Source organism: Jatropha curcas, chromosome 1 (assembly GCF_041381405.1).
Source record: "Jatropha curcas cultivar XTBG-Jc1 chromosome 1, XTBG_Jcur_1.0, whole genome shotgun sequence".
NCBI lineage: Eukaryota > Viridiplantae > Streptophyta > Magnoliopsida > Malpighiales > Euphorbiaceae > Jatropha > Jatropha curcas.
The window spans coordinates 6,141,424-6,269,204 of record NC_143151.1 but is presented as its reverse complement, the minus strand read 5'-3'; the positions used below and the strand labels follow the sequence as shown (position 1 = coordinate 6,269,204).

The 127,781-nt window shown below is 32.6% G+C and overlaps 10 protein-coding genes, 3 long non-coding RNA genes and 1 other non-coding gene across 30 annotated transcripts in view; 4 read left to right on the top strand and 10 right to left on the bottom strand.

Moving 5' to 3' along the window:
* Nucleotides 1-14,838: 14,838 nt before the first annotated feature.
* On the bottom strand, nt 14,839-21,109 carry LOC105637352 (uncharacterized). 4 transcript variants are annotated; one of them, XM_012220794.4, is made up of 6 exons: nt 20,952-21,109; nt 20,176-20,419; nt 18,118-18,175; nt 17,234-17,348; nt 16,898-17,016; nt 14,839-15,173 (listed from the first exon to the last, which is right to left on the bottom strand). In XM_012220794.4, the coding sequence occupies exons 4-6, from the start codon at nt 17,316-17,318 to the stop codon at nt 15,060-15,062; spliced, it is 318 nt and encodes a 105-aa protein (XP_012076184.1). In that variant the 5' UTR covers nt 17,319-17,348; nt 18,118-18,175; nt 20,176-20,419; nt 20,952-21,109; the 3' UTR covers nt 14,839-15,059. The 4 variants fall into 4 exon arrangements, with proteins under 4 accessions (XP_012076184.1, XP_012076187.1, XP_012076186.1 ...); XM_012220797.4 differs by having other exon boundaries at nt 20,176-20,281; nt 20,952-21,100; XM_012220796.4 differs by having other exon boundaries at nt 20,176-20,424; nt 20,952-21,099.
* Nucleotides 21,110-24,525: 3,416 nt separating this feature from the next.
* LOC149498889 (uncharacterized) lies at nt 24,526-25,392 on the top strand. The gene is made up of 2 exons (XM_089718909.1): nt 24,526-25,006; nt 25,088-25,392. The coding sequence occupies exons 1-2, from the start codon at nt 24,526-24,528 to the stop codon at nt 25,390-25,392; spliced, it is 786 nt and encodes a 261-aa protein (XP_089575035.1).
* A 3,803-nt stretch (nt 25,393-29,195) lies between these two features.
* LOC149498888 (uncharacterized) lies at nt 29,196-30,840 on the top strand. The gene is made up of 2 exons (XR_016318799.1): nt 29,196-29,296; nt 30,651-30,840. It is a non-coding gene; the product is annotated as an uncharacterized LOC149498888 (long non-coding RNA).
* A 7,040-nt stretch (nt 30,841-37,880) lies between these two features.
* LOC105637350 (DNA repair protein RAD5A) lies at nt 37,881-41,504 on the bottom strand. Of its 2 annotated transcripts, none has more exons than XM_089724438.1 (8): nt 41,365-41,504; nt 40,958-41,265; nt 40,748-40,859; nt 39,948-40,117; nt 39,599-39,797; nt 38,772-38,843; nt 38,637-38,689; nt 37,881-38,414 (listed from the first exon to the last, which is right to left on the bottom strand). In XM_089724438.1, exons 4-7 carry the CDS (start codon nt 40,010-40,012, stop codon nt 38,660-38,662), a joined length of 366 nt encoding a protein of 121 aa, XP_089580564.1. In that variant the 5' UTR covers nt 40,013-40,117; nt 40,748-40,859; nt 40,958-41,265; nt 41,365-41,504; the 3' UTR covers nt 37,881-38,414; nt 38,637-38,659. The 2 variants fall into 2 exon arrangements, with proteins under 2 accessions (XP_089580564.1, XP_089580567.1); XM_089724441.1 differs by having other exon boundaries at nt 39,952-40,117.
* Nucleotides 41,505-45,520: 4,016 nt separating this feature from the next.
* On the bottom strand, nt 45,521-50,394 carry LOC105637348 (protein TRIGALACTOSYLDIACYLGLYCEROL 2, chloroplastic). 3 transcript variants are annotated; one of them, XM_020680598.3, is made up of 6 exons: nt 50,176-50,393; nt 49,357-50,011; nt 48,948-49,277; nt 48,301-48,416; nt 46,092-46,182; nt 45,521-45,944 (listed from the first exon to the last, which is right to left on the bottom strand). In XM_020680598.3, the coding sequence occupies exons 2-6, from the start codon at nt 49,867-49,869 to the stop codon at nt 45,927-45,929; spliced, it is 1,068 nt and encodes a 355-aa protein (XP_020536257.2). In that variant the 5' UTR covers nt 49,870-50,011; nt 50,176-50,393; the 3' UTR covers nt 45,521-45,926. The 3 variants fall into 3 exon arrangements, with proteins under 3 accessions (XP_020536257.2, XP_012076181.2, XP_020536258.2); XM_012220791.4 differs by having other exon boundaries at nt 45,521-45,984; nt 50,176-50,391; XM_020680599.3 differs by lacking the exon at nt 46,092-46,182 and having other exon boundaries at nt 50,176-50,394.
* A 1,838-nt stretch (nt 50,395-52,232) lies between these two features.
* RAD5 (DNA/RNA helicase protein) lies at nt 52,233-60,484 on the bottom strand. Of its 4 annotated transcripts, XM_012220789.3 has the most exons (21): nt 59,720-60,476; nt 59,353-59,486; nt 58,978-59,113; nt 58,796-58,849; nt 58,571-58,717; nt 58,335-58,486; nt 58,171-58,255; nt 57,798-58,070; nt 57,459-57,605; nt 57,205-57,360; nt 56,347-56,414; nt 55,849-55,971; nt 55,664-55,763; nt 55,453-55,565; nt 54,831-55,109; nt 54,483-54,683; nt 54,107-54,200; nt 53,920-53,991; nt 53,665-53,763; nt 53,292-53,455; nt 52,233-52,387 (listed from the first exon to the last, which is right to left on the bottom strand). In XM_012220789.3, the coding sequence occupies exons 1-20, from the start codon at nt 60,272-60,274 to the stop codon at nt 53,333-53,335; spliced, it is 3,111 nt and encodes a 1,036-aa protein (XP_012076179.1). In that variant the 5' UTR covers nt 60,275-60,476; the 3' UTR covers nt 52,233-52,387; nt 53,292-53,332. The 4 variants fall into 4 exon arrangements, with proteins under 4 accessions (XP_012076179.1, XP_020536255.1, XP_012076178.1 ...); XM_020680596.3 differs by lacking the exon at nt 52,233-52,387 and having other exon boundaries at nt 52,934-53,455; nt 58,978-59,098; nt 59,720-60,477; XM_012220788.4 differs by lacking the exon at nt 52,233-52,387 and having other exon boundaries at nt 52,934-53,455.
* Nucleotides 60,485-60,840: 356 nt separating this feature from the next.
* Nucleotides 60,841-62,759, top strand: LOC110009901 (uncharacterized). The gene is made up of 2 exons (XR_002284771.3): nt 60,841-61,279; nt 61,448-62,759. It is a non-coding gene; the product is annotated as an uncharacterized LOC110009901 (long non-coding RNA).
* Nucleotides 62,760-68,254: 5,495 nt separating this feature from the next.
* LOC105637346 (DDT domain-containing protein PTM) lies at nt 68,255-77,684 on the top strand. Of its 2 annotated transcripts, none has more exons than XM_012220787.4 (10): nt 68,255-68,411; nt 68,680-69,668; nt 69,819-70,526; nt 70,705-71,938; nt 73,496-73,784; nt 73,960-74,084; nt 74,202-74,668; nt 74,753-74,781; nt 75,610-76,140; nt 76,241-77,684. In XM_012220787.4, the coding sequence occupies exons 2-10, from the start codon at nt 68,839-68,841 to the stop codon at nt 77,167-77,169; spliced, it is 5,142 nt and encodes a 1,713-aa protein (XP_012076177.1). In that variant the 5' UTR covers nt 68,255-68,411; nt 68,680-68,838; the 3' UTR covers nt 77,170-77,684. The 2 variants fall into 2 exon arrangements, with proteins under 2 accessions (XP_012076177.1, XP_089571653.1); XM_089715527.1 differs by having other exon boundaries at nt 68,282-68,441.
* Nucleotides 77,685-78,030: 346 nt separating this feature from the next.
* Nucleotides 78,031-90,352, bottom strand: LOC105637345 (AP-2 complex subunit alpha-1). Its single transcript, XM_012220786.4, has 27 exons — nt 89,890-90,352; nt 87,109-87,240; nt 86,662-86,787; nt 85,843-85,905; nt 85,654-85,751; nt 85,357-85,564; nt 85,089-85,160; nt 84,920-85,012; nt 84,177-84,278; nt 83,949-84,046; nt 83,555-83,636; nt 83,350-83,438; nt 82,745-82,850; nt 82,604-82,669; nt 82,395-82,501; nt 82,204-82,308; nt 81,995-82,115; nt 81,665-81,850; nt 81,306-81,542; nt 80,734-80,814; nt 80,432-80,596; nt 80,252-80,338; nt 80,024-80,149; nt 79,361-79,441; nt 79,210-79,281; nt 78,710-78,789; nt 78,031-78,624 (listed from the first exon to the last, which is right to left on the bottom strand). The coding sequence occupies exons 1-27, from the start codon at nt 90,019-90,021 to the stop codon at nt 78,474-78,476; spliced, it is 3,066 nt and encodes a 1,021-aa protein (XP_012076176.1). The 5' UTR covers nt 90,022-90,352; the 3' UTR covers nt 78,031-78,473.
* Nucleotides 90,353-91,766: 1,414 nt separating this feature from the next.
* RER1 (reticulata-related 1) lies at nt 91,767-96,258 on the bottom strand. The gene is made up of 7 exons (XM_012220785.4): nt 95,523-96,258; nt 95,273-95,371; nt 94,844-95,064; nt 93,716-93,785; nt 93,426-93,505; nt 92,723-92,787; nt 91,767-92,367 (listed from the first exon to the last, which is right to left on the bottom strand). Exons 1-7 carry the CDS (start codon nt 96,048-96,050, stop codon nt 92,174-92,176), a joined length of 1,257 nt encoding a protein of 418 aa, XP_012076175.1. The 5' UTR covers nt 96,051-96,258; the 3' UTR covers nt 91,767-92,173.
* An 8,116-nt stretch (nt 96,259-104,374) lies between these two features.
* Nucleotides 104,375-104,456, bottom strand: TRNAS-GCU (transfer RNA serine (anticodon GCU)). Its single transcript has one exon. It is a non-coding gene; the product is annotated as a tRNA-Ser (tRNA).
* A 1,012-nt stretch (nt 104,457-105,468) lies between these two features.
* On the bottom strand, nt 105,469-110,832 carry LOC105637343 (Phototropic-responsive NPH3 family protein). Of its 5 annotated transcripts, none has more exons than XM_020680594.3 (5): nt 110,269-110,820; nt 109,893-109,962; nt 108,475-108,621; nt 106,648-107,847; nt 105,469-106,560 (listed from the first exon to the last, which is right to left on the bottom strand). In XM_020680594.3, the coding sequence occupies exons 4-5, from the start codon at nt 107,710-107,712 to the stop codon at nt 105,991-105,993; spliced, it is 1,635 nt and encodes a 544-aa protein (XP_020536253.2). In that variant the 5' UTR covers nt 107,713-107,847; nt 108,475-108,621; nt 109,893-109,962; nt 110,269-110,820; the 3' UTR covers nt 105,469-105,990. The 5 variants fall into 5 exon arrangements, with proteins under 5 accessions (XP_020536253.2, XP_012076173.2, XP_012076172.2 ...); XM_012220783.4 differs by having other exon boundaries at nt 108,531-108,621; XM_012220782.4 differs by lacking the exon at nt 108,475-108,621 and having other exon boundaries at nt 110,269-110,832.
* Nucleotides 110,833-116,966: 6,134 nt separating this feature from the next.
* On the bottom strand, nt 116,967-121,234 carry LOC105637341 (UDP-D-apiose/UDP-D-xylose synthase 2). 2 transcript variants are annotated; one of them, XM_020680601.3, is made up of 9 exons: nt 120,782-121,234; nt 120,550-120,642; nt 120,247-120,354; nt 118,453-118,567; nt 118,243-118,376; nt 118,042-118,143; nt 117,813-117,905; nt 117,584-117,719; nt 117,042-117,487 (listed from the first exon to the last, which is right to left on the bottom strand). In XM_020680601.3, exons 1-9 carry the CDS (start codon nt 121,052-121,054, stop codon nt 117,375-117,377), a joined length of 1,167 nt encoding a protein of 388 aa, XP_020536260.1. In that variant the 5' UTR covers nt 121,055-121,234; the 3' UTR covers nt 117,042-117,374. The 2 variants fall into 2 exon arrangements, with proteins under 2 accessions (XP_089580422.1, XP_020536260.1); XM_089724296.1 differs by lacking the exons at nt 118,453-118,567; nt 120,247-120,354; nt 120,550-120,642; nt 120,782-121,234 and having other exon boundaries at nt 116,967-117,251; nt 117,356-117,487; nt 118,243-118,395.
* A 4,792-nt stretch (nt 121,235-126,026) lies between these two features.
* The window catches only part of LOC110009897 (uncharacterized), a 2,816-nt gene continuing 1,061 nt past the window's right edge, over nt 126,027-127,781 (bottom strand). Inside the window, exons 1-2 of one of the 2 annotated variants that reach the window (XR_016322468.1) lie at nt 126,808-127,781; nt 126,027-126,702 (exon numbers count right to left, since the gene is read on the bottom strand). The exon at nt 126,808-127,781 is cut by the window's right edge and continues 1,061 nt beyond it. This is a non-coding gene — a long non-coding RNA (uncharacterized LOC110009897). The remainder of the gene's footprint in view (nt 126,703-126,807) is intronic. The other variant, XR_002284759.3, reaches the window with a different exon arrangement.

Genomic DNA, 127,781 nt, shown 5'->3' with positions numbered 1-127,781 from the left:
AACAACAAAATAACTGAAAAATGATATTTCATTTAACAATTCATAATATAAAAATCTACAAGAGTAGTTTTGAAACTCGCAATATAAAATTTAATTTGAGCGATTGAGAATTGATTTATCACTGAGTAATTTAAAATAGAGATAATAAATTTTGAATTGATTTATAAGGGTTGAACAAGAGACATAGCATGTGGGATTAAAACGATTAATTAAAATCTCAAAACCTATTAATACTAACTCAAAACCTAAATATTAATAGTTAAAGCATTTCTCTTTTCAATTTCTCAACGGTTAATTTTTCTACCATTAATACCAACGCTAACGGATTAAATTAAAATCTCTAATTAAAAATTAAAAAATAGAAAAATATATAGTACCAAATCAACACTTTGAAGCTCTAATTTTGTCCCATATCAGCTTCTAATTATTATTATTTTTTTTTTTACAATAAAAGGGAAAGAAAAAGCTAGCTAGTAGCAAGACGGGCATGCCCACCTTCTACAACATCATGGGATAACCAAAATGAAATGATTAGCATATCATTTTCAATGAACGTAACAGTGTTTGTACTGACTTACCAATTTCGCGATTTGGTATTGACATTTTTAAAAGCCTCATTCACGTTTTTCTGGTGGCACTAAAATCTTTTCCATTCATAGCAAACTGTCCAGCAAATCTACAACCCTTATACAATTTATCTTTGACAAATTATTGCCTAAAATGAAATGACAACAAACATGATATAAAAATTAATTTCACTTAAACGACAGAATAACTGAAAAAAGCAATTTCATTTAACAATTCACAATATAAAAATGTAGTAGTTTAGAAACTAGCAATAAAAAGACCTAATTTGAGCGATCGAGAATTAATTTATTATTGAATAATCTAAAATAGAGATAATAACTTTTGAATTGATTTATGTGGGTTGAACAAGAAACATAAGATGCGGGATTAAAATGATTAATTAATCCAAATCAACACAATTTCAATATTGATACCAACTTAACACCTAAATATTAATAGTTAAAGTATTTGTCTTTTCAATTTCTCAACGATTAATTTTCCTACCATTAATACCAATGTTAACTGATTAAATTAAAATCTCTAAATTAAAAATGAAAAAAATAGGAAAAATATAGTACTAAATCAACACTTTAAAGCTTTAACTTTGTATCATGTCAGCTTCTATGTATGTGTGTATATATATATATATATATATATATATTGTATAATAAAGGGAAAGACGAAGTTAGCTAGTAGCAAGGTGGGCATGTCCACCTCCTATAATATCATGAAATAACTAAAATGAAATTCCTGGAGGAGGATCTTGGAGAATCTGGAAGCCAGAAGGGATGACCGATGCAGACTTAGATAACCAATCCGTAGCAAAATTTGCCTCCCTGAGAATATAGGATACTTGAATATGAGGATGAGAGCGCACAAGTAAGCGGATACGAATAACAAGCGACCTAAGCATAGCCAGAGGATCAATACTACCATAAACCATTTGCACAGGTATAAGGTTGTCACATTCGAGATGGAGATTATGAAGGGATTGAGATTAATGCCAGTGTAATACCATGCAAAAGAGCCCACAACTCAATACCTAAAACTGATGTCCTTCCAATGTTAGCCATAAATCTCACCTGCCAAGTGCCAGCTGAGTCACGGATGAGACCTCCCCCGAACCCAAGACCATCAAGGGTTGGCGAAGATCTATTTGTATTTAGCTTATATGTCCCAGGTGCTGGAGGCTGCCAAGCCACCCACCGCTCTACCCATGTGATAGGTAAGCGAGTATGAGTGTTAATTCTATCAAAAGTTTGCAGACACTGCTTTGCGAAGAGTAGTATTGCTAGCCTAGAAACTGAGTTGAAATATTTTGCTCATTAACCACATAGTTATTTTGATGTTTCCAAATCATCCAGCAAGTAGTACCAAAATATGTAGTCCATTGAATATCTTTAAATTGTAGCTTATCTAGAGACAAACTAAAAGAAATTCAATGTTTCACTGATATTACAGGATGAAAAAAGGACACTCGCAAATCACTTGGGACCTATTAGAATAAAATCTGATTGTGATCCTGGTATCTGAATCCGATCCTAATATCTAAATATAATCTTAGTATATCTAAATCTAATTGCAGTGTATCGAATTATGTATCTTATTATATCCTAGCACATCTCATATTCCTTGTACACCTATGTAAAGGGTGTTGTATAATGTAAATCACACATCAATTCAATACACAATTCTCTCTCATTCAACTGGACCGACTGAAGCCAAATGCCAATTGTGAGCTGATAGTCGCGTATAGCATGCAAACTAGTTTCAGCTACAACATTGCATAAAGGGTAGCAAACCTGATAGGATAAGTGGTGACTTCATTTTCCAACGTTAGTCAACAACCTATTATGGTGGAGCAGCCATACAAAACTACAGATGCGCTGACATCCTTGCCATTTTCAAATCTTCCCCCATGTAGGATTTTCCACATACACCTCCCTCTCATCAAAATATCTATCGGCTGAACTTACAGAAAAATTACCCAAAGCAAAAGGCCCCCAATACACCGTATCTTTTCCAAGCTCAGGAGATGGGACTGGGATAGCTAAAATCAACTGTAGAATTTCCATTGGTAAGTAATATCGGAGAACCTCACAATCTCATTGACCATCCGGATTCACATCATGAGTCATCATAATCCTTTATGTATTTAGGAATTAGATTCATTGCAACGTCAATGAGCTTCTATCCAACTTCTACCCAAGGTTCAATCCAAAAATGAGTAGAAAGACCATCTCTAATAGCCCAAGTCTGCCCCGAGCACATCTGTTGATAAATCTTCTTCATACCCCTAGCCACAACCGATAAATTACTGCCTTGGAAGGAAGTAGGGATAAACTCGTTACCAAGATTGTATTTTGAGCGAATCACTTGGACTTAAAGAGCATGATTATCATGAATTAAACCCCACCATAATTTCTTCAGAAATACTCCATTTAAATCAGCCGTTTTTGGAAAACCAAGACCACTCCTCGTCTTAGGCGCTTGGACGTGTTCCATGGAACTAAGGGCAGTTTACGTTGCATGTTTGAAGAACCCATACAAATTGGTGGCAAGCCTTTTCCACCTCAGAATAAACCTTTAGAGGGATTTTTGTAGTCTGCATTGAGTATATTGGCATGGCTGCCAACACAGATTGTGCTAATGAGCTGAGCCGAATTACAATTCGCAAGACAGGTCACAACAGCATCAAGAAAATGCTGATATGTGTGCTTTGTTACTCTCCTTTGAACCATCGGCATTCCCAGATACTTGCCCATATTCTCAATCTCCTTAAAGCCCAGCTTAGCTGTCAAAAGTGTTTGCATAGTCGTAGCTACAAATATGTGCCATCTCATTTCACCCTTCGAAATATATTAATTATATTATTAATATAATTAGTTATTAAAAGAATGAAGAATATATTTGTTCATGTTATTAATAATATTAATCTTAGCTCTAGTAATAATAAAAGAAAGTGAACTTAGAAAATAACAAAAAATAATTAGAACATGTAGAAATTCATATCATAGCTACTTACATGCTGATCATCTACAAAAGAGACTATGTCACTTGGCAAAATAATCCATCGTATGAATGAGAAAATAACCATAAAAGTTTATGAGAACACAAGAAAGTAACTAACATCAAAACATATAATATACTACACGTAAGTTGCAAATTTGTGAAATGATTAACATATTATTTTCCATTAACATAACAGTGTTTGTAGTGACTTACCGATTTAACAATTTGATATCGATATTTTTTAAAGCCTCATTCACGTTTTGCTGGTGGTACTGAAATCTTTTCCATTAGTAGCAAACTGTCCAGCAAATCTGCAACACTTATACAATATATCCCTGAACAAATTATTGTAAAAAATGAAATGGCAACAAACATGATATAACAATCAATTTCACTCAAATGACAGAACAATCGGAAAAGGCAATTTCATTTGACAATTCGCAATATAAAAGTCTACATGAGTAGTTTTGAAATTCACATATAAAAACCTAATTTCAGCGACCGAAAATTGATTTATTATTGAGTAATCTGAAATAGGGATAATAAGTTTTGAATTGATTTATGGGAGTTGAACAGGAGACTTAACATGTGGGATTAAAATGATTAATTTATTCAAATTAGGACAATATCTCAATATTAATACCAACTCAGCACCTAAATATTAAAAGTTAAAGCATTTGTCTTTTTTAATTTCTCAAAGGTTAAATTTCCTACCATTAATACCAACACTAACTGATTAAATTAAAATCTCTAAATTAAAAATAAAAAAATAAAAAAAAATATAATACCAAATCAACGCTTTAAAGCTCTAATGTTGTGTCATGTCAGCTTCTAAGTTTATTTTTTAATATAGACTTTAAATTCACTCTCACCTTCATCCAGTTAAAGAGTTATTGTTTTAAAAAATAAAATTTCTCGTACTATTCTAATTATCATTTTGTTCTAAATCGAAATTAAGTTAAAATTGATTCCGTTGAAGCTAAAATTAAACCATTATTAGGTTTTCTACTCCAAACTATAGGATAAAATTACAGTACATAAACTTAAAATTCTGTTTCTATAAAGAAACATCCATTTCCATTAGATTTAAGCAACTTTACCGTGACTAGATGGATTTAAAAAACCTTTAGTAACATGTTACCTACAAAACAGGTCATTGATTATTAGTCATATATCTTATCAGTTATTATTTTATTTATTATTAAACACCAATATAAATTACTCAATAATAATAAAAATATTAATTATCTTTTTAATAAATAATTAAAATAGAAAAACTTATTCAATTTTCCTCTAAAATAAAATTTAAAAAAATATTCTTCTAAAAAGGTTCATTATATAAACAACATTTTAACATTTTAAAATTATTGTGATACTCATAATTTAATTTTTGTGGTTATCTATTAATTAACTTATAGTTTCAAAGCAATATCAAAAATTTAAAATTTTGTAACTTTTATAAAATTTTGTTATTTAATTTGTAAAAGTTATCTCGAGAAAAGACATCAATCTCATGTATAATTTACCAATTTTTTTCACTTAGCTTTTTCAAGCTAAGTTTGATGTATTGAGGAGGCCTGATAGCCCCGGTTTAGATGTTTAGTTATGTTAAATTTTTTTTTTGGATTATAATAATAAAAGAAAATTTTTGTTGATAAAAAATTCGTAAAAGTTATAATCAATTACCTTCGTAAATATAACTTGAATTCTTAATTTTATATCAAAACGAATCATAAAAATTCTATAACTTAAATTGATACGTTTTTTGATATATTTTTATTAGTATATTATTTATAACCTTTAATATATTTAAGTTTTGAACCATTTAAAAAATTATTAGTAAATTATTTTATGATATTCAAAATTTTTTCCTTTAGTGAATTTAGGTTTCAATTAGTGTTAATTAGCTTTCAATTCTAGTTCATGTTTAGAACAAATTAGTTATACATTTTCATATTTTTGTATATTATAAAAATAATATAAAAATATTTTTTATATTAAATTAAGATAAAAACCCCTTAAATCTAGTAGGAACAAAAAAAGATTGCAAAAAAATAAAAAGAAAAACTAGTTTATAAATTGAAAAATTGAAAAATTGAAAAATAGTATTATTTAAATAATAAATTTGTAACTTGTTAACATATTATAACAAGTTTATTAGCCATGTGTCAATAGATTAAGAATTCTATATGAGTACAGAATTTACTTACTTCTTTATCTATCTATACTATATATAAAAGTGGAAATGAGGGAGGAATAATGTGAGTCTGAATAATGCCTTTAATAAAATTTAAAATGTTTTAAAATAACTTTATTGATTACCAATTAAATTCTATTTTAAATATTATGCCTAATAGATAATTAATGTTAACTATATATTAATACATATATTTTATTTTAATTATTTTAATGTTATATGATAAGGTTATACATGAAAATTAAAAATTCTTTCGTTTACTTTATATGTTTTTAATTTTATTCAATTTAGGATTTAAATTAAATGTTAGAGCTAAATACATATTACATATTTCATGTATTTATTATATACATTATTTTGCTCTCTTTGACGTAATAGATTATAAAATAAATTTATAATCTATAATCTACATACATGTAGGAATAGAGGAGAGAATTATGGGATCTTCTAAAGTAGCCTTAGTTTAATTTGAAATTCCTAATATATCATTTTAATTAATTTTTATGCATTTTAATCAGAAAAATAAGTATATTTATCTTTTTGAAGATCCTTTTTAGTTCTGTTGTTAATGTCTTTTAATCAAAAAAAGTAGATTCCATTTATATTATTTAATATCATTTTAGTTAGATTTTTTGTGCACTTTAATTCGAGAAAATATATATATATACATATATTCTATTTGATCTTGTAATATTATTGTCTAATGATTTTTATAATTAGTAGTTTTTATGTTTTTAATCATATATTCTCATATTATATTGCTTTTTAGGAGGTAAATTGAAAACTTTAATTTAACTATTGAAAATGAAACTTAAATTCTATTAATTTATTATGTTCTAAATTTTTTAAAATATGATTAAACACTTTATTATTACACTATATAATTAATAATTATAATGAAATTAAAATAATTTTTTTTTAAATATATATTTTTTATTTTTTTGGAGAGGATGATGTACACTTATTTGAATCATTACATATTATTATATTTTAAAATTTTTTAAATTTAACAAAAGCAATGGAAGTATGAAATTATACTATTTGACTAATATAAAAAAACAGAATTTTTCTTTTCTAGTCTAATAAAATATTTCTAAAAAACTAGGTTATAAATGTTTGAATTTGCTATCATTTTTATTTTTAATTTTTCTATATTAAAAATAAAATAAAAAGAAAATTCAAGGGCTCTATTTTTATTCTTTTATTTTTTGAAATTTATAGAATTTTATTTAATTTTTCTATCATTTAATTGGATATATTTTTAAATTTTTTTTAAATAGATATAAAGACAGTTAGACATTTAAAATTCTAATGTTTTTCAAACATTTTTATATATGACTTTGTAATTTTTAAATTTAATCTTATTTACATCTTCCCTAAACTTAATAGAGTACATAGTTGTTTATAACTTTATATATTGATTTTCATGTGGAGTTAAGAACTTTAAGCAATTTATTTTTGGTTTCTATGTAAAGACATGGTCCAAAATATTACATGCTATTGATAAAATTTCAGTTTAACTTCATCCAATAAAAATAATTGATGTGGAGATCAAAGCCATATGTTATATCCTCGCTACGCAAAGAAGTCTTAATTTATTAGATTAATGTTATATATCGCCAAATTATAGAATATTTTGCAATATGGTTTGTAGTGATTTTCTATAATTAATAAAATTATATTTTTTTTATTAAATAGAGAACATAAATATCATTTTCTTTTCAATTAGATAACACAATATAAGACACAAAATTGCATTCTATATATAAAGTGCAACATTAGTTAATCATTATATTTATTTTAATATGAATAAAAATTGATACTTTAATATTATATAAATAATAAAATTAAATGAGCATATAACGAGTAAAATCAATATGCGACGCATATCATAAAAGAACTAGTCATAGTAAAAGCATAAACCATAATTAAGATTTTTCAATTTCTAAAAGCCAAACCAATAGTCTCAATTTAAAACCATAAAAAAGTAAAAATAAAAGCTAGCAAAGAAACTTCCACTTTTTTTTTTTTTTTTTTTTTGTGATCCTTTTAAATAGGATTTTAAGATTTTTTATTGCACTCTTACAATTTTTTTCAACAGTACTTTTTTTTACTATTAGCCTTTTTTAAGACGCGTATTGTACGTTGACAATACTCATTATATTTTTATTTTTTATACTCTTTTAATTTTTTATTTATATAATATTAAAACATAAATTTTTATTTATATTAAAGTAAATACAATTGGTTAATTTGTATTAAACTTTGTCGTATAAGCTACTTGAAATGCTATTTTTTATGTACTTGATTCTATTTTTATATAATAAAGTGGTCTCAAAATAAAGTTCAATCCAATTCCTATACATAATCTTTCAGTCTCTAATTTATAAATACAGATTCTTAAAATCCTGATAGGTGCTCAAAAAGAAAATCTAAGTCGTCATTCAATCCATGACCCTTGCTTTCAATCCCAAATCAATATCTATATACAACTATAATGAAAAATAATAATAAAATTTTTTTTACTGGTAGTAAAAGAAAAAAAAAATGAGAAGATGATTTAAATTAGTAATAGTAATCATTTTGACTACAGTGATAGTATTACTTACTCACTACATTAGAGAAAGAAATATATGAACATATATATAAACTCTTGAAACCCAAAAAAGATCCAAAACAAAAATATATAGTTCTTGTTTTTTCAATTTCATAAATATTTTTTTTTTCAAGTCAAATATATTTAGGATATAAAAGAAAAAATACCAAGAAAATTAAAAATACTTAATCAGGAGGCCATCTATTTATTACAAAGAGATATAAATCTCTTACAAAATTAAAATGATAGTAGTTACAAATTAATTCAATAACGAAAAAGAAAATAAAAAATGACAAATTTTTATTAAGAATAAAACTCTTTTAAGAACTCAACATATAACAAAAAATAAATTATATTAAAAAAATCACCAATTTGAATTTCAAAAATTACTTTAGAAATGCTATAACTTAATTAAATTTGATTAAGATGGACAAAAATAAAAAATAAAAAACCAAGTCAATAAATAAAAATTACAAAGCAAATCATATAAGATCCAATATTGGTCAGTTAATGAGTTTATTTAAGTATTTTGTTTCTCCATTGTTCTAAGTTGCAAATTTAAAATAAATAAATAAGTTAATTAAGTAATAAAAAAAAAAGATTACATAAAACAAACGTTATATTCTCTCCAAATAAACTTATAATTTTTCCTACAATCATAGGGAAAAAAAAAAAGAAGAGTATATATTTTTTTATTATATATATTTATTTTATTTAAAAAACAAAATTTAGAAATTATCTCCAATCAAATAATAAAATTTAATTTTTCTTTCCGTCTTAACCATAGATATCCCAAACCCACTGGGCTAGAGAGCTAAATTCTGCTCACATCAACTCGGCCTAAGAAGGGATAAAGTGTTCCAGCAAGTATTTGCTTCATCCATTGGGATCAAACCCTCAACATCACCTAAGGGAGAAGAGTGCCGAATCACTCATCCAAACACTCGTTGATATAAAATGTAATTTTTGAATTTACTACAACTAAGGGTATTTTAAAATATTCTAAATTTCATTGAAGGCGATATCAAAAATCCTATTATTCTCCTCTATTGCCACATTTATATATAGTACTTTTGTATGACGTGCGTTTACTATATATATATATATATATATATATATATATATATATATATATATATATATATATATATATATATATATATATATATATATCATAAGTTTTGTTTAGATTAAAATAAGTACAAGTAGTTAATTTGTATTGTACTTTGTCGTATAAATTACTTGCAATGTTACTTATTATGTACTTAACTCTTATAATGAAATGATCTTAGAATAAAGTTCAACACAATTCTTAAACCTAATCCTTTAATCCATAGTTTATAAATGCAAGTTTTTAAAACCCTAATATTGATGCTCAAAAAGAAAATTAAGTCATCACTCAATCTCCGACCCTCTGCTCTCAACTCCAAATCAATATCTATATATAACTATAATGAAAAATAATAATAAATTATTTTTACTATTAGGTCAAAGAAAAGAAACGAGAAGATGTGTAACATCCCTTCCCGGTCCACCCGTAAACCCGAATAAACCGAGTCGAGACGTTACAAACTGGTTGACTGTATGGCCTGACATGCTGATATCATAATGTATATTGACTAGAATATCATGTTGATGCTGGTTACATTAATAATGTAATTTATATTTACAAAACATGATACTAGTGTCAAAATGAAATGGCTCAACTGAGTGCCCTGTACATGCCATAAAAAGGGTAGACAAAGATACATATTAAAATGAGTAGCTACCCTGAAGACTGAGTCTTCTACAGATGAACTGTAGCAGTTGTAAGCCGACTCTCTATGGTCCAAACTCAAAACCTGCGAGTTAAACAGGTAACTCGCTGAGCAAATAAAGCTCAGTGGATATCTCAACAGATAAAGAAACAATTAAACACATACATGTATAGAAAGAACCATGTAAACACATATGGCACATATAAGCACACACATCATGATACTTTCATGATACCTTAATTATCTTTTGTACTGTTTGTAATAATGTATGATTCATGGAATGTTATGTCAAGATATCTGTATGGCTCCATAAGGTTATAGTGAAACCGAAGTGATAAGAAAAACTGTATGAAACTGGATGAATACTGTATGCTTGGCTGCTATGGCCCATATAATCATATCCACTCAACGGCCTGTAGCCGGAGTATCAAACTGTATGAGGTGCAGATCTGCTATCCTATGTCGCGACATAGCCTTATCTACATGATTTCTACCTAACCTTAATGGAGCATAATGTTGGTATGTCAATAATATAACACAACATCATATTCATAGTTCATAACTCATAATGTTTATAATGTTTATTTGATTTCACATCATTTGCATGCTTGCATGTTGTTTTGATCCATGTTCTCATGTTGTATTTGATGTTAAAATGATTGGAGGCATATAAGTAAAGCAAAGGAATACAATTGCATTGAAAAAGAAGTCCAAAAATGCATGAAAACACAAGTCGCGAGCGCGTAAAGCACCAAATGAGAGACAGTGAGTTATCGGGCACAAGTCGCGAGCACGTACTTCAAAGTCGCGAGTGCGTAGAGTGCAAAATGAGAGACAGTGAGTTCCCAGGCCAAATTCGCGAGCGCGCGATGAAGGTCGCGAGCGCTTACAGGCCAAGGGCCAAGTACGCGAGCGCGCACTTGAAAGTCGCGAGCGCGAGAAGTGCCAAATGAGAGTCAGAGAGTTTGCGAGCACAAGTCGCTAGCGCGAGATGTGCCAAATAAGAGTCAGAGAGTTTTAGGTGAAAGTCGCGAGCGCACATTTGAAAATCGCGAGCGCGAGAAGGCAACGCGAGCTCGTCATGCGATTCTCGTGCGCGCTTCGCGTTTTCCAGCCTGCACAGTCTGTACTCTTTTGGTCATATCTCTCAATATACAACTCCGATTTGGATGATTCAAAAACCCATATAAAGATAACACATAGAGGAACAAATAACTCTTCTATGACACTTCCTAATTCCATCATTAAATGGGGTCAAAATCAAGATGAAGTTACTGGTAAAATTTCCAGCAAGCCCTGTTTCAACATAAACTCAATATGTACTTCATTTATTCAATACCTCCCCTGTTCTCCCCTGTTTCTCACCATTACCAGTCCTCCCACTCAACATGAAGCAATATTGTCTCATTAACAACACACCACACAAATTCTCATGCAAAGAAAATGGTAAAGGAAAAGAGATATCAAACCTTTACTCCAAAAAGCTTGAGCTCTTCTTTAACTTCTTTTTTCTACAATCTTTGAACTCCTTTCACCTATAAATAAGAATTCTTATGAATTCTAAAATAATAGCACCAAATGATTCAATTATGAACTTCAAGAAGGTTTACTTACTTGGATAGAAGAAAAATTGAAGTTAAGGCTTAACTACCATTAAAATTGAAAGGAAGGTGGAAGAGGAAAGGAAGAAAATAAAGAAGATGAAGATAAAGATGAAAAATGGGAAAGTGAAGTGATAATCACGGGTAGGCCATCAAAAATCAAGGGATTTTATGTAAAACTTCCTAAATGGTACCTCAATTAGCAAAAGGCTATCACTTAATACCCAAGCTTGATCTTTTAATGCAAATAAATCCTCACCCATATGCTTTGATCTTTTTCTCTCACTCAAGTAACTCCACTTATAAACCTATTCTACCCCAACCGGGTTTGGTTTGGCCCGACTCAACTCGACTCCATGAAATGACTCGACTCAGTGCTAAGACTCGACTCGGTAGGATGTCACAAGATGAATTGAATTTGTAATGGAAATTACTTTGACCATAGTGACAGTATTATTTATCCAGTGTATCAGACGAAGGAATATATGCACATAATTTTAAGTCAAATAGATGTACGATATAAGAGAAAAAATATCAAGAAAATTAAAAATACTTAACCATCAATAGACAATTTATTTATCGTAACGAAGATATAAATCTCTTACAAAATTAAAATGATAGTAGTTACAAATTATTCAGTAACGAAAAAAAAAATAAAAAATTATTATTAGAATACAATTTATCGTAACGAAGATATAAATCTCTTACTAAATTAAAATGATAGTAGTTACAAATTATTCAGTAACGAAAAAAAAAATAAAAAATTATTATTAGAATACAACTCTTTCAAAACTCACCTAGTAAGAAAATGTTTCAATGTATATAGATATATAAATATGTCAATAAAATATTATATAGATTTTTTAAAATTAAAATTTCAATTGTTTACCATCACATGTTTAATTATGTAAATTCTATTTGAAAACTTACTTGTTAAAAGAATATGTCCAATCAAATATGGCAAACATAAAGAACAAAAATATAATAAAAATAATATATTTTTTTCTTCTTTTTTAATCTCTTCTAAATAAAATATTATATTATATATATTCTATTTAAAAATTTTATTTTTTAAAAATATATCCAATCATATCATACAAACATAAAGAAAAAATAATATTAATAAAAAAGTATATTTTCTTTTTTTATCTATATCTTACAAGAATTAAATATTTAATAAATGAAATATAAAAAGTTTTCAAATGTCTCATTATCATATATATTCATTAAAAATAATTTAGTAAATATAAAAATTAAAATTTTGAAATGCTTATATATATATATATATATATATATATATATATATATATATATATATATATATATATATAAAATTATTTTTTCGATTAATTAGGAGGCTTGATGGCCGAAATAATACTGCGGGCTACACAACAATCAAATTGGTAACTCAACTAACAAAATAAAAACATTTCAATGTGTATAGATATATAAATATATCAATAAAATATTTTTTTTAAATTAAAATTTTCAATTATTTACAATTCAGGTTTAATTATGTAAACTCTATTTAAAAATTTATTTTTTAAAAAATTTGTCCAATCACATCTTACAAACATAAAAAAAAAAGACATTAATAAAAATAATATACTTTTTCTTTTTTTATCTCTCTCCTAAATAAAATATCATATATATTCTATTTGAAAATTTTTTTTAAAAAAAAATCCAATCATATCATACAAACATAAAGAAAAACAAATTACTTTCTTTCTTTTTATATATATTTTCTAAAAGAATTAAATATTTAATAAATAAAATATAAAAAGTTTTCAAATATCTCATTATCATATATATTCATTAAAAAATAAATTTAATAAAGATAAAACTTAAAATTTTGAAATGCTTAATTACTTATCTATAAAATAATTTTTTTATTCATTAGGAGGTCTGATGGGTCGAAATACCACTGTGAGTTACACAATAATCAAATTAGTGAAAACACTTGTGGTCGAGATGATTCAAATTCGAGACCTCTCACTCCTCACATAAGTGAGAAGATAATCAAGTCACATATAATTGGCTGAAAAAATAATTTTTATAAATTATATCCAATCAACTAATAAATTATAATTTTTTAATTGCCCGTCGCTAAGGGTACTTTAGAACGATTTAAATTTCATTAAGGATGATATAGAAAATCTCATCATTCCCCCTATTTTCACTTTTATACTATATATAGTATAGATAGATAGATTATTTATTCATCCTACAAGCTAAAAAAGATTATAAAAAATAACTTAGAAAAAAATTATGTAAATTCGGTTCTAAACCAAAATGAAACCAGAATCCGCAATTTTAACACTTTTCAAAAATTGCTCAAGAGCAGTTCGATTCCACCTTTGTCTGAAAACGGATGATTCGGAAATCATGGCCATGCTTCAACTATTATTTAAACTATATTTGAGTTTTCTTTTTTCCTCTTTTTTTTTTTTTTTTTTTTTTTTTTTTTGGAATCCTTTTAGTCAAAATGGTTAATCTAATTAAATTAAATTAGATAAGGATTAAGATGCGATACGGAGCACAAATGTGCAGTGATAAACTCCAACAACAAACACTGTAGCTGCTCAATATTCAATTTCAATTTCATCGAAAGCTTCTTTACTTTTCAAAGCCCTCGCTTACATTCCCAGCACATTCATTCTTTACAATTTCTCGTTATTCAAATTTTACAGTAAAAATTCTTTACAATTTCTAGTTACTAAAAACTCTCATTTACATTTCTATCAAATTCTTTACAATTTTCAGTTCCTCAAATTTAGAACTAGAGAAAGTTGGTAAACTGTTCTATTTACTATTAAAAGTCTATTCTGCAAAATTAACTCCTTTGATAATTGTTAGATGTTTGAATAACTTTTCATAAAACATTAAAAGGAAAACATTACAGGAGATAAACTTTTATAAAAAGCTACCTTTAACCTCTGATAGCTAATTCAAACGTTGTCACTAAACACCGTAAAAAATAGCATTTAGCATTTGGAATAGTGTTTAACGTTTTAACTAAATCTACCAAAAAAGCTGTTGCTAAAAAAACTGTTGCTGAATACCGACTTAATTAATTCCAACAAGCATTTTGATTCATAAGTCAATATATGAGAACGTAATCACCGACGTCCATGGAACAATATGATAAATAACCATTGCTTTGATCATTTTTACAAATCACTCTGTTGAATCAATAATATCTATTGGCCGGAAAAGAACGAGAATCCATGTTAAAAAAAAATAAATCTATTATGTTTCTTCCCTCTCTAGTTTTGGTATAGCAAATAAGGGGAAAAAAATGGAGAGACCTGCAGACTGACTTTGGATCCTCATTCCATTCCATCTAATTGTCCATACAGCTCTTTCCAATGAGATGATGCTTCTTCTGGTGTCCGGAAAGTCCAAATGTGGTCCTTGGCCTTCTCACGAGAGGCCAGTATTTCCTGTATTAAGAAATCATGCAGTCACTATCATTCACTGATCATTTAACATCAACATACACAAAAAAAAAAGCACCTACTTGAAGCAAATGGATTTCTAACATTTTTTGGGTTTCAAACCTAGTCCGTCGTAATAACAATATATTCTGATTCTGTTTGAAATTACTTCAAGAAAAACATTTTGTTTAATCTATAGATTCTAACTTACTGAAGTTTACTTTTAAGATGAATTTAATACGTTTAATCATACAAACTTTAAAATGGCTGCACAAAAATCGTAATTTCTTTTTGCTTTTTTCAAAACATAAATCGACGTTTTTTCCAAAACTAGTTTCAACCTTAATGTCAAACAAACTCTTTAAAAGTGAGATTCCCTATTGCCAAATAACTGGTTAAAAGAACAATGGGCTACCAGTTAGACCATAAAAGATTTAAAATACTGATGATGTTACCAAATACAGTCTAATAAAAGTAAAAAAATCTGAAAGAGGACACTGAAGATACAGAACCTTACATCCCTCTCTCTCTCTCTCTCTCTCTCTCTTATATACATATATATATATAACACTAAAAAACATGCAAGCAGGCGGACACAATGAAATGAGGAAAACTAGCTTTAAATAAATGCAAGGCATTATTACTGTACAGGCTACTTTATATAAGCTTGTAATATATGATATAATCACAGTGATCCAATAAGGACTGTTAACAGAAAGAATGATACAAGAAGCTGAAGCTAAAGCTAAACAAAAAGTTAAACTCATAATTTAAAGAGCATGAAATGAAAAGGTTTTACGGAACCAAATAATTGCTACTGAAAATGAAAAACTAATTAGATTCATAATTCAATCAGTTGACATCTCATGAGGCATGATATGATACCATAAAGCAAATGAACAAAAATTAAGATTCACGAATTTCCAATATACCAAAACAAAAAACAAGGATTAAGTTCGAGTAGTGATTCAGGTAACTCCAGTCAGAAAACTATGACCGAATGATGACAGGGTCTATCTCTGCGTAAAATGCAATCAGAATTCAGGATCACCAACCAACTGACATACATCTACAATGAGGAATCTCAATCAATCTAGCATTACAATGACCATACATTTATAGCGCCATAACCTTCCCCTGAGAATTATCATAAACACTTTGTTGAAAAGTAGTGCCTACACCCCCTTTTTATCCCATCTAACATGGAAAAATGTTACTGTTGCAACCACCTGAATCAATTGACAGGTAGCAAGGGTGGCAACTAGCAAGATGACTGAGGAGTAAGGAAGTAAATACAACTGATGCAAAATAGCCTATGTGTGTGTATACATGCAACTTCACTACAAAATTGAATTACTAATCTGTCTCCTGCAGCCATATAGATTAATGTCCCCGGAATAATAACTTGTCAAAATATTGAATGTGATAAACCTCTGGCCTAGAATTGGAGATAAAGCTTACATATTTTTCTTGAGAAAAGACAGACGAAATATTTTTCGTGAAACAATACAAATCACATACATAATTCATGAATTTAAAGATAAAAGCCATCCTACTATTTCCTTTATATTCCACAACCCAATTTGCATATTCCTTTCTGTCTACTCAAAAACCTTTCAACAAGAAATGTGGTCCAGCAGCCCCAAGAAAGAAATCAGCAGAACAAAAATCTTCTAGTGATTAAAAGATAATAGAAAATTCAAATTAGGTTAATAAGTGTAAAAGGTTACCTGCACTTCAGAAGATTTTTTGGTCTTCAGAAGTAAACAATCAACCAAAGCATTCCATTTCTCCGAACAGTTATCAAAAACTCCTAGCCGATAATACTGCTGCATCTGATGCACTGGAGCTGAACAAACAACAACAATGCCCCATGTAATAAATTCGAATGTAGGTTTTAAAGGAAACAAAACAAAATTGAAAACCAAGAAGAAAAGAATAAGTAAACACAAATGGAATTTTCTGTGTTTCAAGTGCGCATTTGTATGTGCATACTTAGTGTATTATAATAATTGAAAAAAGAAAAAGAAAATGATTTTGAAAGATATAAAAAGGAGAGAGAGTACAATAGCAGAACCAAAGAGCGTCAAAGCTGGTGGTGCAAGATAACTGCCTCCGGGCAAATGATGTTGATTCCTTCTCTGAATCCATAGTCTCCTTTTGAGTTTGACCCGCCCAATTCTGTATGTTTGGAGAAAAATGTAGAGTCAGGTTTGATAGAACAAATAGAAACTTCAATCGGGTTTTGACGTTTTGGATGTCTTGTTTTAAGTTAAACTAGCCATATATCCGTGCCATGCGTAAATTGTGCAATTTTGTGTTATTTTCTTATTGTCTTGGATGAAAAATTTTTCAGAAACTTCTTGTGATATACTCACCAGTCACCCCTTATAAATGACAAAACTAAAAAAAATGAAAATCACATAAATTATGAATCATGAATAGGTTGGAGCAATAATATAATAATATTCTTAATCAATTTCAGAAAAGAAGATGATACAAAGAATCATGGTTAGTATCACGACCTAAAACCATGAGTCAGACTGGCACAAGAATTTGAATACGCATAAGACCTAAAGCGCCTAAAGCCCATAGTAAGCCTAAATACTAGTTATCTTAAGACAAGCCCAATTAATGATCATAAACTGTAAGCCCATATTATAAAGTAAAGTTTATTTCCAATCAAAACGCACACCAAGTAATTATATCAAAACCCTATTAACTCATGGCCCATTTAACATATAACAAACATCATATAGACCAATTGCTTCATTAATACCTTGTATCTAGAATTCAAACGGATAAAAGAGTTCACATATTTAAATGCCTTCTAACAACAAATGACTTAATAACTGATAAGCCTACTACTGAGGAATCCAGATAAATATAAGATGTAATTCTTAACAACAATAACCATAATTAAAAACAGATACTGAAACGAAATTATTACATTTTTAGCTTTGTGGTGAAACAGAACTACTGCAAGAGAGTGGAGGAGAATTTGCTTCCTGAAAAAATTTGATTGAAGCAGAGGTGAGCATTTCAACTCAATAAATAATAATAATAAATAATACATGACCCAAGCATTCACGCGAAATAGTCCTAGAAATGTGAAAATGATCATTCTGTCATTCACAAAAATATCATATCAAAAGCAATCACAAAGACAGACACCTTCACATAATCACATCAAGTAAAGATTGGTCTTTTCATCATCAAAATCCCTAGCTAGTTGTCCTCGCACATTATATGTCTTCTCATAACTTGTGCACCAGGGAACCGATTCCGCATATATTGCGGACTAGTTTCAACCTCACTTGACCAACCTTCTCATTGTTTTTCCATACTCCTTTTTTTTTTTTTTTATCACCAATAGGAGGCTACCCTAATGGTATTTTCCATATAATCCATATCACATATCATAAGATGCACATGAGTAATAGCACATCACAACTAATTAAACAATTCATTGATGATATAAGTATGAATAAATACTTAAATAATGAATAAGCATAAATTTTTAAGTAGTAAATGGGTTTATGCACAATAATATTGGCATGTATTATTTACTACTACTACTCACTATTATTTTTAAGCATAAATTATCACAACTCTAGTCGTAATTCTGATTAATAGGAGCACAAGACGAACTTGAATGACCTATAAGGAATCAAATAAAAAGGAAAGAAAGATTAAATAAAGGATTTTCTTAAATATCTAATTATCCTATAGATTAAATTAAGGATTTTCTTAAGTATCTAATAATCCTATCTACTAGATATAAGTATAACTAGTTAAGATTCTGTTGAAAATTCAGCATGAACTCCCCTAAGACTATCTGCTTGTAAAACAGGTGACAATATCCAATATTTATCAGTCAGAGTCCACACAACCTATCCATCGGGCAATCAAGTCATTCAATTTCCCATCCACCCTTCACATCATCATCAACATCCCAAAGTTTTACTACCATTAATAATTATAAGGTTTTACTTCAACTCATGCTTCAATCATTAAATACAAGCTTAATATGAATTTCAAACCCAATCTATAGTTTACGTATATAACATTTAGGATATATATATAGTCTCCATCATTATGGTTACTTCACATACATGTACATACACATATTTATATGTCTATTTCAAATTTTCCTACTTAAACATAGCTTATGAAAGACAAACTAGCTTTCCTAGTATACTTGTTAAAATCTCATGCTTAATTAGGACTCAATACACACATACAAGACCACATTCAGTCAATCTATATCTTAACCTCTATACCCACTTCAGTAAAAGGTGTATAGATTTTTAACTCATTTCAATTTAGCAAGCCAATTTCCAAGACTTAGCTTAGAGATTCCAAGATTAGGTCTCTCATCAAGCAAGAATAACATCAACAACTTGCATTCAATATGAAAAAAACAAGAAATTCGTTCTTTCCTAACTTTTTTCATCCAGGACCCATGAAAAATGATCTATCAGTAAATGCAGCCATTATATTAATCTACCAATTGCCTTACAAAATATGAGTTTGAAGCTTCAATGTCGATTAATTCTCATAATTCCTCTGCTGGTACACGTATAAACCAAAGTAAAGGCAAAGGAAACAACAAAAATCTGGAGTGTTCCAACTTAATTCATAGTCAAATCCCAGCATGATAACTGTTTACCATGAGAATTCCTTAGTTCTTCATTAAAATCCATAATCTAACTGCTAACATGTTCACGGTCAAGCAGAGAACAAATGAAAATATTGATTCAAGCTTGTTTTCTACCAAATCTCATGAAAATGTGTTAAATGGCTGTTGCCATTGCTAAGGAATTTCAAATTTTTCTCAAAATATGTTTTATTCATAACAATCTGTTCATTATCTTGTAAAAGATATATACACGGTATTAATTGCACAACCAATAGAATTTCTTTCTCAATTTTATGCACACATTGCCCAGGAACCCTAACCTTCTAAATTTATGAAGAACTGAGGAGAAGGTCGAAGATGGCTCACCTGAGGCCTAGGGTAGCCGGAATGAGGCAGAAATGCAGCTCCAGGCATTAGATTTTGTGAACCACGAGTATGGATGGCAGCGGGGTGGGTACCCGCTAGAAATCAACTACCCGAATCCAAATCCAAACCCGACTATCAATTTAAGAACCCGAATCCATCAAGGAATAAACCAACTATACGCAAATTCATCCCAAATCCATTTAGAATTACCCGCATACTACCCGATCACTCTTAAAACCCGAAACTGAACTTGAAAATGCAACAAAAAATATATATAAAAATACATTAAAATTCAACCTGAAATAATAAAAACAATTTAACATGCAATGTTCTAGAACAACAGTACCAGTAATCTTAGAATAGAACAAAAGAATTAAAATTCAACAGAAATAAATAATACATAGAATAAAAGACCAAAGAGAAAATTATAATTAGCTACATCAATTTTTACAATATTGGGAGAAAGAAAGAAGATAAATTCAACAAACACAACTCCTCTTTCATCTAGGATAGAAATATAATAATTTCATTTAAAAAGTAAACCATTTTAGATGGAGAATAACAAATAAAACATGCACAAAACCCACAAATGAAAATAATAAAACAATAAACATATATCTCCAGGCTAAAGCCACAACAATACATTTAACAATTCCTCATCTTTGTCTGTTTATATGTATTTATATAAAAAAAAAAAAAAAGGGAAAAGGGACGAAGGAGAAAGGAAAAAAAATAAATCGAGAACGAAATAAAAATCAAGAATACAAATGGAGGACCTGGCACTGATACTACGGTTGAAGAGCAGAGGACTGCTGCGCAGGCGACGGCGACGGCCACGCACAGAAGCAACGGGAAGGGGTAGAAAAAGCAATAAGACTGTAAATGGGTAGAACAATAGAAGAAGAGAACGACCGGTGCATGATTTTTAGTTGGGAGAACTTTTGTTTTATTTGCATCATTAAAATGCAACCCGACGCTAAAACGACGTAGTTTTCTGTGTGGATTCATTTAAACCTCCTGCATCAAAACTACGTTGTTTTGACAATAAAATAGGTTATTGTTTTTTTTTTTTTAAGAAATAAAATAGTTTATTATTATTATTATTATTATTATTATTATACTAACTATTAATCAAAAGGCTATAAGCCTATAATTGTATTTGGATATTATAGTAATTGTAATAATAATAATACTAGGTAAAGTATTAAGTTTAATACCTTTTTATTAGAGAATATGTCTAGTAGGTTATAATTAATTGTAGATGTTGTTATTCTTAATATATATACAATGGACTTCTAAGTATGATTATACTAATATATATGATGATACTAATAAAAAAAAAAGAGGACATTTAATTAATATCAAATTATTATTATGATTACAAGTTCACTAATGATATTTTATATAGTTATATTCTAAATTGCTATAATTATATTTAGATTTCATATTTCAAACCAGTCATATTTTAAATTAAGATCTAATTATAATTATCTTTAAAAGTTTACTAGTGATATTTATAAGTAGTTTTTAAAATTTTTAATTATAACATTATTAGTATTCTATTTAATTAATAATTTTTTTTAATGTTTAATAAATAATTATCAAACTACAAAAGTTCAAATAAATAACTAATACACAAATACAATATATATTATTTTGTTTAGTATATTTTATGTAAAAAAACTAAATTTAAATTATTAAGATACTATAATTCAATGTATGTAATTTTATTAAATTTTACTTATGAATAAAATTATATTACTATGCATATTTATTAGTAAAAATTTAAAATGTAAAGTAACTATAAGTCATGGATAGTCTTTTATATATATATATTATTTGTACCATTTACATATAAAGTTATTAAGTAGTTTGGTGGCAAGCTAGTTTAATTGTAATATGGAGGTCATGTTTCAATTTCAACATCTATTGTTTTACTTTCAATCAAACAAATTCGGGTAGTCGGTATGCGGCCTCCTAAATCCGGACACAATGCAGCAACCCATTCCAATTATATACTTTCCAAACCCACAAAAAAATTGGGTCGGATCGAGTCGGGTTAAATTTTCATCCCTAACCACAAAAGATGAAATTAAGATAGATGGTGAAAGATGAAAAAGCAACAATTAGCGGTAAGCATGTCAAATAGACGGTGGAAGATGAAAGAGCAACAAGCTCCTCTTCTCCGGCCTTGATATTGTTGGAAGCATGTATGTCAGAGCTCCTCTTCTTTGGCCTTGATATTGTTGGAATCGACAGGACAGGGAAAAGGGAGAGAGAGGGGGGAGGGGACGGCGAAGGAGATGGGGAAGATTTATGTTTTGACTCCTCTACTCCTCTTTTTTTACTGGCTGACCCCTCGATTTGATCCGTTTGCATTTAGTTCACGTTCAAACCACATGTTTAGCTTGATTTTTAACTAATCAAACGCTTTCAATTGGACTAGATTTGATTTCCTTCGGGTTTGTTTTATTTTTTTTTTTAAACTATTTAACATACAATAACTAACTTAAATGGGTTGTTTAATTAATTTCATTATTAATTAAACTTAAACAAAAATATTAATTTAACATTTTGGTTTGGAATTTAATAATAAAATTTTAAAATTAAAAGTATAGGTTGTTTCATAAATAAATTAATAGCTAAAAAATAGCTAAAATTATCACGAAAATTAAGAATGCATAAATAACCGAGCATCATTCGAAATTATCTACAAAAAGATAAAGGAAAAAAGGAAAAACCAAATATTGTATTATTAATTCATAATAAATTCACTTTAATTCAAACAATAATAGTATATCCACAATAACCTTTTCAATAACATTATCATCTTCCTTCGGGTTTTTTTTTTCTTTGGAATTATCAAAAATCAAATATACTTAGACTATCTTTTTTTTGGACAACATTTGTGCAAGAATGCATCAATCTTTATTATTAAAATCTATTGTAGTTTAATTGTAAAATTTAACACCTTTTGAATTCTCAAGTTATAAAATGAATCCCTGATTAAATGAAATATTCAAAGATTTAATTGTAAAGTTTCACTTTTAGAAGTCCCAAGTTATAAATTGAGATTTAATTAGCACAACAACTTATCATAATTAAATGAGGTATTTAAACATTTAATTATAAAGTTTAGCATCTATCTTAGAAAAATATTTTCATTGCCAAATCTGCATTTCAAAATTCTAAAATGAAAACATGTCAATAAATTGCTTATTTTCACCCGTCATACCTAAAGTGTAGGATGTATCTCATTGTCGTCCCGAGAATCCCTTTGCCCGTTAAATTGATTTTCCAGGCAAAAGGAATTCCATGTGGAAAACACGTGGCATTATTTCATCATTTAATTTTTTTTTTCAAGTCATGCTGCGTCAATTTTTTCTCTTACCCTTTTTGATTTCTCTCTCTTGCTCATTATCTCACCCAATGGCGTAGTTTAAAGACATGGCCAAACTCAAAACTCCTAGCAAAAAGTTATTCTCTGCACCTTTAATCCACCATCACCACTGTCATCAACGACCTCTTATTTATGCCATCTCTTCACTTTGCAAGGTAAGACTCTTAGATCTGGAAAAGCCACCACCACTCCTCCTTTCCCTAACCCAACGACCGGCTCCCATCTTGGTAACACCACCCACCTCTCCCAGCCTTTCTTCGCTACCACATCCAAACTTCCCCCCATCCTACATTCCTACAGAGCTTCCAAAATCTCTTTTTCTATCTAATCTGCTCTACAAACAGGTAAAACCGCTACATTACTTGCCTCTGCAACCTCACCAATTTTCAATCTCACAACTAGAACCCTAACGCCATCTACCATTTCCCCTTCTTTACCATCCTTATCCTCACCATCCCCTTGTAATTCATTTAAAATTGATAGTTTTTTTCCTTTTTTAGACACTGCAACATCCAATGTCGTTTATGAACAAACAAAGATTGACTTGGTTAGATGAAGGTGGTGGACTGTTAGCTAAGTTAGTAGTTTACTAGTTCTACTAGGTTGTTAGAATAAGACATATTCTTTAGTGTGGATAGTGTTTGTTTTTATATCCACTACACTATAGGCTTGTAAAGCGTAGACTTTGTTCTGTTTCTCTTTGTGTAAAAGGCTATAAATAGCCAGTAAGTTATTGAATAATATACAGCTTTTCTCCAATCAGTACCTAAGCTTTCTAAGATCTGATATTTAACAATTGGCATCAAATCCGTGAAAGGGCCTGACTAAAATAGGAGAGTAAGTGAGAGTGAGTGAAGCATGGCAACCTCAGAGAGCTTCATAGTTCCAAAATTTGACGGTCATTATGACCATTGGTCAATTTTGATGGAAAATTTCTTGAGGACAAAGAGATGTGGAATCTGGTGGATGAAGGGATTCCGTTACCAGCAATTGGGAATTCATCAACGAGTGAGACGCAGAGGAAGAGCGTCGAAGAAGCTAAGCTCAAGGATCTAAAGGTAAAGAATTATCTTTTTCAAGCTATTAAAAGAGAAATCATTGAAACCATCCTTGACAAAAGGACGTCCAAGGCAATTTGGGATTCGATGAAGCAAAAGTACCGAGGATCCACCAAAGTGAAGAGAGCACAGCTGCAGGCATGGAGGAAGGATTTTGAACTACTGAATATGAAGGAAGGAGAAAAGATCGATAGCTTTTTTGCACAAACTCTAGTAGTTGTGAACAAGATGAAGATGAATGGCGAAGATATGAATCCAAGCACGGTGGTGCGTAAGGTTTTGAGATCTTTGACCCCAAAATTCAATTACGCTGTTTGTTCAATTGAGGAGCCAAATGATTTAAATACCATGAACATTGATGAGCTCCATGGAAGTCTGCTTGTTCAAGAACGAAGAATGTAAGGGAATCAGGAGGAAGATCAAGTCTTACGAATCTCTTATGATGATAAGCCAGGGAGAGGAAGGGGCAAAGGCTCATTCCGAGGACATCAAGTTAGAGGAAGAGGGAGAATGTCTTCGAATAAAGCCACTATAGAATGTTTCAAATGCCATCACCTGGGACACTATCAATATGAGTGTCCTGATTGGGAGAAAAAGGCTAACTATGCTGAACTCAGAGAAGAAGAAGAGATTCTATTGATGTCCTATGTTGAGTCTCATCAAACTGAAAGAGAAGAAGTCTGGTTTCTTGACTCCGGCTGCTCCAATCATATGACTGGAAACAAAGAATGGTTCTCAGAGCTGGAGGAAGGATTTTGACAAATGGTGAAGCTTGGTAATGACACCAGAATGGCAGTTGTAGCTAAAGGAAGTGTACGGCTTCGAATAAATAACTCTCTTCAGGTAATCTCAAATGTCTTTTACATACCTAAATTGAAGAGCAATTTGTTGAGCATAGGACAACTTCAGGAGAAAGGTTTAGCTATTTTAATTCAGCAAGGGACTTGTAAAGTTTATCATCCTAGAAGGGGGTTAATTATTCAAACTAATATGAGTGGAAATAGAATGTTCTATTTGTCAGCATCTATGGCACAAAAAAAAATCTGTGTGCTTTCAAGCTAAAGTTTTTCCTGAAAAAGAATCGCACTTGTGGCATCGTCGCTTTGGTCATTTGAATTATCAAGGGTTGGGAACACTTGCATACAGAAAAATGGTGGATGGTATGCCTTTGCTCAAAGTTCTGAAGAAATTATGCGAAGCTTGCCTGATTGGCAAACAACACAGAGAATCAATACCAAAGCAAAGTTCCTGGAGAGCTTCGAAGCAGCTTCAACTGGTGCATTCTGATCTATGTGGACCTATCAATCCGGCTTCTAACAGTGATAAAAGGTATTTTATAAGTTTTATCGATGATTACTCGCGGAAAACTTGGATTTATTTTTTACATGAGAAGACAGAAGCTTTTGTTGTATTTAAGAATTTTAAAGCATGTGTGGAAAAGGAGGCTGGTGCACATATTACTTGCTTAAGAATAGATAGAGGAGGCGAGTTCAACTCTAATGAATTTGAAGAGTTCTGCAAAGCTCAGGGTATACGCAAGCAGTTGACAGCAGCATACACTCCACAGTAGAACGGAGTCACTGAAAGGAAGAACAGAACAATCATGAACACGGTGCATTCAATGCTAGCTGAGAAGAAAGTTCCAAAAATGTTCTGGCCGGAAGTTATAAAGTGGCGTGTGCATATCCAAAACAGGAGTCTAACTGCAGCAGTGAAAGACAAAACCCTGGAGGAAGCATGGAGTGGGATGAAGCCAACGGTGGATTATTTTCGAATCTTTGGATGTATAGCTCATGCCCACATCCCTGACCAAAAGAGAAGTAAGTTGGATTCCAAAAGTAAGAAGTGTATATTCTTGGGTGTTACTGATGAATCCAAGGCTTATAGATTGTATGATCCAGCCATTAAGAAAATTATCATCAGCAAAGATGTTGTATTTGAAGAAGAAGCTAGTTGGGACTGGTACAGAACTGAAGAAGAATTGAAGCTGGATGTGCTAGTCGACAACGATAAAGAAAGTAATGAAAAGCATATTGATGAGGACATTACCAATGTCTCAGGAAGCAGCAAGTCAAGTAATCCCTCTCCAAATGAACTAAACACACAAGAAGTTGCAGTTGAAGAGGGGGATGAGAGAATCAGAAGAGAAACGGTCTGGATGGCGGATTACGAAACAGGAGAAGGACTTTTAGAAGAGGAAGATATGCATGCAATGATGATGGTAACAGATGATGATCCGTCTTTTTATGAAGAAGCAATCAAGAGCAAGAAGTGGAGAGAGGCAATGGCAGCGGAAATTCAAGCCATAGAGAAAAACCAGACTTGAGAGTTGACGAACCTACCTAAGGGTGGAAAATCTATTGGAGTTAAGTGGGTTTATAAGACCAAACTTAATGAGAATGGGGACATCGAAAAATACAAGGCAAGATTGGTAGCTAAGGGTTATGCACAATGCTATGGTGTAGATTATACTGAAGTATTTGCACCAGTTGCTAGGCTTGACACAATTCGAGTAATTCTTGCAGTAGAAGCACAACATGGATGGGAAGTTTTTCAACTTGATGTAAAAAGTGCTTTTCTTCATGGTGAGCTCAAGGAGGAAGTATTTGTACAACAATCAGATGGGTTTATTAGGAAGGGGGAAGAAGGAAAGGTTTACAAATTAAAAAAGGCTCTATATGGCCTAAAGCAAGCACCAAGGTCATGTTATAGCAAAATTGAGACTTATTTTCTGCATGAAGGCTTTGAGAAGTGTTCTAGTGAGCATAATTTGTTCACCAAGTCAGTTGGAAGTAAAATTTTGATAGTAAGTCTTTATGTAGATGATTTAATTTTCACTGGAAATGATATAACCATGTGTAATGAGTTTAAAAACTCAATGATATTAGAATTTGACATGTCTGATCTGGGAAGAATGAAGCATTTTCTTGGAGTAGAAGTGTTGCAGAATTCGAAGGGTATTTTTATTTGTCAGAGGAGATATGCACAAGTGGTATTAACAAAGTTTGAAATGGCAAGTAGCAATGCAGTGAAAAATCCTATTGTTCCTGGTACAAGGCTGTCAAAGGATGAAGGAGGAACTCAAGTTGATACAACTTTGTTCAAACAAGTAGTTGGGAGTCTCATGTATTTAACAGTGACTCGTCCTGATTTAATGTATGCTGTAAGTCTCATTAGCAGGTACATGTCTAGGCCAACCATGTCACATTGGCAGACAGCCAAGAGAATTTTAAGGTATTTGAAGGGGACAATTGAGTTAGGCATCTTCTACAAAAAGGGAGAAGGCAGTTCAAAACTCTTGGCATTTACGGATAGTGGGTATGCTGATGATCTTGATGATAGGAGAAGTACTTTTGGATATGTGTTCATGATAGGGTCTGGAGCTGTGTCATGGTCCTCAAAGAAACAACCAGTGGTGACTTTATGTAACGCCCCATTTTTCCTGTGTTTCAATAGTAGTTTACCGGTCTGTGAATAGTACCACCGGTCCGGAAGTTGGTATTATTTTTTGTCCGAAAAAATTACTATTTATGTTTTATTTTTTATTTAACATTTTTGGAGCATGTATACATGGTTTTTATGGGTAGAAAGTAAGTAAGGAATATTTTTGGAGAATTTAGATAATTAGTGAATAGTGAATTATGGTGTTATATTAAGTAAGCAAATTTGAACAATTATTTTTATGAAGGAAATTTGAGGAATTATTTTTATGGAATAAATTAGAGAGTTTTGTGGAGATAAATAATATTTTGAAGGAATTTAATTGGAGAATATTTGGAGAAAAGACCAAAACACCCTCCAATTTGGAGAAAAGACCAAAATACCCCTTAGTTGCTTTATTAAAGGCAACCATCAATTATTGAGCAACACTTTGTCCTTCTTCTCCTTTTCCTACACGTCTTCTTCTTCTTCATTTTCTTCAATTCTTACTAAGTAAACACATCAAATTCACCCATCCAACTTGATTTAAGTACTAAATCTTAGAGAGTGAAGCTAGAGAAGTCATTTTTTGTGACTAATTTCAAGAAATTTGGTGATTTTCCTACTTGGGTCAAGTAAGTGATTTTATGATAATCTCATTATTTTTGGGTTTAGAGTTGTCTTTTAGCATATACATGCTTAATCATGCTGCAATTACTTCTTTTATTTGTTTTCTTTGTTTGATTTTGAGTTTCTTACATGTAGAGGGTGGAGAGCCTTCTTGTAACATCCTCTTGAGTTGAGTCGGGTTGAACCAAACCTGGTTGGGGTAGAATGGATGATAAGTGGACTTATTTGCATGGAAAGTTTAGGACTTGTTTGCCTCCAAACATATAGCTTGGGTAGTAAGTTGTAGCCTTTGTATACTTGAGGTACCAATTAGAGAGTTTACACAGCCAAATCACTTCTTCTAGAGTCTACCCGTTCCTATCATTTTCACTTTCCTATTTTCACGTTTTTCATTTTCTTCTTAAGTTTCCCTTCCATTTCCTTGCACTTTTCATGCAAGTTACGCAGTAAGTCCACTCCAAGTAAGTAGAATTCCTTGAAGTGTGATGTTATTTCCTATTTAATTTAGTTGTATTGGAGATGAGTTATGAGAATTCTTGTGTATAGGAGAAGAAAGTTCAAAGGTAGCAGAAAAGAGAAGTTAAAACAGAGCCCCAGCTTTGTGGCAAGACAGGTTTGATATCTCTTGTTATTTCCCATGTTCTTTGCATGAAAAATTGTGTGGTGTGTTGCCAATGAGATGATATGTTGCTTGTTGTTGGGTGGAAGTACTGGAAATGATGTGAAAACAGGGGATGAATATATGAAGCGGAAACAGAGTTTGCTGGAAATGTTACCAGCAACTTCATCTTGATTTTGAACCCATATAATGATGGAATTAGGAATTGTCATAGAAGAGTTATTTGTTCCTTTCTGTGTTAGCTTTACATGGGCTTTTGAATCATTCAATTTGGAGTTAACTATTGAGAGTTATGGCCAAAAGAACACAGACTGCACAGAATCACGTCGCGCGCTCGCGCATACTGGAAAGCAAGTCGCGCTCGCGATTTCCTATTGCGCGCTCGCGACTTGAGTCAGGTAGCTCTCTGACTCTCAAATGGCACAACTCGCGCTCGCGACTTTCACATGCGCGGTCGCGACTTTGGCCAGAAGCTCTCTGACTCTCAGTGTGCGCATCTCGCGCTCGCGAATCACACAAGCGCGCTCGCGACTTCATCTCGCGCTCGCGACTTGTGCTGCGCGGTCGCGACTTCAGCCAGAAACACACTGACTCTCAGGATGCACAAGTCGCGCTCGCGACTTTCACATACGCGGTCGCGACTTGTGCTGTGACACTCTTTTGCCTTTCATTTGCTATGTAATCACATTCCTTTGCTCAACATGCATGCATCCAATCATTTTACAACAAAAATACAACATAAGAACATGGATTAAAACAACATACAAGCATTCATATGATGTGAAATCAAATCAATATGATGAACGATGACGTTGTGAAACCATTTATGTGCTATTGTGTTACATTGTTGACATGCTAATCTTAAGCTCCATTGAGGTTAGGTAGAAACCATGTAGATAAGGCTATGTCGCGACATAGAATAGCAGATCTGCGCCCCATACAGTTTGGAACTCCGGCTACAGGCCGTTGAGTGGATATGATTAAACCGTGCGGTGCGAATCCGGTTAGGGGCACCAAAACGGACAATATTGGCATAGGCGAATCCGGTTCGGGGCCTATAGCATACAGTTTCACCCAGTTTCATACAGTTTATCTTATCACTTCGGTTTCACTATAACCTTATGGAGCCATTCAGATATCTTGACATAACATTTCATGAATTATACAGGATTATAAACAGTACAAAAGATAATCAAGATATCATGAAAGTATCATAATGTGTGCGCTTATATGTGCCATATATGTTTCCATGGTTCTTTCTATATATGTATGTGTTTAATTGTTTCTTTATTTGTTGAGATATCCACTGAGCATTATTTGCTCAGCGAGTTACCTGTTTAACTCGCAGGTTTTGAGACTGGTCCATAGAGAGTCCGCGTACAACTGCTGCAGTTCATCTGTAGAAGACTCGGTCTTCAGGGTAGAAACTCATTTTGTTTTTCTTTTTATGGCATGTACAGGGCACACAGTTGGGCCCATTTCATTTTGTAAACTTGTATCATGTTTTGTAAATATAAATTACATTATTTTTGGAAACAGTACCAACATGTTATTATATTCAATATACAGTATGTTTTCAGCATGTCAGACCATACAGTCAACCAGTTTGTAGCATCTCGACTCGGTTCATTCGGGTTTACGGGTGGACCGGGAAGGGGTGTTACACTTCTAACAAAGATAAGGGCAAGACCAAAGCTTGAGAAGCTTTGATTAAAGCTTGTTAAAGCTTGTTTTGAAGGTTAGTATTCATAAACACACTTACCTTACTCAAAATTTTGATTTTGTGCCTTTATGCTATTATGTGTATATTTTGAGATTTTGTATGAAATGATTGATTTGTTGAATATTGGTTGCCATTACATGCTCTTGGATGATGTTTGATGAGTATTTATGTTGTGGTAGACATTTCTACCTTGTATCTTTGTGGTTCATGTTCCTTTCATGGCTAAAGTAAACTGAATTTGGGAAAAACGTGATTTTGAGTGAGATTTAGGATGGTGCCTCCGGCACCGAATGTGGCATCCACCGTTGGGTCTTTCGGGATCGGGCGGCGGGTGTTACACTTTATCTACTACGAAGGTTGAATATATCGCAGCAGCTCTTTGCGCATGTCAATGTATATGGCTCAAGAAAATTATGGGGAACATTGGAGTAGTAGAGAATGAAAGAACCGTAATTCAGTGTGATAATAGTTCTACCATTAAGCTGTCAAAGAACCCAGTCTTTCATGGAAAAAGTAAGCATATTGATGTGCGATTTCATTTCTTGAGAGATTTGGTGAATGATGGTGTTGTGGAGTTGAGATATTGCAAATCTCAGGAACAAGTTGCAGACATGATGACAAAACCACTTAAGCTGGAGCAATTTGAGAAGATTCGTCGTATGCTGGGAATATTCAAGGCATCAGAAGTAAGCTAAATGCATATGATTTTAGCTTAAGGGAGGGAATGTTAGCTAAGTTAATAATTTACTGGTTCAACTAGGTTGTTAGAATAATACCTATTCTTTAGGATGGATAGTGTTTGTTTTTATATCCACTACACTATAGGCTTGTAAAGCGTAGACTTTGTTCTGTTTCTCTTTGTGTAAAAGGCTATAAGTAGCCAGTGAGTTATTGAATAATATACAGCTTTTCTCCAGTTAGTACCTAAGCTTTCTAAGATCTAATATTTAACATGGACGACAGAGAGAGGGAGCTTGTATGTGAAGGATGCAAACATAAAAGAGGAAGGCACAGGTGAATTTGAGTGAGAAGAGATAAATATTAAAGTAAAAAAAAAAAAAAAAAAAGAATACCACCGCCATCCATAAGGACAGGTGGTTTTTGCATTAGGATAGAGTGGTTTTATGAATTCTTATGCTACAGAAGTAAAATCAACTTCTTGTTGGTTTTTGAGCTTGACCTTATCTTCAAACTCAAACAGAGAGATAATGAGCAAGAGAATCACATAGGGAGAGAAACATGCATAATGTGGCAAAAAATTTTAATTAAATGGTTAATAATGCCACGTCTTGTACACGTGGAATAACGACCGCCGGAAAATCAATTTAACGGGCAATGGGATTTTTTTTGTTACACTAATTGTTTAGGAACTTTTATGCGACGAATTGAACTTTTAATTATTAATGAAATTAATTTCATCATTAATTTGTAATCTAAATAATCATTAAAGACATTTATATTTATAATTAATTAAAAAATAAAAAGATGAAATATTATAGATAATAAGGAACTTTATTTTTTTTCACATGTATCTAAGTGATATCTACATCTAACTATATAATAAAGATTAAAATCAGTGCAGCATCAATTATCTTTAAGTAACTTACTCGTTATATGGTTCATTATTTTGAGCAAAAATTAATGTTTTATCAATTTAATATTTCAATTAAAGTCTTTTAATATGAATACACATAAAAAAAAGTTTTTCACGTGAATCTATTAATTCACGTAATATTTCTCCAATGGGAATGGACAATTTATTAATTTTTTTATCTTTAAAATTTTAATTTGAGTCAATTTAGACAAAATAAATTTTAATTTATATAGATATTATTATTTTGAATTTAAATAATGTGTCAAATATTATCATTTTATTAATTAAACTATTAAGCTTTACATAAGTTCAAAATATTAGTCTTTAATTTGTTTGAAAAAAACTATTATCAACATTTAATATTTAGTATTTGATGGATAATTATTTATTATAAATGTACATATTCTGAATGAATGTAAATAGTAATATTTATGTATGTACTACCAAAAATTTCAAATTTCAACGATGTCCATATTAAATCAATCAATCGTACATCAATTATATATATTACAAAATTAACTATTCAATACATTATAATTATGTATTTAAAAAATGTAATTTTTACTTATATAAATTAAAAAAATTAATTTGATAAATTTTAACAAAATTTAAGCTACGGCAAAAATATCACTAAAGAATAATAAAAGAGTTAAGGGGGAAAATAATGTTGGACAGAAATGTGATTAGAGAACGATATAAGGGTTAAATGAGGAAAATATTGTTGTGGTAAGAAAATAATTTTAAAAAATAATAAAGAATTAAAAGGAAAAATATCTTTGGGTAGAAATATAATTAATAGCAAATAAAATGGTTAGGTTGTAAAATGGCAACAGTAGTATATTGTGGCAGTGATTAACTAATAGATAAAAGGGCAGAGTGAGAAAAACACTATTAATGCAACAGTAATTGCCCACGCCCTTCAGATATATACGGGCACACTGTGCCGTTTTACAGTTATTTTGCTCAAATTCTGCAGTAGAAAACAAAGAATCACTTCATATTCAAAACTATAAGACATAAACAATAACCTCTATCCATTTTGAAAAATGAATCTCATATGTTGCTAAAGACGGTATAAGTATATTTACATCCTGATTATTATAAGTTAAATTTTATAATTAAGACAAATAACTCAAAAATAAAAAAAAAAGAGGGAAACTAACTCACTAAGCTAACTAATTATAAATAGATCAAAAGTGTTAATTTAATTTCTATGATACATCAAATTAAAGTAAGAAAGAAGAAATGAGAGGTTGGTTGGATAAAACAGACTACAGCGATAACGTTTTTAATTTAAGAGGCAATAATGGAAAGATATTGTTCCGGTGATAGTATTTTTCCACGCAATAATAGTAATATTAGGAGATAAAATATTCTCTTTGTCAATTCGGTAATTTCAGCAAATTTCTAAGCAATTCATTTAACTTAACTAATTGACATTTAACATTTCTAACTTAACCTTGGATTCCATTTAATCTAATTATTTTTTAACCTGAATAACTAACTTATGAAGCTGATTTTCTGCTCGCTATGCTAATTTTGGCTTTGGAGCCTAAGTTTTATAACTACATTTAGTTATTTTAAGTCCTAAAGGGTGCTGATTTGTGAAACTAATTACAAATTCGTAATCCTCAATGAAAATGCAGTAACTTTAATTTGGGGGTTCTCTTTGTCGGAAAACACCGATGGCTGGCAGCACTACCGCCGGCTGCCATGTCTGAAACTACTGACTTTAACCATTCCATTAAAACTATCAACATGCTCCAAATTCAATAAGGTTCGTAAATTTAACTTCAATTTCTAAAATTTGTAACTAATTCAATCAATGCCCAAATTCAACATAGGATTTCAATATCCTAGAATCTATACAAACTGAAGAAATTAATCGAAAATATAGACATACAAGCTTTAATAACTGGTTTAAAACTAACCTGATGACTGTAATCGCCTGAAACGACGTGCGTTATTCAAAATAAGTTCGGTCAATCTCTCCCTCTCTCTCCCGTGAAGCAGCCAAAGAATGACGAAAATCATGCTAGAACGTCGAGAGGATGCCGAGACTATGACTGGGTTGCGGGAAGAGGGGGTGGCCAAGGTTTCGGAACCGCCGGTTTCGGTTCTAAAAAATTTAGAATTTGGAATGGAACCGAAAACTGACGGTTCTGGTTACGATTTGGAATTAAATGATTATGATTCCAATTCCGATTCCAATTCCGGTTCCTTAATGGTTCGAAGTCAACGGTTCCGACCGGTTCTCTGGTTGATTTTTCGGCGAATCTCATAATTATAAAATCGAAAATTAGGGAATATTTTTTTTGCTGAAAATTTGAAAAATTTAAATATTTATGAAATAATTTTTAGAAAAAACTTTAAGAAAAAATTAATAAAAAGTTGTTAGAAGGATTCATTTGAAGATTTCACAAAAATATTTAAAAAGTAAAAAAAAAAAAAAAATAGTTGTTGGAACTAGGTGGAACCGCCGGTTCTAACTGGTTGAAAAAATAATTAGTTCCAACCGATTCTTGAAACTGTCGATTTGCTATTCCTCAAAAGTTGAAACCGGAACCGAACCGCAAACCCCAGTTCCAAAAACCGTGAAATGGCCATCCCTAACTCGAATTTGCAGTCCTTGGTAAATTGTACGTTTCATTAGGCTTTTTGATTATTTATTGCAAGCTCAAGAGGAAAATTATATTAAAAAAATAATTTTTGAGCAAACTATATATTGTTTTTAAGTCCGGGAGAAATGAATATTATTTTTCAATTTATTTGTTTATTTCTGGTAATAATCTAGGGAAATTAATTAATAAAGAAAATGAATTTTCCTATTCTTTGCTAAAAATGAACATAAATAACTGTACTATAATAAAGAAAAAAAAATTATAAACACATTATAATCCACATATTATCAAGAAATATTATTCATGTGCAACGCCCAGCTACCATGATGAAGACTCTCATAATTTATAGTTTTGTTTTATTTTTTTCGTATTTAACAATAAATATTTATAATTTTATAAATTAAATTTTGATTTTTAACTCATTTTTGATATTTTAATCAAAATAATAAAAATAAATTATAAACATTGATATGATTGAGGCTCTTTTTTTTTTTTTTTTTTTTTTGAACCGTGGTTGAGGCTCCTTGGCCTTGTAGTGTTGTTTCTTTTCTATAGTTGTAAAGTCTAAATTTGATTTCACATTAACTATATACATATTAATTATATTAAATGAAGAGTGAATTAGTATTATATTAAATAAAGATTTGTTTTCGTCATTTTATGTTAGATATCAATATGTATTATTTTATCTTTATTAAAATTTAAGGCATTATCTTTAAAAAAAAAAAAAACTCAGATTTCCAAATACCCGTCTTTAATTAATTATATATATCTTTTAATATGAACTCAATTAATTATAATGAATTAATTAATTTTTAAACGTAGCAAATTACCAAAATAAAACCAAATTGACGAGCATTATTATTTTTAAGATGAAGATAATGGAAATAAAAAAGAATGGGCAAATATATAAATAAATGACTAAAAACTAATATCCCTTGTACAGAAAAAATAATAATGCAAACATAGCTTCTATACTAAGTATGGTATATTGAATTAAGACTCTATTAGATTTTAAAAGATTTTAGAGTTTTAATAGTATTCAATCTAGAGTTTTTTTGAGGTCTATTAAAACTTTGTGGCTATCAAATTCAAACTTTTATAAAATCCATAAAAATCTGATGATATTCAGTTATGATTTTTTAAAAGTCCATACAAATTTGATGATATTCAAAATTTATTGATTTAAAAGGATTTTATAAAATTATTAATTTCATTGGATTTTAAGGTGCTAGGTATGAATAAAAGAGTCTCACAAATCTATCCTCTAATCCAAAAATTTAAACAATCTTTTGAAATCTAACAGAATCTTTATTCAATACACCTCTTAATAAGAATGGAAGTGGAGTGGAAATTCGCGAATTTTAAACGTATTGGTTCTAAACCCATTTAAATACTCTTTCAAGTATCCATATTCGAACCCGTTTAAATTTTATTACCCGTGTGTGTCCAAAACTTGTTTAAAGTACCTCTTAAACGGGTAGGGTGTCCGTGAATCTTAAACTAATTCAAATTCGAATTTATTTAAAATCTAATTTTTACTAAATATGGATAGGGTACTACTCATGGATAGGGCGCGGGTACCTACAACTGAACCTGTTTAATATAGCGATTACTGAGTAACGGGTATCCAAATATCTATATACGTACCTTACTTGTATCCATTACAAGTGGTACACATATCCTATATATAGTAATTTCACTATCCATATCCATTACGAGTAGTAATTTCACTATCTATATTCGTTCCAAACTCTTTTATAATTATTTGGATCCTCTTTGAATGGTCGGAGCGGAGCGGGTACTCTAAAATAACTGTACTACTTCCATTCTTACTCTTTAAGATAATAACTGTACTACTTCCATCTTTACTCTTTAAGATGTAAAACAACGTATTATTTATTGGATTAGTTTCGAATTAATTTATGTACTAAGAATTTGATATTTTCACAAAAATTAATATTAATGGTGCTGCAAATTTTCAGAATTGATTTTATTATTTTTTTTGAATTTGTATGCGTTGATTTCATTTAAATAATGATTTAATCAAATAAAAAAATTTAAAAAAGTTTTAAAATAATCAAAAAAACTAAAGAATACAATCTGCCATTGTTGTGACCGAACCACTATGCTCCTTGAGTCGCAAGCGACGGGTGGTGCATCGATTTTAAATTAATATAAAACCACCTAATTGTCGCGAGTCCTGGCTAATGGTGGTTGTTGTTTTTCGATTTTAAATTAATATATGTATTTATTTATTTATTTAAACTTACGATTTTTTGACGAGACAATCGCTGTTCTTGATCACATCGTGACTGTTCTAAGAGCACAAGATGATCACCGTTCTTGACCACATCGTGAATGTTTTGGAATTACGTAATGGCCGATAACACTGGCCATTGCTAGCCTTCACTGCCCGCGGCGGTAAGTTTTTGAGATGATAATACATTTACTTTTTGATCCCTCGTTGTTTTTCAATTTTTCAATTGGACCCCAAAACCTTTTAATTTGTCAATTAGGTCCTAAAATTAATTTTTATTAGATATAAAAAAATTATTGTAATTCCATCAAAGTCAATCAAAATCTATAAAAAAAATCTTACCAATTCCATAAAACTCTATGTAAAATTCTAATGGAATATGTGAAATCATAAGAAATCCTTCAATTTTATCAAACACAACAATTCTTTGAAAATCTTACACAATCATAATCCAATACACTCCTAATACTGTAATCCTAAATTGATATGCTTAACTACTACAAAATCTTCTTCATATATATTATATACACAGCTGGTTCTATTCAAGAGTCTGCCCTGATTTTTGATAGGTACATGAATAATCAGAGGAGATTCAACACTAGTTATCATCCTTCAACATGCAGAAGCTCAACTTCACAAGGAGAATGTGCATTGTGAATCGACAAAAAAACCTCCATTCACAGCAGTCATCTATTTGAAAAAGCATTTTCAGTTCTTCAGTCCGTGCTGTTCCAACTTCTTGGTGGGTCAAGGCACCGGCTATCATCTGTTGCTTGCGTGCTTGCACTGCCTCCATTTGAAAAAGCATTTTCAGTTCTTCAGTTCGTGCTGTTCCAACTTACTGGTGGGTCAAGGCACCGGCTATCATCTGTTGCTTGCGTGCTTGCACTGCCTCTTCTTTCCTCAACCGTTCCCTTTTATCCAAAGTACATATTTATGCAATGTAGAGAAATATTAGCAAAACTTAGGAACAGATAATGGACTGCAAGTATGTCAAAGCAAGTAAATTGAAAGTCAGTTATAGCACAAGAAAGGAGGGCCATAACTCTGTTTTACTCCGTACTTCTAAACAGAACAAGAAGAGATCAAACAAACAAGATTGAACCACATAAGCCAAGTCAAGGATGAAAATTTACCTTTACAATGAAAATTTATGTTCTCAAGTCAAGGCTGGTGTCTGCTTATGTACCTGCAAATGTAGAAGGAAAATTCATCCTCTCGAGGCATCATCTTGCAATACAAACAAAAAAAAAGTTTGATAGTGTCCCTACCATGACAAAGGCATTGGAAGCTCCTGTTAGATTTATTTCAACACCTCCAGCCTTCAACCGCGTCAGTAATACCTGATTCAAAACAATCACTCAGATGATCAATACCCAAGCTTCTCTGCTTGACAAGCACATCCAATCTATCACAAAGATGGGAAAAATAAATAAATAAATAAAATAAAAAAGATTGACAGACCGAGATGTTCTCATCTTCTGAAAACTGTTTTATATCACTGCTGCTGGTTTAAAGTCCCATACAGACCAAGAAATAAAATGCTACTTCTGGTCTGCATGGGAATTTTAATAGAAAGTAAATGCGGTGGCTAGCCAAAACAGGCATCATTCCACATGAAGCATGCAACTATAGAACAGAATCTGATTGGAACTTTCATGAGAAAGCATTATCTGAGATACCATAACAAAATACAAAAATGAAAAAAATATATATATAGTTCAGAAATCTCAAACCGTACTTCAGTCCAAATAAACCACCTTGCTACCAAGATCAATTTGAATAAATCATATTTGTGCACATCATATTTCAAAATTAAGCAGGTCAGGTCGTTTATTTTGAAATCTTCAAACAGGCTAAACAGTCCGTAAAGTCGAAGCAGCTCTCACAAGACCTCACTCTCTTTGTTATCCTTGCCAAAGCATACCACTGAAAAGTATATCAATGGAGCGCCCTTAAAGTTGAATCACCCTGACAAGACCTCACTCTCTTTGTCAGTCCACTTGCCAAAAGCATACAACTGAAACATATATCATCGGGGTGCCCTTATACAACCAAGCACACCATTTCAAATCTTTAAGCAGGTAGGATTTCATACCCAGAAAGGGAATTTGTAAGAGATCCAGAAAGGAAGTCCATTGGCTGAAGAGAATGCTCTTAGAGCCTGATGAATGAAGGTTTCAAGCTCTTTCAAGAGAGCAACAACTTTAGATGATTCCACCCAATTTTTTTCACTATCAATCTGAAACCTACTGTCAGTTGGAGCTGAAATGAGCTCTTGTCTAGTGATGGTTTTCCTGAGGAGAAGAAAACGAGAACACTCTCAGCTTGTAGGAAAGAAGAGTTTGTAATAGAAAGATTGAATAAAGAATAATGTTTAAACCTAAAATGAAATATGAAAAAACGAAAATCATAGAGAGGAACTCATAACAGTAGCTTGAAGGTACCTACAAACAGGACATATAAACCAGAACTCAAATTTCGCCAGCTTGCCAAGAGACATTCTCGGCATTTGCGGTGAGAACAAGGTGTCAATACTGCATCTTCAAATGCTTCAAGACAACTCTTGAATATATTCCCATGAAGGAACATCTCTGGCTTCTCCTTCCAGGGCATTCTGGCCACATTTAAGGAAGCGTTTAGCTAGCTTGTTTAGATCAGAATATTCTAGTGTATCACCTCGACTGGAGATGTCAAAGTCACTAAATCAATAACAACACAATGGTACATTCCTTTGAACAAAGATCTGGCCCAGTTTGTGTCCATCTATGCTGCTGTTTTAGTTGTGACCAATTTATGAAGATGCATGATATTGATAATTGAACCATAAAATTACCAATCTCAAAGAAGTGCTATTATATGGTGATTTTGATGGCAATATTTACCAATTTAAGTTTACGTCGGCAAACATTTAAAAGTTTAAAAGTGGCATTCAATAGGTAGGAATTGCAAAAGGAACTTTCATATTTCAGAAGTTTCTGGCTCATTAAAGTGAAAAAGCAAAGTGACTGTTTACAAGAAACTAGCTCAGAAACTGTGTTCCTTTCCACCATCCAAATCAAAATTTGAGCACAAGGGTTCTTTTCCAGATGAAATAACCATGTAACACAACACTATTGAAGGATAACAAAAATCTAGCATGGTACATCATAATTCCTTTCAAAACCATCATACCATCATTCCCTATGAAAATCATCACCATTCTAAGGTATACAAACAGGAAACAGTTATGAAGGGGAATTCAGACCTCATGACAGGAAATGGGTGATCACAGCATTGTCGAAGACGTAAAAGTAAGTCCAATATAGAGGCATAATTATGAAGAACCGCCCTTGCTCTACAAACTGATAAAACTTCACCTGAGGGGATTCCCATCAAAAGGTTATACAAAACCACGACAGAAAAGCTAGACCAAATAATATCACGTGAAAAGTAATCATACAAAAGAATTTCAAACCTTGGATCTTTTAAACAATGCAGGCAATCTCTTTCACCTTCTGTCAGTTCACAGTAAATCACTTGAGCATCTGCAGGAGGAAGAACTAGAGTTGGCCTGCAATAAGCTAAAACTTTTGGAGATTCATTTAAAACAAAGCTGAGACCTGAGAGGTTATGTTGCATTACAACGTTATACAGTACACTAAGCTGCTTCTTGATCTGTACTAGATTTGTTCTGCTTAACATGATTGGCTTGAAAATGGTCTGAACCAACTTCAGTCCTCCCTCATCACCCTCCTTAAATGGTTTCCGGACAGGTTTATTCACCTAGGTCATAAAAGAAACAAATTAACCACACAGCCTGCATCCCACAAATTACACATCTACTCTTAGAGACATAGAATTTAGTGGATATTAGGGGGTTACCTAATCAATCCAGGAAAACGAGATCTCCATAGCCAAGACAAGAGCTTCATCTTCCAGTAGACTAGTATTTAAAGAATGCAGCATAACAAACTCCATCAATTTATCTACTTCTATAAACATTTAAAATCTTTTTTGGTGTGTCTTTCTCTCTTACACACTGTGAATTGCAGTAAACTACAATCAAGTTGTAAAACTCATATGCCCAAATGAAACAAAAAGGTATTACTGCCAGAGAGATTAACCATAATAACTGAAGCAAAACTTGCAATGCCCAATCTTCTTAAACGATTTTAGGAATTACCAATAGCTTAAAAATTATTTGACATTAAAATTTCAAACACCAAATAAAAGCTGTGCAATTTGGTCTCTCAACTCATGTCCTAAAACATATTTTATCTAATCTCTGCACTTAACTTCAAAAACCAGATATAAATAAACCCACTCACTACATTTACAAAAAAACAAAGACAAATTACAGCAGACCATGCTCCAGTAATTCTCAGCCTTATTTTGCCCATTTTAAAAAAAGAAAAAGAAAAAGAAAAAGAAAATTATTCGCTCCAGTACTTCTCATCAGCATCGTTACCATGCTCCTCATCATCAGAACCTTGAACCAAGAACGTCTTAAACCTCTTCACATCCTCTACAGCAGCACTCCTAAACATGCCCAAATCAACGGCACCTGATACCATGTGATATCCACGTGATTTCAAATTTGTGGGCCCATCGTGCGGCATCGCAAACCCAGCCAAGTAAGCCCCACCACCACTACCGGGGTTGGACCCGAACACTGCCTTCTCAGCCTTTCTCAACATTTCTCTCACCTTCTTGTGCCCTGGGTCCCACAGGTACCCCAGGCTCGCACTCAGATCCAACGGCCCCATTTGTATACAGTCAACGCCCTCAACGGCTGCAATCTCTTCCGCTTTCTTCACCCCTTCTTCGCTCTCTACCTGGCACATGATGAGCAACTCGTTTTCGTAATTACTCAAATAGCCTTCATCAATTCCATAATTCGATGCCCTAACCACCGTATGCGCCGATCCACGAATACCGTCCGGTGGAAACCGGCAATACGACACAGCTTTCTTTGCCATTTTAGCGCTTTCAATCATCGGAAACATTATTCCTTGTGGACCGAGATCCAGTGCCTTCTTAGCCCAAGTAGGGCAACTCTCCGGTAAGCGGATGATCGCTGGAGTCTGAGTGGCGGCTAACGCATGGAGACAGCTTAGAGCTTCAGTAATGCCGCCGGGTCCGTGCTCCATGTCAAGGACAACGAAATCGTAGCCGGAAAAGCCAGCAATTTCAGCGAGAGTCGGGGAAAAGCTGAGGAGAAAGAGGCCATAAAGAGTTTCGCCATTTCGGAGGCGAGATTTTAAGGATTTGAAAGAGGAAGTTTCGGCGGAGATGGAATCATCGGCGGATGCAGAACTGAGAGCAGATAGATCGGAGGCGGCGGAGTATTTGGGAGGAACAAGGGTTCGAGATGTAGTAAAAGAAGTATTGATAGGGTTTAGCACTTTGGAAAAGGAGGGCAGTTTAGAGAATGAAATGAGGGATTTTTGAGGTTTCTCAAGCTTTAATGCGAGGGAAAAATTGGTGGCGTAGGCCGCGACGGTGGTGGGGCAGAAAGAGATAGCCGGCATGGCGAAGGGACTTTGAGACAATGGAAGGACTGGTAGTAGTCGCTGTTAAGTGTTTTCGGGAGTTGGGACTTGGAGCGGGAGAGAGGGTACTCTTTACTTCAATTTTTGTAAATAGTGGTTTTTGAAGGGTTAATTAGAAAATTAACCATGATTTATATCCGGCTTATATAATTTAATTTCAAATCCACGTGCACATGGCATTTACACTGTTTTTTTTTTTTTTTTTGGGATTGAAGAGAAAAATAATAAATGATTGTATTATTTTCTTTTTTTTTATTTTATGTTTGGATTGGAGGAAAATAAAGAAGAGAAAGAAAGAACGATTATTATAAAAGTTAATACCTTACCCGACTATATAAACTAATGTTCTAAGAATTATTGAACCTAAATATAATAAAGTACTGTTTAACGAACAAAAATAATTTAACCATCTAAAAAAAACAATTTAACAAGTAAATTTAGTATTTAAAATAAAAAAATAATAATCAAATACTATTTGAAATATTAGCAAATAAAAAATAATAATTTATTTAAGTACTATTTAAATAAATTAATCACCATCTAAATAGAAATAATACCATTTGATTATTTAAAAAAATTTAATTTCAAAATCGTTTTCTTATCTTATTCTTCCTCAACTAAAATTCTGTCAACGTGGCAAACACCCAATATCCCTTTTCCCTGATTTTCTCTTCCTATGATCTCTCACTTTTACATACGATTCAAGACGCTTTTACTACCTATTACTAAAAATCTTGGCCAAAATTTTCTCATATTATTCAAAAAAGCATAACCAATAAGTAAATCTCTTCTTCCATATCTATCTCTTTTCCTTTCAACCTGTTAGTAATTTTTAAATACCCTCTCCAATTAGGAGAGATTGCAAGTTTATGGGCTTGATTATTTTCCTTGCTTAGCTATTTTCTCTCCACTTTCCAAATAGAAGAAAAGTTGCTTTCTCCTATTTTTTTTCATCAAATTTTTCTTTCCTTTGATAAAATCCACTCTTCCAAACAGAGTGTTATACTCTTTTATGTAAAATATAACTTTTTCACCGCAGTTAGTATTTTTTATGACATGCGTTCCACGTTGACAATATTGGTTATATTTTCATTTTTTATACTCTTTTAATTGTTTATCTATATAATATTAAAATATAATTTTTTTAAAATTACAAAAATATAATTGCTTAATTTGTATTAGACTTTGTCGTATAAACTACTTACAATAATATTTATTATGTACTTGATTCTATTTTTATATAATGAAGTAGTCTCAAAATAAAGTTCAATTCAATCCCTATACTTAATTCTACAGTCTCTAATTTATAAATAGAGATTCTTAAAACCCTGATAAGTACTCAAAAAGAAAATCAAGTTATCACTCAAAACCCTTGCCCTCAATCCCAAATCAATACCTATATACAGCTATAATAAAAAATAATAATAATTTTTTTTCCACTGGTAGGTAAAAGAAAAGAAATGAGAAGATAATCTGAATTAATAATAATAATCATTTTGCATATAGTGATAGAATTATTTACCCAGCGCATTAGAGAAAGAAATATATGAACATACACACAAACTTTTGAAACCCAAAAAATAACCAAAAACAGAAATATATAGTTTTAATTTTTTTTTAAATTCATAAATACTATTTTCTTTCAAGTCAAACATATTTAGGATATAAAAGAAAAAATATCAAGAAAATTAAAAATGTTTAACCAGAGGCCATATATTAATTGCAAGGGAGACAAATCTCTTATTAAATTAATTCAATAATGAAAAAGAAAATAAAAAATAACAAATTTTTATTAAGAATAAAACTCTTTTAAGAATTCAATATATAATAAAAAATAAATTATATGAAAAAATTACCGATTTGAATTTAAAAAATAACCCTAGAAATGCTATAATTTAATTATTGTACCATAAAAAAAGAATTTATAAAGAAACATAAAAATTTAGCATTTTTATTATTTTCTTACAAATCTGTCTTTATAAAAATGTTGCATTCTAGTAACCAAAAGCCTTATCGAGATATTATAACATTATAAAAAATTAAGAAAATGGAAGAGAGATTAGAAGGAATAAGTACACCTCTATATTTGTTTGGAAGCAAACACTTTTTTTTAAAAAAAAAATTTTCTGAAGTGTAAAGAGAAGGAAAATATAAACCTTACCTTCATATTTTATCTATTTTATATTGAAAATTAGCTATTAACTTTTGCAAGAAATGTTTAAAAGGTGGTCAAATAACAGGCAGTGTGCACACGGAGTGTTCAATCACCAATAAAAGGACTAGGAATCTCATAAACTAAATCAACAAGATCGGAATAATAATCAGGAATCTGTCTTTTCAGAAGCAATTCAAACCACAAGTCGAGAGAAATATAGTTCCAAGTTTGCAATTTAAAAAGAAAAATAAATTCATGATTTCATTTGTAAGCCTTTCAAGAAGGGAAGAAGATGACTACATGCAGATAAAAAAATTCATCAGGCAGTAAATTTTCAATATGGTATTCTATTTTTCTCTAGAAACTTTCTTTTAGCTGGGAAATCAAAATCCTACAACAAAAAAATCAAAGCTTTTCCAAGTATTCAAAATGCTAATCACAAGTTTTCTATAACAAAAGAGCTTCTATTATTCTTTTCTGACTGGGTTAAGAGAAACATCTGACAGGACTTCATTAAAAAAAATGCAACAAGTACCTCTGAGGCTCTAACGTGAAGCCTTCTTCACAAATGCAACCAGAAGGGAGCTGACCTGTAAGATCCACTATGGCTCTGTCGTGTGCCTAGTATAATGAAGGAAACCATTTCAGGCACCCAATCAACTTTGAAAGTTACCCATTGCTATTTTCACCTTTTACTAGCCTTCATAACATCCTACTTAGAGACTTGATAAGCGCTTTCAAGTTCTGTCTTGTAACTTCATCACCCGTAAACCCCAGAATATCAGAGCTTATATTCTAATATGGTTGAAGGCGAAAACAAAATAAGAAAAAACTTGGCAAATAAAAACATCCAAGATAACAGCATAGCAAAAACTATAGGAAAATTTCAATCAGGATATCACCTCAATGTTTTTCAAAGTAAATATCAGACTGTAAATGGACTTTTGAATCAACTCTGTGTTCTCTGGGGTCATAATAGATACATGTGCCCTTCTGCAGAAAAGAAAGACTCAACCATTGAGATTTTATGAGTCAGAAAATGGCTTATTCCCTCAATGTTTTCAAGAAGACCATCCTTTTTGTTTCTTTCAATGCACAGTCCACAGAATTCTCATCTTGCTTTAATCAAATGTCAAATTTGAACGTCAGTATGCAAATGTTAAAAAATCAACAAAATCATGTTTAACCACTCAAAAACCCATCACACCTCTCAATACCATTACATGTTTCTACTCCAAGGTTTCCTACAGAAGCAATTAACATGTTGAAGCATAAAGGTCCAGTAGGCATTTACATTATAGTAACTACATATAATTGCATGAAGGATCTTTGACACTCATATGCGTGAAAAATTAACACTACAACAGAGCATTGGAAATCAAGATGGTGTCGCATTGCCACTCTAAAAAGGCCCTTCTAAACCTGAGATTGGCCTTGATGGAAAAATTATCATGTCGCAGTTCAACATGTTTCTAAACCTGAGATTGGCCTTAACACAGACAACCTGCACCCATGGTTGTGCTATTAGATGATTGCGGTTCTTTTATCAGTAGACTTTTGTGCAACAGAGATATATGTTCAGAGAGAGAGACTTTATTTTGCTGATGCTAAAATTCTCCAACCCAAACGGGTGTGGGGACCTAGAAGTCGGGAACTTCAGTCCCACTCAATTTTCCTATATTTTATTGGCTATTGATGCTAAAATAATGTCTTCGACGCAGTGACATAGTTAATTCCCAGAGGCCAACAACAACAACCACCAAGCCTTAGTCCCAAACTAACTAGGGTGACTATATGAATCATTTGTTTCAAATATCCACTCTGATCAAATTAATCTCATATATATAAATATATATCGAAACCTGGTGATACAATGTTATAGTGGAAGAAGTGAAATAACAGTGATGATGCAAGAAGCACGTGTAACTGTGACAACAAATGGGGAACATCACCAATGGCAATGAAAGAAAAGAGATACTATGGTAGAATTTAGTTATAGACAAAATGCAATTTGCAACATTACAATTTGTTCCTAATAAAAATTGTTAATAAAGAGATAAAGATAGCTTTTCTGTTAGAAGCATTGTTAGGAAAGAAGACAACTGTTTCCACAATTGAAAGGTGATGAATGAAAAGTCTCTCCCCCAAAAGCACGTCAAAATAATCCCATTGGGCTTTTGACCCGAAAAAAAAAAAAATCTCTTAAATGCTATTTAAGTGGCAAACCCACAAAAGAGACAAACTGGTATTCCATTCAAAACTGCAATAGAAAGAACATAACTTACTTTTGGAAATTCTGATTTTAGTTTTGGAACTTAAGATTTTATAGGATAAAATTGTCTACAAAATATTTAAACTTTTACCATTGTAGCATCTCAATGTTTTATAAGAGGATATAATGTGAAAACCAGTGTGCATATAAACCAAATGCTGCTACACTTTATCACGTGTAAAGAAGCAAAAAACAACTCAAGCTAGCTGCTAAGTGCAGTAAATAAGATTTGCTGGTAACCCTCAGAGCTACAATCATTAATTGAGCTTTATATGAAATAGTTGTTGACTTATTGCCTCACAATTCAAAACTTTAGGAGTTCATGCCCTTGTTTCCCTCTCCCACTCTTGAAATGTGTTGACCTTACGGATCATTGATTACATATCTAAGCTGAGTTTACGGTTTTTCAATTGCATGATGCAAGGGCTGGCAACAGAATAAGAATTCCCCAGGCCAGTGTAAAAGTCGGGCTAGAAAGTTGGATAGCACCCAAAAAGGACTAAATTAAGGGTTGCTTTTAAGTCTAATTCATTTGGAGACTTGCCACTGGCCTTTCCAGACTTTCCAAGCATCTGGTATCAAATTGTTTATTCAAAGTGCATGCAACGCAATTGTTAGTCCTGTAGTTATTATATCATTGCCTTAGCCCACGCAAAGCTTTAACATAGCTGCTCAAAGCTTTCATCTCAGTTTGACCACAACCCAATCTTGAAGTTTTCTATGGTCATGAAGGTAGTTTGTGCATGTATTTTATCGAGTGTATTCTTTTATTTATTAGTTGGGATTATTGGAAGATCTCAAAAATTCAACTGGTTATAGAAAAAAGAAGTATAATTCACCTTAAATCTTCAGAGGCTTGCGTTAGACTTCTAGTCAAAGTTTCAACTTCCCTAAGAAGACCACCATCACGAACCTCAGCCAGCAAAGGTTGAATGTCTTCAGCCATTTCCTGGATCTGAGATATCACTACATCAGAACCAAAGTTTGCATGAGTATCCATTAATGTTTTATCAATAGAACTGTATTAAATTTGGTTAAGCATGACAAGAGCTAACATTTTTTTTTTCCTATGCAGTTGACCAGTTTTAAACTAATGCAAATTAAAACTGACAAGTAGGTGTATGGATATCTAATAAAGTACATTTCTTGAGGTTTTGCTAATACAATGTTTAAACCTCCATCTCATTCCAGATAAGTAGCATTTTATTCAGTCAGCACTTTCAGACTCCAACTGAATGTGCCTTGACAAACTATTCAATTGTGCCCTCAAGAACATATTTTTCTACCACCTGAACCAAACTGAGTGAACAAAAGTTCTTCAAGATAACAGGTGATTGTTAATTTTCTTTTTTTTACCAATAAAACCTTTTTAAAAAAATAATCTTGATTTTGCAGAATCCAGAATATTGATCACCTCAACAATGCAGTTAAGGTGACATATTATCAATTAAATGCAAAAACAAAACAGAAGAAGGCCAGTTCGCACCTTTGTAAGCAGTGGTTTTGCCTCTTCAATTACAGCAGCAACACGCTCAGCCAGCGTGTAACTCTTAGAAACACCAATTTCCTCCATTTCACGTCCCAAACGGGTAAATATCCCAACCAATTCATCTAAACTTACTCCTTGACGTCCCTTTATCTTTTGCCTATCGCATACAATTTGACCTTCCTTAACGCACTCAGCATCAAGAGGTCCTACAGATGGTGATGGAATTGGATCTTTAGGTGTAATATCAATGATTGTTTCCATAAGAAGACCTGACTGGTTCAACTCGATTAGCGAATTTCTAGGTATGATTATTTTATCATCTTCAACCTAGAAAACATAAAGTAAGAAATCAGTACAATTTTTATGTCAGGGTGTAGAACACAAAATTAAAATTCAATCGGCACACCTCAACAACTGCTTCAATACATCTTAAGGAAGGATTAACTTTGATGACATTGCCAACAGTCACCCCTCTAATCCTAACTGGGGTTCCTGTGCAAATACCGCCAGCTTGAGCAAACTCAAATACAGCCAAATACTTCCTGAATTTCGAACGTAATTGAAACCCCCTCAACCAAGCCAAACTAAGTGTAGAAAGTACAATAGCTGACACAAGAAACAACCCAACTCCACCTTCCCAAATGCTCCTCCTTCCAAAACCGAAATCACTCAATGGCTTTAATGTTTGCCTCCAAACATTTTGAGGAACCCCCAAAACAACTGCAAGTGGGTTCTTTTTCTCTGATGAAGATGAGGATGCTTGGCTAGGTCCTACGTCTGCCGACATAGCTCTAACCTGCCTGAGTTGTTTCTTCTGTCTTGATGGAAGATAAGGCAAACCATGGGGTAGAACAGTCAATGATGATGCTAACATGGTAGCAGGGCCTGTTGAAACCTGAGCTAATGAATTCCCTACCATAATTTTTACACCAAAACCAAAGTCTTCCTATGCAAGCTTGCCCTTATCAAATTTTAAGTAGTAAAATTAAGTTGTGAAACCGCCTTCAGCAATTGAAGTATCCATGGGATCCAAAACAAAACCCTATAAATGTTTCCAGTTCCTACAAATGAGGGAGAAAATAGAGAAAAATTGACAATCAGAAAATAAAAAATAAAAAAATATAAACCATTGAAAGTAGAAAATTGAAGTACACCGATTAGATTTCCAAATTGAAATACCAAAACAAAAAAATCAAATTGCAATCTCGAGCTCAAACTAAACTACCTATGTTGCACGGAAACTCTCATTGGCTGCCGTTTCCACGTTTCGGAAATGTTTGGAAACTCCTCGGAAATGTTTCAGGGCCATTTCCATAAATTAGATAATTTAGAAACACGTTTATGCTCTTGGAAAGACATTTTCCGCGATCTGGAAACGCTCGGAAACCCATTTTTCTAATTTCTAATTCAAATAAATACATAAATAAATACAAATTTAAATATATGTATTTTTTATGAGGAGAAACTTGTAAATGAAATTTTTTTTTCTTTTAGATATGATTAAATATGGAATGGACTTGATTTATTATTGAATATATTAATGGTTTGTAATAATTTATTTTTTATATTTGTAAATACATCCTTATATTTTTTATATTTTTGAGTTTCCCCCACGTTACCGTTTCCTGTATTTTTGCAAAGACCGTTTCCCGTATCTGTATTCCACGTTTCCATTTTCTTGCAACACAGTAAACTACTATTTTCCATCTCAAGTTTTCCCATATTTTCTCAGCACCAAACATGGATTGATAACTAATCCAAGTGCCAAGTACTCTCCAATGATAAAATTCTCAATCAAAACTCAGCTTACAAAACGCCGAACAAGGTTTTAACTAACTAAAACCAGAAATTTGCGTAGCCAATTGAAAAGGAAGAGGAAATGAGAAGAAGGCACTTTTTGAAATTTGTTGCTTTTTTATAGCTGTAACTGATAATGCACTTTTTTTGGTCAAGTTGGCATTGTCTCTTTTTGTTTGTAATGGAGTATGAAGTTTAATAATTCAATTCTTTGGTTTAGGTAGATGCAAAATGTAACTTCTTGTTATATCAATATGATACCAATATATTTTGTCCCTTTTAAAGTGTTGATTGTCTATATTATTCAATGACAATTGATGGTGTTGCACTAGAGCCTGAGATTTGCGAACTCATGGTCCTAAAAACCCTATGAAAAAGAGATGGAAGAGAATTAGGGATTTTTATCAAGTCTTCCACTTATATTATAGGTGTTAATGAAATAATGTTTATACGCAATTTGGACTTTTCACTTTTCACATTTAAGTGATTTAATTCTAACGTAACCAATTGGCATTTAACATTTCTAAGGTAACCTTGGATTCTATTTAATCTAATTATTTTTAAACCAGAATGACTAACTTATGAAGCTAATTTTCTGCTCTATATGCTAATTTGTTCGTTATTGGATTCAGTTTTCGCAAACTTTTGGCTTTGGATCCTAAGTTTTGTAACTACATTTAGTTATTTCAACTCCTAAACCGCCCTGATTTGTGAAACTAATTACAAATTCGTAATCCTCATTGAAAATGCAACAACTTGAATATAAGGGTTCTATGCACCTGCCATGGCCGCATATACTGCTTTAACCATTCCTTAAAACTATACATCAGCATGCTCCAAATTCAGTAAGCGTCGTTAATCTAACTTCAATTTCTAAAATTTGTAATTAATTCAACCAATCCCCAAATTCAACCTAGGATTTCAATATTCTAGAATCTATACAAATTGAAGAGATTAATCGAGAATATAGGCATACTGGTACATGCTTTAATAAGTGGTTCCAAACTAACCTTGATGACTGAAATCGCCGGTCGTAGGTTAGTCGGAATAAGTTCGGCCAATCTCTCTCCCTCTCTCTCTCTCTCTCTCTCTCTCAGCAGCCAAAGAATAAAGAAAATCGAGCTAGGATGTCAAGAGGATTTCGAGACGATGGCTGGGTCGCACGAAGTGGCAGTCCTTGGCCGTTGATCGGCCGGAAATGGCTAAGGAACAACTGATATGGGAGGCGATCGTTGTTCGCAAGGAGAGGAGGAGGAAGGAGAAGGTTTTCCGGTCCGATTCAAGGCCATTCTCCTTTAAATGATATCTGGTCCGATTTAATGGTTTGTCCTAGGTTTACGTTCGTTTTCTTTGGTTTGATTTGCCTAGAGGTGATTTTAAATTGGCTTACGATGAGCAAATTGTACATTGTTTTCTAGTTCGGGAGAAATGAGTATTATTTTTCAATTTAATTGTTTATTTCTGATAAAAGTATGAGGAAATTAATTAATAAAGGAAAATGATTTTTCTATTTTTTTATTAAAGATGAAACATAAATAGATTTATTATAAAAGAAGAAAAAATACTTAAAACCTACAGATTATGGTTCAATTGATAAAACGGACGATATATGGAAAGAGCCGTCGGTTTGATCTCTTCACCTGCAAAAAAAGAAGCGAAGAGCTTTAATTGTGACTATGCCTAAACCGGATTAGACGTCCTAGTAATAGAGTCAGCAAGAAAAAAACTTATAAACACATTACCAAGACTCTCATAATTTATTAATTTTATTATATTTTCTCATATTTAATAATAAATTAAAATTTAATTTTTAGTTAATTTTCAATATTGTAATCAAATAAAAAACAAATTATAAATTATAAATATTGATATAGTTGAGGCTCCTTGGCCTTCTAGAGTTGTTTCATTTCTGTACTTATAAGTTATAATCCGCTTTAGCATTTAAAAATAATAATAATAATAATAATAATAATAATAATAATAATAATAATAATACATTATTTAAAAATACGTAAAAGAAGCCTAAAAAGAAACTCAGATTTCCAAATACCTGTCATTAATTAATTATAGATATCTATTTTAATATGATGTCAATTAATTATAATGAGTTAATTAATTTTTAAACGTAGCAAACTACCAAAATAAAACCAAATTGACCAGCATTATTATTTTTAGGAGGAAGATAATGGAAATAAAAAAGAATGAGCAAATATATAAATAAATGACTAAAAACTAATTTCCCTTGTACAGAAAAAATAATAATGCAAACAGGAGCTTCTACACTAATACTGTAATCCTAAATTGATATGCTTAACTACTACAAAATCTTCTTCGTATATATTATATACACAGATGGTTCTATTCAAGAGTCTGCCCTGATTTTTGATAGGTACATGAATAATCAGAGAAGATTCAACACTAATTATCATCCTTTAACATGCAGAAGCTCAATGAAAAAACCTGGGTGCCATGGAAAAATCAACTTCCTTCTGTTGCTATCTAAATTTCTTGATTCCAGGAATTCAAAAAGCAAACGAGAATTACCAATTGCGAACCAGCAAAAAACCTCCATTCGCAGCAGTCATCTATGTAAAAAGCATTTTCAGCTCCTCAATACGTGCTGTTCTAACTTCTTGGTCGGTCAAGGCACCAGCTATCATCCGTTGCTTGCGTGCTTGCACTGCCTCCATTCTTTCCTCAACCGTTCCCTTATCCAAGTAAATATTCATGCAATGTAGAGAAATATTAGCAAAACTTAGGAAAAGATAATGGACTGCAAGTATGTTAAAACAAGTAAATTGAAGGTCAAAGTTATAGCACAAGAAAGGAAGGCTATTTTGTTTTAGTCAGAACTTGTAAACAGAACAAGAAGAAATTAGATTTAACCACATGAGCCAACTAAATGATGAAAACTTACCTTTACAATGAACCGCTTGATCATGACTTGTTTTGTTTGACCAATGCGATGAATCCGCATGACAGCTTGTTCCTCTACAGCTGGATTCCACCAAGGATCCTACAGAATGGAATACTTGAATGTTAACCTATTGATCATAGCTTCCCTGGGCATACTTATTGGGTATACAGAATAATAAAATGAAATACAATTAACATAATTTGCAGCTTATCATGTGTAGCTACTTCATAATAAAAAGTTTGATAGTGTCCCTACCATGACAAAGGCATTGGAAGCTGCTGTTAGATTTATTCCAACACCTCCAGCCTTCAACGACATCAGTAAGACCTGATTCAAAACAGTCACTCAGATGATGAATATCCAAGCTTCCACTTGACATGCACATCCCATCTATCACAAAGAAGGGGAATAAATAAAAGAAAAGTAAAAACAATCGACAGACCGAGACGTTCTCATCTTCCGAAAACTGTTTTATAACCCTTTCCCGCTGCTGCTGGTTTAAAGTCCCATCCAGACGCAGAAATGAAACGCTACTCCTGGTCAGCATGGAAACTATATTAGTATCTATCCAAAACAGGCATCATTCCACATTATTTGTGCACATCATATTTTCAAAATTAAGCAGGTCAGATTACTTATTTTGAAATCTTCTAATAGATGGCTAAATAGCTCCTAAAGTCAAACCAGCCCTGAAAACACCTCATTCCCTGCGTTAGTCTACTTGACAAAGAGCATACAACTGAAAAGTATATCATTGGAGTGCCCCTATACAACCATGCATACTACTTCAAAAACTTTAAGCAGGTAGTAAGTCATACCTAGAAAGGGGAATTTGTAAGAGATCCAGAAAGGAAGTCCATTGGCTGAAGAGAATGCTCTTAGAGCCTGATGAACGAAGCTTCTCAAGCTCTTTCAAGAGAGCAACAACTTTGGTTGATTCCACCCAATTTTTCTCAATATCAATCTGAAACCTACTGTCAGTTGGAGCTGTAATAAGCTCTTGCCTAGTGATGGTTTTCCTGGAGAGATGAAAAAGAAACACACTCAGCTCGAAGGAAAGAAGAGTTTGTGATAAAAAGATTTCATGGAGAATAAAGTTTAAACCTAAAATGAAATATAAAAGATGAAATCATAGAGATGAATTCGTAACAGTAGCTTGCAGATACCTACAAACAGGACATAAACCAGAACTCGAATTTCGCCAGCTTGCCAAGAGACATTCTCGGCATAAGCGGTGAGCACAAGGTGTCAATACTGCATCTTCAAATGCTTCAAGACATATTGGACACTCTCCCTGTTCCCCCTTGCGCAACTCTTCCACAACCTCTTGAACATATGCCCGTGAAGGAACATCTCTGACTTCTCCTTCCAGGACATTCTGGCCACCTTTAAGGAAGCGTTTAGCTAGCTTGTTTAGATCAGAATATTCTTGTGTATCACCTCGACTGGAGATGTCAAAATCACTCAATCACTAACAATACAATGATATCTCAATGAAGTGCTATTACATGGTGATTTTGATGGCAATGAAGTGATGATAAATCTTATCATGTTGGCAAACATTAAAGTTTAAAAGTGGCTGTAGGAATTACAAAAGGAACTTTCATATTTCAGCAGTTTCTGGCTCATTTAAGTGAAAAAGTGAAGTGACTGTTTACAAATAAACTAGCAGAGAAACTGTGTTCCTTTCCATCATCCAAATCAAAAATTGAGCAAACTGATTCTCTTCCAGACAACATAAGTACACTATAATTCCTCAACCATGAGTTAAAAAGGGTGAGTCCACACCTCATCACAAGAAATGGATGATCACAGCATTGACGAAGACGTAAAAGCAACTCCAATATAGAAGCATAATTATGAAGAACCCGTCCTTGCTCTACAAACTGATCAAACTTCACCTGAGGAGATTCCCATCAAAAGGTTATACAAGACCATGACAGAAAATCCAGACCAAATTATGTCACATGAAATGCAATCATGAAAAAGAATTTCAAACCTTCGATCTTTTAAACAATGCCTCATAGAAATCTCTTTCAGCTTCTGTCAGTTCACAGTAAATCACTTGAGTATCTGCAGGAGGAAGAACTAGAATTGGCCTGCAACAAGCTAAAACTTTTAGAGATTAATTTGAAAAAAGGCGGAGAGGTGATGATGTATTACACCATTATACAGTACACCCACCTGCCTTCTCGATCTGTACTAGATTTTGTTCTCCTTAACATGATTGGCTTCAGAATGGTCTGGACCAACCTCAGTCCTCTCTCATCACCCTCCTCAAATGGTTTCTGGACAAGTTTATTCCACCTAGGTCATAAAAGAAACAAATTAACCACGCAGCCTCCTCGCCCCAAATGACACGTCAACTCTTACAGAAATATAGAATTTAGTGGACATTAGGGGGCTTATTTAATCAATTCAGGAAGATGAAATCTCCATAGCTAAGACAAAAGCTTCATCTTCCAGTAGACTTGTATTTAATGAATGCAGCATAACAACCCCTATCAATTTATCCACTTTTGCTTTCATACACATTTTTAACATCTTTTTCGGTGAGTAACTATGCTTTCGCACACACACTCTGTGAATTGCAGCCTACAAACTACAATCAAATTGTAAAACTCATTATAAAAAGGTATTGCAGGCAGAGAAATTAACCATAATAACTGAAGCAAAACTTACCATGCCCAATTTTCCCAAGGCTCCACCTTCAAAAACCGAAGAAGGCTGTAGATGTCTTCCAAGCTATTCTGAGATGTAAAACATTTGCATCAGGACTATAACATCTAAAAAGCCATACAAGAAAGCAATAACTTTTCATCTACTTGAAAAAGCATCAGCGCACAAATTTACTTTAGAATTTAGATAGTAAGGTAGTGATGCCCTTGGTCTAAGTCTAAATGTCAGCATAGATATATCTAAAGTAAGCATCCAGGTTTGAACTCAACATACCATATCTCCCAAGTATCAAAAAATAAAAAATTTACATGAATAAGATAAGGGGTCATAAACAAAGTCATATATGTATGAGAATTCGGCGTACAAAGACAGCAGTGAAAAATAAAAGTACCAAATGAATAAAATTCAGATTGATACTACACAAAATAGTTAAAAGTATTTGACATCATATACACACATTTCAGTCGAGGACCTGGCCTCAGTGCCAGACAGCAATTTTTGCGATAAAAGATATTCCTCATTTCCCATCTCGATTAGTCAAAGAATATGCGAAGAAAAATAAATAGCTTGATGAGGTACTATAAGCAGAGGCGTTGTTTTAGAAGACAGCATGCTAATAGCCAGTTGAGCATGTCAGTCCAGAACTTAACTTCATGGACTCCATCAGAAGACAAGGATTTTGTGAGTTAGCTCATTTTCTAGCATTTTTAATTATATGTGCATCAAGTTCAGGGTTATTTTGGCTGTTAATTGTGAACTCTAGAAGATGCTGAAAGTGTTGGAAGGTTATTCCTCTGTATATATAGAAATAAGAGAATTTTGAAACCGAGGATTTATATAAACACGAACAAAATACATCACCTGAATAGGTGTGCCAGTGAGGCACCAGCGACAGTTAGCAACCAGAGCAGCAGCAGCAATTGAAATTTGACTTTTTGAAGATTTTATGGTATGTGCCTCATCAAGAATCACTCTAAACCACCGAACTGAGTGAATTCCCCCATTCTCCTCCATATCCTAGAAAGGAAACAGGAAGAAGAAAGAGAGCATTAATTCTTATGAAATTTATGCAAATATAAAGACAAACAGAAAAATGCTAGATTCTTTTGAACCACCTCTGCTGTAAACTCCGAAGTTAATACTCCATATGTAGTTATTACAACATCATTCTGGGCCAGAAGTTTCGCATCCTTTGCTCTACTTTGTCCATAGTGAACATATATAGACAAAGAACCAGGTTGTGCATGAGTTTCTATCTCAGCCTGACAGAAAACTCAAATGTTTTAGATTACCCTTACGAACAACAAGTGAGTTATTAACAAGGTTAAAACTTTCATAACTAAGGAAATAACCACTGTCATCTATTCAACTACCAAAAGAATATGAAAAAGGGAAACAGAGACAAACCAACAGCAAATAACAGCCATAGGATGCATAAAGGACAACACAGGTACCTTCCATTGGCCCAATAGAGTCATGGGACATACTATCAGATTGCCACCATTTACAAGAACCTTCTTTTGCTCCATCGACTTAACAAAGCCTGAAAATTTTGTAGCCTTTTTTGGTTGATTTGGCAACTGATCTGAAATATCATTGGCCTCAACGATTTCACTAGAAAGCTGACTCACAGATCGACTACTTAATGGCCCATCCCTTTGTGAATGAGCAAGTAGAAGGGCTATGGTCATGATGGTCTTACCAAGTCCCATAGCATCCGCCAGAATCTTCAAAAGTATAATTTAGTCTAGTAACTATTGATATAGATTGAAAATAACCATTTAAATGTTGATAAAATTGAAATAAAATTGAGCCATAGAAACATACTCCTCCCCTGGCCATTTGAAGTGTGCTTGGAAATTCTACTGTAGCATCGCCTGTAAACGTGTTCAAATAGATAACTAGCTCCCTCCTATACAAGAATAAAAATCCAACCAATATTCAGCACTGAGTAAATAGAATCTATTGAATGCTACAAGAATCCAACGTACTTGTCTGCCAGATGATAGGCCTCCCAACACGGATGAAGAGTTGTTGCTCCCTCATCCAAGCATTTTCCCTTCTCCAGTTGAAGCATCCAATGTAGCACCTGCTTTTGGTAGGGTCGAAGTTCACACAGAAGTGTACTAGGAGGATCCATTTCCTAAATCATTACAATTATTAGGTAATTCTAACCCAAATGTGCATTGCTGGCTTCACTGACAGAATTCCTCATAAATAGCAATACCTCTAACTCAGAGTAATCCCCAACACCGACAATATTGTCAAGCTCAGCATCCGAAATGGGCTCCTCATTTTCAACTTCATTTCCATTTTTTGGTTGATTCATAGAGTTGTTAACATGTAATAGTGATGTCCGAATACCAGATCCATCCTGTTCAGGTAAAAGTATTAGCTGGACTTCACTGAGAAAGAAAATGATTGACAAAATGTATATCAAACTTTTTCTTACCTTTGAGTTTAAAGGCCGTTTCCTTGTATACAAATCAGCAGGTGCAAATTCTGCCTACTTAAGCAAAGAGAGTTAAAACATTTAAATGATCAAGCTCGTACCATGTGGCAAATTTTTATTTACCAATAGACTGCTTTGTAGTAACCATAAAAGAGTACAAGAGTCCAATGGCAAAATATCACCTTCTTAAAAGGGGTCAATCCAAGCAACCGGAACAAATTTGGTAAAGGGTGAACAATTGTTTCCTCAGTTGAATTGCTGGCTGCCTTAAGTGAGGTCTGCTGGTTCTTGTGGAACAAGGCACTGTTAATGTACACACTGGCACAAAGTCAAGATTCATCAGCAACTGCATGGTATCCAGCAAACATAATATTAAACCATAGGGAAGCAAAGTTCAAGCGTTATCGGGTGTAGATCATTGATGCATCATTAATTGTAAAACTGCATACTTAATATCTGTTAAATAGACAATGTATCCTTATATGACTTCTGATCAAAACCAACGCATGACTTAATGAAAATTCAAGAGGTAAATCTTCACATTTAAGCTGACTCACCTTATTGACAAAAGAATCGTATCCATTATCCCAAGTACATCAGGAGCTGATTTACAGCACCCCTCGACTCTAACCTTCTTATCTCTCACCAGAGGCAAAAGACACCTAGCCCACTCATGAGGTATCCGGCCAACCTGTCACAGCCATTCAAAAATCACAATACATCATGTAAAAGATCGCTCAAATAGCATCTCAACTGTACTTATCATTAATCCAGAAATGAAAAAAAAAAAAAAATCAATCAATATTATATGAACATTTATTCCAAAGGGCACCACTTTAACTGCCATTCTAAAGTTTTTGCCTTCAAAATTAATAGAAAGACCAAGGAACTACTAACTGAGAAATGAAACATTGTGCAACATACCTCTTCACTATCTCTAGTGGAAAACCTCACAATCCCTGAACAAGCTGCAGCAGCTTGCCTTCCTTTCCCAAAAACTTTCCCAGGGTAAGGCGAACTTGAACTATTATTCTTCAGTGGAAATGTGAATATAACTTCATCGCCAGCCCTCAATTTCCTACCTTTACACGTTGACAGCCCTGCCACATAACTATTACCCACGTACCACCACTCACATCCAACAGAATCCGAAAGCCCTGGATTCTCAAGGCTACCATTTCCCTCACTAGTTCCCCTGTAAGTAACATCCAAATTTTCACCCGAATTACGATTCCCATTTTCTTTATCTACCAATTTCGGCTTATCAGGGGCCTGTTTATATTTGGTTGAATTTGGGGTTTTTTGGGTTTGGAGTTTAAACTTGGAATTGAAACTCGGGGTGTCGAAAATAATGTTGATAGCAGCAGTAGGGTCGTGTTTTGCCATGTGGAGAGCTCTGATAATATCCATGTCGGAGAAGTCACAGCCTACGATAGATCGGACGGTGGAGAGCAGATCTTCAGTGACATTTTTTCCCATTTGGCTGTTATTTGCAAATAAAAAACCCTAACCCTAAATTAATTGACCAGGATTTTGAATAGAAAAGAGTGATCGTTTGATTGATTGGCACTAGAGTGCGCAGGCCATCGGAGAAATGGCGGGGCGGTGTGGGTTAATAAGGAGGAGGAAGGCGGGTAAAATACATATTACACGTCATAGTTCCCGCCATTTATTTATGTAATTTGCTTTTTACATTCTTTTTCCCAGCCATAAATTGTGTATCTTATTTTCATTAGGTACTCTTTGGAGATTTTATTTTACCAATTTCACTAATCGAATATAGAAGTTTTATTTTTGAAAATTTATATTTCTTTTATCGTTTATTTACATTGGAAAAAAAACAATAATTACAAATAAATTAGATTGTAAATTTTATTTTAAAATTATTTAATTTTATATCACTAAGTAATATTCACTCTATAAAATTAAAGGAAAATAATTATTTTGTCTTTGAATTTTTATAAAATTAATTATCTCATCATTGTACTTCTTTTATATATAAGTTATTTAATTCTATATTTAATTTCGTCTCGATAACAGGTTCTTCCCTCTGAAATTAGCCCATTTTTCCATTAAAAAAGTGTAAAAAGTCAAAAATGCCTTTTAGCTCCTCCTCCTATCTCTCGCCTCCAAAGGATCCAAACTTCAATCTTATCTACCACTCACATAGTAGCTCCAGGAGTCAAACTCAAAAGCAATGTCAAAGCCGCCGATTTCATAGCCATTGGTCTGTAAATGACCGGCTATGGTGCCAGTCCTTCGAATACGACTGATTCGACGTTCGCTACTTCAAGGCTAAAGATTCTGTCGAGAAATTCACCATTCTTTAGTTCGATGTCTGCCCTTTCAAATGGAATTCTCACCGATACTCCTTTCTTGCTCACCTATCGATTCTCTTTCTCACCCTACCACTCCCGCATCTTTTTAGTGTCGGCTGTCTCCAACGAAAAGCTCGCATTCTTATTGAGTTTATTAAAGCTCAAGGTACTACCTTAGATATTGAAATTTGATGTTGATTATTGCTTCAGTGCCCTTAGAATGTTCTAAAAACAAAATAAAATTTGCAATGAGGCCACTTTTAGTTCCCTGCTTATTTTGTATTTTGCTTTTTGTTGTTCTACCAATAATGAGTTCTTGTATGCTATCTTATAGGATGGACCGAGAATCATATACTTTTGGATCACGAAGTATAGCAGAAAGGTTTGGTGAGATTAGGATTTTAGAATTTTCTGTTTTTTATAATTTGTTTTATTTTTGGTTTTGCTTTGTTTGGGTTCTCGTTTGGAAAGTGGAGGAAACGAAATTAGAATTTAATTTTACGCTTTTCACTTTTTTTTTTTTTTTTTGCTAAAATTAAAATATTGCATTAAGTTAAAAAAAATAATGAAAAGTTAATTTTTATAAGGGGTAATTTTGTCTTCTTATGGATCTGCCTCATCTTATTAAGGATAATATTTATCATTTTAAAAAATTTATCTCTCCTGTTTTTTTTTTTTTTTTTTTTTGCCTTATCTAATGGAAAAAGCATTTAATTTTGAACGGAGTGATCATTTAATAAGATGGAATCAAATTTCAAAAATTAAACACTTAATAGTCAAAAATACGAGAACGAGTTAATTAATTTTGTAAAACTTCAAGTATAAAATAATTATTTTCCCTAAAAATAATCTCGTTTTTTTGGTTTATCATAAATTATAGTTCTATTTCTATTCTTGTTACTCAAATTTCATGTGCATCTATATTAATACTGGTTTTCTACCATAATAGTTTGCTATCTCATATAGAAATCATTATGAAATTTCAGTATTAATATAGATGCACAATAAATTTGAGTAAATAAAAATCAGTTCATTTATGAAAAAACTCGAGGATAGGTTTTCTTCAACTAAGGGAGTATTACATATGAGTGTCTAGGACTATGGATAGAGCATCTCTTCCCAAATCAACATTTTGAACCGCTACGCTACATTTTATTAAATAGAAACATAAGAGTAGACATAATTATGATAAGTTTAATTTTCTAATTTATTTCAATTCTTGTTCTTTAAGAAAATATCTAGGAATATTTTGTATAACGTTCTTATATGGATTTTCCATATCCGAAGCATATAATATTTATTTTAGGACCTTTAAATTTTTTTTTTTTTTTTTAGTATTATTACTATAGGATCTTTATTAATTATGAAGACTTTAGAAATTCTTTTTAGTTGGGAATTTATTTATTTGAGACGACATATATTTTTTTATTTAGTAAGATTTTTATTTCTTAATTTTTTTTTTTTTAGTATTAGGAGAGGGGATGTGAACCTGGATATATTGTCGGGTCATATATGCACTAACCACTAGGCTATATCTTGATGTGCATTTTTATTTCCTAGTTAATTATTTGGCTTGCTTATAAATATGACAACTAACATCTACTGTAATTATTGAATTGTTAAATTAATAAAAGACATTTACTATAGTGGAGAAGTAAAATCTGTGTACAACCTCATTTATTTATACATATTTAATAAACATGTTACAATAGGTTACTAAATTACATAATCCAATAGTTTCAAAAAAAAAAATTACACAATCAAAATTTTAAATAATATTTCTTTTTATCTATGTAGTTACTATACTTTTTTTTTATTATTATTTCTTCCAAAATTAAAAGACTTTTCATCGTTTGTATTAGCTTTTTAAAATTTTAATAGTTGGAAGAAAGCCTTCTTTTATTAAGAAAATATAAATATTAAATATTAACATAATTATTTAAAAAAACAAAAATTTGTGAATAGAAAAAATATTAATAATATATATATATAGCTCAATAAAAAATAATCAAGGTTTTTTTCATATAGAAACTAATTTTATGACAATTAAGATGATAAAGGGATTTTGGACTTTGACATTTAATATTGATTATGATTTTTTTAATCAAAATCTTTTTTGTTCAAATTAAATATAAATGCTTGTATAGGTATCAAGTTTCTCATCTATTATTCTATCTAATGGTTCATTTTTAAACAATATTAATCTAATGGCTATTTATTACTACTGATGCAGAATTAGCAGTAATCTCCCTTAATAGAAGTTGAGAATTTTTTTTTTTTTTTTTTTTTTGTATTTTTCTCTCTCTCTTTTGGGGGTTTCTTATGAATTTTGAGTGAAGCTGTATTTTTAGAATGGCTTGCCAAGGTGGAATCAGCTGTTAACCTTTATCGTCGCTTGGATCATTCGTAGTGGATTTTTAATCTTGTCAAAATTGGATTCTACGGTATTTATATATATTTGTTTTATAATTCAAAGTTTTATCTAGTTTGTGATTCAACCATTTCTATCATTTTCGTTGTATATCTACAATCATCTATTCTATAGTTCCGAAAGTTCTAGAACTTTGATTATTCTATAATCTCGTAACACCATGTGGAGTTCTTGATATGGATTGTGCACGACACAACGATGTCAAGTTGCCTCAGGCTTCTTTCTAGGTGCAATTGGATTTGGTCTAAAGATGATTATTAAAGTAGTTTTAGTGCACGAGGAAGACAATATTAAACAGAACCAATGCTTTTGCCCATTGTTATACTCGTAAAAAAGATGAGTTCACTCTTAAAATAGATATCCTGAAAAATCAAGCATGATATAATTAGTCTTTTTATTTATATAGAAAGTGAAAAGTCTCAGATTCGAGACTTCTTCATTATAAAAGTGTTCACTGATTTGGTAAGTAAAAGGGAGGACTAACCCCTATTATGTAGTCCATAACGTCCTTTTGACTTGTTGGACCTCCCAAGAAATAAAAAAAAAAATAGTCATCCAAAAAAAAAATTTAATGATGCAAACTAGAAATTAGATACATAATAAAGTAAACTAATAGACAACAAATGCAAAAATTTCTACCAGATTTTTGAATTTCAACTAAGAATTTACACATAAAAATCACACGTATTTCTCCTTAGATTAATTTATTATTAGGCATAAATTAGGGTTTACTCTCAAAGTATATTCAATTAAATCACAACAACAACTTGATTAAAACTAAAGCCAAATTATTTCATTAAATACCTATTTGGGAAAGAACAAAATCCATTTGAAAATTCTTACCAAAATTTATAAATGAGAAACACTCGTAAATAAGAGTTTTAAATTTTCAAAATAAAAGAATAAGGAGGTGAGAAAGAGGATATACATATCTTGGAGGCTTGACATGCACAAAGAAGAATGCAACATCTACAAATTTTCAAAAAGAAGAGAAAGAATCATGAAGAATGTGAATGGTCCCATGAAATCAATGGGATGAACATCAAAAAAATTCATATACAAGAATATTGGTAAGGAGCATTTCTGTTGGGACCGCGCGTACCCTCACCCCAACCCTGAATTAATATGATATTGCCCGCTTTGAGCTAAGCCCTCACGGATTTATTTTTGGGCACCTCCCAAAAGGCCTCATACTAATGGGTTGAGTTGAATCATTATATTTTGGTTCCTTTTCTCATTTTTGTTCGGTGTGTGACTTGGGAGGCTATCCCAACAATTTCATCCCTCTTAGAAATATTACTAGCATGCATGCATCAATCATAAGCAAACCCATAATTTATAGTATCATGGAAAAGAGTTGGCCAGAGAAACATAATTCTAAAACTTTAGCTGCTGTTTTATTTACATCAAAGTGTCCACTTACTTCTTTGTCATTGTAATGATAATAACTCGTGATTACTTCAAATTATTTCTCAGGAAAACGCCTTTGTATGACTTAGTTTGGACAAAGCTATAATTACTCGTATTTAAAAATTTAAAGTCTTCAACCAAAAGGAATCAATAATTTACTTTGTCCTTCGAACTCCCAAAGAAAGAATAACAAACTATACATAGAAAAATTCCCCGATAATGAAGAACAACTCTTGAAATGAGAGAAAACACAACAAAATTCTATAAAGAGAGTAACAAAAATATTTAAGATCTATCAATAAGTACATATCTAAGAGACTAAATAAAAAATTAGTTTCAAAAATTATTAAAAATAAAATTAAATAACAGAAATGAAAATAATCAACAATTAACTACCATCAACTGAAGAAGACATTCAGCAGTGGCTCAAAAGGATTTTTGAGATAAATAGCTTTTACTCTTATAAAATTCATATTTCATAAATGTGAAAAATATTTATATGTGAATCATTTTATATTTATAACTTGTTTCGTTTAATTATTTGTGATAACTATTACTAGCAGTGGTTGATTATAGTTGTTACTTGTTATCTAATGACTTATTGTTTCATAAAATTTTAATAATGATTGTTGTTAAAACATAAAATGACCACGAAATATGCATTCAAATACACACATATATCTATATACAAGCTTTTAAGATGAATATATTATTTTACATATAATTTGTTATATAAAAAACAAATATTATTAACTTTAGGATTTTTTAATGCTTACTTATTATTTTAAATAATTATAAATAAAATGATTGCATAAACTATTAATTTGAAAAAATATAAATAGTTATGTTTATGAAACTAGTATAGTCTAGATACATTATAAAAAATAAATTATTTAGTGGTTAATAGGGAAAAATTCTAAAATATACAATGTGTTTGGTTCAACTGATTCGTGCAATTGATAGTCGATTTATATCCAACAATTCGGTTGTAGTAAGCTTTATGATCAGTCATAGATAGTATCAAAGTTTCAATAAACTATTATTTTCATCACCTATGTTTTTGCATATGAGTCGGTAGCTGATTTATATTTATATTAGATTCATATTTCATATTGACCCTTAAAATAATTACTTAATAAAAATAATTTTTTTTCAAATTAATATTTTTTACTATCATTTTATTTATAATTCATTTAAAAATAATAACTTTCTATAAATATTATTTAAAAATTAATTAATCTTTTACTCAAATAATTTATTCACCTTAATATATATATATATATGTTATCATAATATATAAAAATAATTGTACCTTTAATAATTATTTTACATTTTAATTGCAACTGCTACCAAAAAATTTTATCAAACACCAACATACATCAGCTAACTGCTACCAGCCACCAACTATCAGCTATCAATTAATATGTTCAACTAAATCAAATAAGTTTATTGTTGGAATGAACAACTAATTGTGATTTTTGTAAACTACTTAGGGTTTGTTATGTAAAATTAGTCGTTTTGATAAACTGTTAATTGTATTAATAACATTTAATTATTTGAATAACTTTTTATAAAACGCTAAAAATTAAACGTTACGTGAGATAATTTTTTATAAAATCATATTTTAACATCTAAAAACTAATTCAAACGCTAAGTTACCAAACACTATAAAAAAAATAATGTTTAGTATTTTGATCGATCAAAACACTAAAAGCCACTTAAAAAGCTGGGCGAAACACAACCTTAAACATTTTAGTTTATTTATTTATACAAATTAGCATGAATGATATGAAACACTTCAACCAATGTGAAATAATTAATTGTTTTTATAGAAATAGTGATTTCATGTTATTTATCCCATCAAACTCAATACATCTATATATACATAAATTAACTAAATTATACGAGACTATAATTAAAAATGAAGTACATAATTCAAATTTCATAATTCACTTTTATTGTATTAATACAACAATTTAGTAAACCAAGTATAAATGATTTGTGGATTAGAGAAATAATTTTAAAGTTTGATTACTCAAGTAGATTATAAATTGAGTCCAAATACAAAATATATATAATCATGTTTATGCTTAATGCTTAACCTTAGTAAACTTAAATTGTTCCCAAACTACCCCCATTAATAAGTAATAACTCATCCACTCCGATTTTATAATTTTTCCTCCAAATACATTTGTAAATAACTTTGAAAATATTGGCGGGTAATGCCATTTAGTGAGGTTGTTCCCGCCATTTGCCTATTTTCTTCACTCATTTTAAGCTCAATTCTGCCACTCAATAAAAACAAAACTACCCACCTATGCTTAACTATATCAACTGAATCGGAATTATTATTTCCGAGTCAACTCGTTCCGTTTCCGAGTCTATTATTGCCCTCGCTCGTTCAATATTTTCTTGTTTTTATATTGTACTAAATATTTAAGGCCGTGGCCTAAGCATAATTGCGGCCAGGGATTTATTGCGTATATGGAGGTGTATGCGTATTTCATGTGACTACTGTGACTTCTATAATGTGTGTGGATTCGATTATTTCATGTGGGCCTGGGCGTATAGTATCTATAGACACGTGCTATTGGGTCTTATTATTTTGAGAAAAATTAATATTTTGTTTTTTTAGTCAGAAAGGAAATTTACTATTGGGTTATTTTAATATTATTCCTTTTAATTTACGTTTTTATTATTATTATTTTGGAATTAGAAAAATTTATCACATGTAACTTACTAAGTTAATAAAAAAAAAAGACAATCCTTTAAAACTTTTTTATTTTTCTAAATTTTAAGTTAATATTTAGAATTATAAATAAAAAAATGACATTATATTGTATAATTTAGATCTATTCATCTCATCTAATTTTTTTTAGAATTTAATCTTCTTATAAATAAAATACTACAGTCTTGCAAGGATAATGTTAATATCACAATTTTTTTTTCTTTTTTGCTAGTGATTAAAAAGGTAATTTTTTTTTAAATTTCATTTATATTTAAAAGAATATATTTATTTTAAACCCTTAATTTTGCTTTTAATTTTTTTACTTTTATTCTTGACTCCTTTAATGTTTAATAAAGCTAATAGTTCTAAACAAAAGCATATAATTTGAGTTTCTAAAAGTAACTCGTGGAAAAAGAAAATTAATTAGTATGAGGTCGGCTGCACTCTATAAATCCTTTTTATAAAAACTTTTAAATTGTAATAAATAATTGCACGACACGAGTCGGTATCGTCAACTCGTAGGCAATGAGTTACGAGTCAAAATCCTAACTCGCTACAGTTTTTTAATTACTCGGTAAGTGGAGAGAGAGGCCGTAGTTCACTTGTTCTTGTTCTCCTCTCCCTTTAGGGCACAACACCTCTCTTCCTATCTATATCCCATTCACAATCGGTTAAATAAAGCAGAATCCTCAATCTGTTCTACAATGGCTGTCATTAAACCCTAACAAGGTATACTCTCTGACCTCCGTTTCCCTACAGGTATATTTTCATATATCGAATATGAAAATATAAATATAGATTAATGTTTTTTTTAAAAAAAAATTGATTTGAAATTATAGTGTTTGATTAAAAACTTTGTTTGGTTCTATAGGATCTGCAAAAGACGTAATTTCCTTTATATTGTATAATTTTTGTCTTGAATTTTCGTTTTTAAAAAATCATCAATTGCAACTATTAAATTTTTTTTTTTTGTTTTTTGTTTTATTTTGTTTTGTAGGGATCTGGATCAGCGATAGATCTGTTGCGGGTGGGAATCTGGTGTAGAAATCTCAGGGGTAAATCAGAATTCGGGATTTTGTACTTTTGGAACTCTAGGATTGTTTTCGTTTGAGTTTTGAATTCTGAGTTCGATCTAATTTGAGCTTTGGGTTATATAATGGAGCCAACGGAGGTCAAAAAGAGAGGTCGAGGTCGACCAAGGAAACGGTGGCGAGAAGAGGATGAAATTGATAAAAAGGTGGGTTTTGCTGTTAAGAAGCAATTTTTGGAAATGAGATGGAAGCCACTTGTGGGTAGATATGTGCTGAAAGAATTTAATAGTAATGGCGTTTATTTGGGGAAAATAGTGTACTATGATAGTGGGTTATATAGGGTAGATTACGAGGATGGAGATTGTGAGGATTTGGAGAGCAGTGAGCTACGTGATATAATTTTAGGCGATGACTATTTTGATGATGATTTGACTGAAAGGAGGAAGAGATTAGATCAATTAGTGTTAGAAAAGATTTCAAAGAATAAGAAGGATTTGGGGAAGGAAGTGGCTGATTCTAAAACTGAGGTTGATAGGGTTGAAACATCTGCATTGACAGAACTGAGTGGTGAAGTAGCAGTTGAGGATAGTGGGGTACAGGATGTGGGTGATGCAGATTCCTCAAGTGTTTCATGTGAGAATTCGCAAGATGATGATTTGGAGCCTGAGGCAGAGGTCCCAATTGTGCCTCCTTTGCCATTGCCTATGTCGTCAGGGACTGTAGGTGTGCCAGAGGAGTACGTTTCACATCTTTTCTCAGTCTATGGATTCTTGAGGTCATTTAATATCCGCCTTTTCTTGAGTCCATTTACGCTGGATGATTTAGTTGGGGCAATTAATTGTCAAGTTCAGAACACACTGATGGATGCCATTCATGTTTCTTTGATGCGTGCATTGAGACGTCACCTTGAGACCCTCTCCTCAGATGGTTCAGAGCTTGCATCAAAATGCTTGAGGTAATCACTATGTATCATTTTTATGCTAGAGTTTGTAAATGGGCATCTTATGCCTGTGTTTGTGCTGTATGGGCACATACTAATTTATATCTGTTTACTCTGGGTTATTTTTTAAAATATTTTCCAGTTAATATTAGTATTATGCTGTAGGAGCATTGATTGGGGCTTGCTCGATTCAGTCACCTGGCCTGTTTATTTGGTCCATTATTTCACAATAATGGGATATTCAAAGGGACCAGAGTGGAAGGGATTTTGTGATGATTTTTTGAAGAGGGAATATTATTCCTTACCTGTGACCAGGAAGTTGACAATTCTGCAAATTCTGTGTGATGATGTTCTGGATTGTGCTGAGATACGAACAGAAATTGATATGCGGGAAGAATCAGAAGTTGGAATAGATCCTGATGCTGTGGCCACCAATTTTCCTGAAAATGGACCGAGAAGGGTCCATCCCAGATATTCCAAGACTTCAGCATGTAAGGACAGGGAGGCTATGGAGATTATTACTCAAAACCATGGAAATAAGTCTTCATGTGATTTAAAATACTTGGGTTCCCAATGTTCTGAAGAGGAGAGAGATGCTGCTAGTGTTGGAGTTGATGGGAATAGTGATGAATGCCGGCTTTGTGGCATGGATGGGACTTTACTTTGTTGTGATGGTTGCCCATCAGCATATCATTCCAGATGTATAGGTGTTGTCAAAATGTATATACCAGAAGGGCCATGGTACTGTCCAGAGTGCACAATTAACAAGTTGGGTCCTACTGTTATTGTGGGAACTTCACTTAGAGGAGCAGAAATATTTGGTGTCGACATATATGGGCAGGTCTTCCTGGGTACTTGCAATCACCTACTGGTGTATGCTTTTTCCTTCTCTTTCAGTGTTTCTTTTAAAAGTTAATTAAAAGTACAAAAATTTTTGAAACATATATCATCGTTAATGCTATTATTATTCATGGAATTATTGTCATTTTCTCCTTGTTTTTTAGTGTATATCTGGATGCTATTAATTTTCTCTGCTTTTGCATTTTCTCAGGCTTAAAGCTTCTGTCGGCGCAGAACCATATTTGAGATACTACAATCAGAAGGATATTCCAAAGTTCTTGCAGGTACTTTCCTCTTCTGTGCAACATAGATCCTTATACTTGGAGATATCTAAAGCAATTGCAGAATATTGGAGAATTCCACAAAGTGCCTTCTCTCCTTTTGAGACAATGGGTGGAGGTTTGAGTAGAGCATCTACAAATGAAGATGAAAAATCTTCTACTTTATCAGTTTCATTTACTTTCAAGGCTAGCCATAAGGTTGAAAATACTGTTAAGGCTGAGAATGAGCTTAGTTCAAATATAAGTGATGCAGATAAAGTGGCAGTCTCATGTCTTGGTACCTCTGTCAATGCAACATTTCAAGCTGACGCTCATGGCATCCTGAGTAATGGTGATGTGACACACATGAAAAATTGTGATCTCATTAATATGAAACTACCTCAGCAGATAAAAGTCAAGTCTGCTGATTCATTTAACCAGCAGATTGATCCGTCAGATTTAGCTCAAAATAGCTTTATGGATAGATCAAGTGTGATAACTACTTGCACCTCTACAAACAGTGACGGCAGTCATGCTGGGGATGTGAATGCTAATTTACCAGCAAGTATATTCTCTCAAAGCAAGGAAGGCAATCGTGCTGGCTTTGGAAGGATTGAGAGAAATTTGACAGATAATTTTGTGTATATGGGGACGTGCTTTAAGCCTTATGCTTACATAAATCACTATGTACATGGGGATTTTGCAGCATCAGCTGCTGCTAATCTGGCTGTTCTTTCATCTGAGGAAATTCGAGTTTCAGAGGCTCATAAATCAGGCAATGCTAGAAAGGCTATTTCCGACATTTTGTTGCAAGCAAAAGCATTTTCAACATCAGCCTCCCGGTTTTTCTGGCCAAGTTCTGAAAAGAAGCTTATAGAGGTGCCAAGGGAAAGGTGTGGTTGGTGTTACTCTTGTAAGGTCCCTTCTAACAGCAGAAGGGGATGTATGTTAAACTCAGCTGCATTGACTGCCACTAAAGGCACCATGAAGATCCTTAGTAGCTTTCATCCCATAATGAGTAGAGAGGGGAGTCTTCCTAGCATTTCAACTTACATTTTGTACCTGGGGGAGATTTTATGTGGTCTTACTGTTGGCCCTTTTGTTAGCGCAAGTTATAGAAAACAGTGGCGTAAACGAGTAGAAGATGCTTCAACTTGCAGTGCCATAAAAGTCCCCTTGCTTGAAGTAAGTTCATTTTCTTTAGTGCATACTTATCAGCGGGGTGTTATTTTTTGCCAGCTAGTAGGAGCCCATACAAATTGTCATTGCTGAGCTTCTTCATACGTATTAGCCACGTTATTCATGTACTACACTTGTAGATGTCATGATCTACATCTTGCATTTCTACATGTTTGAGTCATGATGTCTTTGATTAACTGATTACATACTTGAGGAGTGTGTAGGAATCAATACCTCAGGATTAGTATTTATTCTTAATTAAGTGGGGAGCTTATATATAATGTTAATATGGATAATCTGGCTCATTACTTTTCATAGTTTAATATTTGGTCTGTTCATTCTTTATTGCCATAGGTATTGAAGATGAATATATGTCTGAGTGGTATTATTAGCATGGAGCATTAAGATGATTAAGAAGTCAGCAACATCTCATTTATGCTGTTCTCCCTCCCACACAAGCACATTCATGTGTGTGTATATATATATATATATATATATATATATATATATATGAAAAAAATGTAGAAGCTGAATGTTTGGGTTAAAAAACTTACCTACACTAGGTGTATTACCTCACAGCATTCACTAGGCCAATGCTAGAATGACTCAGAAATTGTGAAATTCCTTTGCTATCCATATCTTTATAATTATATTCATTTTTTTATGTTATTTTCATGTTGGCTGGTGTTTACACTTAGGTAAGTCTTTTCCCCCTTCCTTTCTTTTCTTCTTTTGAAGGAAAAAAAAAAAAAAATTATTACCATTAGTGTAGACAGTTTATAAGGGTGACTGAGTAAGAACTGCATTTATGCATGGATGTTAGAGTAAGAACTGAATTTATGCGTGGATGGTAATCATCCTTTTGTATAATCGTAAGGGTGATTTAAGTAAGAACTGTATTATGAAGAGATACTATTGCAATGGGCTCTTTATCTTTCCATGCAACATTTCTTTGTTGCTTAGCTTAGTGCTTCCACTTTCTTGTTATCTTCAGAGCATAATTGATGTTGTAGTTAAGTTAAAAATTCCCTTTCCAAGATTCCTCTTTAGTAGTAAATCTGGTAACGTACAATATATATTTTTATCAAAAGAGTTTTTCAAGTTCAAGTCCTTGCTACCACCAAATATCAGTAATTAGTGGAATTATTGGGTTAGGTGGGGTAAAAATGGGGGGTTGTCTGTACCCTCAGTAAACCAAAATAAATAAATTAATAAAGATCTTTATCTATCGTTTGAATGGCATTTCAAATTCAAGTGCTTTACTTTGTTTTTTAAATTTTATTGTTGTGAATATTATCAGTGTTTGTTCCAAACAAGTCGTAATTGAAGATCGGTTGGTGATATCTATACTAAATGATATGTTATGTTGCATTCCAAGTCAGAAGGTGTTTTAATATCTCTCTCTCTCTCTCTCTCTCTCTTTTTCCTATCCTGACCTTTCCTTTTGGAAGATGCACTGTCAAAACCCGATTGTTTTTTCTCTAATTTTTTTTAGTCATGTTTGCACTTTTTTGGATGTGCTCTGTTTATTGTTTGATGTGATCTCCTGACATTTATTTGCAGCTTGAGCACAACATTCGTGTTGTTGCTCTTTCCGGGGACTGGACCAAGGCAATGGATGATTGGCTGGTTGATTCTCCTGTAATTCAAAATGCTGTAAGCACCAGTGGAACCACACAGAAACGTGGACCAGGTGGGAAACGACATAAAAGACAATCTGGCATATCTGACATTAGAGCTGGTGGTTGTGATGATAAAAGTTTCATCTGGTGGCGAGGGGGTAAGCTATTAAAGCTTGTATTCCACAAAGCAATCTTGCCTCGCTCAGTGGTTAAAAAGGCAGCTCGGCAAGGTAATCTTTTACACCCTCGCAAACTGATTTCTGTTTAAGAGTAGAAAACCTACATTTTTCTCCTTTTTAGGCATTTCTGGGATTGTCACTTATTTTTTTGTGCATGACATTCTTTGCATTTATTAATTATTATCATCTAGGAGAATTTTTTCAATGTTATGTGTTGCCTTATCAGGTGGTTCTACAAGGATATCTGGTGTCTATTACGTTGATGATCCTGAGCTTTCTAAAAGAAGCAGACAGCTGGTTTGGAGAGCTGCAGTTGAGAAGAGTAAGAATACATCACAGCTAGCACTTCAGGTTGGTTTGATTTTTCATATATTGCAACAGCAATAATCTTTTGTTTTATTCCTCCTCCCTTTTCAGCATACTGTCTCTAATTGTATGTCTTGAAAATGCTGTTGGAATTTGCATCAGGTTAGATACCTAGACCTTCATGTGAGATGGAGTGATCTTGTTCATCCTGAGCAGAATCTCCTTGACGGAAAAGGTCCAGAGACAGAAGCCTCTATATTTAGAAATGCAAGCATTTGTGGTAAGAAAGTTGAGGGAAACAAGATTATGTATGGAGTTGCTTTTGGCAATCAAAAACATTTGCCTTCCCGCATCATGAAGAATATAATTGAACTGGAGCAAGGTGAAGATGTAAAGGAGAAATACTGGTTTTCTGAAATGCATGTTCCTTTATATTTGATCAAAGAGTATGAAGAAAGAGTTGGTGAAATAGTTTTGCCATCAGCGAAGAAGTCCTTGAATGAACTATCTGAGTTACAGAGAAGGCAGTTGAAAGCTTCCCGCAAGGATGTATTTTTATATCTTACATATAAAAGAGATAAGTTGGATAGATGCTCTTGTGCATCGTGCCACAATGATGTTTTACTGAGGTATGTTTTGATTTATTCTACTTTTCATTGTGTTTCTCAAACCCACTTGCTCTAAGCTTATTTGTTTTTTTTGGTGATCTTCAGGAATACGGTCAAGTGCAGTGCTTGCCAAGGTTAGTAGAAGCTGTCATTCTTATCACCTCATTCTTTCTCTTCATGTTTATATTTCTAAAACCTTTAAGGTGTTCAAGTGTTCTTTGGAACATCAAAGGGATTTCTTCTAATTTATGATGTTTTTGATATAAAAGAGCAATCATTCTTACTAGGTCTCTTTCAATCCTTGTAATATGCAACGTTTATCTCTTTATTTTGCTTAAAATGCACGTTTGGAAATTTACCATCACACACTCCCTTCTCATGATGTTTGAGAAAAGATTTCCGGCACATGGTGCTTGCCACCTAGTGATTGTTCTATTTATTGTACAAGTCAAACGGAAAGGAAAAAGGAGATGTATTTAAGTACATTATATTAAGGGAAGAGATAGGCACCTTTCTAATTTATGCACATGCATGGAGAGCTAATTTAGCAAGAAGGCCTGAGGATTTCTCAAGCACTACTTTGTACCTTGACATATGGAAGAAGATACAATTGGGTTCTCACTTTTCTTGAGTCAATTATGTGGTTATTAACTCATTATGTTTTGGTCCTAATAAACTCACTTTTGACCTTCTTAAATGAAACAACTTTTTGTCATTCGCTTTTTAGATGAGACATTCTTTTGGTTTCTCACCTTTTAACAAGTTTTTATCTGGTGAAGAGAATGCTGCCATTGCATTGCCCACAGTATTTTACAACAGATGAGGATACTTGTGATTCCTTTATGAATATGGACATATCCTTAGCTGAACTGTTGACTAGTTGGATGTCTCAAATGATTTGTTAATTCATTTTGTCCTATGTTATTGGTTGCATTAATAGGTTTCTCTTTATGCCACACCAGGTTATTGCCATAAACATTGTACAACGAGCTCGACAATTTATACAAACGAGGAAGTTGAATTCTCGATTGCTTGCAAGCAGTGTTACAGTGCCAAAGTTGTTACTCCTGATAACAGTAATGACTCTCCTACTACTCCCTTGCCCTTGCAAAGGCGGGAGTCTCAAAATGTACTGACAGTTAACAAAACGACAAGGATTAAACTTCACACTCAACCATTAATGTCTGTCAAAACCCAGGAGAGCAGTTCTGAGACGAAACAAATTACTTCTGCTTCTAGTTTGGCAACAAAAAACCGAAGTAGAAGTTCGGCAACAAAAAGCCGCAGTAGAAGTTCAGAAATAAAACAGCAAAATAAAGTAGGTAGTTGGGGTGTGATATGGAAGAAAAAGAACGTTGAAGACACAGGAATTGATTTCAGGTGTAAGAACATCCTTCTTAAGGGCGGTTCAGAGAGATTGAGGCCTGATTGTCATCTTTGCAAAAAGCCATATAATCGTGAGCTTATGTATATTTATTGTGAAAAGTGCAAAAGTAAGTCTTCTCCACCTCATAGGCGATATTCATTTTTCAAATGAAAATTGTATACTTTCAGTTTGTGTTCTACTAACTGTTTGTGTTCTGATTCCTGCAGATTGGTTTCATGCTGACGCCGTAAAACTTGATGAGTCCAATCTTCCTAATGTGGTGGGCTTCAAGTGCTGCAGGTGTCGTAAAGTAAAATCACCTAAGTGTCCTTATGATGATTGCCCCGAAGTTGAGAAGCCAGTGGGCCACGAGTCACATGAGAGGGTGTTGAAGAAAGGAAATGTAGAAGTGGACTCTGATTCTGGACCTGTTGCTGAATCTAAAGAGTACTATCCAAATACTCCTATGTTTCCTAAGGGAGAACCATTCATACAAGATGATGATCCTCTTCTTTTTTCTCTTTCAAGAGTTGAGCAAATTAAAGAGGACAATTCTGGACCGGAACTTGAATGGAATGCGACTGCACAGGGCCCACAGAAACTACCAGTCAGAAGGCATGCAAAGCCTCAAGTGAAGACAGAAAATATCTTCGAGAATAATCATAATGCTGAATCTTCCGTACCTCTTGGTGGAAATAACCTTCTCCCTGAAGAGGAGTTGCCTTCTTGTGGCGAGTGGGATGTTTCAGCTAATAGCCTTGAAGGTGACATACTGTTTGATTATGAAAGTCTCAACTACGAGGACATGGAATTCGAACCACAGACATACTTTTCTTTTACGGAGTTGCTGCCATCTGATGATGGTGCCCAGGTGGATGGATTTGATGCTTCAGGGAATCAATCCTGTGCAGTTTCACAGGATGGATTTCCTGAACAGTTTGCAGTGAGTATATCTGGTGATGGACGGGAGCCAGTGAAAGCTCCTGAAGCTACCATTGATGCAAAGCCTTGTAAGATGTGTTTACACTCAGATCCAGTCCCTGACCTTTCTTGCGATATTTGCAACTTGGTGATACACCGACATTGTTCTCCTTGGGTTGAATTGTCATCTGCACAAGGCACTTGGACATGCGGTCGTTGCCGAGAGTGGCAGTAGGTAGCTGATATGGTCATTTTGGCTGTTTTCTTTATAGGCAATGATGATGCTTGGAGGAACTCATATCGAAAAGGTGGTGAACTAAACCTTAAGACTTAGGAGCTAAGATTGTTTTCTTTTGATGAAGCAGCACAATATTGTTTGTGTGCATTATTAAGACTTAGGAGCTAAGAGTATCATATACCAGTTTCTTCATTACTGAGGTTGCTGTGGAAAGCTTTTGTAAAACGCCATGTTACCCACGTACAGCGTGTCCTGTCCCACTTGCAGAATCAGTCCTTCGGAAAAGTTCAGACCATTTTTTATTTTCTCAGGTCTGTTCAGGTTATGATTTGGCTGATGTCAAGTACGGGTATCAGCTGAAATTTGATAGTTTCACAACCTCAGAGTTAGTCCCTTAATGGGAGATAAGCAGGTTTTTTTAGTTGTGCTTATCTGATTACATGTATAGATCACATTTCCATCTCTTATTTTTTATGAAATCAGTTTAAATGCATAAATTTTTTATTGTTTTAGTGGAGCGCTCTTTCTTCAAATGTGTGGAACTTAAGGAATGATAGGACGAGCCTGGCCAAATTCCTTTTGGCCGCTACTATTATTTATTACTTCTAGAAAGGGGACTTGCGCGGTGAAATTATTAAGTTAAAATCATTAAATTCACTTTTGGACTCGGTGCCTAATTTTTTTAAAATTCAAATAACTTATGTCGCTACAGCTTCTAAACGCACAATCTATTTGATTTTCTTGCTTCATCAATCATTAATCCATGCTGGATCGGCTGACATCTGCATTTACGGGAAACCAAGAACCATAAAACAGTAAAAGGTTAATGTAAAACTATAAATTGCCCTACAATTGATCTTATTGAAAACATAATTCTGCATTAACAATCAAATACAAACTATTACAACTCATTCTACTTCATGTGAATATCTTACAAAGGCTGTCATTTAGTACAGAAAACAATCCAGCTAAACTGGAAAAGAAGAAAGGAAAAGGGGAAAAATGATAGGAGAAAATTTAAAGAAAAAAATACCCTCACCCCAAGAAGAAAAAACCTCACTAAGCACATTACAATTGTGCAAAAGAATCTCAAAATCCCGACCAACCCCCCCTTTTTCTTGAATTCCACAAATTAAGCCGACCACAATTTAGCTCCCCCTTAAATTCCGCCAGCCCTTGCATAATGAATTTCCTGATCTTCCACTTTGACTCGAGGGATCGATTTTGGTGGGACTGCTGTATAAATCACGTTTATAAGTGTATATTGAACAAATCTTCACGCATCAATCACTTCCAGATTGTCACAGCAAACCAGCCAACAAGGCCCCAGGATCTGTCGAAGGTGCCACTGGACTAGTTGGCTGTGCTACTGAAGGTGCTGGTGGTGGTGCTGTAGGTCCACGAGGTGCCGTAGGAATGCTAACCAATTGTTCCTTGATGAACTCCTTCAGCCTGCAAGTTTAAGAGTCAGAAACACATAACAAATGGTTATGTCACAGGTTAGGAGGACGGGAACAGAAATATCTTAAATTCGTACTCAAATGTTAGAATGGGATCCCCTGAGGCAACTGTCATTCGCAACTGGGTTCTATCTGCTGGATCAGTTTCAATGCGTGCCTGAAATATCATAGCAATAAAAGGGGGATGTCAAAGACCAGTTTGAGTTGCATCACAGCCATGGAACAGAAATGAAAATATGACGGATAATTAAAATATAATGAAAATTATAGGGACTATCATGAATTGTTGCACTTGTCAATTGCAGCAAATTTGGATGAAAATTTTTAATTTCGAAATCATGGTAAAAGAATAGTAATGAGACTTTAATTAAAATAAAGGGATAAAAACTCACATAACAAACTTCATAATTTTTTTTAAAATTATCTAAAATCTAAAGAGGATTATTCCCTTTACAAAAATGTTACCAACAAACCTAGTTCTGCCCCCTGTACAGGCCCACTGAAAAATACCCCATATAAATACTCATTCCACAACAATAATAATAGCGCAGCACCAAATAAACAAAATCTATCTTACCAGGCAAAGCATCGCCCGTGTACTCTCTGAGTAGAAGGTTGTACTTGCAACCAGATTATTAGGATTTGGATCCTACAACGGGTAATGAAACAGTGAGAAACTATGGCGTAACTCAGAGAGGGCAAAACTGAAAAAACAAATAGCAGCTTACAAGTCCTGGACAAATCATCAATCGGAAACTGTTAAACAAGTTTGCCATTTCAACAAGAGGTAGTGGTCTTACGCCTCTAACCTGCACAATTAATAGGCCAAAAAGAATGAAAAATATATATCAGAAAATACAGAGAATATTATGTTAAGATTGCTGGGGAGGGACTTAACTATGACATCCTAACCATAAATACAAAAAGGAAAAAAAAATGCAGAGAATAATGATCGTTGATCGCAACGCAACCCGCAATTCACAATCCTAAATGAGTTGACATTGCCAAAGACAGTTTACATAAGGTCCCATATTATAGCTCTAAAAGCAATCATGTTAACTAACATCTCATTTTGTCTGTGAATCATACTCCAATTAATTATTGACTACTAATAAAATCTGAATAGCACAACTTTAAAAAATGTTTCTACCAACTGGTCCCAGTCCAAGAAAACCAACTATCCATATCTTAATACAATTACATTCTACATTCCTTTTTTTTTTAAAAAAAAATATATATATATATATATATATATATATATATATATATGCCTACTATCATTGGGCAAACAAGAACAGAGATGGCATCATATAAGGCAGACATGGTTAAAATGAGGCTTTTCTATTTAACAAAAGTTCATATTTTCCAAACATGAAGCATAATGAACATACTACTTCTTGAAGCTTTAGAGGCGGCCCTGAAAGTGATCTCCATTGAGGAAAGAACTCTTCAGCAGACACCGATATAGGCTGAAGAAATTTGTTCAGGACTGCTGGAAGGCGAAGCTTGACATTGATCTATAAAAGGACAAAAAAAATTAAGTAACTGGATTTAAGAATGTTGCTTAACTTCCTAAAGATTAGTGACGATGAGCAGAAGATAATCATCTAATTAATTACCATGTTGGTAACAAACTTGTAGGAGAAGTCAAGAACAGCAACATCCCTGCTTGGCCGGAGATTCAAAACTTCAAGTGGACATTGTACCTATCACGAAACAAGCAACTGATGAATAGGGGGAGACAAGATTAAAGCCAATACGGATGTCAGCAACCAATGATTAACCATAAGCTTATTAACCTGTGCCCGTGGAGGAATTGTTTCAGGTACTAACGAAAGCTCCATTTTTAAATGGGCAGGAGGCAATATTAGAGCTTGAACTGAATCAAGTGGAGAAGTATTTTTGTTTCCCAAGAAAAGAACAAGACGGCCGTGTTGTGCCCGCCACTCCGCTTTTATACCGATCTGCAAAATATTTGCAAGATTTTAGAAAAATTGCAAGGCCAATTAACGACAGGAAGTGGTGGATAAAACATGAAAGAAGATATTAATCATAAATGAACTGTAGTAACATATGAGATATTAGAATAAAAAATCTGTACCTGAATGTACGGATCCTCATATAAGACACCACTATCTTTTAAGCATAAAGCATAAAATCTTTCACTGGTATTCCCTATTGGCTGCAATGAAGGTGAACATAGTTAGCTAGCCAGAAGTGAGAACGTATTTGCTATGGAGTTATGAACATCTCCATAACACAAATGAGTTAGGTTAATACGGTAGTTAGCTATGGGGACAATTGCACATCCATTGAATTTTAATTGAAGAGGATCAAAAGAGCATGATAAACACTTTTGGACTTAAAATACATGTGGAAAAATTAACAATAAATAACTTATGTGATAGACTCTTGAAACTTCAGAAAAGAAAAAGGACAGAAAAGAGAGTGCATTCATAGAGCCAAGAATAGTATAGAAAAATATTATGGAAATTTTAGGAAGGGAGCGAAAAAGAAGAGGGGCATGATCAAAGACTAGATTTAAGATAGCAAAGGCCCCATTCTCTCTCCCAACTATGTAAAGGCATAGAAGAGATACTAAACCTTCCAACTTCCACTCACATCTTCAATCGAAGGAGCAAAAGTACAGTATAGAACTTGCTGAAAAAGTACCTGAACAGAATTTGCTTGCTCTCCAACAGGAACGATAGCATTAGTATCCACTACACTTGGAACACCTTCCAGTCCAGAGACTGCATTTTGATCAGATTGAACTGCAGCTCCAGGAGGGCCTTCAATAGCCAGGGGGCCCAAAAGATCACCAAGAAGATCTGGTGAGAAAGGTTGAGGATCTACCTTGCTCAGAGTTCCATTTGCCTGGGTTAATCCCTGTTCAGCTGAAGTATGGTCCTGAAAAAAATACAGAAATTCCCAAATAAGTAAAAAAAAAAAAAAAAGATTGTACTAGAAACTCCAAAGGAAAAATAAACAAGGAAGAAATCAAGCATTCACATAAAGAGATAAGATCTAACCACATCTCCACTCATGTTGGGCACTTTGACAATACTAAGCGGGCCAACAATCTGTGGTGGCCCATTTGCAGGGCGTTGGTCAGTCACAACCAGAGCATTTGACATATGTTGCTGGGCCCGCAACTTAATAGCACTTTGTTCTGCAGTATCAACTTCTGTGTCTTCAGCTCTTCTAATCAGTGCAGACTACATTCAAAGCGATAAAACCAGTTCAGAGCCAAGAGCGTGCAACTGATTTACTTAATCAAAATCATTAAGAAGTTCTCAGATCTGTAACAGCAGAGAAGTAAGCTTCTCACAGAACTAATACTGTGAGTTGCAATGAATTACCTGTCGCTCAGGGAATTTAGGCATTTCAGCCAATATGTCCACTAGAGCTGCACCTTTCCTACTTAATGCAAAATACTCGATTGCTCGTTGTTGTATTTCAACATCAATGCAGCTCTCATATCTATGAGATATAAAAATGTGTTAATGTCCAAAAATAAAAGATGAAACACTAGCCTGAAAATAGAAGATGAGAAACATGGTTTTCTCACTTGTTAAATATTGCCCAGATTTGGTTTTGCAGTTCCTGGTCAGGAGGCTGAGTGTGCATTAAGATTTTAGCATATGTTGAAAGAAGAATTGGAATGGTAGATGTTCTGCAGACACATTTATAACTCTAAGTTGCAACTGTTGAACGAAGCAAAATACTATAGTAATAGGAACAGCAATCTTTGTGTCTTACGATACAGTAGGAAGCTTCTCATGTATCATCATAAATATTTCCTTAGGACTACAACCAGGTCGTCTGGCCAAAAGGTGGCTGAACTCTCCAAGGAGATGAGCACTGACCTGTTTCATTAATATAATAAAATAAATTTGTCAGAATTCAAACCCCTCTTCCTGTACCACTGTTATTGATTACATCAAATGTTTTTACACTCCACTATGTACCTTGACCATTGTTTCATGTATGGCAGGCTTTTCAAGATACTCCCTGGCTTTTGCTGCTGCATAAGGCTGATAAAATATTTTAAATTTCAGTTCATAATTCTTTAAATGAATAGATGTTTGTTCTACAATGATTTTGATTACCTGTAGGTCCTCGTTGTTTGTAACAAATTGCACAACACGAAACCATATGTCGTCACTAACGAAATCTCCTGCTTTGTCAATTAACTGTAGGATCACATCCACATACCTGTATTTAAGATAAATAAAATCATATGCACAGAATTAAACATTGTGCAAGCAATCAATGCAACAGCAATAGTTAACTTAAAATTTTGGAAAGCAAGGTTTGCAATTCAAGGTACTAATACTTGTATATCCAGAGGAATTACTCAAATACTGAATATGATTTAGTCCCAACAAAAGCCTTTCCAATTTTGGTTGTTTCTGTCTGGTAAGTTATTATTTGGCCAAGCTACCAGTGAGTCATTATTCTTTACAGAATTATTTAGTCCTTATAGTTTTTCTTTTATGAAGTTTGAGAATAGCTTCTCCTTATTTTGGAGCTCCTTAAAAGAGTATACTCTTAGTGCACAGTTGCAACAAACCTTTTGGTGTTTTCATTAATAGACTTCCATTTATTAAGAAAAGGAATCTGCTCATGGTAAACTGGCAATCTTGACCGGTTTTAGAGAAGTCACATTGTAACTAAAAACCTTAATGCAACAGCAACAGCAAGATGTCCTTACCAAGATAAATCAGGGGCGAACTTCTCTGCAAGAATAGCAGCTTTAAGAGACAATTCTTCACGCATTGCAAAATCTGCTGAGCTTAGATACTAAGTATAAGAAAAAAATCAAGATCAATCAGTGGGTGGGGCAAAAATCAAGTACACCATTTCAAAAAATAGAGTGATTTCACGTAGAACAATTAATTCACAAAACCCAATTGTACCTGCAACAGTTCTTCCACTATGTCCTTTGCATTTGAAACATCACACATACCATAAAGTAAATCAAGAGCACGCCGTCGAATGCTGGAGAGTAAAATTGAAGTCAACATACACAAAAAATGAACATATGTTTGACCTAGAAATCAAATAATGTGGCAGTATGGTTTCAAGGTCCATATTCAGTATTTTATCACTGGAAAAATGATACATTGGATACATAGTGCATAATCTGACCTACATGTAGGTTCAAAGACGTCCTCCCTTAAAAGACTTTACAAGAAAAGAATATCTAAGGAACTTTAGAAGAAAAGATTTTACTAGTGCCCCAAATATTATACTGAATACAACATCAGAACTATTGAGATTTTCAAACAGTGCAGCACACTCAAGTTCAACCTGATATCAGGATCTTTCAGTGAGGTGATGATTTGAGCCTGGTGTCTTTTAATGATATCTTGCACATCCGTAACCATCAACATGCGAGTCATATTCTCCTGTTACAGAGCAATAAAGCAATGTAATGCCCAATCATACAGCCATGTTAAGAATACAAAGACCAATTACATGTAAAATTTTGAATTGATACAAGAAATTAAAGAGAATTGTAGTAATTCCACAGCTTACCAAGCCAAGATATCGGATATTTGGTTCACGCACAGCAATAAACTTCCCAAGCAGTGCAACACATTGCGACATCATTTCTTTTTCAGCATCAAGATGCATGACCTGCAATAGGAAAAAACCAAGCCCTTAGAAAATCGAAATAAGAGAGCTTTATTTCAATGAAAGCTGTTTGAAGAAAAAATAACTTGTTGAATGAAATAGGGGGGGTGCAATTAAAGTAAACACATTTGCCATCTATATTGTAGAAACTCATGGCACACAGAAGATATCAAAAAGCTAAACAATGATTAAAATCACCAACTCATGGGAAATAAGACTATGCCCCTTAAAAACCTCATCTTTCTTAATAGAGAGAACCAAGTTACTAAAAACATTCAAATATAAATAAATATATTATTTAAAGAGTAAGAATTGTATGTTTATGTGGATATTGAATAATTACATCACAAAACAAAAATGTTACTTTCCCCATAAACGAAACTCTCAAATCATGATAAATGAGATTTAGCTTGCAAATGAGCTAAAATGTAATATTTATTAAACTTTAGGGAACATATTGTTGATTTCAACAAGTCCAGCCAATACGATGTAGTTTCCAACAAAACCCCACAGGTCAATCCGACAAGCCTCTTAAGATATTTAAAAACTTGTCTTAATCGAAATAATACAAGATCAATAAAATATGAACAGTATTTCACAAAACATATTTCACATGCTAAAATGCTTGTTTGCAATATACTTACAAGAGCAAGTGCTTCAAAGAGAACAGCATGTGCTGCATTGTTCTTATTTACATTTTTTACCACATCAGTTCCCATTAGTATCCGTTGCAAGACCTGAAATTATGAAGGTTTTATAAGAATCAGAAATCTCAGAGAAATATCTAAATAAACTCGTTGAGAAAAGTTGAACCTCAAACAATGATCTTCTTATATTAGGATCTTCGATAGTTGGAAAATACTGAAGGGCCCTCATTGTCTTAACCTGTGTCCCAAGAAATAACATGAGAAGACAATAAATTGCTATTGGAAAAAGTTAACGATTAATAACAAAAAAATGATTTTTCTACCCAAAAGAAATAGGACTAGGGCTGAACTTGATCTCATGAACAACAAAAAGTTCCATTGGAAAATTATTTTGCCTTGAAAAAAGAAAAGAACATGAAAGAGGAGAAACAGACCTGAAGCCAAGGAGACGGAATTCCATAGTAAGTGTACTCTTGGGGAATATCTTGGTTCCTAGCAAGTCGCTCCAATATCCTAACACACTTTGGGAGACAACTCCAGTATGCTTCATGGTTATTGGATACTAAAGCAACAAGAAGGCTCATAGAAGATGTCAAAACACCAAGATCACGTTCATCTAACAGTTGAGCCATCCGATCCGCCCTGAAACATTTGTAAAGAGACAGTTCAGATTGACACAGGCAAATGGATAAATTTTAGAAAACACTCTAGTGCATACAGTTCAAGCATACCAGCCATCTACATTGACAACATCAGGATTTTTCCTATACAAGCGCAGCAGACATAATGCAGCCTTTTTTCTCACAAGTGGTCTACAGCTGCTAGAAATCTGTAACCAAAACAGCAGAAAGAAGGGTAGAGCATCAAATCAATTATCTTTAATATAAGCCAGTTAAACACAAACTTATGTCCTCTCTTACAAGTAACTTTTGAACATCTGCTGCTAATGATTCAGCAAATTCTCTGCCACCAATATTCCCGACCTACAAAGTAGAAATCATAACATTTGTGCATGAGGTAGGAATCTCAGTATTTTGAATACAGATTGTAAGGTATACAAAATGCTACAATAACACACAAAAAAAAAAAAAAATATAATAATAATAATAATGAAACTACCGTATCTTAAGAACTAGAATAAGCAAATATCAAGTGTTTCTTTTGTATCCAAGGAATAGCATTAATTGCCAAAATGTAAATATCTTATGTCATTATTAATCTCAAATTCCTTATTAACTTTAAGGCATTAAAATCATTTTAGTTGGCTCCTCAGATAAGTTTAATCTCTCTCTAGCCCTTTGTTGGTCTAATTTCATCCAAAACAAAATTTGAACACCATAATGCAAGTTCTTGCAGCTTCCAAGTCCATTCACTGATAGATAAATTCTCCAGCTTTTGTTCGAGATTAAAAAAAAAAAAAAATCCAACATCCCCTACCCTCCATACCCCTTTTGTGGAATATTATCTACATTCAAGCTTTAAGTATACAGGTAATGACAAGGGTGTCGTTAATAAGAAAACCCTAAGGATGACAACCGACATAGGTGATGGTATCCCAGATTATAAAAGGTACTTGTCACAAACCCCCTAATTAAGAACTGACACAATCCTTTTCTTATAGGAAAACGGAAACATGGCAACCAAAAGTCAGGATAGTACTCCTTTCTAATAAGATTTAAGTGAGTCGAAAACAAAAAGTAAACAGGTACCAAAGCAAGAAATGGTTTCCAGTTGCATACCATAGTCAATGCCAGGCACTGAAATGTTTCATTTCGACCAATAATGTCATTGCGTACAGTATTTATTGCCAACCTCAGAAAATCATGATTCTCATTGAGCAAACATGATGTCACTATATAGCCAACCTGCAACCACAGCAGGATATAAGTAAATTAAGTAGCAAACTCATCTTAATTTGGAATACATTAGAATATCTAAGCATTAACCGTTCGCAGCAAGAGAAATGAACTCTTGCTGGAATTGAATATTCCACTTCTTCACATCTAGGATAATGTTTCCTATGTATTAGTGCATCTAGAAAATAATTGTGACATGCAGCGTATAATGATTATTGCAAAGCAAGGTTATAACAATCATCCGCAACAACCAAACTCCTAAGAGCCAATTAATAGCCAGGTAAATGATCCCAAATTTTTAGATTTCATAAAACCCATAGAGGAAGTTACCTGCTTTTCTGGGTATTTCGGTGCAGATATTAAGGAAACAGCTTCCATGTGACCAAAATCTACATCATAACCCAGCATATAAATATAAAGCATTTTCCAAACATATTTCTTCTTCTCATAAGGACTCAAACCCTGTTTGAAAAACAAACAAAAAATTTACATGAACAATTGCTCCCTGAATTAAATTTGTTACATAGGGGTCATATGAAGAGAAAGTAAGAGATAGAATAAAGAATATTAATGTTTAAATTGTGTCTATAAATTACTAGGAAGCTTCATTAGCAAAAAATACAAAATAAAATTAATATAAGCTAACATTGAGGCAAGGAGGCTGCAACAAAATGAAACACCTAGCTAACTAAACCAGAAGAGCAAAGCTAATCACGTGAGGGAGAGAAGAAAACCCAAGAAAAATAAAGGAATAAAAAAGGAAAGAACAATTGATTATTGTTTAATCATTTTTGGTCTTTAATACCTAACTTGTTTTTATTCTGAATTAGATATCAATTACATAAAATACATAAAGATTGTGAGATTATCCGAGTCAACTTTGTAATACACATTACATTACCTGTTTTACAACATAAAATCATTTTATATCATAGAATAGCTTTAGCTTTACTTGTATAAATAGAGTCAGATTCTTGAGTGGTACAATTATAAAGTACAACTCCTTATTTCTCTTATATGTGTTAACAAATATTGTAAAGATAAAAGTATGCAAATAGTCCCTCTTGGTATAGATTTTGAGTGCTGAGATTGCTGAGTAAAGAAGTTTGAAAAGGCTGCCTCACAATCAAAGTGCGGAATGATTAAAGGCACCAGTTTTCACAGAGCTTAAGACTGATAAGAATCAGCTTGTACCTTGCAAGGATATCTTCAGCCCAGAACTCCCATAGATTATTTATTTTAGACAACATGAAATTACTTTTTTTATCTGACAATCTTTTTTATAAAGAACAAATCTACTTGGAAAATAAAAAGTCCAAACAACAAGGAACTAAAAAGGGAAAAAGAACGAAAGTTCTTCCTCTAAATCGAAAAAGTAAAGAAAGTTCGAAAAAGCACCAGAAAAAATAAGATACGTGCCAGTCCAAAACCACAAGAATAGACTTCTCAAAAAGCAAAGTTGTGCAAGGCTATCCCAGTTAAGCCATTAGAGATTAGACTTGTAATGTACAAAGAATTAAGGGCACACGGTCACACACATTCGCATGGAGTAACAGTTACCAGTGAACACATGAATGTGTTGAGGCATAGCAGCAGGAGCAAGATCAAGGCTTAGTTAACAGTCTTCTTAGTCTATTCAAAACATGTCCACCTCACTGCCACTTAATTCTTCAATTATCTTAAGCCAATCAAAATCTGAATCTATATATCCATACTAAGCCTTAACTCAGACTAGTTGGGTTGGCTATATGAATCTATTGTATCCATACTGCTTTGTTCATAGCTAAAACTTAAGTTAATTTCCATGTTAACTCAGAATGAGCTAGGAGAATTCTATCTCTACAGGCTCTCTGTCCTCCCTTATCACTGTACTTTGCTAATCTACTGGAAGAAGAAGCATCTGTCATGCAGCAGCAAGCAAACTTGATTTCAAAGACATCACATACAAATGACCAAAGCAAATCCTGAGAACAAACATCAACGGGGGATGCACTGATGCAAAAGATTTCACAAAAAGTCAATATCTTCAAGTGCAAGAAAAAAAACTTCAACCAAAGTGTTGAAGCCACACCAATTCCTCTAACTCAAAATTTCTCCAAGTAGACCTTAAAACTATAATCAGTCAGAGTATACCTATGGGGCATCAACACTTAAAAACATCCTCACATATGTAAGGAGAGTTACCACATAACCATCATGATATTTTAATAGAGCCCAAGCATAAACTATGTAGATGCTGTTTTAAAAATAAACCAACTTCATTTCATAAACTAAGCCACTGGAAATCCTTCCAAGCAGTTTAATGATGTTTAGGAAGTGAAAGTTGATGGCAAAAGTGGTAGACAAATCTAAATGCATCAGTCTCAATGATGAACAAAAATAAGAAAAAGCAATATGTATAGTCAGCTTAAGATGACCAAAAGTCATTGCTTGCCTATCTAAGAAGAAAACTGGAATAGTGTCTGGGCCAATGAATAAAATGCCCATCGCTTAAATGTAAATTTAAGTTTTCAGTCCTAAATCTGAGACCAACCTCTACCCCACATGGCTCATTCTCGATAATGCGTCCATTGCAAAGTAATAGAAAATAGAGACTAAAAAGAATAATACCACATATTCATGCCCAGTACCATAAGCTAAAGAGAACTAACACAATAAACTATTAACGTAAATTAATTTAATAAGATTTATTACTTCTCTTTAGCCTCCTAATATAATAACATTAATACATATGCCACTCAGTTGCATCAGCTTAGCTTATGTAAACTCTTTCCTTTCACAGACTCCACGCTAAGCTACATTAGAAAAACACTAATTATCCAAAAAAGGAAAAAGAGCTCAAAGCTCAAGTTTCTTGCTTGCATGAGCTCAGTTGAGTGAGGGAAATTCTGCTTCACCGAAAAACTATTTCCCTTAATTTTAAAAATTCTCCAACGACCCATATCATAAATATAAATAAATAGATAAATAAGCCATGGAACCAGCTTCATCGTCCTTGAGATCAAAACCATAAAGAAAATATCGGCATATTTACAAAAAAACTAATCAAAATGAAAAAAGAGAAAAAGAAAAGCCGAAAACAGAGTTAAAGAGAGAAATGAAAGCCCTAACCTTCTCGTGTTTGAAGCGAGTACGGATATTGCCGAGCTCTTTATCAACACGAAGCCTCTCCTGCTCTTTGTTAGGGCAATTGCGAATGTCACTGATAAACACAGATAGACCTCTCATACCTGAAAGCGCCATTTCCTCTCAGATCCAGCAAGAGAGGTTCGCTTACCTTCTCTTCCAGCTCCGAATTTTCCAAATCTTCCGTCTAAGTTTGGGAACCAAAAGCAAAAACAGAGATAATGAGATCTAAAAAGAGACAGATCTTCGCCGGAGATCTGACTGTAGAACTTGAAGCAGAATCGATAGAGAGAGAAAGAGAAGGAGACTGCTGTGATCTAGAGAGAGACAAAAATGTGTGTTTTTTAGAGAGAGAAAGGAGAAGGTGGACTGAGGGGAAAATTTGGAAAAGCCGTCGGGGGAATGCGGGAGACGACTTTTATTTTACTATTTACTCCTCCATTTGTTCACATATTTCGCTTTTGTTTTTCATATCTGATTTCCCCTATTTTCTACCTAATATTTTTGTCTATTAGTTTTCATCCTTCTAGAATAATATAATCCATCTCCTTTAAATTTTATTGAATTTTTTAATTAAATTTATCTTTATAGTTTTTCGCAAAAAATTTTATAATCTATTAGAAATACAATATCTCATTAAGTATATTGTCTTGTATAATATTCTTTTATTAAATTGCAAAGAGTCTATTATTTAACATCTCTAAATAACACAATATTGAAAACCACCAAATGATTTTTTTTCCTACAATAATTTTTACGAGGAAAAATTATTTTAGTTTTGTTTAAAAGTTTTAATAAATAGATGATTCTGTGGCATGGGTTTTATTTTTGGATTATGTTCAAATACTTTTTGCGGGTACTTGGATAAGCCCGGGTCCGTTAGTGTTTCCCACTTTTGGATTTTGAAGTTTTGAACGAAGACGTACCATGCTGGAGTTGACTAAGAAAAGGAGAGTTCTATTTATATGTGGGACTCAATGGTTTGTCATCTAGAAGTGGGAGTTGCTTATTTATTTATTTTTACATAATTAAAAAAAAAACTACATCCCACTCAAAAATTTACTACACTAAATCATAAAACCAAGGAAGCGAAGCTAGCCATAATATACAGCCAAAAGAGAAAATTCCTACCCACCGTCCACCACCACCGTAATTAGAAACTTTCGTAATTTACTTTTCTTTTTTTTTTATTAGTTATATTTAATAATAAATTTTTTAGAATACAGAATTTCTATTATCATTAATATTTTAATAGCTTATATTTTTCAATATTACAACTAAACAATAGAAAATAAGATTTTGAAAATATTTTTCAAGAAAAACAATTTCCATATAAAATACTTTCCACGTGTAAGTTATTTTCCAGATACAAACAAATTCTAACATAAAGTTTAAAATTCAAACTATTTAAAGTTTAAATCAACCAAATTATATTTAATAATCCATTTGAAATAAGTATAACAATATTAACCAAGCTTTGACCTTAAATTATGAATCATTTGTTTCAAATATCCACTCTAATCAAAGTAAGTGAATCTTAAAAAATGGGCTTAATTCTATGGGAAAAAAAATGTATATAGTCCAACAAAACTATAAATACATTCTTTCAAAAAAAATATCAAATGCTTGTATATATATATATATATATATATATACACACTAATTTTTTAAATAATCTATTGTGGCCCATAATATCTCATTGAAAGAAAAATATAAGTATAAAGCTGGAGAGCATATTTAGCAAAACGAAACACCGAAGTCAACTCGCAACCATAATGCCAATGGAGCAGTGCTACATCGGTGGGCGGCAATGTGGCTTTGTCAATGCTGATTCCACTCAAAACAAAACAAAGCGAAACATCTCAAAATAAAGCGCGTCTCCTCCATCCCTCTTTTGCACAAACAAACAAGCATAACATCCTAAACATTTTTTGAGATTTTAGCAGCACAGCAAAATAAGAAACAGCAGCAAATCATCCAGTCCAGACACGGTTTTACCGGAAATAATTCATGAATCAGCCAGTAAAAGCACTCATTGACAAGTGACTAATATTATTAGTACCAAAAAACCTGAGCAAAAATACCAGCCCTAATTTTTGAATGGAAATGGGTAAGCATCAAAGCCGAATGAAAACAGAAGGCTTCTTGAGAGAAAACAGAAGGCTTCTTGAGAGAAAGCTGATGCTAATTTAACTAAAATGTATAAACCTTTCCCTTGCACATGACCGGTGTACTCTTCAAAAGCATTTCTTGTACAAATGACTTCTAGTTATTGCACGCCGCTCCATTTTGCCCAATCTACAAACTGCATGCCGCCATAAATATTGTTGGCAAATCGTACACCAACAGTGAAAGCCATTGCAACAGGAGGGACTTGCTTTGCCAAAGGTGATGATTCAACCAGGCGTTCAAGTCCATTAATGATTTGGTAACGAGTGTTCGAGGATACAGCAAGAAAAACACCTGATCAAAAAGGCAAATAAAGAGAAAGAAGCATGAGATTGATAGAATAAAGATTATCGTATTAAATGACCATCATGCTGATGGAAGGCTGCAAAAAGCAATTGCTGCCTGAGTAATCCTTTCATAAAAATGTCCCCATATAAATCTTATTATAAGGCATATTACTGTCCACAATAGTTTGTTCAGTTGCGGTGAAAATGAAATCTTAAACAAATCTACTTGAACCAGAAGTACATACAGATTATCAATAGATAAAAAATTCAACAGAACTAAATTCACAGATACAATAAAAAGCAATAATGGGAACAAAAATAAAAACTGAAGGATGAAAATTTAACGTTGGATATAGACATACCCCAAAGGACAGCACTTTGCAGAAGAGGTGGAACAGGAATATCCTCTTCTGATTTCTTTATGCTCCTGAAAATAAGGGGTAAAAAAAGACAGTAAGAAATTACCTACTTTCAACAATAATTGAAAATAAAAAATAGCCTATGTTAAAAACACATCATGGCAGTAGAACTCCTTTGAGAAAAGAGAAATTAGAAATTGACCTGTGTTGGCAATTAATGAAAGTTATAAGAAATATGAATGTAACATGAAAAATGCAGGGAGAAAAGAAGTAAAAATTGAAAACGAGAAGCTTTTGATAGATATTTTAGTCAGCATTACCCTATCATATGTTAAAAAACTGCATAACTGTGCATCTGTCTTGTTGAAAAATTTCTTTCTGATATTCAGTTTGACAAACTTAAATGACATACAATCTAAACTTATTGAATTTGAACATAAAAGAACTTTTAGCTAATTACTGATGTTAGAGCTTATTCCCATAAGCCAGAGAAAGAGTAGAAGAGCACCTCATTTTCAGGTCTTTATGAATAGAAGTTACAGTTAAACAGAAAGAAAGAAAAGCCAATCAAATCAATCATATGCAGCACACTTAACGAAATTATTTGAAGTTGGAACACATTAATGCATCTATCACATTTCAAACACATGTTTAGCCATGACCGTGAAACAGAAACCCAAGAACAATCATCTAGAGAGAACGATACCGCTTGGCAGTCATGATCAGATTAGCGATGCCTTGGCCAATGAGTCCACACCCAAATCCAACTGAACCATATAATGCACCCTGAATGCAGATTGTACAATCAGTTATATCCAAATAATCAGAAGTGATATAACTGTAAAGTACCACCAAAATTTCCATAGGAAAAGAAAGGCTCAAGGATAATGTGTGAAATTGACTTCAAATCTAATTCCAAAAATAATGTCATGAAATAATGGTTTTATCATTTTGAAGATTTATGGGTGAATAAGTAGGATAACATGTAGTAAGTACCTTATAGAAGTATGTAGCAATGCGCTGCTTCGCAGAGAATCTACATCCTGGCCTTTCAGCTTCAAAAACGCTGCATTGATGAGTTAATATGAGTGAAGTAAGGAAAAAAAGTAAATTTCTGAGAGAGTCCATGAGAAAAGAGCCAAGAGAAAAAAAAAAGTGTTTGATGATGAGATTTTCAAATGGGAACCATGCTGCCAAATTCAAGTGAGTCACATGTGAGGCTGCAATTGCAGAACAATACCCCATTCCTAGTACTAGTTAAGGGCATTGCCAGTACTTTTCAAGTGGTAGAGAGGCTTAGTCATCTCAGTAAGAGGTACCATCAGAGAAACCATGCTGTGGGAAACAAGACTGGTACTGGTAGACTGCTAGAGATAAATTCAAATTAACAATACAAACAACCATATTTACATTTGAGATTGGAATTAAGTGTCTGTTGAACTTTATATAGGTATGGAATCCTTGATTAATTACAAAAAAGGTGTGCATGCAAAGATATTGACTTGAAATGAAGATAATTATTTGCATACTCAATTAAAAATGAAGCATTGCTGAATGTTGCTACATGTTAAGGAATTCCAATCTTAGAAATATTTATTTTAAAGGTTTCAAAGAGATTCTTTTTAGTTTTAGCTAATTAATTGAGCATGATGCCAATTTTTTCTACTACAATATCAAAGCTGCAACCATTGAGAGCTGGACCTAACATCAAATATATTCAACTAGAGATTTTGTGACCATCCAAGATCACTTTTTAGTGGACAAGAAGCATGCATCTTAGATAAAAGATATTTCTTACATTTATGTCTAGAACCTGAATATAGTGTTTTCCAATCTTTAATCCCACAAAACATGTAATGTACTATCTAAATTCATTGGGTCATGCTTACACATTTAACCATTTTGTTTGGTTTCAATATTTTGCTTACATAAGCCTAACCATTCTCTTACAACTGGACAGAATTCACCCAAGAAAAGCCAACAATAATGAAATTTACAATACCCTTGTGTAAACAGTAAATAGTCCAACACAAAACAATGCACTATCAGGCAGCAAAAGCATCACTTTTAGAGCTTGAGAATAGTAAATCACATAATATAAAATTTCAGATATAAGATGATAACCTGCTGGGAAGAGCCGCACAAGCTTGTTGTATGTTTCCAAATAAGCCTTTTGACACAGCTGGCTGTCCAATGCGAGCATAAGGTGCTAACATACCAACTAAAGCAATGTCAACAACAATGCCAACCAGAAGATCAGCTGCATACAACTCAAACTCGGACCAGAAATCTTTTCCCCTCTTTTGAACTTCCGCAAACGTTGCACAGCAAGAATCAATAACTATCTGCATTATGTAATCACAACAAGAGCTTCAGAATACAAGGAGAAATCTTGTGCACATCTTTAACCTCTCCGATACAGCCAAAACTTGTCACAAACCAAAATATGATTAGTTCAAGTTCAAAGTCAAATAGCTTGAGATAATTAATGGAAGTAATTGCGCAATTGTTCTAGTTAGGAATTTACATTAAAAGAAATCACCATTAACAAACCTCTGTTCCAACTTTGAAAAGAAACGAAGGATCAGCCAGCATTCGATTGCGCAACATAGTACAGTACTTCATCAAAAAACCGAGTGGCCAAACCGATCCCTGCAATCGAATTTCAAGGGGAAGTTTAAAAGAAAAAAAAATCAAAAATCAAAATCCGTCTGACATATTTTTGAATCCATTCTATATAAATATATATACAGTAAAAAAAAGATGCAACTCCAACAAAAAGGTTTTCGCAATATATATAAACCTGCAACTCCAGGTATCGTAGAATAAACATTTCACGTATTCCTGTAGTCTTGGCCGCCTCTACCATATCCGCCGGAAGTTTCACTCCTCGCGTTTCCGCTAGTTTCATTACTTCCTCAAATCTCAATATCGGGCCAAACTCCTTCTCTTCCTCACCGTTACCTTCATTTCCACCACCACCTCCTCCACCTCCACCGGAGCCACCTCCAGAACCTCCATTACTACCATCACCACTACCTCCATCAATTCTCAAGTCCAAAACTCGTTCCTCTTTAGCGATATTAACATCTTGTCCCCGTCCCGACGAATCAGAAATCGCGCTGGCACTGGAGTGAGAGTCAACGCATTGGAGTTTGCAAACGGAGTGCGAATGAACGTTAATAAATGAAGGAAGACGAGATGATGAAAAGACTACATTTATCGTATTAGGAGATTTAACGGCGACGATACACTGCTTGATCGGAGCGGTGGCTTCGTTAGAGAGTTTGAAAGAAGGCGAGAGGTTGAAGGTCGATGAAGAAACTGACATTATTTGTTACATAGAAAGATAGAAATCGAAAAGTAACGAAATTTTTTTTTCAGAAAGGGCCAGCAGAGTGTAGAGAAGTGGGCAGTGTTGGTGGTGGCTAGGTTTAGAAAATGGAGCGAAGAGAGAAATGATTGAGGAAATATAGACTGACGTGGTCGATACCACAGGAGCTTCACATCTTTCAATTCGAGAGTGATTGTGTATCGTTATGTGGGGAAGCTTCCATCGTGATTTTTTCACTTTGTTGGTTCAATGTAATAAAAAAAATATTATATTACGTGGTTGATTCTGATGTATAAATGAAGGGATAATGTTGATTTTGGTGATTGTATTGGCTTTTTTTTTTTTGTTTAAATGGAAAATTGTGATAATTAAATGTTTAAAAATTTATATTTCTTTTCAATTTTGTATTTCTTAATAACATAGATAATCAGATGTCTAATAAGATTTAACGAGACTCATATATGCTCATGTGTCTATTTACGTAGCTTAACATTTATTCCACGTATGCTATCTAACATGACAAGAATAATAAAATTACCATTGAACTCCATTTATTACCATAGTCTATCATCTCTCCTTCTCTTTCTTTCTCTCTCTTTTGGGGATTTCTCCAGCTCCTCTCGCTTCCTTTGAAAACCACCAATCTTGGAGGAGACGAAGATTAATTTTGAAAATTTTTTTCACCCCCTTTAGTCATTTTTTCTAGTTCCACAGTTGGCTATGACCTCAAGAGTGAATGAGAAAATTGATTGCCATAGCTTCAAAGTTGTACTTATGGAACTAACAACTAGAAACGAGATTAATTTTGGGATGAGAATACTTGCTTGGCGAATTAGGCATGGCGTTATGAATTAAGAAAAAGCAATAGTAGATGCCTTGGATAAGGAGATGAAGGAGGCATCTTACTTGGATGAAATGACCATTGTTTTCAAACTTGGAGTTAGGTGTAACAACAAATTGCCTTTTGCTAGGCCTTCCATGAGAGAGGTATTGCATATCCTTGTTTGATGTAGTAATCCGCTTGAGAATGGACTCAAGGTTATGGCTTTGCCTTGCTTAATAACGACTATGCTTCTTCGTCTCCTCCAAGATTGGTGGTTTTCAATGGAATAGAGAGAAGAGGTGCAGAGATCCGCAAAAGAGAGAAAGAGAGATGATAGATTAGGGTGATAAATGGGGGGTTAAATGGTAATTTCATTATTCTTGCCACGTTGGACAACCTACGTGGAATAAATGTCGGGTTATATAAGCAGACATATAGGCATATGTGGATCCCACTTAGACCCATTTGATATTTCGGTTGTTCATGTCATCAGAAGACACCAAATTGAAAAAAAATACAAGTTTGACAATCAATTGTTATAATTTTCCGTTCAGACGCCAAAATAGAAAAGAAGCCAAGTACACCAAAATCAACATTAATTATCCCTTAAATGAATTATTTTTTTAGTTTGTAGTGTAATAGGTATTATTACTATTGTTTTTTCATTACTTAAAAATAGCGTTAGAACCCGCATGATGCCCGGAGCAATATTAAACCGTGAAATAATTTTTTATAACATCATTCAAAAATAACAAAATTGTATAATAAAATGATCATGAAATGCATTACAAAATTATATCTCATTAGGATGTGTTTAAAAAAATTACAATGCTAAGATGTATCTTCTTAAGTATCATACGAAGCCTTTTATCAAAGTACACAATAGCAAAAGTTATGCATCATATGACCTAAGGGTGTCAAAATGTGTTGATGTGTCAAGTTCAACATGGATTCACCTAACACGCGAAACGATTATAGTCAACATGAATACGATACGAAAATTAGGCAGTGACACAAACACGACATGTTTAACCCACCTAATATTATAAACAGTTTACATGGGTCGTGTTGATCCATATACAGCTCGTGTAACCCTCTTAATATCATAAACAAATTAAATGGGTCGTGTTGACATGTATACGATCCACTTAACTTGCTTATAATATTTTTAAATTTTAACCTATTTAACTCAAATCATATTTTAAAATAAATTTTCATACATAAAATGCATTAATTCTTCAAGATTCATAACTAAAATAAAAAAGTAATAATAATAAAATTTATATAGGTTTTAGTTGGAATATTTATATTTAACACTAAAATTACCTCTTTATTTTCAAATAAATAGGTTATTCGACTAAACCGCGTGTCAATTGCGTCACGACACATTTATATTCGTGTCATAAATGGGTGATTCGTTTATGACACGAAATCGTTTAACCTCAACCATAAACCATTTATTTTGCGTGTGAGGCAAATCATATTCGCGTGCCATGACCTATTTTGACACTTCTAGTATGACCTGTATAAAAACACCATTAATTTATTTCTCAATAGTGATAATAATTTTGAAAATTTAACTAATTATATTGAAATAAAAAATTAAGTGCTTTTATTTTATATTTATGATTTATTATAAATGATTGTTTATTTATTTGAAATATTAATGTATTATACTTATTTTTAGCGTGTAGATGTCCTACTTTTTTAAAAATTATCGCATTGCATACGTTCTCTTATCTCGTGTCCCATGTCCGTACAACCTAGCTCCTGGTATATGAGACTATTCCATACACCAAGCTAATCAACCGAGTTTTTTTTTTTTTACCAAGAAAAATGAAATGTTTTTTTAATTTGTTTTTGTGTCATCTTTCTTATTAATGAATGATCAGAAAAAATAAGAAGGAACTATTTTTTTTCAGAAAAACTTATATTTTTTAAAGATGTAAAAGAAAAATAAAATTATTAGAAGAAATAAAATGCAGAGAGTAAAGAGTTGGGATTAGAAGTCAATTCATCCAATGATCAATTTTCATTAAAGCGTAACTCTAAACGAGAGGAAGAGTTTATTGAATTAAAAAACTCATGAACAGGGAACAAAAAAATTAGGTCTGGCCAATTCATTGAATATTGACATTTTTTAAAATTAAATTTAAGAAAAAATAAGAAGAAACTAATTTTTTTCCGGAAAAAACGTATGTTAGTTATTTTAATGGATATAAAAGAAAAATAAAATTTATTTTTCTCTACAAATTTATTTTTATAGTTTTTTTATTTTTCTTCTCATTTGAAGAGAGAATTATCGTAATTCTCTTCCCTTATATTCCTTTCTTATTTCCAAATAAAATAGTTTTTGCTTATTAATATTAGTTTTCTTTTCTTTTCTTTTTTCCTCCGACATGACATTATCTGAAAATATAAAATAACTTACATTCTTACAGTTGTTGTCATTGCAACTTATCTTCTAATAATTAGAGTAATGAGTTGGGATTAAAAGTCAACTCATGATAAATTTTCGTCATAGCGTAACTTAAACAAGAGGAAGAGTTTATTAGATTAAAAAACTCATGAACAGGAAATATAAAAAATTAGGTCTGGCCAATTCGTTGAATACTGACATTTTTCGGAACTAAAATTAAGAAAAAAAATAAGAAGGAACAAAATTTTCTTTTGGAAAAAACTTATGTTACTTATTTTTTTTGAATATGAAAGAAAAATAAAATTAATTTTTCTATACAAATTTATTTTCGTAATTTTTTTTATTTTCCTTCTAATTTGAAGAGAAAATTATCAAAATTCTTTTTTTTTTACATTCCTTTATTAGTCTCAAATAAAATAATTTTTGCTTATTAATATTAGTTTTTTTTTTCTTTTTTCATCCTATGTGACGTTATCTGAAAATATAAAATAATTTATCTTCTTACAACAACTTATCTTCTTACGATTATGCTAAATAACTGTTCTCCTCACACTTAACAATTTGAGAGACTTACACTTAATTATCATTTAAGATAGATTTCTATGCTTTCATATATTATATAGATGATAATAATATAATAGTCATTCCATTATAATCTCAAAAGTTGAAACCTATCCATGCTCAATCTCAGACTCTACTACCACCACCGCCTCAACCACCACTCTATTACCACCACAATCAAAATCATTACTTCACCACCACCACCATTCCACCACTACTATTACCGTATTACTAATAGAAAAGAAATATTTGAACCGAAAGCTATTTATTATATTGAGTTATTAAAGGTCATTTAAATTTATGGACTAAAAAATTAAAAGAAAGTAATCCGGAAGAAATGTAATGTAATGAAATAAAGGGAAAAATATAGTACGATCCCTATGGTTTGCGAAATACAATTTGTTCATTCTTGTCTTTTTTAAAAATACACTAAAACATCCTTATAGTTTACTTCCGTCAGACTATAAGGTCATTTCGTCTAATATTTGCATTTCTTTTGTTAAGTACCTTATGAACTGATGAAAATACTCCTTTTATTTTTAAAAACACAGGGAAGAATCAGTTTATTTTTCAAACCATATGGACTTTTTTAGTATAATATTTTAGTACATCTTCTTTGACCTGTGCGTTTTCTTGTTGACTTAACGGAAGAGATGCAAAATTGGACAGAATAAACTAGTTGTGTATTTTAAAATGTATAGGGACAGACTAGTTGTATTTCACAAACTACAGGGATCGTACTATAGTTTTCCCTAAAATAAAAGTTAAAGTCATTAGAAATTAATTTTCTCTATATATTTTCGTTGAATTAAATTAAATTATAATATAAAATTATGGCTATTAAAAAAATAATATGGATTTAAAAACTACTTATTAAAATAATATGTATTTTTTAAAATTATTTCCAGTCTATATAAAAGGTGAACAAAGATAAAGTTTAAGATATTGTCTTGGTTGAGTATTTCATTTTTCTTTTTCATATTTTATTCTCTCCTTCATAATTTTTGTCTTAGTTCAAATTGTATACACAGTAAGAAAATTTAGTTAAATATAGTTAGATTATGATTTTTACTATATATATATTATAAACTAAAACAAAGAGAAAGTTTAAGATGGTCTTTTTGTTCAGTATTCCATTTTTCTCTTTTTATGGATTTTGAAATATTTTACTCCTCATTTCATAATTTTTATTTTAGTTTGACTTGTATAAAAATTAAGAAAATTTAGTTAATATTAATTATACTATAATTTTTCCTTATATACCCTTATGTTAATATCATCAAAATTAAATGATCCATGATAAATTGTCATTGAAGTTAATCAAATTACAGTCAAATATTCAATTAGATAGAGTTTTCTTAGAAGATTAAATTTAATTTTAGCTATATCAATATTTAATTAATAAATTAACTGATATATTTGTTGACAAGAAAACATATTAAATAAGATAAAACATATTTATAGATTTAGTCTTGGATACTATCTCCTTTTATGGAGTTTATATGTAACTTAATAACAATGAAATCAAAATTACAGCTGTGATTGGTTCTATAAGATTTCTAATATAAATTGATATCCATATATTTATATGCATTTATTTTTAAAATGTGTAATATATTTAAACTGAAACGAAATTTGTCAAATTCAAATTAAGTCTGTCCTGAATTATAATGTTTTTTAGGTTTTGGAATTGATTTGTAAATAGAAACTTTAATTACATAAACTAAGACCTCGTTTGATCCAAAATGACCTATTTCCAAGAAATATACTTCCTAGGAAGTACATTTTTGGAAAATTATTTTTCTAAAAGTATAATCTGAATGTGTTTGATACATAAAACAACTTACTGGAAAGTAAATTGCTCTCAAACTATAAATTACAATAATATCTATAATATAAATTTGAATAGTTAGACAATAGGATAAATTAGTAAATTCATTACACTTAATTAGGAATCGAACTTCCTTAATCATTTATAAGGAACTTACTTCCCTTATGTGAGGAAAGTTGGATGAATTACTTCCCAGAAAGTAGAGTTAATAATATAAACAAAGTACAAGTACTTTATGTACTTCCTAAGAAGTTACACTTTCCTGCTATTACCCTCGACCAAAAATTGATAGTATTTCGATCCGAAGAAATTATTATTCATGTCCTATATTTTATTTATTTATTTTAGAGCATGCATGCGTGCGTTATTTTAGTGGGTAGAAATTAAGTTATAAATTTAATTAGAGAATTCCATTAATTAGTGAATACTATTTCGGGATATTTTTAGAAATTAAAAAAGTGAAGATTTAATGTATTGAAAATTTTTAAAGAGATTTGTGGAGGTAAATATAATTATCGGGAGTTGTTATGAGGACTATTTGTAGCCATCAGATCAAATTTCATGATTTAATCCTAGTCACATAACCAACAACTTCCTAAGTTATTCAAATTTACAAAAATGCTACTTACACCTATAAAACCATATATTCCTCTTTTTCTCTTTATTTCATACCCCCCTCTCTTTTTACCATAGCTTGGCGAAACCCTTCTCCTTCTCTCCATTTTTTCTTTGCTTCTTACATCTAAAACACACTAAGGTCACGATATTAAACCCATGAAAATTGATGGTTGTTGAAGATTAAGGCTTTTGTGTGGAGTAAAGCTTGTAAAGACTAAGAGTAATTCGACATGCCTTCACCATATTATTCAAAATACGATTGGACAATGTAGTTTTTTGCATAGAATAGGTAGGGATAGCAAAAAGAACATATTGAGCAAGAGTAATTCAACCATCTAATGGAAGATGAGAAGCATTCTAACCCAAAAACTCTATCCAAAATGGGCTAATAAATAGTTATAGTTACCTGAGAATGGAGTAAAAGGCATTTCCAAATATTTCCTCAGATTGAACATTTCTTGAAAATTAAACTTGAAATTAAGTCTATTTATGAACAACACAATTGGAACATTATTAGGAAAAGAAATCATGGTTTTAGTGGAATTAACTTTTTAGCCGAAGCAAACACAAAAATTAGCAAAAACGTATTTCAAAAGATCAACTTATGGATCCGAAATTTTGATAAAAATAATAAGATCATCTGCAAAGAACAAGTGATTTAAAGGAGGTATCCAAAAAAATAGGCTTCCAATCCCCTTTAGTCATCATTAAAGAAATAAGATGAGCAAGACATTTCATACATATAATCAAGAGATATGGAGAAAGAAGATCTCTTCGCCTAAGTCCTCTAAAAATAGAAAATTATTCCGCTAATTCTTCATTCTAAAGAACCTTTATTGAAGCCGAAGAAACACAACTCGTAATGGTACTAATTAAATTAACTGGAAAACCTAACTCGATAAGAGAGTCATAAAGAAAAAACCACTGAATTCGATCATGAACTTTCTCCATATAAATGTTTAGAGCCATAAAAACAAATCTATCCTTTTACGTTTCAGAGAATGAATAACCTTGTAAGATATTATTCATGATCTTATGACTAGGAACAAAACTTGTTTGGGTAGGATCAATAAAATCCAGAAAAAAGAGATTTAAGTTTATTGATAATCACTTTAATTCTCAATTTATAAACAACTAAACATAAGCTAAGAGATGTAAATCCGCCGCGTATCTCATGCCATGCTTCTTCTTTCTCCGAATCGGTTCCTAGTGTCATTCAATCAAGATTCGCCATCAAAAGAGGGAAGAGCCTTTTCGGATCCTCTTTAATTGATTGAATTGATTGAAAATGCCTAGAGACTTTTTCAAAGGAAGCAAGGACGCGGGAGGCATGAAGTTAAATTAAGCAGCGTCAAGCCACAACAGTGGCATTTTCCCTTGACTTTGAATTTATTTTTTTTATCATTAAAAAATAATTGAGTTATACAACTAGAATTTTGAAGGAAATTAAACCTCCTCGTTTTAATATATATATATATATATATATATTATGATTAATTTATTTTTTTCTTAAAAAGGCAAATTTATTAAATTATGATCACTTACTGTATATACTTTATTTTGGTTATTTTGGGCGGATGTATTATTTTATTATTAATTAAAACAAACAAATCGTTTTATTTGTATATTATTTTGGATGAATATATTATTTTATTATTAACAAAAACAAAAAGATTATTTAATTTGTTCATATACTTTATTCTGTTTATTTTGGATGAATGTGTTATTTTATTATTAATATAAAAGATCAGTTAATTTGTTTTTTATTAAAAATAGAAATTCACTAAATTAAGTCAACTTTCAGAGATTATATAATAATAGTAATAATAATTTATCTATATTAGTTTACGTTAAAGTGGAATAAAACTGTAAATGCAAATGGAACATTAAAAATAATAGTAGCATTAAGTCGTCACCTGAAATTTTCGACCTCTCGCGGGCAAGCCCCATGTTCTCAGTAGGCCCAGCCTTAACCACTCTGCCAAATCGACCTCAATGCTTGTAATTTACTTTAAATTAAAATATATATAAAATAATATAGAACATTAGAAATAATATTAAAAATAAATCGTCGCCTGAGATATTCGAACTCTCGCGGGGAAACCCCATGTACTTAGCAGGCACACGCCTTAACCACTCGGCCAAAGCGACGATGTTTTATAGTTTGGACTTTTTAAAAAACAGTTCATCTTAAGGATTCGCGATAATCCAACAATTTCACAATCTGATGATTTGGTACAAGTCAATTGAGCGATCCAATCGTCATATACAAGTTCAGGCCCTGTATCTATCATAGCTCTGTGACAAGAAGAAATGCAAGTATGCCATCAAGGCCAGTGCACTTGAAAATCAAGATTCAAAAGTTTCTCCAATGCCAAACTAGAAAAAAATGTACGGGCCCTCTTATCTCTTCCTTCTTCGAGCTCAGGTTATAGAAGAAGGAGAAGAAAGGAACTGAGAAGAAGGTATCAGCAATAACAGGTCTTATTACGAGACAGCTCATGATGTTCTTATCAATTTATGAATCAAAGAAATCCAAAGAGGAGTTTAGACAATGCAGCAAGAGTCTTCTGATATATTCTTCTTATACTTGCAAACAAATTCATAGAGCTGACCATGAATACACATGTAAAGAGTTGATAAAAGCATACAAAAAAGCTTAAAATTGTGATCAATACAGTGTTTCTTCTTTGATAAATACATGATCGTATAGTAGCTCCACTCAAGATAGAAAATGTGAATCTGTTGATTCAAATTCCTTGCAGGAAAACGGATCTCCTGAGATACGAAGTCATAGGCACCTAGATTCAGGGCAAGACTGACTAAATCAGACTAAACATTGGTAAATCATGACAGAAGCCTGTAAACATCCTCACTTAGGCTATCATCTGCGCCCTCCGTTATTATAATACATAAAAAAAACTTGATACTTACTCGTAGATTATCGCCCCACAGTAAAACAGTAAAATTGCTTGAGGCTTTAAACATCCTCATGGAAGAAAGGCAAGAATGCTGCTAAAATCCTGGAATATTAGTGGTGAGGAGTACAGCAACAAGACTAACCAAAAACACAATTAAACAACCTTTGACCAAACTTGGTGATAGCTACACAAGCCAAGCCACATTATAGCATAACTATAAGAACCAATGAACCTCCGCAGGCTTCAGTAGGAATCCAATAAACTCATAATTTCGTAAAACAAAGGAAAAAGAGGTGATATTTACACAATGCAACATGAATTTTCTGACATATTCCCAATTACGATCTTACAAAACAATGCACAGAAACACACCTGTAAGAGGGTTGACAAAAGAATAAAAGAAAACAGTTTATATGTCATAATTACATTTCTTTTCTGTGATGATGTGTGTTGTCTGGTAGCTCCACTCTAAATCTGGAATAGCATGCCTATAATGCCAGATTTGGACTGGAGCATATCACATTTTCAACTTGTTCAAAATTCAACATGACCCACCTCTCCAAAAATTTGGGAAAGAAAAATTCCCCTTCAAATGCTGAATTAAACTTTAGAAGAAGTATGCTTTAAAGGATCGGAAGAAGCAGAAGTCCTCCCTTATATCTTGATCACGTGCTGCTAGACAATCGCGCGACCTTTTCTGTACTGCCTTTTCATTTATACACATATTTCATGTTTAAAGTCTTTCCCCTGTGTTAGCTTAGCTATCAAAACAAAGAGAAACTTTTCCTATGTCTAGAATGACGAGAAGAACGTGGTTGCTCAACTGATGCTCTTGGAGTGGGTCCAGTGCTGTCAACTGCATCTGGTTGTGCATCTGAGGATCGTGGAAGAAGCTTGCACCCCATTTTCCAGGCAACCAAGCGAGGGGAACTAAGTGAGCTGTGTGATTTAGTCACCCTCTTCATCTCTTGCTTTATTTTACTAAATTCTTCTTCAAGCTCCCCAACCCTAGACCTCATATTTTCCATATCTCCCTTTAGTACCTGGTTCTCACGCACAACAGTTACCCAACCATCTCTCTGTACAATTTGCCCTGCTGTGTCACCTGGGACCGACATGGGACCTGCAGGGGCACCTTCAGCATCCAAGACATGCAAACAGCCAGCAAGAGCAGTTCTCAACTGCATCTGCTCAAAGAACAGGACTTGAAGAACAACTCTAAGCGGTAACCTTTCATTCTGTGAAGCATGGGCACAGGCATCAATGGATAGTTTCTGGTAGTCAATAACATTGCATAGTTCTTCTTTATCTCTGTCTGAGAGCCAAGGGTGTGCCTGCACAGCCATTAATTATTACAAACCTTTAAAACTAAGAAGAAATATTATTTCAGGAGAAATTCCAGTAAACCCAAAGTTCCAAACCTTGAAATATATATCCAGAGCTCTGTATAACCCATCCTGCAATGGTCTTGAAGATTCTGGAAGGGCCTCTGCAAGAGATCGTATCTTCCTGGGTTTCAAATTTACATCCGAAGCAACCTCTGCTATATAGTTATCCACCAACTTAGCGACTTTCCTTAATGGTTCAGAAGATGGTGATGTTTCCAGGTCCAATGATGGTGGAGAAAATGATGTTATCTTTGATTCTGAGGTCATGAAGCGATAGATTATCCGTTCCATGCAGTCAGTGTCATATAAAGTATCAGAATCTGAGTATGTGGGAATAAGAAGGCCATCCAAGGTTGCCATTTCCAGTTGCATCCCTATTCTCCTCTCTAAAGAGTCCTTGCATGTTTGGCTGACACCCAAAATCAGTGCAACACGAAGAAGTCCCAGTAAAAAGCGGCAGAAAGATTTCCCCTTCTTTTCTGGGAGAAGCCTTTCAATGGTTTCCAAAAGAACCCTTTGATCAACAGCAGCAGGTGTCAAACTGAAACTAGCAACAGTTCTAGTTTTGCTACTTTGTCCACTCTGCCACCGGCCCAGACCTGGTAGGTACTTCCTAGCATAGTACATAATTGCACCCACAAGATTTTCAGGTCTTATTCCTCTTATTTCCATTGTATGGATTAGTTTTTCAAACAAACCCACGCTAAGGTAAGAAATGTCTTCAAACCACCAGTCAGATTCTGTGCTTCGGATTCTAGCTCCAGTGTTTATTCCATTCCACAGGATGCTACCACCTGGGCTCTGTAAGCTGCCATACATCATCATGGGCCATCCAAACAAACTAGGATCTGTGCAGACCATCATAGATAAAGCATTCAAACATTTACCTACTATCTGGAGTTTTTCTGCTCTTGGCAAAACAGGATCAGAACTTTGAAGAGCCAATAGGCAGTCCTTCCAGTTTCGAAGTATGTTCTTGTGGAAGAAACCGTCCGTTTTGGAAAGCAAGTTACCTTCTCCATAATCCTCTGTCATTTCAAGGTAATCTGCCGCGCAAGACACAATTACTATGTTTCTTGGTGTCAATTCTGCCCGCATGCCATAACAAAATTTTACTATGACCAAGAAAGTGTCAGGTCCACCAGGGAATTCTTCAAGGGCAGTGCTGAACACTTTTTCAAGAGATCCTTCACATATTCGTGCTATCTTCCCGCATTTTGATACTAATGGAAACTGGATAGTCAAATATCGTTAGAAAACAGTTCCAAAATCTTATTTGACAACAATATAATACTAAAAGGTCGAGAAAGTACTACACAAATAATAACAGTGTGCAATTACAGAGGACAAACACAAAACAAGGTGTTGGAAGTTGGTTGCAGGAAATATACCACGATTAAAAGATCAAAATTTTTACTATTGTGTTCAAAGTGCAAAGATGCAATATCCCAACCTACGATAAACACTCTGCCAGTTAATTCACATCATATTCCTCTTGAATATAACTGCTGATCATGAACTTTCATTTGAACAAGTAAAACAGAAAGCAATTTCTTCTAGAAATGAAGACACAACTTGCCAACCAAAAAAGCCCTGGGTACCAGGCCTTCCAATTGATTGTGCCCTTATGAGTACCTAGCAAAGGAAAGGTCATAGGAGACTGGTAGTGGAAAGAATCAAAGAACTAAGGCAAACTAGAAAAAGAAAAGGAATTATTCATAGCAGAAGGTGTAAGTGCGGAATTAACCATATGTTGAATAAACCAAAATCAGATGAGCATAGGTTGATTCATTCAATCAAAATCCCCAGAAGTCATTTCTTTACAATTGGCCTATGATTTAGATGTATCTTGAACTTAACTAGCAAGATCCCGCCAAACTTTTGGAACCAGATGCTTTTTGAAAACCTTAGCTTACATTTGGTCCTCGGTTGCCTAGTGACCTAAATACATTCCTGACCACCACGAACCATTCCACACATATTCATTACTGCTCATTTCCGCAATTCCTAGTGAACAACATACAATAAGTTCAGTTAGCATACAAGATACCCAAAAAAAAAAAAAATTTATATTGAGGAAAATAAGACTCCAAGAGCTCATTAATTTCACTTGCACACAACTTATATGTCATATTTCCATCTACTAATTTGGCTTCTATGATAAATTGACATAGGCCTTTCATCCTTGTGTCAATGGTTTTAACGTCAGTGTCCAGCATATTAGTTCAGCATAACTTTTTACTTCCAATCAAGTTCAAAGGAGAAAAGGGAACCCATTACCAAAATTTCATAGCAAAAATGAGGTTAAATTCCTGTTCTTAATGATACAACCTTGAGGAACAATTCAGCAACGGTGAGTGTATAACACTTTTTTTGGTCTCTCAGACTCTCACTACTTCACTGAATAATATACCATTCTAAACAAACCGTTTAAAGTAGCTTCTTACTCTCTAGCAACCTTCCAAGAAAAGCAAATTTGCGAATGTTCAGAGGAAAGAAAATCCAGAATCTGCTGCATATAGGTTGCTTTATTTGAAAGGCATCAGATAGGAGGCTAATAAATAGAAAGGATATAAGCATTGTGGTTTGGAAGGGCTTATGTATTACCATTTTCACTTGCCAAGACTTCCTCTAGTGAAGCAGGAATCATTTATGGCCTTTGCAGGCTAAGGCTTTCTTGGCTAACCCCCAAGAAAGCCACCTTTCCACCTCAACATTCTTCACTCCGTTTTGCATTTTCTCTTAATCCCTCACCAATTACTGACAGATAATACATGGGATTACAAATTCCAAGGCTATTTGGCATTGTGAAACACAAAGGGATAATACTCTAATGAATTCCACAATTCTTTTGCTATGCCCCAGAGGCTCTAGATTCTTGAACCTGGGTAACTCACTCAAAAGTTAACAACTTGGTTGCCACCAGCAAACCAAGTATATAGTAAACACCCATTCTAATGGTTCTTTGCTGAATGGTCTAAATACACATGTTCTGTTCAACCCATAAAACTCAACCATTAAAGAAAGGATAAAATTTATTGATTCTCCTGAATTGCTACCATAAGATAGATTTCTCTGAAGCATAAGAATATTCACGTGACGTTGTGCTTTTTGAATTTCAAATTTGACCCAAATTTTAATTAGTATAACTACAATGAAATGATAGGTGAATAAAGATTTAAAATTCAGGTCAGATACATTTAAAGATGCTACAAAAAGGAAGTATCAACGAGTTAGTTAAGTCTCCAAAGCCTACAAATGGAAGAATAGTGGCTCACCTTGTGAAGGTGAAAGTTTATGCCGTCCACGACGACAGTGATATCACTTGGCAACCCTGCATTGCAAGACCTGCCAGACCCACCGAAAATCACAATACTATAAGCTCTCCTTTCTTATTTTCACATAAGGAATTAACAGCTTTTATCAGATGATCACAACCACAACTAAAAACCAAGACTTTTTTTTTTTTGACAACCCTTTGACTTTTGATTGTACCAGAACACTGAACATGTATTCATGTCAGCAGTACAATTCTGCCTTCAAATTAGACAACAAGAGAGTAATTACTCGAATTAAACAAAATAAGCACATACCCAGGAAGAAAATAGCTTAAAAAGCACAGAAAATGGGTTTGAGAGAGAAATAAGTGTGTACCAGTCATTGCCCTCTCTATGAAACCCAGTAACTTTCCCTGCAGGGGCCATGATTAAGCTAAGAAGGAACAAGGACCCTTTTTTGATCCTTAAATTAGGCTAAAGCTTAGGTGGGCATGAGAAGAAAAGATTCTAAAACAAGAGGGAAATTAAATTACCTACGAAGAGATGTTAAGTATTACTTCTACATCACGGTTTTAAAAGGGAAATAAAGAGAGCAGGGCCAAGCAAAAGAAGCACCAAAAAACGTTTGAAGAGTCTAAGCGAATCAATTGTGGCCGTGCGTAGCGTAGGCAAGTCCGGTGGGCCTTCTTTACAGCTAAGAAAAACACACACAAGTGCGAATAGTGTATTATGTGTGCCCATCAAAAGCCGAACTTCATGCCCAGTTAAAACCCCAAACGAGAAAACCACCAACCGCAAACAACATGGACCATAAAATTTTAAAAATAAAAAGGAAAACCCAAAAAGTGGAAACAGTTTAAAGAAAGTAAAGAAGAAGAAAAGAAAGCGCAGAAGACGACATACAGGCGGCAAAAGTGAAACTGAGAAAGCACAAAGTATAAATTTTTAAAATTTTAAATTCATATTTTTTAAGTGAAAGGAAAAGGAAAGACGAAACACAAGAATTATGGAGGATAATGGAAATTGCCGGCTGCTAAATGTTGTAGAAATGAAAGGAAGCAGAAAGACAACGGTAATGATAAGAGAGGAAAAAACTGGTAAAAAAGAATTATGTTTGTCTCGCACTTTTTGTCGAACACTTTGCCTGTAATCATCATTCGAAACGCGTCCGTTTATAACAGCTTGGAGCGTTTCCTGGGCCATTTGTTGAATGTTTTCCTAGAATTATTAGTCGACAAGGAGGAGCTTACCAATTAGTTACAGTGATCCTTCTCTAATCAAATACTGTTCTTCAATAAACAAAAAGATAAATAAATTATTTTCCATAAAGTTGAAGTGATCTTTGGCAAAATGGCTATGGGGAAGCATAGGACACATCGTTAATTTTCACCCTTCCCACAAATTAGCATTGACCACTTTATTGCCACAATTTTAATTAGTCATGTAAAAAATTACATATCTTAACAGTAAAAATATTTTTTATTATATTATAAATAAGTATAAATGTTTATACGAAATTTAAGTGATGAAATTGTTTCTCTTAAAAGCGAGACAAATCTATTAATTGACAGTTTAAAATAAATGAATTGTATGCGTGTCAAATACTTAAAGCGTAAATTATCTTAAATAAAAGGCTGTGGTATCCGATTTCTTAATCAAAACAATTGCAGGAGCTACCTACACGGTAAATGGTTTGCAACTCTATTAGCAGGAGAAATTGAATTATTGAGTGCCAAAAACAAAAAATTATATGGAAAAATAAAGTTGCATGGAAAAAAAAAAAAAGTATTTGTGTAGTAAAGCCGCATGGGAAAAAAAAAAAAAGAACTAGTAAAGTAAATGGTCAAAGTGGAGGTCCCATGACCAATAGCTCTGAGTTCAATTGCCATCCCATCAATAAGTACTTTGTAATTGTATTTTACACCTTATGGATTGCCATTTTGATACCCTTCACTTAGGGCTCTCCTCATGTTTGTTTCTTCTCTTAATAATCTATTTTAGAATCTCTTAGAGCACCCATATTTCCTATCACTGCATTTCTTGAACATGGTTAACAAGATGACTTCCTTTTTCTTCTATTCTCGATCTCCATTACTGAGCTTTGTCGATGATCGTAATTTTAGTGTATTAGATGATCCTGATTGTGGGTAAATAGGTGCACCACTGTTTCTCTTTCAAATGCTCAACATATAAGAATTTTTCCAATACAACCGTGGATTGTTTTAATTTATTTGTTATATCTGAAAAAAATTGAAAAGTTGAAAACAAAAACATTCTCATTTGTTGTTGTGTGTTTAGTCTGTGAGTCTGATGTATCAAGAAGAAAAAAAATATTGTACATCATACTTTCTATTTTCAGAGAATCTGTTATATATAGTGACTCATTGCTTTTGTTTTTTTTTATTCATTTTTTATTATTTTTTATTTTCCTTTATGCCTTTTTCTTTTGTTTGCGCACAAATTTCTTTTTATGCTGAAATTAATTTCTTCTTCATGTATTAGAAAACCATTTTTAAAATCTAACATCTATAAATACACATTCAGCTACATCACAATCTACAACTTCTATTTATTAAGACATATTAGTCAAAATCCATGATTGCATTGGAGGTGCTCTAATAATTATAGTAGCCATCTTACAATACTTCAGCTCTATTTTTGATTTTATCATTATCCTTAGCTAGTTAAATTAAATTAAAATCTATTAACTAATTATTTAATTGAACTTGGCTTATATGAATAGACTCATTTAAACTAAATTAAATAATCAAATGAACTTAAAAATTAATTAATTTTTAATTAATAAGAATCCAAAAAATACGAATACGATCGGATAGGATAAGTAGAAATTTAAACATTTCATGAATTTATTAAAATCATATGTTTAGTGAAAACATTAGGCCAAAAGTTATTTAATTAATAAATTCTATCATGATCTCAATTCATCATTTTGAAGAAATAGATCGCATCTATTCATTTTCTTCATTTTTTTTATGATTGATAAAATTTAAAATCACTTAATTTTATCTTAAAATATCCTTCAAATCCATAAATTTCCCATTTCACATATCTAACAAGCATTAAATGTGAGGAAAATCTTTTTGAAATATATGTGAATGTAGTGAATTTGTTTATATTAAAAATACATGTGATTACATCTCACTACAGTTCATCAAACACAATCAATATTACTTTTTCCGTTCCACTTTAATAGTAATAAATATGAATTTTACTTTGCTCCATTTTAAGAGCTCGTTTAGGATTTTGAGAGTATATTAATTATTTTTTCTTATTTTATCCATATTTATTAGTTATTTTTTTCCAAATCAGAGAGGAACTTTTTTACTTTTAAGAATGACAATTTAGACATTCTATCATATATTTTTAGAAAATCAATGTATTTCAATCATTTTCTTAATCCTTGTGAAAAAAATCAAATGCTGCTATTAAAGTGGAACGGAGGGAGTATATATTACTCCATCCCAAAATATAAATCGTTCAAAATTTTTTGCATAGAGATTAAGTAAGTAATTAATCTCCTTAAATTACAACAAAATGAAGGATAAGTGGTGAATGTAGTTACTATATCTAAAGGTAGAATTGAAAAAGATTTATTACATCTTAAAATACTCAAAATATCTTATATTTTGAGACAAAATAATCATCCTAAAATGATTTATATTTCAGGACAGAAAGCTATATAATATATAAATATGATATTTTGATGGCCTTAAAAAAATTTAGGGCATCTTTAATCATGATGTTACATTTTACAAATTGTTTCTCAACATTAGGGATTAGGAAAAGCAAAATGCCTTGTTTTGTAAGGTAGGTGAAGGGAATAATTGGCAGAATTGGTATGATTTATAATCAATGCAGTGGTTGTGTTATGATTGTCTAAACTAATGATATAAAATCTATTTGGCTAGAAAGATGCTTCTTTATGTAAACATCATCATAAAATAACTTGCTTATTGCATGTGCAATAATAATATATCAACCTTCCCCTTCCATAAAAATGGTTGAATGCAGGTTTTATCCCTGGGCTTTCATAAACAAACTTTATGGCTTTCTCAATTTTATGAAAAACTATTTAGGTATTTCAAATTTTATATTTTGTTATAACTGTGTCTCTCGCTAGAGTTGAGAAACCGTTTATCGTACACTTGCATTGACTATATAAAAAGTAATGACATGTGTGCGCCATGTCACTTAATATTACCCTATACATCATGTTGAAGAGGAAAAAAAGAAAAAAAAAATTGAAAAGTTGCAAATATCTCTTTTACCCATCCTCATCTCTCTCTCTATCTTCCTTTCCTCTTTCAAATCTCTTTTAATTCTCATCTCTCTCTTTTTCTTCTCTGCTCAAATTTGGATTGTTGAAATGCTAGTGGCTGAAGTGGAGTTAAATCTATAAATGGATAAAGAGTAGAGAATGTATGAGAGTATCCTTTATTTATTTCTTTATTATTTATCAGTGTGGTAAAAATATGAAGACACATAACAATACAAAATAGAAGATTTAAAATTGGTAGACCAAAGAAGTTAAGCAAGTAATTATAAATAAAGAATCTAAAGAAAAATATAAATGTATTGCTACAAATACACATAAATAAGTAAATAAAAGAATTAATAAGTATAAAAATGTTTAACATGAAATTTTTTTATCAATAGTTTAGATATACTAAGGGACATAACTAATTAGTCCTTTATTTTCATCCTAAAATGTTTTTTTGAATTTTTTCATCCTAAAATGTTAATTCTTAAAGTTTGTTTTTTTAAATTTTAATATGAAAATTTCTTATTAAGTTTAAATATTACTTAATACTTTAATATGATTTATAATTGAGTAATATTTGTATTTTTTTTTTTTTGTAATATAAGAATTCCTTCATAATTTATTGATATCCTTTAGTACATTTATTATTTTCATAGCGGCTATGTGAATCTCAAGCCCATGGGGCCTGCCCACCTCAAGAAATTAAAAAAAAATCTTTATGAAAAAATATAGAAAATTCATGAACCCTCATCCTATGTTCATACTGAACATGAAGATAATTGGCAATTAGCTATAAAAAAAGAGTTTGATGCACTTGAAGCTAATCACATATGGTAAATAGTTGATTTACCCAAGGGCAAAAAAGACCAATAGGTTGGTTGTAAATGGAATAAGAGCAATATTGGTCTTTTGACATTTTCAAAACAATATTGAAATTTCCCTCATGAAATAAAAGCACGTTGAAACCTAAAGTGATGATATATGTTATATGAATGTGCGAGAAAGATTAGAAATGTAATTTTAATGTTGGATTATTTGCCTAATAATGTAAAATCATTTCAAGAATTAATTAATTTATTTTTTGAATCATTAGTTAAAAATTTACCAAAGCAAAAAGAAAGAATTAGAGATTGAAAGTCTTTGGTGTTTCATGGATCATAGCCAACCAATGAGTTTATTCAGATTTTGACAAAAATAATAATGGTGAAATCTATGGAAGTTGCCTTTCCAACTCAAAATAGAAAATTAAAGAGAAATCCACTATGCTGTAGAATTGGCAAAGGAAAAGTGTTGGGTATATTTATTTATTTTATTATTAGTTAACTGTAGTCTTTGTTGAGTTGGAAAATATAACTGCTCATGCTGATGTGGCATAAGTATACGTGGGTTAGTATAGGAGCTAATGCAGACAAGTATACAGCTAGATATAATATAGTTAATATTAGATATGAGAAGTTAGAAACTCATCTGTATTTTTTTTCTTCTTCTTCGTACGATACAGATTAATAAAGATCTATTTTACAATTTTATAGTTTCTCTTCAAAAATTTCAAACCCTAACCGATTAGGAAATTTCAATTTTGAATTGAACCAAAATCAATAAGGACAAGCCCGATCTCGATTTGAACCCTAATGGTCTGAAATAAGAATCGGTTGAAACTGATGGTTCTGATAATAAAAAAAATAGAAATAGAACTGCTCCCTGAAACTGAATCAATGTTAGGAGTTGTGCCTAAATCATGCAAAAACAAAAACCAATAGGCTTAAAATCAGTCCGAAACCACCAGTTCAATTTAGTGACGACCTTAGGAAATGTAAGACAAATGAGCTCTCGGACAAAGAGGGAAAAAAAAGCCTTTTCAGATTTAGGTTTTTCCAATTGAAGATCGCGGAGTCCTTTACAATTACAAGCATAAGAGCCTGAGAAAAATTACTGGGGTTTGATATTGGAAAAAGGAATTAAAAAAATTATATAATTCAATTTATTTATGGATAATTTAAGATCCTGGAAACCATGTAAAAATTTTATTATTTCGCTGCAAGTTTTTTGTATTAATTTGTATAATAATTTATACTAGTTCTAATTTTTCAGAAAAATTAGTGAAATTCTTGTTTCGAAAAATTTGCCAGAAGTTCTATTCTACTCTCGTATGACCAGCAAGCCGATCAAAACTGAGATATCCAATCACGAAGTGTCTAGCGGCATCCTAAATTTAGAATTGGACAATTAAATTTTAATTTTGATGTTTGGTGTATATCACAAACATGCATTGAGTGAAGGAAAGTTTGCCAATTCTTGGATTGAATCCAGAATTTCAATTTTAGATTGGTATCCAAATATCAATTTAAGAATCAAATTCTAATTCAAGAATTTCAAATTCAATCTATACAGACGCCAGAGAAAATCAATGAACAAAATTATTTACAGATTCAAGAAAGCAAAACGGATCTCATACTCGATAACAGCTCAGAGATGTTCAATATCACAGCAACGAGATATGTGAACAGTCAAATGGAAGCACGTCCAGAGAATGAAACGGTGACATCAAATAGCATATGCAGAGTTCCAACAGTTAAAAATTCATTAATCTTAATAATCTCTCTTTAGAATGGAAAACATCAAAGTTTTACACAAGCTGCAATCGCTAAAGCGCCATTAACTAACATTTGGTCCAACTATTTATCTCAATCTATTTTTCTTTTTTTTTTTTTTTTAAAAAAAAACTATGTGAAAATCATTTTTCCTACGACTTCAAATTTTGGAAAAGGGAAAATGACATCGAGCATGGAAGCTTGGAAATAATAAAAATAATAATTTAGAAAGTAACAAAAGTTTGAGAGGGTCAAACAAATTAATACAACGCATCCTGAAAAACCAGAACAGAGGGAATTGCCATTCAAGCCTCTAAAGAAACAGAACAAACTTTGTATACTGCCTCCATTATGTCGTAGCCCAAGCTCAAAAGACAAATTACAGCAACAAAATATACTTACCTAATAAGAACCTAATAATTCTTCTCATGAATAACATCTGAAACACAAGGTTCATGAGCTACCGCGAGCCATTGACTATTGACACTGGAAAGACAAAAAATTGTAGTGTATATTGAACCAACCGCTAACAGATATTTAAAAATTTTCCCTTAACAAAGAATTTGAACTCATGCTAAAAAACAGCCTACCCAAGGATTCCCCTTCTCCTTAGCTGGATGTAGGTTTTGCCATAACCTTCTTAATTGCCTCTGCATATGTCCTGTGTTGATAAGTAAGGGTTGATTCAAGCAAATCCCACAGTGATGTCTTAGGGTTCCAACCTGCCATACACACAACCAAATGTCAAATTAATAAGCTTGATTCTTCAAAATGGAAAACAAAAAAATTGAAAATGCAGCCAAGGAACCAATTAATACCAAGTTGTCTATCGATTATGGTCATGTCTGGAATTCTTTTGTCACTATCATCATATCCCTCACCATAAAATTCCTTGGAGGAGATATCAACTGTTGGTACATCCAGAGCAGCTTCTCCGCTTACCTTTGAATAGACCTGTCGAGAGAAAGCACATTAACTCCAGGATATGAAGGACAAATCCAATCCAATAGTTACTAAAGAAAATTGAATTTTCTGGATAATCCCCACCTCCGTCATCATTTCTGCAAGCTGCCTGACAGTAACTTCATTGTGAGGATTTCCAACATTAAAAATATGACCACTAGCCCGGGCCGGATTTTCCTACATAAATATAATAATATTCAGGCACACCTAGTTTGGGACTAGGGCTTGGTTGTAGTTATTGTTGTGCAATCAGGTGCACCTTAACTGAGAAAAGTACACAAAAGGACAACATAAAAAGACAAATAGTACATACAATCATCAAAAGAACAGCTTCAATGGCATCCTTGATATAAACGAAAGTTCTCTGGGATTGTCCACCATCCACAAGCTTGAGTGGTTCACGGCGCAGCAGAGCCTGGTCCACAAGAATGAAGCATCACAAAAAGCACCAAAGTATGGTAAAATTAAACCAATTCTATATGATTCAAATTCATGGCAGGAAAATTAGACTAACATTGCTGAAGCATGCTAGAACTCTGGGAACACCCTCACTTGGGCCATCAATTCCAGGAATGAAGTCCATCCTAGGTCCAATCCAGTTGAAAGGTCTCACAATGGTAAACTCAAGGCCATTCTCTGCACCCTCGGCTGTAATCAAGAGTCGAGAAATTAAAAAAATGTTCTATCTAAAGAAACAGCCAAACAAATAGACAAGATAGATTACCATATATAAGCCTCTCAATCAATTGCTTTGCACAGGCATAAGACCACCTCTGCTTCTCAATGGGACCGAAAATGCAAGGAGATTCATCTTCTTTGAGTATGTAGTAGGCAGGATCCTATCATAACATAGCACAGTTACAACTCAAGCTCATTCCAAAAATAAGAAACAAAACCAAGCAATCCTCAAACAACTAACAAAAATTGCTTTCAATTGAAAATACTGGCAAAACAGATAATAATATTCATCATTCATCAATGCACATTAGAAGTATCTATTGGTGCTAAACTTCTTGATGCGCAAATATGCTTGTAGTAGCAATATTGATAAGAATAAAGAAGGATGCTTAATGGCATTACAAATATCTCATATATGATAAATGAGTTTGCAATATATCTCATATATGATAAATGAGTTTGCAATATACACCTCAAGAATAAAATATACTATATACTCCATGCAATTAACTAGAATACCTAGACAAGCAGATCTATGCCACCTGAATCTATTTACCTGCCGATGCCCAATAAAAATCACTTTAGTGGTGACTACTCAATTATTGAAAAACAGAAATGATTCAGGAACTTGCTCACAGATTGTCACTGCTACAGAAGAACATAGAAGTCCTTCTGTCCTCTGGCACCCACATGGAAGCAAGAATGCCACTAAATCCAGGAATCTAGCAGTGTGCTCCATAGCAACAGGACTAACCAAAAACACAATTCAGTAACCCCCCTTAACCCATCTCTCACGTTTTGCACATATTCTCCAAAGCAAATTTGCTTCTTTCCTTAGTCAAGCATAGTGGTAATAGTTATTTAAAGACCCAATGATGCATATATCTACAAGAAGCAAGGTCCCAATCCAAGATTCAGTAGATACCCAAGAACCGCCCCGTAAAACAAGTACCATGATATTACATCAGCTCAGAGCAAGTAATTAATCAATCTAGAATATGTAAATTGGAGAGTTAATTAAGGATTCAAAATGTGTAAACTTGCTTGTTACCACACATAATTGGAAAAATCAGCCAAACCACAGTCAAATGGGAAGATCATAGGCTTTAAGGAAAAATCCTTGTCCATAATAAATTCAACCTCAATTTCCATATCTTTCCTAATCTCAATAATACAATATTCAAACAATCCATCAATAAATTCCAACACACTGGGTCTAATATATCATGATGCAACACCAAAAAGGAAGGGCCCCTTCTTGTACCTTTTGAATCAAACCGCTATTCTTCAGCAGAAGCCAAACTCAAAACACTAGGGACATGCATCAAGAATAAAATTACAAGGATATCCAGTTGGTTTTGACATATCCTGGCTATACGAGCCCCAAGATGTAATTTACCTCTAAAAATCATAATGCAGCCAATGAATAATACTCATTTACACCTTCCATATAGAAGAGGTCTCGAAAACGTTTGATTTATTTGTACAATTAAAATCAATGAATGATTGCAACAAAAAAAAAAATAAAAAAAAAAAAAAAAAATAAAAAAAAAAAAAAATATATATATATATATATATATATATATACACACAAGAGAATAGAGAGGTTCTTATCTAGATTCATACATAATTTTAATTGCTTTTACTTCACAGCATTTCAGATCAACAAGCATTTAGTCACCAAAGTTAAATTATGTTCACAACAAAGACATCCTTAACTGATGCCACCCATAGATGTTACTAAATGGAGTAAGCTAACACAGAAAAATCCTAATCATAAAAAGTCGGCGAGCTACCACGGCACAAACTAAACAAGTAAAAAGGGAAAGCGAGAGCTCACCTGACGAAGAGGGCTATCTTTAGGAAGAAAGCTTCCAATAGTTTTTCCATACACCTCGCAAGTGGAGAAGTGAATTAGACGCTTGTTGTTCTCCGAACAGTACTTCACCTACACGTGTAGTCATCATTGCAAATCAATATCACATCAACTTCAACTAATTTCAAAAGTTCTAATAATCAAATCCTGTCAATTTCAACTTGATCTCTAAGATTACGACAATAACATTTCCGAATGTGGACGTTATTCAATAAAAAAAAACAAGCGTAAATGACAGAGAATTCAAAAAGGAGAAAATGAAAGTACCACAGGGAGCGCATCAATAAAATTGCTGTAAATCGTGTCTAATGGACGTGTATTGTAATCGGCCGGTGTACAGATCGCCGCCAGATTTATAGTCTAAACCGCACAAATCCGCCGCATTACAACCAAAATCAAGCAAAAATTAAGTAACGAGAAAACAAAACCACGCAAAACGCAACAGTTAACTAAAAGCAAGAAAAAGATAGAGAGAGAGAGAGAGGGGGGGAAACGGTACCAGATCCGACATCTTGATTAAGCCTTCAAGACGAGAGTCATGCTTGATATTGAGGCGGTGGAACTGGATCCGGTCCGCCCAAGTGAGTGTTTCCGGTTCGAGAAGGTGCTTGATCTTGTCGTTGTACACATCAAGAGCGAGAATCTTGTGCGGTGTCTCATACAATATCTTCTCACACAAATGAGACCCTATGAATCCTCCAGCACCGATCATGCATATCGTCATCGGCTTTATCTGCCTTCCGTCCAGATCCACTCTATTAACCGTCGCCATTTTCAAAAATACCAAAAACCTCTAGCGTAAGAGACAAAAAAAAAAAAAAACAAAATGGAAATGCGGTTTTATGTGCCTATAAACGGCGGTGGAAGCTAACGTACGCCTAGATGGGGAAGCAGATTTTTGGATGAGCAAAGGAAGCGATGATGTATGTATAGGAAGGGAGAGATAGAGAGAGGAGGGAAAAAATAGGAAGATATCCAAGTCTGTGACACGGGAGGACTACATTCATTGGGGTAACGGGACAGATTTTTTTTTTTTTAAATTGTACTCGCGAGTGTAGTAGTTTGATGGAAAATCGCTGTAGATGACTGCCACGTGTATATATACAGTAGTACTATTGCCTGTGAAGTAGTAAAACTTTTTTTATACGGTGACAGGGATTTGAGATTGGATCGGAAGACGGTAATGAAAATTCTAAAATTTCTAAATTCTATCCGTGTCTCCTACTCCGTTGCCATTTTTGTTTGACAGCTATAAAAATTCAAGGAATGGTAGATCTAAGGGCAACTTGCTACAAAGTCCTTAAAATTTAATTAAAATTATTATTTCATCCCCTATTGTTTGAAAAAATTGTTATAAAGTCTTCATATTTGTTTTATGTCAAATTTTTTAAACAAAAGACTAACTAGTCTTTTGGTACCATAGGTATCTCTAGCCAACTGAGTACGATTAAATCTTGTTCGCACCACCGGCCATGCTCAATAAGGGTAAGAATTTGCTTCATCTATGAGAGTTTAACCCTTATTTCATTTAAGGAAAAAAATATTGAATAACTCATCAACACTTATTGGAAATATTAACTAAATGTTACTCGTGCCGGGTCAATCCATTAAATTTGAGTATTTACTCTATTTATAAATATCAAACTCTCGATTTTATTTAAAAAAAAAGAGTGTCCAACTACTCATTTTGTACTCATTAGATTAACAAAATTAAAATTTTGAAGCTTTATCATAATTAGCAAATTAATAATTTTAGTCTAATATCATGGACTTCATGGTAATTTGGCCGAGATCTAATTGAGATTTGTCTTTTGGGAGCGACAGCTCGGTGTTGGTTATTGAAGAATTATAGAATAATAAGGAGGTGAGACCACAGTTCAGTAATGGATACCAGAATAGAATAGCTAAACTAAAAGGCTAATGATGTGCACGCGGTTTCATGTTGATTGCATGTGAATTTAACTTATATGTAAAGAAGTTCCAGTTGTTCAAATATTATTATGCCGAGGTCCCTGAATTTCAACTAATCTTAAAATTCAACCACTTTAAAATTAAAATTTTGATTTTATAGCTGAAATTGAAAGTGGTGCCACTGGTTCTTATCCTGATTTAAATTATTTTTAGAAAAAAAAAATTCTTATATTACTTAAAAATTAGGATTTTAATTAAAATTTTTCAAAATAATAATTTTGAAATCTATTTGGGTTAATTTAGGTTGAGGATTAATCATTTTAGCTGCTTGGTGAGTCGGTGCCTTTTTTTTTTTTTTTCTCTTTACTCTTGAAAGTCTTTATCCTTAGTTGTTTTCATAATTCATCTCATATATGACGTAATAACTACTTTCATTTATTTATTTTCTATCTTTAGTCATTTCATATTGTGGAGGTTGAGCTTTCTTTCAGGTTTAAACTCCTCCTTTGTATTCAAATATATAACCATAATTGAAATAATTATGGCAAATTTAGTTATGATTTGAATTTTTTAAATTTAATTTTAAATATTTTTAATGTTTGTTTGACTCATTAAAGGATTATTCTCATCAAATCACGTGAGAGGGATAATCTTTTAAAAATTTAAATCCAAATTAACAAGATAATATAATTAATTTTCTTTTTGTATAGAACTGCTTAATTCAGCTCGAGATATAGTCACAGTTAAAACTCTATTTATTGTAGATTGAAATCTGAAAACTCTTCCAATTTGACAAAAACCTTTTAACTATACTAATTAATTTATATATGTCAACGTCAAATAAAATAATTGAACTACCTAAATTAATTTGCTGTTAAACAAATTAATGCCTAAAATCAAATTGAATTGGAGCAATATACTTCTTTAAATCTCATTTTGATATTTAAAAAAAAATAAAAAATTAATACGTGGTATCACATGTCATTATATAAAAAATTAAAAATTATTGAAAGCGTCAATTTCCATGGGCTGTGGAGCAGGAAAGTCTATTAAGGATCTTTTGAATATATTTCAAGGTTTCTCATATATTCAAAATTTTATTAACTCTATTACAAAATTAAATTGTATAATTAAATTAATGCATATAATAAGAAGCAATATAGGGATACTTGGCATAAATATTTGGATGTAGAGGGTAAAATAAGGCAAGATCAAATTATAAAATTGTAACGTTTGGAAGATATAAAGGTATTTTAATGGCTATTTGTTTCCCATATATAACATATTTATTTTTTTAAAAAATCCAAAATGTGTATATTTTAAGCTTTCTCTTAATTTTTTAAAATTTTATTAACTCCATTACAAGTTAGATTACTTAATGCAGTTACTGCATATAATAATAATAATAATAATAATAATGGAAACGTTTGGCATAAACCTCTCTGGGTAGATTTTTTTTTTTTTTTTAAAGATTTTAGTGGGTAAAATAAGATAAGAATGAATTAGAAAACTATTCTGGAAAGGGGTTTGGAAGAGAGAAAGCTATTTTGATGGTTATTTGAAATGTTAAAAACCTCTAAAATCTCTCGTTTATAAATATATACCAAATCGCGGATAGGAAATAGATATGATCATGGAGTAAATTCAGATTAGATTTTGCAATATTCGTATTTACAAACTAATATTTATTGAAGCCAAGGATTTACATGAAAATTAATTTTTTGCTCAAACGAGTATTCATGACCATCCATCAATTAGGAGTGTCCAAATGAATCATAACAGATGATCGCCTAACACGTGAAATAAATAGGTTATGAGATTAAACGGGTTCGTGTCATGGGTGACCCATTTATGATACAAATATAAACGTATCGCGTCATAGGTTGACGCGTAGTTAGGCGAGTGACCCGTTTATTTAAGAGTAAAAAGGTAATTTTAATGTCAAATATAAATACTCCAACTAAAATCTATTTAAAATGAATTATTGTATTAATTTTTTTATTTAATTCATGAATCTTGAAGAATCTATGTATTTTATGTATGAAAATTTATTTTTAAATATGATTTGAGTTAAATATATTAAAATTTAAAAATATTATAAGCAGGTTAGTAAGTCGTACACAGGTCAATATGATCCACTTTACCTGTTTACTATATTAGGCCGATTACACACGTTGTGTATGGATCAACACGACCCACTTAATCAGTTTATGGTATTAGATTGGGTACACATGTTATGTTCGTGTCACTTGTTTAATTTTCGCATCGTGTTCATGTTGATAAATTTGACATGATTATTAAATGAGTAGTGTTTGTGTTAACTCTAATCGTGTTGCGTATTATACGAATTCATGTCAAACTCGACACTCCAATCCGTTTTGACACCCCTCGGAAAAATATAGATAAAACAATAACAAATTTTTAAAACAACCTTTTTGTTATTAGCTTGATGAATTGGTGGTTTCATATACATACTGTAGGCAAGTCTTATCCTTCGTCGCTCTATATTAAATCAAATTTTTATACATATGTGTGTATGCACATGCACAATAGACCATAATAAATATACCAAAATCTTATTTGTAAATATATGAAGCTTTAATAAGCATAAGACCCTTAGCACATATAAATACAAGGCACAACGTATATTCAGAGGATTCAGTAACAATTTATCAAATATACATTAAATACCCGAGTCCGCCGCTCAATAATATAAACTCATATTCCACGCTCGAACAAGACAACCACTATACGCATTCTCTATAAAAATTATCATCATTCTCTTCGCACAGATACTTAAGCTTTACTCCATTCGTCCCATATATATATATATATAGTTTGACTTTCATATAGATTAAGAAAAGCTAGTTAATATAATTAAATTATATTTTTGTTTAGTTTTTTCCAAAATTATCCCTTTATAATATTAAATGATATATGTACAATTGGGAAAAGAGACGTACATTAAATAGGGGTATATTAAGAAATTACGTAATAAATGATTTTTCAAAAATGTGAAATAGGTACGTACAAAAAAAGGAAAATGAACCTATATATATGAGACGGAGGGAGTATTTTATTTTTTATAAATATAATAAGTTCTTATCATTTTTCTCCATATTATCTTTTGTTTAACTTTCTAACTATCAATATGTACTAAATAGTTAGAGTTTTTTTTTTTTTAAAAGGAAAACAAATAATTGGATTGAGTCAGGTAAGTTTGGATCGAGTTGTACATATATTTATTCGCTCCATTTATAAACAAATCGGGTAAAACGAGCATTCTTAGTTATGAATGGTTAAAAATTTTTTTTTCCATATTACCATATCTATTTTTTTAAAAAAAAAATTCCAAATTGGGTTTAATTTAAATTTTTTCTCATGTTTTTAAAATTTTTAATTCAGTTAATTGCATATAATAAGAACCAATTACGGGAATATGTTACAAGAACCTATAAAATTTTTAAAAAATGATGTAATTTAGAAAATGCTGAAAGGTGAGCATAAATGAAATTATTAGATTTGATCAAATTAAATAAGTGAAATAAGGTGCATTTAAGAAAATTTTGAACTATATTTAAACATTTTTCAAATTCATCTGCTTTACTATAATTCAAGCATGAAATAATCAAAGTACTCTTAATTAGATTGGCTAAACCATTGTTTTCACCCTCACCTTTTCGAATAGTCTCATTTTTACCCTAAAATGACCTTTATCCTCTACACACCCCAAATTGCACTTTTCGTTTTAATTATACCCTGATTTTAGAATTGGACTTAATTGAAAAATAAAAATATTAATTATGGGGCCCACTTCTACATTATAGGCTAAATTAACCCAACACAGTACATCTTTTTCTTTAATGACTCATGTACATAGTCCATTAGGCCATGTCTCATGTAGTGGATACATGAAATAACATGACAACAGGAACTCCTGACAATTGCCACACTCTACATGAGCACTCTCTATCATCCAATGACACAACAAATACCAGAAACTTGGACCTGAAACTTATTCCCATCGGATGGTCTTGACACACAACATGAAGTACCCAGTTTGGCTTTTTCAATTATCCTTCTAATTCTTACCTCATCATTCCATTTCTCAGCTCTCATCTTATTGTAGAAGTTTCTTTCCATCAATATAGTTCTAATTTCCTCTAGCATGAGAATAAGAGGCGTCGTCCTTGCTTTCACTATGTAACCATTAAATGTCTCAGCTATGTTACTAGTTACATCATCTACTTTGGGATCAATACTTTTAAAGGCTCTGCAGAACTTAGTCTTATCTTTTCTTAGAAAGTCATTCGCACCATTGACTGAAATATTCTGTAATTCCTTTAACTTCTTCTCAAACTCTGCCTCATAAGTTGAGTATACTACCTCCTAGAATGCTTTTTTAAAACCTTCTCCGTTATACACCTTCTTCTAGTTTGCATGGATGTGCCTAGCACAATTTCTATGCTATACATATGGTACAAGAACTCTAATTGCAACATCGAATCCCTGTATTTTATGGGGGAAAATAAAGAACTTTAATCATTAAATTTGTACTATAATGTTAACCTCGTAAACATATGTTAACATTTAATAAGCAATAGAGATTAATACCTTTTGTTGGTTACTAATAATAGTCAGACGAAAACCCACAGTAATCTGTAGATCAACAAATAACAATTCAAGAAACCAAAAACAGGTTGTGAAATTTTCCCTCTCTACTATAGCTCATGCAACGAGATAAATTTGGTTATTCCCATCTTTTGCCACTACACTTAACAACACCCTACTGAACATAGTTTTAAGAAAACAACCGTCAACAGTAAGACATTGTCTACAACCTTCAATATATCCCTTTCGCAATGCAGAAAACCCTATATATATTCTTTGGAAAACATTAGGCCCCCTTACATTATTCTCATCACACTTAATCACAAATGTACCTTCCTTATCTAACTTTCGCAACTCAGATATATAAGACCTAAGCTTTGCATAATGCGACTCAAGTGAGCCATTCAGCTTTGCAAGGGCTTTCTATTTTGCTCTATAACAAACACTCTTCTTAATTGTCACAACATACTTTTCATTGAAGTCCTTTATCATTTTGTCAACACTATAAGTGGGGTCTCTCTTAATCTGACTTAAGTACTCAGTTGCCAAAAAGGTCGAATTTGCTTGTCTATTCATCAAGGACCTAAAGCATAGATGCTCTTCCTGATATGATCTTATAACCCAAAATTGATTCCTAGATCTTCAACTACCATACAATCTCCATTTGCAATTTTCTATACATCTACAATCGACCTTTCTTTCCTTACTCTTTTTTCAAGTCACATTAAAGCCATTAAGCAATTCATACTACTTTACAGCCATTACAAGTTGTTCTGTGCTGCCAAAGATCAACCCAACAGCCAATTGCAGCTTCTTGTTATCACATTCAGGATCATACACATTCTTCTCTTTGTTTTTCTTCTTAACCTCCATATCACCCTCTTCACTGGTATATGTTGAGGAGAACTCCGCATCTGATTCCTCATAGTCACTAGTAATTATAGGTGCTCGATATATTGAGTTCCCATCTAAATTTA

Bases quoted from the DNA above. Each gene is read 5' to 3' on its own strand.
- LOC105637352 (XM_012220794.4), bottom strand. From the start codon at position 17,318: ATGGATTCAGAGAAGGAATCAACATCATTTGCCCGGAGGCAGTTATCT. The intron at 17,017-17,233 runs GTACTCTCTCTC...TTGTTTGTTCAG, and splicing joins CGCTCTTTGGTTCTGCTATT to CTCCAGTGCATCAGATGCAG. The intron at 15,174-16,897 runs GTAACCTTTTAC...TTCTTAATACAG, and splicing joins AAAAATCTTCTGAAGTGCAG to GAAATACTGGCCTCTCGTGA.
- LOC149498889 (XM_089718909.1), top strand. From the start codon at position 24,526: ATGTGGAATCTGGTGGATGAAGGGATTCCGTTACCAGCAATTGGGAAT. The intron at 25,007-25,087 runs GTCTGCTTGTTC...ATGATAAGCCAG, and splicing joins CATTGATGAGCTCCATGGAA to GGAGAGGAAGGGGCAAAGGC.
- LOC105637350 (XM_089724438.1), bottom strand. From the start codon at position 40,012: ATGCCGAGAATGTCTCTTGGCAAGCTGGCGAAATTTGAGTTCTGGTTT. The intron at 38,844-39,598 runs GTATGAAATCCT...GTTTTGAATCAG, and splicing joins CTTACAAATTCCCTTTCTGG to GTATTACTGACGCGGTTGAA. The intron at 38,690-38,771 runs GTAGGGACACTA...CTACATTTGCAG, and splicing joins CTTCCAATGCCTTTGTCATG to GTACATAAGCAGACACCAGC.
- LOC105637348 (XM_012220791.4), bottom strand. From the start codon at position 49,869: ATGGTAGGGAATTCATTAGCTCAGGTTTCAACAGGCCCTGCTACCATG. The intron at 48,417-48,947 runs GTGCGAACTGGC...GTGATATCTCAG, and splicing joins CAAAACCACTGCTTACAAAG to ATCCAGGAAATGGCTGAAGA. The intron at 45,985-46,091 runs GTGATATCCTGA...CAACCATATTAG, and splicing joins TTACTTTGAAAAACATTGAG to AATATAAGCTCTGATATTCT.
- RAD5 (XM_012220789.3), bottom strand. From the start codon at position 60,274: ATGGGAAAAAATGTCACTGAAGATCTGCTCTCCACCGTCCGATCTATC. The intron at 58,256-58,334 runs GTACGTTGGATT...ATTCTTGTATAG, and splicing joins GCCTATCATCTGGCAGACAA to GAGGGAGCTAGTTATCTATT. The intron at 55,566-55,663 runs GTTTGAAATTCT...GAATCTCCTCAG, and splicing joins CATTGTTTAAAAGATCGAAG to GTGAAGTTTGATCAGTTTGT.
- LOC105637346 (XM_012220787.4), top strand. From the start codon at position 68,839: ATGGAGCCAACGGAGGTCAAAAAGAGAGGTCGAGGTCGACCAAGGAAA. The intron at 74,085-74,201 runs GTTGGTTTGATT...AATTTGCATCAG, and splicing joins CATCACAGCTAGCACTTCAG to GTTAGATACCTAGACCTTCA. The intron at 74,782-75,609 runs GTTAGTAGAAGC...ATGCCACACCAG, and splicing joins CAAGTGCAGTGCTTGCCAAG to GTTATTGCCATAAACATTGT.
- LOC105637345 (XM_012220786.4), bottom strand. From the start codon at position 90,021: ATGGCGCTTTCAGGTATGAGAGGTCTATCTGTGTTTATCAGTGACATT. The intron at 85,013-85,088 runs GTTCAACTTTTC...TCATAATTTCAG, and splicing joins TAAGAAGATCATTGTTTGAG to GTCTTGCAACGGATACTAAT. The intron at 82,309-82,394 runs GTAAGACACAAA...ATGTGTCTGCAG, and splicing joins GAGAAGCTTCCTACTGTATC to AACATCTACCATTCCAATTC.
- RER1 (XM_012220785.4), bottom strand. From the start codon at position 96,050: ATGTCAGTTTCTTCATCGACCTTCAACCTCTCGCCTTCTTTCAAACTC. The intron at 95,372-95,522 runs GTTTATATATAT...ATTCGATTGCAG, and splicing joins TACGATACCTGGAGTTGCAG to GGATCGGTTTGGCCACTCGG. The intron at 93,506-93,715 runs GTACTTACTACA...ATCTGCATTCAG, and splicing joins TTGCTACATACTTCTATAAG to GGTGCATTATATGGTTCAGT.
- LOC105637343 (XM_012220782.4), bottom strand. From the start codon at position 110,318: ATGGCCCCTGCAGGGAAAGTTACTGGGTTTCATAGAGAGGGCAATGAC. The intron at 109,963-110,268 runs GTACACACTTAT...TGGGTCTGGCAG, and splicing joins CATAGAGAGGGCAATGACTG to GTCTTGCAATGCAGGGTTGC. The intron at 106,561-106,647 runs GTTTGGAACTTT...ATGGCTGTGCAG, and splicing joins CTCTGGATATATATTTCAAG to GCACACCCTTGGCTCTCAGA.
- LOC105637341 (XM_020680601.3), bottom strand. From the start codon at position 121,054: ATGGCGACGGTTAATAGAGTGGATCTGGACGGAAGGCAGATAAAGCCG. The intron at 120,355-120,549 runs GTACTTTCATTT...CTACACGTGTAG, and splicing joins TTATTGATGCGCTCCCTGTG to GTGAAGTACTGTTCGGAGAA. The intron at 118,377-118,452 runs GTAATCTATCTT...TCTTGATTACAG, and splicing joins GATTGAGAGGCTTATATATG to CCGAGGGTGCAGAGAATGGC.